The sequence below is a fragment of the Lutra lutra genome, chromosome 3 (assembly GCF_902655055.1).
Source record: "Lutra lutra chromosome 3, mLutLut1.2, whole genome shotgun sequence".
NCBI lineage: Eukaryota > Metazoa > Chordata > Mammalia > Carnivora > Mustelidae > Lutra > Lutra lutra.
Window position 1 is genome coordinate 92,934,378 of NC_062280.1, and position 144,179 is coordinate 93,078,556.

General features: G+C 39.5%; 1 protein-coding gene and 1 pseudogene across 1 annotated transcript; one reads left to right on the plus strand and one right to left on the minus strand.

The window, feature by feature from the left end:
- Positions 1-4,583: 4,583 nt before the first annotated feature.
- Positions 4,584-119,553, plus strand: NXPH2 (neurexophilin 2). Its single transcript, XM_047723144.1, has 2 exons — positions 4,584-5,243; positions 117,611-119,553. Exons 1-2 carry the CDS (start codon positions 5,193-5,195, stop codon positions 118,352-118,354), a joined length of 795 nt encoding a protein of 264 aa, XP_047579100.1. The 5' UTR covers positions 4,584-5,192; the 3' UTR covers positions 118,355-119,553.
- LOC125094928 (tigger transposable element-derived protein 1-like) lies at positions 45,910-81,392 on the minus strand (annotated as a pseudogene).
- Positions 119,554-144,179: the final 24,626 nt, after the last annotated feature.

A 144,179-nucleotide genomic window follows, 5' to 3' on the forward strand; every position in this document is an offset into this window, starting at 1 on the left:
GTGGCCACCAACTGTGGAGAAAAAAACATTTCACTACAGAGGAATCTTTTGATTTGTGTCTGAACCAGGAGCCACTGAGATGTTTATGTGATAAAACTTTTATAAATTCCCCAGACATGGTGCAAGTATCTACACAGAAGATCTCTAGCTCTCTCCTGGCATGTCCTATGTAACTGAGAATGTATTCCATTAAAACAATATTCCATTAAAACCTCAATGCATTCCAAAGTTGGGGGGGGGCTACAATTCTGTAGGGGAAGGAAGGAAGGAAGGAAAGGGAAGGGAAGGAGGGGGAAGGGAAGAAAAACAGAAGGAGAAAGGGGAGAAGGAAGGAAGGAAAAAATACATTTCTGGTAGACTAGTACTTCTCAGCCATGACTGTATAATGAAAACTGGGTGAAAAATATCAGTGCTCAAGCCCATGTTAGAGATGTTAAATTCCCCAGTGATTCCATGTGCATTCAGGGTTTAAAATCAATGTAATGTGGCATCATAGTTTATTAAATAGTGACTCAATAATATTCAATTACTCAACAAGAGTGGCAACTAAAACGGATTTTAAGTTGTTAAGAATTGCTACTAAAAGCCCACCAGCTTATTACAGGGGTCTAAGAGCTCCAAAGGCTCTCTGAACATTCTCTCTTTCCTTGGGGTAGGTACTGCCATATTCCTGAGTCCTGAACCCCACTTCCCTGAGGGCTGCAAAGGAGCCCCACACCATGTAATTCTCCTCATGTCTCACTCTTCTAAAATTGTTCCCAGATCGATGCTTCAGGCTCAGTCCAGTCACACATCTTTTCCTAATAATAAGACTCTGGGGCTTTTAGCATCCATAGATCATTCCCACAACTCTTATTAAGTAAAGGTTCATTCATTCACTACATCAAAACTTTTATAACTGCCGGCCAGTTGAAAACTACCTGAGGCAGAGTGATGAATTGGAAAGAGCACCACCACACAGGAAGCAGAAGACCTTGAATCAAGCTTCAGATCCATCTTCCGATGACCTGCAGCAAGTCACGTAACACTTGGAGTGTCTGTTTCCTTAAACATAAAGCGAGAAAGTTGGTTAATGTCTACTATCTATTGCGACTCTGAAATGCTACTCTGCATAGAATGTTCTTATCCATGTGCTGGTGAGGGTGCCAATGGACAATAGAGCGAGAAAGTAAGTACAGGGAAGCCTAAGAAGAAAGCTAACGGTCCAGATGAGCAACAAGTTGACAAATTTGCTCTCAAAGCATTGGCAGCCCTATAAGTTGCCTGTTTGAAAGGCTACAATGGAGTCATATGGCAGTAAAATTTGTTAGGTTCCACTTTCTGCCACTTGTCTGTATGAAAAGACAATTTTCACTCCCCTCACACTGTGAAAACCACCCTTGCAAAATGAAAAGGCAATGATCTGATTCTCTAGCTGTTAAATTGCCTATATGAGAGAAAGTGGTGATGTTTAAAGTGAAGAAAAAAAAATTCCTCCAATATGCCAGGAAAGTTTAAAAATATTCCAACCCCAAGTTCAGTTCACTGTTCCTTTACAGCAGCTCATGCACCCATATCTCTGCATTCTTGTCTTTCCAATGACCATGACCATCTCATCACGTGACCTCCTCCTCAAGACCACCCTTCATGTACATCTTTGCCACTTGATGTGACTTTCCTCCTCCAAAAAGTTGTAAGACTCCTTATTTCCTGCAGATCAAGCTAAACTGTTCAGCGTGGCATTCTCAGATCTCCAATGTCTAGCCCATAACCTAACTTTCCTCTCATTTTTCCTCAACATATTTCCTCCAGCCACTTTGCTCTACTTATTGTCCATCTATCAATGATAGCATATGAAGCCCCTGCACTTTGCCTTGCTCAAGCTCTTCCTCCCACATGGAATGGCTCTTCCCATTTTCTCCCACATAGACTCATTTTGGGCATTGGCAACTGAGCCAGCTCCCATTTCATCTCTGCCATGAAGCCTTTGTGTTGGTTTAGAATGATCTTTCTCCCCTCAAATTGTACGAAGCAGCACTTAAGCTTACACTTTCCTGTAATGTCTACTGTGTTGTTTATTATGTGTTTCCTGATTAGACTGTATATTCTGAAGGACAAAGCAACACATTAAATGCTACTACTTTCTGCCTGTTTCTCCTCCTTTCTTCTTTCCTTTCTACCTTCTTTTCCTTCCTTCTTTCCTTCCTTCCTTTCTCCTACTTTCCCATAGTATGTACAGCAGAATAGAATAAATTATCAGTAGTCACCTTATTAAAAAAAAAAAAAACACAGTAATACCAGACCTTAATCAATGAGGCCCTTGGTGCTTCTCTCTTACACAACCTTATCAATGGAACACAAAAGTTCACTCATGTCCCTTAGTTTTTAGCTTGGAATTCGACACCTTTCAGCGTATTCCTTTGTGAGTATACTTTGTACTACTCAGACACATTCCAAGTTTAGGTCCCTTTAAAATTGTGTGTCCACAAAGGTATAGAAATGCCCCAAGAAATATGAACCAACTTAAAAAGTTAAGTATTCCGGGGCGCCTGGGTGGCTCAGTGGTTAAAGCCTCTGCCTTCGGCTCAGGTCATGATCCCAGGGTCCTGGGATCGAGCCTCACATCGGGCTCTCTACTCAGCAGGGAGCCTGCCTCCTCCTACTCTCTCTCTCTGCCTGCCTCTGTGCCCACTTGTGATCTGTCAAATAAATAAAAATCTTTAAAAAAAAAAAGTTAAGTATTCCAGTAATTAAATCACTTAATTATTTTTTCAGTTGAGTGTTAAGTCAACCACTCATCATTTAGAGAGTTAAGGATAACAGAATTAGAAACTACTAAGTCAGGAAGGGAGCCCACCTTCTGGTTTTATAGATGAGTCAGCTGAGGCTCAGACACCAAGTCTAAATGAATCTAAATCTTGCAAAGTCCTTTGCCCTCCCCTTCCTCTTCTAGCAGCATGTCTCTAAAAAGAGGTTCTTCTATGTCTGCCAAACCCTTCCCCATTTAGTCCTTTTTGTTTCCCAAAGACTATCTATAAATAGCATGCAGCCTTACACAGGGACCTAAAGTTGGACAAGAGGATCAACTCATAGAGATCTCTTCCAAATTTTGAAATGATCTTATTTATGCTTCTAGGATAGAAAAGCTTTCTAGAAGCAGCTTCTAAGCCTTGGTGAAGAGAGAATTTTTACAGACCTGAGGGCTAGCTATAAGAGGTGAGTTATAGATTTAGATATGTAAATAATGATTGTGTCTAAGAGGCAGTTGCACGGAATAGTAAGAGTCTGAGGACAAGCAGAAGTGGGACAGAGCTCGTGCATCCTTTGCTACTGGGTTCTGGAACTCCCAGTCAGGCTTGGCAAGGGGTCAGGAAGAACACATGGCCCTCCTTTACCTTCCTCCCTCCATACACAGAATGGAGTTGTGTTAGAGAGATACCCCACCTGTAGCCTCAGAAACAACATGCTTTTAAAGTCACACTGGGACCCCAGAATACTCTCTCTCTTCGTCTGTACAATCTTGGCACACCCAGTGAAAAGGTGGGACCTTGCTGCACCCAAGGTAATCCTACTATTCTTGGGACCTACCTGCAAGACCCCCCTGCTTCAAACGTGGTCCTGGACCATTCAAAGACTTTTAGACTCCCCTTCATTTCTATTTTAGGATGGGAGGTGGGTTGTAAGAGGAGAAGAAAGGTTTTCCTAAAATTCCCCTAGGAATTTCCCCTAACATTTCAGCCCAAACTTCATTTTTGTTGTTTAATTTTTTGAAGACTGGAAATCAATTGCAATTCTTCTCCCTTGCCTCAACATGTTTTTCTTCTATAAGTAAGAGTTTTGCGTTTCTGGAAGCAGGAAATAACCTTATTTTGCTCATTCTTTTTGAAGCAGCGGCCTCGAGACTCATCCCTGGAAAAGTAGTTTTACCTCTCTGGATCTTAAATTTCCCACCTGCTCAATAAAAGGGTTGATGAGCAATGGTTAAATTCTCATCCACCATAAACAGTGGAGGAGTCTGAGGCCCACTGCCCTTTGACTTTTCTCCTGGAATGTCCAGCACAGAGGTAGCTGAAGGTTAAGGATCTCTCCAATGCCAAGTGGTTAACATGGGGGTGAGGCTCACTGGCTGCAGGTTTGCAGCCTCTCCCCGGCTCAAAGACACCCCTCTCCAAGATTTCTCGGGTGTGAAGCTGCTGCGGGGTCTTCTCCATTCTTTCCCGCGTCTTGGCGGAAGGTTTGTGTGGCCCAGCTCTGTCGGTCTACCGGCCACCCAGCTGTCTATACCATTTTTAAACCCAGTCGAGGCCGCACCGCACACCTAGCTCGGTTTCTCACGGTTCTGCCACTACCCCTCTCCTCCAGGTGCCTCTCGGTTCCCACTATTTCCCACTTCCAGAAATCCCTTCAGCCGCACCAGCCACACTTTGCACCCCTCGCTTGGGGCTCTGGAGCTAGGCGCGGAGGTGAAGTGGGGCGCTCTCCCGGGGCGTCCCGGGCTCCAGCTCCACCTCCACTTCCCCACACCAGCCTTTCTTGTTCGCTGCCCCCCACGCCCCGCCCAGACCCCTGCTGCCTTCGCTCCAAACTCCTTGGGTGTTCTCCCGGAGCCCTTTTTCTTGCATCCATGTAGGGAGACTCCTCCCCGCCCTTACCTCCCCAGTAAAACGGGAGCGGGTCAGTGGGTAGGGCGGCTGGCCCAGCCGAGTCACCGGACCGGCTCTCTGCTGGGCGGGGACGGGGACAGAGAAGGCTCCGGGCCTTCCCCCGGCTCCGGGGAGCGCTGAGCTCTGTTGGGCGCACCGCGGGACCGGATCACTAGAGCAGCCTTGCGCGGGAAACCGGCCCCAAAGCGTCCGAGCCGCCGCCTCCAGCCCGCGGGCGTCCCCCGCGCTCACCCCGACTCCGGAACGCCAGAGCCTCGGGCGCCCCTGAAGCCCAGCTCGGCCTGCGGGTCTCGAGCGGCACTACACGCTCTTTTCCAGGCCCCCAACAAGGAGGGGCGCGCGGGGGGCCCCCAGAAGCACCTCCCGCCAGCCCGCCCTCCCCCTTCCCCGCCCGCGCACCGGGTCCGCGCGGCGCCGCGCTGCGCTCGGATTCCGGGAGGAAAGCGCCGCGCGGTGTCCCTGGCGTCCTCAGTCCTGCCCCTCGAAGTGGAGATGCGCGAGAGGCAGGCGAGGGCGCGCAGCTCGTGAGACGCCGCGCCAGCCGGCACCATGCGCCTGCGGCCGCTGCCCTTCGTCGTGGTCCCCGGCTTGCTGCAGCTGGTGAGTGTCCGGCCTGCCGCGCGCCTAGCGCGCGGGGCACGCGTTTCGGCGGGAAAACTGCGTCCGTGGCCGATTCAGAAGCCGAGACTGAGGTTGCACGGGACCTCGGCGCTGGGAGCACGCGGGATGGAAGGAGTTTGGGGTTGCTTTAGGGGTTGGAGGGGAAGAATCGCGGATTTTAACAGAGGGGACCTTGAGGCGGATGGAGGGTTTAGCAAGGATTGGGACTTGAGGGCTGGGGTAAAGTGGGCAGAAAGTGGCCAGGGTAAGAAGATGCGAGAGGGGATGAGAGTAGAGGGGTACTATGAGGATGGTCTGAAAGATTTGCCTCCAGGCCAGAGTTTGAGGGGCTTGGTGGTTTTTGTGTTTCACATGGTATTTTGCCCGGATGCCTGCAGACACTCCTTTCAAACCGGGCATCGTGCATCCTTGTTCTCAGGGTCAGTTCGTAGCTCCTTGCTAGGGGAAACTTGGGCAAAAGACAGATTTGGGAATCGGGGGGAGATTGGATTTGTCTTCGTTTTCCGTCTGGCGCAGGGGACTGGGATGGGGTTTTGCGCCGGTGGGGTTGCGGAATGTAACTTTCACGCCCAACTCCATGCTGGAGCCCCCTCTCGGGAATATCGTGAGCAGTATGCTGCCAAAGACCTCTCCCGCCTGGTCTGTCTGAGGGGGCTCTGAGGCAGATGAAGGCCGTGAGAGGGTGCTTCAGGGTTCTCCGGCGAGGCTTTGGGTGACTGTTAGTCCTTTAACTATCTTCTCTCCCTGCTTTTCCCGCGCGGCGCCGCGCTCTCCTCCTTCCGAAATATGCCTCCATAATGTATGTATTAGTTAATTATACTTAAGGGAGATCCCACGTAAAACCTTCCAGAAGACAACTTTTAAAGTAAAATAGGGAAAGGGACTGCTTTTGCCTGTGGATTTCAATTGTTCTCTAGGTACTTAACCTTGATACAGTGCTGTTAAGGGTTTTCTCCAGGTTCCACGGTTTCTTTGGTCCTTCTACCTAAGATTTTGCTCAGTTAGCTATGGGCTGTTAAAACAAGGTTAAGGAAACCAAGCTGTCAGAAAATGATGATCTCTCCCTTTCTCCTCTCTTCTCTTCTCCTCTCTTCTCTTCTCTTTCTCTTTTCTCTTTCTCTTCTCTCTATTATTTCCTTTTAGAGGGAAAGATCAACTAACTTAAGAAAGTTTCTCTGTGAGATATATGATACTGTAGATGCCGAGGTACTTGCAAATTTTGAGGATGGAAGGGATTCTAAAAGGTCTTAGTGAAGGGGAGAGGATAAGGAAAGGCCTGTCCATTCTGGTTACAACAGAGATTAGCTTTACTTGCACAGCATTAGGTAAGAAATTCTTCAGTGACATCAAGAGGAAAATGCCTTGATGTTCCCAAATGTCCTTCATGGAGCCATCACATCCTGCCTATATACAATATTGCATGTTAAAATAAATTTTACATCTAAGGCATTGTGCATGCAACATATATGCCACATTAGACTTTAGTATCACTTGCTTTTTTAAAATGTTTAAGCTGGATTCCAATAAAAGATGGTCTAACCAGCAGCATTTGTATGGTGTATATAAATAAAACTCCAAAGGCCTAGAGAAATCAGATACTTAGGTAAGATTTTCAGGATATCTTCATGAATCTCTTAGTTAATTTAATTTTGCATTCAGTGATCCAACTGTGTATCTGTTTTGCTGTGTTAGACTCTTAAAGATGAGGAAATATATTTGGGCATATGATGGGAAAAAGTTCTCCTATCAGCCACCGTATTGGAAATGTTACTTTTTTTTTTCACACCACCATAGTCAATAAGAAATAGGAAATACATCTTGAAGGGATTATATATCCTCCTTAAGAGCTAGATTCTAATATTACAGCATGGATTGATTGATTCATTTTTAAGGAAGCTTATGTCAAATTCTAATCCGTTTTTGGATTGTGCTTGGGTTGTAATGTTTTTTTCCTGGAGCACTTTATCATGGTAAGTGAGGTGTGAGCTGCAGCTGTGTGATAAGCACACATTCCTTACTCTGCCATCCTTTTGGACAATAAAAGGCTGTTTACATTCTCCACATTCTTAGAGCTGTTTCCAGCCACACAACACAAGGGGGTTAGGATGTGAGCTGAAAACAGAGTGACTGAGGAAGGTAGACCTAAATGAAACATTCCCCAGTCCCACCATGTACCCCACCCTGGCAGGTATCAAGGAGGGCAGGTCATAACTGGACCCTTTGGATGACTCACAGTTTTATTCTACCTTTTCCAAGCTGGTATTGGACTTACTTGCTCAGTCCCAACAGCAAGTGGATAAAGTGTTTTCTAGATGTGAAAACTGGACTTTTAATTTTCTAGGAACTAGAAATAGTTGTATTTAGTAGATCTGCCATGGGGGGAGTGCAGAAGTGGGGGTAAGGTTGGATTATTGCTGGAATTGGATTTTATTTTTTCAACCACCTGGGCAACCTGAAGAATGTACTTTTTAAAACACGCTAAGTTTTTTAAACCAGTAGTGGATTCATTTGGGGATTTTTAAATTGAATTTTAAGAAAATGGTCTGTTTCATCGAAAACAGTCACATGGAATTGGGTCCAAATAAGTCACTAACCACATGATACTGGTACAATAACTAGAATGTTTTTACTTGTTTTTGTAATACTTAAAATTTCTGAGAAAACAATTGGATGAATTGGTAAATATTGCAGGTAGCCTATGAAGTACGTGCGTGTTACCTGCCCTTGTCCAGTTCTCCTTCCTGCGTCCAGTGTTTTAACAGATAGATTGCTCACCTAATTAATAGGATTGCTAGGCAGTTGCAAAATTTAAATATCAATCCTGAATGTATTATTTTCTCCAAAATCCTTATTCAGCAACCATTCTTTATTATAGTATTAACAACACATTATTTCTTTTCTGCCATCTAATGATAAGAAAATTAGCATTCGAAATTAATATTATAATATAATGAGTGTTATTTCCTGACATGATGCAAAGTAAAGACTTCTCCAGATGACAACTTCTTACAGATTTACATGATAATTTAGGACTCATAATAAGTGTGATTTTTGCCTTTAAGTAAAATGCAGATTGTAAAAGATTAAATTTGAATTTAAATAGATTATTAGCTTGAGTTTAAGTTAAAATTCAGTGATGATTTTAAAAATAAGTTTGTCATACATTTCAACTTGTTTTTCTGTGTTACAATGATTTTATAAAGTAAAATATAAATTAGAAGTGATGTAAGGTAGCGAATTTTTAGAATTCTATAAAATCAGAGCACTTGTGAGGAAAGGTGTTACAATTTTAAGTTTATCCTCATTGTGTAGTATCGTCCCACATGAACTTCCTTTGTTTATCTTTTAATAAATTAATAATTTTAGGATTTGTTTACTATGACATTCATAACATATATTATTCTCAGCTCCGTATTTACAAGAAGTGGTAACTCATGACTGTCTTCCATTCAAAAATCATAATTTCCCTCATACAGTTCTGATCAATAAACATTAAAACAGTATTTTCTAGTGTAGGATCAATAGTCTCTTGGCGAGATGATGACAACGCACAGGCGTAAAAATACTGCCATATCATGGCTACGACTTAAGAGTTGACATGGCATTACAATTAATTCCTCGTTAAAAACACCGTTATCGGGCGCCTGGGTGGCTCAGTGGGTTAAGCCGCTGCCTTCGGCTCAGGTCATGATCTCAGGGTCCTGGGATCGAGCCCCAAATCGGGCTCTCTGCTCAGCAGGGAGCCTGCTTCCTCCTCTCTCTGTGCCTGCCTCTCTGCCTGCTTGTGATCTCTCTCTGTCAAATAAATAAATAAAATCTTAAAAAAAAAAAAAAAAACACCGTTAGACGTTCTTAAAAATGAGAATTAGGATTAGACAGCTAAATCCTCTATTCTCGCCATTCACCTCTCCGAGCCTGTTGTGTTCCCTTGGCCTGTTCTAAGATTCATGTTATCTGGTTCAGTGTTAAATGCCTTCCACATAGGAAACTGACTCCTCTTAGGAACTTATTTTATAGCTTAATAGATTTCCAAATGGAAAAGGAAAGCTTTCTTAATCTTCGTTGTTGTTTGTTTTTCTTTAATATTCTTTTTGTATTGTTTTTGATTAATGATCAAAATGCTCAATAAGGCAGAAGGCTTTTTGGAAAACCTTTTAGAGGTTTTACATTGTCAGCTTAAAATGTGTAGCTCTTGCAAATCGAATGAATTAAGAAATGTTGATTTTATAATACGTTGTCCGCCTTTTACCTGTTAAAGAGCTAATCAATACATTTTGAATGATTTAGACATTTGGTAGTAGCAATCAAAGGTGAATATAAATGTGTCACAGGTTCGTGATTTTGTAAAAGCTCTAAGACTGTCGCTTACTGTTTACATATTCTGTGGACTCCTTTACCTGAAGCATTGCTGGGTAAGATTTGAAAAAAGAATTACAGCTGCACACTCAAGTGCCTACAGTTAGGGCTGTGTCAGCGTTTCTGTAGAGAATCTCATTTCCATCTTAGCCATAAGCATTATTGCTGGTAAGAAGTTGGCATTTAATATCTTGATCTGGGAGTCAATTATTTTAAAGCTGCTTTAAAAAATTGGTCCAAATGATCTTGAGCACTCATCCATGTGAGGTTACTCTCACAGTATTCGTACAGTACGGAAGACCATGATTTTACAAACTGATTTCTGTATTAGTCTGGCAAGACATTATAATGTTTAAATTATTTTAAATAATCCTTTTCCAATTAACCCATTTATTGCACTGTTGTAAGACTTTGAAACACTATTTCATCATAAGTGTTTTTTACTGTGCCAAAATCAGATGACCTAATGATTATTTTTATGAGTTTTTACTTGCTAACAATCTACTTGATTTTTTAAAAATTATTTTTGAAATGACCAATGGTGTTAATACAACTCCATTCCTTATTTCAAAACCCTGTTCCATTAAAAAAAAGGATTTAAAACAATTCACAGCATAGATTTTCATATTATAGAAGGAATTCTAAGATATGATTGAAAACGTCCATTTTAGGTTATTTTTAATTTATGAAAATCTAGATAAAAACCTTCAAACAACTGTTTGGTTCATTGTGCTATAAGATCAATATATAATAAGGGATTCGGATTCTGTTTCTTTGTAGAATGACCATTAAAAATTAAAATGTCATTACCTAAACCCAAAAGCTACAAATCGTATTTTCCTTTTTTCCTAGCCAGATCATTTAAGAAGTTAAAATAATGTCTTTAAACTTGCCATTCTTATCAATTTTGTCTGTCCTAGATTTATGGATGTACGGTAAGGGACAAGGGAAGTTTTGTATACTTAAATTACAACAATAATGCTGTCTTAAAGTTGTACATACTTACTATTTTCAATTTTCTTCTATACAGTTTACCATGTTCTGTTCTCCCAATAAAACTATAAGATCAAGAGGGACATTTTAAATGTCTCCATTTGTGTATTGGAATGAGCAATGCATTTGGTGTTCCATTTTTAAATAAATTGCACATTCAACAAATATTGACTGACTGGCTGTTTTGACCCAGACAACCACACCGAGACAACAGCAGACATTGGGGACGTACCAGTAAGCAGAGTACGACTGGTCTGAGAGTGTGAGTATGTGGATGTGTGCGCACATTTGTGTGTATGTGTCTTGTGCAAGTCCCTTAACAACCTCAACCCTTCATCTGTAAATGAAGTCATTAATGATAAAGTGGATGAAAAGTGCTTTCTTGCATCACTTTCCTTTTTATCATACAGTAACAGTGTTTCTGGATTTTTCTTTTTATGAATTATATCTTTAATTACTGTACAATTTAAAGTATGTCTTAATACAAACATAATTGTTTTAAAGATAAGTTTTACGTGGAGTTTATGCTGTGTAACCACATCACAAATGATATGTGTATTTAGAAGTAGATTTAAAACACTGCAAGATTGATTAATGTTATCACTGTTTATGGGAAGAGAAAATTAGTGAAAGTAGGCAAAGGGAATTGATGAACATTTATTTAACCCATATAATCAACAAAATCAATAAAATTTAAATTAAAATGGTGTATTCAGGCTTTTTTCCCCCGTGTGTACTATTTTTAAATTGTAAACTACTAAAATCTAGTTATTGCTTTAATTTAAATAAAAGTAAATTGATACTGAGTTAAATTCTGATAATTAAGATAAACAACGTAACGGTGTGATACTGTACTTCAACCAGAAAATGATCCTGTGACTTTTGTACACCTCAGTAGAATCCAGCCTATTTAAATCAGAAATAGTTTTAACTAACTAAAAAGGTTTCAGGAGTTTGGATGTAAATGGTATGGAAATTTTAAAAGAAAACCAACAAAGAACTGGCATGTGAGACCCTGTCAAAGGTAGAGAAAATGTCAGTGGTCTTAACATTAGGAAACGAGCCATCTGAAACAGACCTACTAGTCCTGGGGTTCACTCCAATTACACATTAAACAATGTAAATATCTTTAAAAATGAACCCTGACGGGGGCACCTGAGTGGCTCAGTGGGTTAAGCCTCTGCCTTCGGCTGAGGTCATGATCCTGGGGTTCTGGGATCGATCAAGCCCCGCATCGGGCTCTCTGCTTAGCAGGGAGCCTGCTTCCCCCTCTCTCTCTACCTGCCTCTCTGCCTACTTGTGACCTCTCTCTGTCAAAAAAAAAAAAAAAAAAAAAAAATGAACCCTGACGTTGTGATATTACTGTTTGGGCCAGATGAAGTAAGTTTATGGTCATAAAAACACTTGTTTAATTCTCTTCATGCAAGAATATGCAAGATTATGACTTTCAAGCATTGTAGTATAATACTGACAATATAAAAATCTTATCAGTTTTACCTTAAGTTACATAGTTGTATATTTATTCATTCACAATAGTAACTTAAGAAATAGTCTAGATTATTTGCAGAGAGAGACCGCATGTTTAATTTATATGGTTCTATAAAGTCCATGTGATTTCCATTCCAGAATTCTACCCCTCGTTTGTGTGTGCAGACTTAACCACTGAAAGTATTTGATTGAGTATGACAATCGCATAACATTTTGAATGGATAATGTATACAATAAGAGAATAGGGACTCTAAGGAACTATTTAACCTTTTGCAGTAGTGATAACAATCATTTTTATTAACAAAGTCTTACATTTTGATAACCCAAACAGAAGACAATTGGGATCAGTATAAAGAATATTGCTACGGAGATAAAAAAAAAAAAAAAAAGGGAGGTGAGGTTTTCAAAGGTGTGTTTTCCATAACTGTGAATTCACCCGTTAAACCCTCGTCGATGACTCCCAAATTTGCACCTCAGTCCCTGACCTGCTTTTCAGACTCCAAGACCATATCTCCATAGCTCCCTGTTCATTTTGACTCGGATGTTTTATTAGCAACTCACACCCGCTCACCATGTTCAAAGTCACACACATCTTTTCTGAACAAGTGCCTTCTAACATTCATGGGTTCAGATCTTGAAGTCACAACCTCCCCCTTTTTAATGTCTGGTATCTTTGTGTTCAGACTGTGGAGACAAGTGACTCGGTATAAAGCGCTACATGGTTTACTAGATTCTTTTCCCATGTGATCTTGTGTTTTATCTTCGCATCAGCTCTGAAAGGTAAGCAGAACAGTAATGACTTTGGTGCATCCACTTTGCAGATGAAGAAACAAAAGCGTTGAAGGTTTCAGAAAAGGGCTGTAGACGAGGAAAAGATAGTTCAGCTCTAAGGTCAGGGCAGTATCCACTCACAGCAGAAGGTCATGAGATCTGACTTTGACCTCCAGAACGCCTTACTCTGTTCAGTATCCATGCTGAGGTAGAAACCTGAACTCATTCATTTTAGGAAAGTTTTAAACAAGTTTGTCATAAAGTCAAAGAAGGTAAACACAACAAACAGGTTCTTGGATCATGTCCTTTGGTCAGCAGTTCCATTTAGAATTTAATCTCCCAGAGTCCAGTTTGCCAAGTACTTTGGCGAGTAAATGTATCTCCAGTTAGGATCAACCGAGGATCTGAGAGTTCCTCTAATTTCTCAAGATCTCAACCTGCACCACTTGAGATAAAAAAGATGAACAGGAAGAGAGCAAAAGGTCTTAATTTCTGTTAAGGGCCACTTAATCCCAGTTGTCTAAGGGGAAGGTCGGAATGTGAGAAGGAGCCTGGGGGATGGGGCCGGGCTACATAGTAGGTACTTACCCTTGTGCAGAACTTGGGAGCATCCATATGTGATTGTTCTTTAGCAATAGCAAACTTCCTCTTGTTCTCCCTTCCCTTTCTTACATTTGTAAAGGTAGCTTATTGTTGACTCTCCATCCTGATCTCTTTGGATCTCTTTTTAACATTTCTATGCACAACCCCCTCCCCTCCACTTTTTGATTTCCATTCTAACTCTGGGCAACTGTAAATCTCCTGCAGAGAAGTACCCCCCAGGTGCTGGTGTTGGATGCACCTTGCCAGGAAGCACTCAGAGTCAGAATGTCCTTCTGTTCCCTTCCCTCCCCCTTCAGCCAACTTTTAACAAATGACTCACAGGTGCCAGGGTTGTCTTGCTCGGAGACTTGGCGGAATATTCCAGAGTTTCCTTTGAGGCAGCAGGTTGAATCTACCTCAAGTGGATTTTGCCTGAGATCATACATTTCCATGGCTTCCTTCCACTCTCTGACCTGCAGCTCCACGCTCTTACCAGACTTCCCTGGAACCTCTTCATTAGAAATCACTCGCTCGGGGTCTGCTTCTGGGGAAACCGACCTAAGATTTCTTTTAAATGTTTTTTTTTTTTTTAATATTCAGAAACTTTTAAAATAGGTATTCTCATCCTTTTCTGCTTTCTGCCATCTCACAGTAAGAGATAATCAGTATGAATAATTTAATGTGTATTTTTCCAGGAATTATGGATATGTATGCTTTTATCATAATTATATCAACACAACAATGTTCTATAACATTTTTTGTTATAGAATATATATTATGGCCATTTTTATGTAATATAGAACAGCTTATATTTTTGAGGATTCATAGTATTTCATAGCATTGACATACCATAATGTATTTGATCAATCCCTTATTAATATTTTGACTGTTTTGAAGTTTTTGTATACACTTGTAAATATGTAAAATGAATTCCTAGAGTTGAAAATTCTGGTTCAATGCTGGGAATGTAAAATGTGATTTTTGATAAATATAAATTGTCCCCTAATTGGCAATACCAAAATAGAGTACCACACACAGTGTATTTGCACATGTGTGTTCCTATCTGGATAGTATTTTCTCTTTTTTTTAACTTTTCCAATCTATTAGAGGAAAATACCTCATTGTTTATAGGGAAGGTGAAATGTGTTTTCATATTTAACCATTTGTATTTCTTATTCTTATTAATTTTCTTAATTTTTCCATTCTTTTTTTTCTACAGCTTTAAATTTCTATGTCTTTTATATTGCTCTTGTACAATTGTTGTTTATTTTATTTTATGTATATGTTTATTTTTTAAAGATTTTATTTATTTATCTGACAGAGAGCGACACATGGAGAGAGGGAACACAAGCAGGGGGAGTTGGAGAGGGAGAAGCAGTCTCTCACTGAACAGGGAGCCCGATGTGGGACTTGATCCCAGGACTCCGGGATCATGACCTGAGCTGAAGGCAGACACTTAAGGACTGAGCTACCCAGGCGCCCTTGTTGTTTATTATTCCTTGGATAGTTTATACATTATGGGGTTGTTGTGGATACTGTTTCTATGCCTGACATTTTAAAATTATTTTTTGCTTGCACACAAGGAAAGATATTTATTTTAATGTATTTATGTTTGTATGAGTTCTATTTCTGAACTAGATTATTTTTAATAATCCTTTAATTTGATTCTCTTAGATTTTACATATAGATAATTATATTACCTGTAAATAATCTTATATTTGTCCCTTTAGTAAACATTGATGCCTCTTGAGTTAAAATCTATTCTCCTAGTGTACTGAGTAAAACCTTCAGAATACTGGACTAACACTGGGAAAGACAGAGTTCTTGTATTTCCAACTTCAGTGAACACTTCACTCGATATGTTTACTTTTAGCTTCTGGTAATCTATCAAGTTAAGAATATACTTTTATATTGTACATTAAAATAAATTGGTTGATCTCAGAGGTCAATTTCAAATATGTTTTTAGCATCCTTCAAAATGATCATATTATTTTTAAAATGCTAACCTCTGTATATTTCTTATTTATATAACATAATTTTCCTAATATTTTTCCTAAAATTTTCCCAATATTAAGCTGTTTAAACCAAGTTAAATGATCTATATTTTAATACACTGGTACATGTGTTTTTATCTTCTTAGTATTTTATTTAGGAACATTGATAATAATACATAAGTAAAATACAGCAAAAGTGGTTTTACATCAGGATTATTTTAAGATCATAATTAGAAAGACTTCTATTTTTTTTTCCTTAGTTCTGGGAGAAATTAAGATGAGAATTGCTTCTGCCTTGCAAGTTTGTTGGGAATCATTTTAATCCACTTGAGCCTTTTTGTTTCAGGAGAGATCTATTAGAAACATTTAGTTGCCATTATGACTACTTATCCCCTCAGATTTTTTTTCTTAAAAACTTTATTGAGTCCCTTTTGTTAATTTTAAAAGAAAAGTATGCATCTTTGCACATCTTCAAATTTATTTAGCATAATATCATATATGCTATTACTTTAATTTTTAAAAATTTACTTCACATCTGTGAATTTACACCAAATCCCCCCCATCCCCCTGCCCCAACCAAGTTTGTGTGTTTGGGAACAGTAGTTGCTGGGGGACGGCCTTCCTTCTTTTTGTAGATCTATGGCTGTAACTAGAAACTTTCTGTGGCAGATTCCAGAGTTAATTCTGTAAGCTGTCCAAGATGAATGAAGCCTCACGTTAAAGGGTGAGCATCTAGAGCCTCAACCCTCTTTCTGCTCACTGGAAGACATTGCAGCCTTCTGGGAACAGCCCTGGTCCCTGGGTGCACTCCCAGCTCCCCCTGGGCTGAGCTTGGTGGTGGGAAGAGGGTATTCGTTGGTGGGGGCGGTGGGAAGGGGCGGTTGGGAGTAAACCCCAGCTTACTGCTCAGGCGTTGTTCTTCTTTGTCTTTGATTACGGGCTGCTCAGCACATCTGGCTTTTGCATCATTCTGATCCACTCTTCTTTCCTTCCTCTCGAGGTTCTCACATCTTGTGGACTCTTGGCCTCCTTTCCTCTTTCTTGCACCACTATGCATTCATTCTTGTTTTTGCACTCCTAGTTCATGTCATGGGAAATTTGGGAGGGAGGCAAGGTAAATACATTCACTCAGCTTTCCCCATTGCAACTGGAAATCTTTTAGTCGTTTTTGGCTCATTTTTCTTCATCCCCTACAATATCCATTCAGTCACAAAATCCTATGAAATTTCCTTCCAAATCCTTCTGTAAACTGTCTCTTCCTCTCCACCTGGTGCCATTTCATCACTACAACAGCCTCCTAGCTGGTCTACTTTATTCCAAAACAAGCCTTCTAAATTCACTCCACATGCCATAGAATCAGCTTTCTTAAATCCTCTTTTGATTTACTGTGTCACTCAACTTTTTTTTTTTTTGAAGATTTTATTGTTTATTTGAGAGACAGAGTGAGTGAGAGAGAGAGAGCACATGAGCAGGGGCCAGAGAGAGAGGGCGAAGCAGACTCCTTGCTGAAGAGGGGGTCAAACATGGGGCTTGATCCCAGGACCCTGGAATCACGTTCCTAGCCAAAGGCAGACACTTAACCAACTGACCCACCCAGGTGCCCCTGTAACTCTACTTTTAAGAATGAGATTGTGGGGGCACGTGGGTGGCTCAGTAGGTTAAAGCCTCTGCCTTCGACTCAGGTCATGATCTTCAGGGTCCTGGGATCGAGCCCCGCATCAGGTTCTCTGCTCCACGGGGAGCCTGCTTCCTCCCCTCTCTCTCTGCCTCTCTGCATACTTGTGATATCTCTCTCTGTCAAATAAATAAATAAAATCTTTAAAAAAAAAAAAAGAAGAGGTATCACAATTAAAAAAAAAAAAAAAAAGAATGAGATTGTGATTCCCGTTTTCCTAACACGTGGTATCTAAGTTTTTTTGCCTGGGTTTCTAGCCTTTAATCTCTTGTCCAATATTCATCACATGCTACAAACTGCAGCCAGGTCTGTATCCATAATACTCTACGGATACTTTAGAATAGAGGGAAAGCATAGGTTTTGATGACAGAACGATTTGGATTCAGTGCTTTCTTTGGCATCTTGGACAAGCCAATACATCTACTCAATGTCAGTTTCTTCATAAAATAATGTCAATTATAGTTATTTCATAAAGTTGTGATGATTGTCTAAAAAATGTAAAATGCGTAGTACCTAGTATTAGCTTAAAAAAGATCAGCGTTCCTTTCCATCTGCTATATCTTAGCTTCTTGGTATGCAAGCAACAGAAGCTGACTCTGATAAACTTAAGCAGAGAAGAAATTCATGAGAACAGGGCGACTCACGGGAAAATTTGGAGAACCAGGCATGTCTAGAGCAGAATCAAGGATCTGGGTATCAGGAAAGTATCATTTAGGCAAGAAGATGAATAAATGCCAACTTTTTTTTTTTTCTTCCTCCAGTCCTTCTTTTGCTTCATTTAAGATGTCATGTTCAGGTTGAGAGCGTCTGGTAGACTTGAAAAAGTTGGACTGCTTAGACCAACAGTTCTACACATCCTAGGGAATCAACACTCCGTGTTCCCATTAGAGAGAGCTTGTGATCAGAACTCCTGCTAAAGGAAGAACTCTATCAGAGGAGGAGACCCAAACTCCTCCAGCTCTTCATCTTGATTAGTGTGATTTTTTTTGACTCATAGATTTAAATAACCACAGATCACCAGACATTTAAGAGAAATCATTGACAAAAAGGAGGAGGAGGAGGAAGAGGAGCTACCTTGCAGGGAACAAATAGTATAGGGGGTAGATTTCAATTTGAAGGATTCCTAATTAGTATTCTCAGAAACTCAAGAGGTTATTGCATCCTGAAAATAAGAATAGACTGCTATGAAGAAAGATCAATTACGCAATGAGAAAGAATTCCTGGAAATGAAATGTATAACTGATGAAATTTAGAAGTTGAGAAGATTGAAAAGAACGGGGCTAAAGTTCATGCTGGTGAACTCTTTTTTTCTTTTCTTTTTTTTTTTAAGATTTTATTTATTTACTTATTTGTTTGATGGAGAGAGAGAGGGAACACAAACAGGGAGAGTAGGAGTGGGAGAAGCAGACTCCCTGCTGAGCAGGGTGCCTGATGCAGGACTCTATCTTAGGGCCCTGTGATCATGACCTGAGCTGAAGGCAGACGCCTAATGACTGAGCCACCCAAGCACCCATGCTGGTGAACTCTTAAGAGGAAGTCAGCCACAACAGAACCAAAAGACCAAAATAGGAAATAGGAGTTAACAGTGAAGAGACACAGAAGACAAGTTCAGAAAATCCAGTAAGATGCTCTAGAAACAGACACTGTGAGGGGAGGGAACATAGTAAAAAATAAAAAACAAAAAACAAACAAACAAACAAAAAAACAGTGTTGAAGGGGCTGATTTAAAAAGAAAAAAAAATCTGGTGAAATTTCTGAACTTGAAGGAAAAAATAGAAAATCCTTAGAGTTTTCAGAGAAACAAGAGATTACTGACACATACACACACACACACACACACACACACACACACACACACACACATCTCATTAACCACACTGGATGTTGGAAGCAAAGGAATAATGCCTTCATAGTTCTGAGAGGAAAGGGATATTGAACCAATAGCAAAACTATAAAGTATGAAGGAAAAAGGAGGAAGAAAAAGCAGAGAAAATCAGAGAAAACAAAAAATGACTTGGGCATGCAAGGATCTCAGGGGAATTACTACTCACTCCATATGGAACAATTTTCAAAGAAATACCTCAGCCAAGCAAGTAGAAATATAGAACGGGGGGATGATGTGGGATATAGTGGTGTCTGAGTATGAGTCAGAAGTGAAGGAAGCTGGAAAAGGATCCGTTAGCCTCTGACCTTGGAAAGGTATGGGGTTCCGTTTCCTTTTCTAGTTCAGTCACACTGTGGCTCTACAGGGATTTCCATTTCAACCGTTTCAGTTCTATAAATGCTATTTATTAGTGTTTAGAATGGATTTACACACAAAGCATGAATGATTTAAATATAGTCTAAGAATGGAATGTAACCGCAATGAATATTAAGGAACTTAAGTAACAGAATATTTTAAACATTTGGAGGTAAATGGAAGACACAGGTGAAGATAAGCAAGCATGCCAGTTTCCTTATCTTTCATAGGAAGAAGTTGAGAGGAGCTGTCTAATGTTAAAAAAAATTAAGAAACAGACTTCAAGTGTTAAAAGCTACCAAACAATAGAAGAATTAAAAATAACACAACAAAAATTCTCACGTAAATTTATTTACAGTGCGCTTTTATTTTTCCTGTCATATAAACAGATTAGAATACTAAATTTAATAGTAACATTTGGAGATGGGATTTTGACCTTCAAATGTGATTGTATGAGTGCACTTCTTTTTGTGTAGTGTTTTTGACAAATATTATCACTATGAATTTCAAAATAGGGAGGTCTTCTTCGTAAAGGGAGCTTCCCAGCAGTTGTAAAGACATGCATGTGAGGTAATGTGTGCTTCACTGGGATGTGACAAGTATGTTAATGGTATAGATTGTGGTGGTATTTTCACAAGTGAATACTTATCTCCAAGTGTATATGTGATAAATGTATAGCTTTTTGTATGTCCATCATGCCTCAATAAAGGATTTGAAAAAAGGGGTAAGCAGAGGTCATCTCTTGGTTGGTGCCATAGGGCAGGGTTTCCCAACCTCAGCACTATTGACATTTTGGGCCAAGTAATTACTTGAGTGAAGGGTTGGGGTAGTGAAAATGGGGCTGCTCTGGACATTGTAGAATGTTCAGTAGCATCCCTAGCCTCTACCCACTAGATGCCAGTAGCACACTCTCCCAGTTGTGACAACCAAGGATATCTCCAGACATTGACCAATGTGTCCTGGAGGACAGACACACCCGGACTGAGACCCACCACTGTAGGAGATTCCTGGCTGTGAGAAGCTGAGCCACGTGACCTCTTTGGCCTATGCCAATTCAATACTCTATCTTTGCGCTATTGGGAAGGGATCAACATTTTGCATAGACCTAATTTCTTAACACTTTTTTTTTTTTTTAACCCCATCTCAGCTTCCTTCAGTTCAGTTTTCTTCAGTTCAGTTCAATTCAAACAGTGTTTTTGAGTGCAGCTCTGTCAGACACTCTGCCCAGGGTACCCACCTCTATTTAACAAATTTTCATTTTTTTTTAAATTTTTTTTAAAGATTTTATTTATTTATTTGTCAGACAGAGTGAGCACAGGCAGACAGAGAGGCAGGCAGAGGCAGAGGGAGAAGCAGGCTCCCCGCTGAGCAAGGAGCCCGACGCGGGACTCGATCCCAGGACGCCGGGACCATGACCCGAGCTGAAGGCAGCCGCCTAACCAACTGAGCCACCCAGGCGTCCCAACAAATTTTCATTTTTAAGGCAAATGGATGAGTGATTCCCCTGATACTGCCCTCCTGGATAAGATTTCCCTCTTAGTAGAAATTCACATGCTTCATTTTGCCTCAGGTACAGCTCTTACCAGTTGTTAGGGCTGGCTCAGAGAGTTTTAGTAAAGCCTTTGAATTTCCATATTTTAAAATGTGGCAATAAGAAGTTTAAAGACAGCAAATAAAACTGAAAATGGTGATCATCAATGATAGTTGGCTAATAAAAATGTGAACTTAATCACACTTGATGTATGTATTTGTTACAATTAAAATGTAGTGGGATTACAGTCTTCAAAGCGTTTATCACAAACCCAGATTACATTATGCATATCAGAACCAGAGAGTAGCACTTTTTTTTAAAGATTTTATTTATTTATTTATTTGTCTCAGATCGAGAGAGAGAGAGAGAGAGAGAGCACACATGCGCATAAGCAGGCAGCGTGGCAGGCAGAGGCAGAGAGAGAAGCAGGCTCCCTGCCGAGCAAGGAGCCTGATGTGGGACTCAATCCCAGGACTCTGAAATCGTGACCCGAGCTGAAGGCAGTGGCCCAACTGACTGAGCCACCCAGACGTCCCGAGAGTAGCACTTTTGAATGGAAAATTTGATTCAGTGTTTTTGAGATTTTTAAAAAGTAGCTTAAAACTATTAAATTCAACTCTTAGGAGCTAGAATGTTTCCTTTTTATTGAAAAATTGGGGGCTTTCAAATTTGCTGAAATGTAAACTCTGAGGTACTCTATTTTTATAAATAGTATGAATCACTTTCTTCTACATTGGAATGCATTTTTAATTAAATTTCTTCTTTAAGGCAATTCTTAAAAAAAAACAAAAACGTATCTATGAATGTATACTAGAAGTTGCATCATCTCCCCTAGAGATAAACACGGTAATAAACAAGTAAACAGACCCTGGCTGGTGTTAAAATTTGAAATATATTTTCATGAAATTACAGATATGTATAAAAGGCGACTTTCCTTATTGGGATAAAGTCTGGGAACCACAGTGGACTATGCGCTATGCTTTTCTGTCTATGGTGGATGAGCCTCTGCATAGGCTCCCATAGCCTCTGGAGTGAGTGTGTTGCTCACCCCCTGGGCAGGCCAGTACGTCCCTGTTCCTGCCCTTATACACACACACATGCACACAGATAAACTCTCCTACTGAACTTTTCCCACCACATCAAAAGTGGTATCTTTTGATTGGCAGGGAGTATATTTAGTCTCTACTTCGGCAGTTAGAGACCTGCTTATACTGTGCTAATGTCTCTGCAAATGCCCAAACAAGCCATGATTTACTGGTACACTCTTAGCTTCCCTCAAAGGTTAGCGTAGGAAATAGCCATAGAAAAACATTTTTTTGGTAACACATATATTCATATTTTCATTCACTGCTTTGTTTGCCAGTTTAAGGGTCTACTGTAGGCATAGTATTCTGCCAAACTTTTCTTTAGAATATATTCCTAGGGACAAAAGTATTTTTCCTGGTAAGTCAAGAATCCTTACGTAAAGAATAACAGTTTTCAACTCAGTGTTTCCTATTAACTTTTCCTACCAGGAAGAGCAGAGCTAATTTACAGCTCATTGCAACAAGTATCTTTACTAAACCCAATTTTCTTCAAGTTTTTCTCTCCCACTATATAGTTCTTGACCTTCTATTCTTTTACATACAGTCCTATTATGTATAGCTTATGTCACGTGCCTTGAAAATACTTTTTGAAAGTATTAGAGCTGAAATTTTCTTTGCCAGATGTTTCTCCATTGCTGTTCTAATGTTCTTGAAATTTGGTGGAGTCTTTTCACTTCTGTAGGTATGAATTTCCTCAAAAGATTTCCTTGTGAAAACTGAGGTGGTTCGATTCCACTGTCCTTGTATGCCAGCCCCTGTGACAGCCACAGCGAGAGAGCCTATTCAGGGCCTTTGGGCGTGTTACCTCAGCGTCTCTGGGTTGCGGCCAAGTCACCAGGTGTTGCTGGGGCCCAACCAGGTTTAGGAACCCCTGGACCAGATGGTCGCCTAGACGTTCTTTGGGCTTATGAATTTACAATGCTGTTGGGAGCCCTGGCCCCCAGTGGGTGGAATATAAGCCAGCCCCAGGGAAGGAGCCTAACTCTCCTGATTACACTGCCACCTTTACAGGAAGGAGACCCTCAGGTCACACAACAGGGGTCTTCCCAGCTTTTACAGACCTTTCCTCCCGAGGCACTTGAAGCGCTTCTCTCTGGGCTCCTGCACACAGGGCACACCTGCGTTGGAGCGTTTATGTGATGGTATTTACGGATGTGCACCTTTGTATATCCCACTGAACTTAAGTACAGTCCGCAAACAGGGAGCGTGGCTGTCCATCTCTAAGGCCACAGCCAACCACCGGTAGGTATCCAGTAAATGCTCAGGTGACTGAATGAATGAGCTTTTGAGAGAAATCAGCCAGGAACCCTCTGCTAAGCTGTGTTTCAAAGCTAATGGAAAACCACCTGGGTGACAGATCACAAGGAAGAAATTTCAGTGGCATATTAAATCTAAGCCTTTAGATGTCAACGTCACTGACCTCCTTCCAAGCGTACCTGAACCCCTTTGTTTTGGAGCTCTGGATTTCTACAGGAGAGGGCTCTTAACTTTTCTTAACAGTATTAAAAGGATTCTTTGGGACAGAACTTTTACACCTAGGTTACACCATCATACAAAAATAGATTTATTTGTTCTGTCTGTTATCTTCTACTAGAATGAAGAAAGGATATTCTCAATAGTCAAGGAACTGATTGATTACATTGTTTACTCTTTTATAAGGCAATATAGATAAGCACAATTAAAATTTGTTGTTCATTAGCAAATATGCACCTTATAATGCTTTATAATCTCTTCCCATCCTTATCATTGACTCATGTTTTTAGTAAAATATGCTTTGCTGTCATTCTTCTTAATATATTAATATTTAAATAATTAGAGAAATAGATAATATAGGAAAGTTTTTAAAAAATTTTATTAACATATAATGCATTATTTGCTTCAGGGGTACAGGTCTGTGAATCAACAGTCTTACACAATTCACATATTTCTAAAGGTTAGAGTCAATCATTTGATAGAAAAAAATATCATGAAAATAAGGATTTAGATATCCAACAGTTTTATTTTTTTTAATTTTATTTATTTATTTGACAGAGAGAGGGAGATCACAAGTAGAAGAGTTAGGTGGAGAGAGGGGGGGAAGCAGGCTCCCCACTGAGCAGAGACCCCGATGTGGTGCTCAATCTCAGGACCCTGAGACCATGACCCGAGCTGAAGGCAGAGGCTTAACCCACTGAGCCACCCAGGCACCCCCATCCAACAGTTTTAAATTTATGATCAAGTTTTCTGATCTGCTTTTAAATTCTGATATTTTAGTGCTTTTCCACACAAATCTCCTTATTTCAGCTATTTATTATTTTCTGAGATCGCAGGTTTAATCTGTTGCTATTTATATACTAAGGCCACTTTCCTGGTATAGCTTAATTTACCCCCTTTTTAGATTGTAATCATACATCAGGTTTTTATTTAGTGTTAATTAAGGTGATTATTTCCTCATTGAATCTTTAAAAAATCTCAAAGGCCACATATGGTTTTAGCAATCATCACCTTACCTATGAGTAAGCACCGTAACCTCCTTGTAACAATGAGCTATGCCCCAATTCTCCCACCTTATGTATAAGTAGATGTAATGTAACACAATGGCACATGTAAGTAAGCATGGCCTGACCCGAGGAGCCAAGCATGGCTCTGTAGGGAATGGTGCCTCTTCTCATTATACTAAACAAGCATATTTCTAGCAGATAAGGGAGCAGGTCTACTTTCAGTTGAAGATTATTATGTGTAGACAGTTATGGTTTAAGCAGGACACAGCTCAGCAGCTCCGGGTGATAAAGGCATCCTCTGTTTATCCACAGCAACACAGACTGTCAGGGAAGGTTTTTGCATTTTCATTCGGGACCAGCTTTTCTTCTCGATTCTGAACAACAAAATATTATGGTATAAGAAGCCCTTTTAATACGTTGTACCACACTTAAGTTAGCACATCAAAATTGATTCAACGAAGGCATATGACCAGATCATTAAGCAAATTCTTTTTATAATATTTAGTTTTGATTTGTTTGTCTTTGGGTTTATACTGGAGAGAGGTAGAACCAAATCAAATGTATCCAAGTGGTTATGAAATGACATGCCTGCAGCTGAAGAACAGTAGTTCACGAGTGCCTGCAGTGAGCAAAAGCTGTCATCTTTGAATGTTATTAATGAGAGACTTAAAAGTTTCTGTTAAGAATTCTGGGGTGCTAGAGACTGCTGGGTAAAGTGTGAATCATGGGGGGAGATGTGCCAGTATTGGTGTGAAATCTGGTTGCTTTAGTGATGTGATACATGTCATAGCTTGTGGACTCCCATTATCTCGAGCTGACCTTGTTGATGACATAAATACAGTGTAGTTCAAGGCTCTTGTCTCCAGACGTGTCAGAGAGAGGTTACAGGGTATGCTTGTAACAGAAGCAAAGGTCATGCTTTTTCACTTTACATCTGTTGCCTCTTCTCGCCTCACATACACCCAGCTTTGAATCTACTTAATATGCTTTCTAACAGAAACTTCTACTAAACTCTTTCTCTGGGGACCCATGTGGTCCTGGCTATTTCCCAATTCTGTATATACCGTAATTCTCTAAGACAGGAAAAAAAGCTCTCTAAATATCAATTGTGCCTAACCTGTATACTACTCTGGATTTTAATAAGCCTAATCTAGGATTTCAACCTTTGTAACCTTATACTGTGAAATGGGACGACGTTTTGTGTGGTTAGCTCTGCTCCCATGTCACCCTCATGAACACCTACAAGCATCTTAAATGGTTAACCTCAGATGCCTGGCTTTTAATTTTCTAAATCTCAGAGCCCCTAGGTTTCTCTTTAGCTGAATCTGCCAACCTTCCTTTTTATCTTCAGATAATCCGTACATTTGAATGCACATGATGAAATGTATTTTGCTTTAGATAGGTACTTCAATCAGAATCTTTGAAAGTTAAATTTTCTTGTATCTGCAAGTGGCCAGAAAACCACTCTCCCAACTTTATTTTAGTGACATATAGGGGATGGAGGAAGATGTACTTGGGTACTAAAGCCCAAGCCAGGATCCTCCTTTCTCAGCTTCAAATGGCACAGGAAACCCCCATCAGATTTCCAGCATGCTCTCTCAGAATAGCACTCATTTCTGTTGCCACAGAACATACTTTGGCTTCTTGCTGAGAGCCAACAGGAGGCACAGCAGATGTATTAGTAAATCACAGAAATTACAAAACTATGAAGAAATACAGCCACAGGACATTGAAAAGCTCTGCTGCATAAATGTGACTGGGAGTATATTGTGGCCCCTGACTGTTGGGGACTTGGCCAAGAAACTGGGTGTTAAGGTCGTCCCATTGCTAGGACAATCAGCCATAGGTGAGTGGTGAGATCAGGTACTACAGATCAGAAAAAATGTGAGGCATGGGGGTTAACCATGGGCAGCCACAGAATGTTTTCGAGACTGGCAAAATGACTGAGGTTAGGTAGGGCATAGTCAGGGAACACTGGAATGATCTGGAGAGGTTCAAATTTGAACCTCTGGAGAAGTTCAAGTAGAGGGAAGGGTTGGGGCAGGTAGCAGCAGTAGGTCAGGCACAAAGACAGAAGATTTGGTCCATTATGGGTCTCTAAGTTTCAGGTAGAGTTAGCTCTGGCACCCTGAACATCTCTGTAGGACAGGCATCTACTTGGTGGCAGTGTTATTCGGTTGGAGGCTTGTATGTGCCACAGGCTGGTTTCATCTGGTGGCTGCTCATGCCCTGATATTTGCTTAGCAAAGGGAGCTCAGGACTTTATCCTCAGCCTTGTTCCTGTAAAAAAGTGAAATTATTGTTCTTTCAGAATTTGGCTTCAGAAGGAATGTCCATGTCTGGTCTGACAATTCTGCCAGCCTGTCTACTCTGCCTTGAGGCTGGCATATTAATCTAAGAGACTGGTCCTCAACTTTTAATTTGCAACCACCTGGGAAGCTGCCTAAAACTGCAGGTTCTTAGCTGCTGCTCAAGGAGATAGATACCAGGTGTGTAAGGTGAGGCCCAGGAGCCTGGATTCTAAGCAGCATCTAAAGGGTTTCTAAGCCTTTTAGATTTAGAAATAATTGGAGAAATACTAGCCTAAAGGGAGCTGGTTCTACTTTATTTTAGAAAAAATGTTGCTCTAGGGCCATTAATGACCGAGCATTATCTAAGGATCCTGACTGAATTTGTTCTCCAAAGCAGGGACCCTCTGCAACAGATGAGATGTAGTTCTTACTCATTATAACTTCCCAGGATTTCACCATTGCTAAGCGTGTTTCTAACACACAGTCTTTTTCTTTCTGAAGGGTCAGGTTGAGTCATCTTAAAACTTAAGCAGATATTGAGTATGTGGACAGACTTTGAATATGCAACAGAGCAAATAGGAGAGTGGCTTGCAGATAGATTTATTATTCACTGGTAATTGGGGAACTAGTGGCCCATTTATTTTACTGTTGTGTCTCTTAGACATATGGTATTTATCCAATTTAGGGTTGGCTTTGTTAATTTCCTCACTTGTCTTTCAGAATGAACAAATTGCAGGTAAATTTTAGCTTTTCGATTTGGAAAAAAAAAGTTCAGAATGGCTTATGATTTGAAGCCTTTTTCAGAATGATTGTTAATTTAAATACTTTATAGAAGAATAGTGGTGCAAGTGTCTGTGACAGATACTACTGGCTGGCTGTCATAATCACCATCTACAATCTCTTTGTTCTTTGTAAAATTCTGGCACAAGTAGAATTGTAAAATTCTTACAATTCTTAGAAGATATTGCTAGGGCCAGTGGCATACAGGTAAAAATTTGCCAGAAAACCTTTTGCTTTTTTTATTAAAATAAGAATATATTTGGTTGGAATGCCTTTTGCCTTTGGCACTTTACCTCCTTTCCACTTGGATTGTAGAATTGTAGCGAGGGGGTGCAGCAGCCATCCTGTGAACATGAGGCAGCAAATGCAGGCAGAGAGCTACATCTTGAGGACAACAGAGAGGAATGATGACAAAGCCTGGGTCTTTTATAGCTTTGTGGCGCATCTGTGTCAGCAGTTGCCTGCCTGTCTTAGGGCTTCTTGTTTCTTGAGTACCTGACTATTTAAGCCACATATTGTCCTAATTGATACAGGATGCTAAAACATTTTGTGACATGTTCCACCTTAATAAAAATACCCATTATTGGGGCACCTGCGTGGCTCAGTTGGTTAAGCATCTTATTTCAGCTTAGGCCATGATCTTGGGATCCTGGGATAGAGCCCCACTTTGGGCTCCTTGTCTATGCTCATCGTAGGAGTCTGCCTCTCCCTATTCCCCCTGCTTCTGCCCCTAGCTCACGTGCATGCTCTCGCTCTCTCTCTCTTAAATAAATAAAATCTTTTAAGAATTTTTTTAAAAATTACGGGCGCCTGGGTGGCTCAGTGGGTTAAGCCTCTGCCTTCGGCTTGGGTCATGATCTCAGGGTCCTGGGATCGAGTCCCGCATCAGGCTCTCTGCTCAGTGGGGAGCCTGCTTCCTCCTCTCTCTCTCTCTCTCTCTGCCTGCCTCTCCATCTACTTGTGATCTCTCTGTCAAATAAATGAAATAAAATCTTTAAAAAAAAAGAATTTTTTTAAAAATTAAAATACCCATTATCAAAGATAGTTGCAAACCATTATGAACAGGATATTTTAGTTAAAAAGAAAGGAAGAAAGAAAAATTTCTTACAGATCATTCATTAGAGCCTGGTGGGATTCAGAAAGAATTACAAGGAGTTTCGAATGACAGTCTGTTCCTCTTAACAGCATACATGATGGCAAATTACTTTGTGACTTGACGTAGTGACTACAGAATATCTCAGGATCTGAGATGGTGAGTTCTGCATCTTATAAAATAGTCAGAGGAAACACTTTCATAACATAAGCGTATTATGATGTAAGAACTGGACCAGCTCTCATCCCCTCAAAATCAGAGACTGAAAATGGAATGTTTCAGTACAGCTCTTCAGTGAACTTTTGCTGGGTTTCTTGGTGAGGGACAGTTGGTGTAAATAAAACCTAAGTACTTAAGAATTCTCCAGACTTGGTAAACCAGTCAGAGAATTAGATCTGCAAGGCCACATCTCTAATTATGAGTCTTTCAATTTTGAGAAATGGAATTTGGAAAGGTTATCATGTGACTTAACAAACTTGAGATGTTTCGTAGTGAGATGGGGCATGTTTCAACCAGAAGGCTTATGTAGGAGTTCATGGGGCTCAATCAAATAGAGACATGAGTCAAGCACAAAAGTAGTATTGTGTAAGGAACTCTGGACTGGGGACATGAATTTGAACTTGAAAATTAAATTCTTGTTACTAGCTGCTTGACTCAGAGTAAGTCATATCACTCAACCTCGGTATTTTTTCCTGAAAATGTTATATACACTTTAAAGTTATGCTTAGGCTTAAAATTCTATGATTCTACAGTAATTTCACAAGGACAGAGGGAACAGGTCCTTTGTGTCAGAGCAGATTTCAAGCACAGGCCCCCTACATACCTGAATAGCTCCTTGGCCAAAATACCCAGGTGATAATATTAAAAATTCAGTGATCAGTTTTTTCAAAAGAAGTGCAGTCTTATTCAACTATGATTTTTCATTTTTCTGGAGTTCTCCGTGTTAAAAGAGCTTTGGCCTCTTTTCTGAGATCTAGTCTGTGGAATATAAGAGATAGAAATTTCCTTAAGAAGTTGTGTCTGAGAGTCATCCCTGATTCAGCCTGTGCCTCTCCATTCTCTCATCACACATCTTGTTGAAAACTACATCTTAACAGTGGTGTTCCTTGGACCACCACCCTTGTCACTCAGAAGTATGACGCTGGGAGAAAGTTCATTTGTGTGCCTTAGTCAGGCTTCAAGTAGGCAAGCAGAACCAGTGGGAGATTAGATAGGTGAATAGAGATAGGATAGATAGATAGACAGGGACACACACATACATGCATGCATACATATATATCAATCTAGCCATATATGTGTGTGAACACACACATTGTTCACTATCCACTGATCCTAAATTAAGGTGATAATTTAATAAATTACCTTTTAACCCACTTAAATGGTTTGCCAGCCAGACTAGTGGCTTTAACTCTCTCTGTCATACTGACAAATCCTAGGGAACAGTGAGAGTTTGAATTCATTAGATACCTTCCTGAGCACTTTCTAAGTAATAAGTGATGATGAGACAGTTTCTGTTGTTGAGCCCATTTTCTTTTGCACCCAGTTTATTTGTGCCACCTTCAATTGTTATTGTGATTCTGTAACATAGTTATTATTTTGAATTGATAAGAATTATTTCTGAAGAGAAAGATAATTTCATGTATAAAACTTCAGTTAGGTGTCTTTGAAAGAGTAAATAAGGGCTAATTATTTTTCTAATTGCTGGAAAATTAGGCATGGGCAAGACAACTGGAAAAAAGGCAAACACTTTTCTAAAACTGGGCAGATTCTGTATCCAGATTACTTTGCAAGTATGTTCATTTGGGAGGTACTTAAAGGAATTGATACAGTAAATCTTAGAGAAATTATGGTTTTCATAAGAAATATGACATTGTAACTGCAGTCATGGGCCCATTCTCAGAGCGAAGCTTTTGATCTTACAAAAATTGACATATTTACATTTTGATCAAAATAAAAAAATGTTTATATTAGAAGTCCTTCCTAACGCATTAATACAAGGAAAATAAGCAGTGTTCATATTAGAAAAGGATGAATAAAATGGATGATTTGATTGTATAACTAGGAAACCCCCCAAAATCAGTAACAGCAAAAAATCCTGGAACTAATAAGTGAGCTTAGCAAAGTCTCAGGATACAAGGTTAATATACAAAAGTCAATTTCTGTCTTATATACCAACAAAGAACAACTGGACTTGAAAATTTGAAAAATAACATCATTAGAACAACACCAAAATTAATGAGGTACTTATGTAAAAAATCTGAAAAAAAAAAAAAAAGTCAGGATCTATCTGTGAAAAACTACAAAACACTGATGAAAGAAAACAAAGAAGAGCTAAATAATTGGAGAGATATGCCGTGTTCATGGTTTGGAAGTCTCAGTGCTGTTAAGATGTCATTTCTTACTAACCTGATCTACAGATTAATGCAATACTATTAAAAAAAAAACAACCAGAAGGCCATTTTGTAGATATTGACAAACTGGTCCTAAAGTTTATATGGAAAGCAAAGACCCAGAAAACCAGTATAACACTGAAGAAGAAGAACAAAGTTGGAAGACTACCCTAATTTGGGGGCTTACTATTAGGCCATAGTAATCAAGACAGTGTGGAGTCGGTAAAAGAATAGACACATTGATCAATAGAATAGAATAGAGGGACAAGAAATAGACCTGCACAAATCTAGTCAGCGGATCTTTAACAAAGGAGCAAAGGCGATTTAACAGAGAAAGGACAGTCTTCAACAAATGATGCTGAAGCAATTGGATATACATATGGAAAATACGTAACTAGACACAAAGTTTACATCTCTCATAAGAACTAACTCAAAATTATAAACCCAATATAAATTGCAAACCTATAGAACTTCTAGAAGAAAACAGGAGACAATCTGGGTGATCTTAGGACTATTGATGAATTTTTAAATAGAAAACCAAAAGCACAATCCAGGAAAGAAAAAAAGTGATAATATGGTCTTTGTTAAAATTTAAAACTTCTTGGTGAAAACAGTAGTAAAAGGATGAAAAGAAAGACCACGGACTGAAAGAAAATGTATGCTGAGTGTGTATCTGATAAGGGAATTGAATCCAGAATATCCAAGGAATTCTTAAAACATAAAAATAAAAACAAGTTTAAAATGGGCAAAAGATGTGAATCTCATCATAGAAGATATATAAGTGGCAAATAAGCATATGGAAAGATGCTCAGTATCATTTGTCACAGATAAATTGAGCATTAAAACAATTATGAGATACCACTACACACCTGTTAAAATACCTAAACTCCACGTATCTTCCAATACCAATTGCTGGCAAGGATGTGGAGCAACAAGAACTCTCCTTCATCGATGATGAGAATGTACAATGGTACAGACACTTTGGAAGACTGTTTGGTAGTTTCTTACAAAGCTAAACATAGTTGTATCACAAGATTCAGCAATTGAGCTTTTACATGTTTATCCAATAGAATTAAAAATGTATATTTATACACAAATCCCTGTATGCACATGTTTATGACATCTTTATTCTTAATCACCAAAAACTGGAAGCACACAAGATGTCCTTTAATAGGTGGACAGATAAACAGATATTGGTGCATATGTATAATAGAATATTATTCAGTTAAAAAAAAAAAAAAAGCATGAGTGGCCAAGCTAGGAAAATATATGGATGAATCTGAAATGTGTATTACTAAGTGAAAGACGCCAGACTAAATGGCCACATACTTCATGGTTGCATGACAATCTGGAAAAGGCAGAACTGTAGAGACTGAACAGATTAGTGATTGCTAAGGGTTCAGGGGGCAGGGAAGGATATGAATGGCAAAGCATAGGAGAAATTTTAGGGCAGTGAAGCTATTCTGCATGATACCATAATGGTGGATATATGACACCAGGCATTTGTTACAATGCATAGAATTTTGTTGCACAAAGAGCGAATCTTCATGCATGTTAAAAAAAAAAAAAAGAGTTTAGGAGCTCAGGGGATTCTAGGTTGGAATGCAGAATATGACAAAACAGTCTAACACCACTGCAAATGTATGAAGTGACCTCACTGAAGAGGATAAGGGTCAGGGGGAGTTGCTGACCTAAGCAACTATAAATGAGTGGGGTTTGCAAAATTAAAGGCAAAAATCTGTACATAAGCACCATACTCGAATTGATAAAATTTTCCCCTGGAGGTCCAAGTCACTAGTCCTTACATCACTATACATGTACACTGGAATCAATCAATCAAGTACGCGTGTGGTGCATGTTGGAGCTAGACTTCTTACTTTGGAGCTGGAATCTACAGATAAGGAAGTGGGGAGGCTACAATGATCCATGTGGTTATGGGTTAGACTTGGAGTCACCAATACAAGCTCATGTTTAGGATAAATACAGATGGTTGCACTTAGAAATATTTATAGATGTGTGTATATACGCAAGTTAGCACACACACATGTATTTCCTTGCTCTGCCTGCTGAGAGGACCTTGCAGCAACAACACCCCAGTAGCAATGAGCACACCCATCAACCACATCTTAGTTTCTAACACCATTTTTTCAATAAAAGGAACCAGAGCTCCTTAGAAAAACAACCAATTCTAGAACTAAGGCAAGAGATAAGAAGTTCATGTCTGGAGCATCTTGCAGTGTCAGAGAATAAGAAATTGCTCAAAAAGAGGAAAAAAAAAAAGAAATCCTCAATGATGACAAATGTCAAAAGGACACAAGAGCCAACTGAAAGAGCTTCCAGTAGCCAAAGCTGGGTAATGTGAGCAGTAAGATAAATCACTATGGGATGAATTGTAACCCAAGGCTTAAAATAAGTGAGTCTTTATTGATACAAATTCCCAAATAAGCAAATCTCCACACAGAAGGATTCCAAATGATTTTATATAGATACGCCACCTTCAAGGAGGAGTGAAGTGTGGCTCTGCTCCTTAAGCTTGGTCTGCCCATAGTGACTTCCAAGTAGTACTGTATGGAAAGGAGAAAAACTAATTTGTGGAGAAATCTGAGTGAATTATGGGCTTTCATTAATAATAGTGTACCAGTATTGGTTTCTTAATTACAACGAGTATGCCATATTGATGGAAGATGTTAATAATACGGGAAATCAGGGATAGGGTAAATGGGAGCGCTGTACTACTATATTCATGATTTTCTGTAAATTAAAAACTTATAAACTGAAGTTTCTTTAAAACACGTTTAAGGTGTGTGTGATGTGTAATGTACATATCCATCTCTTTTCAACTGGCCAAGGCCCAAGGGCCAGGGCTAATCTCATCAGATCAGAGGCATTCTCCGGAAAGCTCTGCCATTAATTCAGGACCTGGAATTCCACTAGATGCCTTTCTTTTTTATTTTATTCAGTCCCTACCACAACACTGCGGGGACAGTGTTTTTCTTCAGATCTATGAATAAGGAGTCTGATGTTGAGAGGAAATGGGGGGCTTGTCAGAATTCTATTTCTAACAAATAAGATTTGAGTGGAAAAGAATTCATATGTGGGCTTTTCCGCTTTACATTTCCTTTTTCACACTGTTAGATACAGGAAGCTTATAAAACCATGTTGTTAGCTAGAATTAAATCATTCTTTATTGCTCTATTCTCAAAATTTATTTTTTAATCCCTTCAGGCCTCCATTTCATTAATGTGTCTTTGAGACCAAACACAAAGTAATTTAGGCATCTCAAATGTTCCTGAAGTTATCGCCCTATAATCTCAATGATGTCTGTTACTCAATTTAGTATGAGTATTTAGTGTTGAGTATTAAATTTAATATTTAGCATTACAATTCAAATTCAGATTCCCCACAACCTTTAAAATAAGAATTGAAGTTACCCTAGAAAGAAGAATATAGTAAAATTAATTTAAGAAAAATCTAAACAGAGTTATGAGGGGGACAAACAAATACTTTAACCATAAAAGTTAATAGAGTTGTTAAAATTCATCATGAAAGCTGCCACTGTTTTAAATGGTGGCCAAGAAAAAGAAGGAAATATGATTAAGTTATATTTCTCCTTTGAAGAGGGAACATACCAGATTTTCAGCAAAACTTCCCCTTAGTTCAGATTCTGAAAGAATTTATTTATTTAGGGTATTTCGAGGGGATAAAACAAAAGAATTGTTCACAATAGTTTCACAGCCATTATGAAAATAAAATTTATATAATTGTTTCTCATAAAAACTGACTAAAAGATTGAAGTCGTAACAATAAAAAGCAATTCAATGCTCATAGTTATTTGAGAGGATATTGTGATGTAGCCCATGTATATTGTAGGAAATTCCAAATTCTAATTCACTTTGAGAATACGTTAGACAAGTAAGAGTGTATATACATAGCTTGTTCCTAAAATTATCTTCTCTAAATATTATCCTTCTCATCTGGGTTTCTGGGAGTAGCTGGGTCTCAGAGAGAGCATGGTATATTCTCTAGTACGTGATCTGTACTGTTCATTGATTTCTTGCACAAATATTTCTTTCCGAGGAGCTTCTGTGTCCCAAGATATCCTGGTTCATTTGACAACAGACATCTGTCTCCTGAGCATGTGCTCTAGTGAAAGAGACCCAAGAGAACAAGGAAATAAGCCATTAGGAGATGGACAGACAGTAAGGGGTGCTATGGAAGAAAAAACTCAGGGTAATGAGACAGAGGTGGGATGAGGGGTGGTGGCGGGGATGCATGTAGGGTTGAGCAGGTGGCAAAGTTTTATAGAAGGTAGTAAGCCAAGGCCTCTCTGGCTCAACAGTAGACCTGAGGCCAGAGGGGAAATAAAGAAGCCAGACATGGAATACCTGAGGAAAAAGGATCTGTTTCCAGAAAGAGGGAACAGAAGATGCGGTGATGCCCATTTGGCTCATTTTTGCCCATTGTAGGCATTAATAGCTTACATAACACCAAGGTTTAAATAGTAAATTATAAATGTTAAATGAAGGATGCATAGGCTCCTTCTGGCATTTCACCTTTCACATTATCTGCTTCAGCAGGAAGCCTTTTTGCCTCCCATGATGGTGGTGGTATCACAAGGCAGCTTTTGAAAAAATTTAATAAAACAGGAGACTGTGTCCTTGAAAGATGTAAATAGACTTAAATTTTTCTTGGAATATTTTTCCATAAGATGAGGAAGATTTTAATGAGGACAGACTTGCTTCTTCTAAAAAAAAAAAAAAAAAAAAAAAAAAAAAGAATACTGGATCAAGAGACATAAATTTGCTGCTTATTAAAAATAAATTTTTTAAAACTAGGAATAATACTGAAATGTAGTATTGAAAGAATCTAGTAACTTGATGGGCCTACCATCGTAAACACCAACTGTATGGTCATTTTAATTATAATTTTAATTTATGTCAGGGAATTATCTCTGAACCAAAGGGTAAAATGGGGAAAATAATCTGCCAGTGGCCAATAGAGGAGTGTAGGTGTTAGCAGAAAGAAGTATTTAATGAAGTCTTCTTGCCTAATCTAACGAGAAGCTTAGGACTATGGATTTTGAAGCATATTTCCGGGAACTAAAGAGCTTTATGTCATTACTTTAAGGTTATGTTACACACCATTCACCAAGTAAATACATTCCCAAACTTATTACAATTCTAAGCATTAAGCCCAGGGCCTCCCATAGGGGTTTATTTTATACTTTTCTAAAGTAACAAACTATTTGATAGAAAATACTGAAAAAAAAAAAAATTCTTTGTTTAGTTTAACTCAGTACAGTCAACTCATTTTTGGTTAGTTTCTTCTGAATGCTTTCTAAATAACCTACAAATGTCTGATCATGTTCGGGGAGTGCATTTGGCCACAGAATGTTCTCATTCAGGCTTGCCAGATCCTTCAGCCAAAAGATCTGTCCCGTACCACACCGCGTGAGAAGTCACAAAATAGCCTCTGGCACTAGAAACCACAGCCATCATTTGTAACTTGGAATGAGTGCCTCAACATTTCTGATTTTACTATAGCTTGTAATATTCAAATTTTTAATTTTGGCTGTCTTAACATGGCTGGGGCTATGCGTACATCTCTTTTTCCTTTTAATTTCATTTAAAAAAAATTTTTTTTAATTATTTGACACAGAGAGAGGGATCACAAGTAGGCAGAGAGGCAGGCAGAGAGAGAGGGAGAAGCAGGCTCCCCACTGAACAGGCAGCCCGATATGGGGCTCTACCCAGGACCCTGAGATCATGGCTTGAGCTGAAGGCAGAGGCTTAACCCATGGAGCCACCCAGGTGCCACTACTTTTAATTTCATTTTTGAAGTCATACTATTGCCCAGTAGATTTTGGGGACAGTATCTTCATTCACTTGTCTGGAAGGCCTTCATGGGTAAAGACTGGTTCTTGTTCACCTTTGTGTCACTAGTACCTAAGCATAGCTCCTATCCTTGTAGCAGTTCTCGGTAAATGTTTGGTGAATGAATGAACGGACACAAGGATGAGTCTCCACTCTGCCGCTACCCAGCTACAGCTCTGCTGGCTGGGCTAGAGCCATGTTGTTGGTGACATCTAGACTATATTCCAAATAGATTTTCTCCTTACTTCATGAGCTTCTTTTATTTTAATGCCTATTTGAATTATTTAATTCTTTGTTTGCTTATGTCATTGGCTGAATTTGGACTGTATATTAGTGTTTAGAATTAAATCATTTCCATACATTCCAAGTTTGGGGCTTTTAAAATATTTATTCCGCGGGAGATACTAAAAGCAGAATACATGGATGACTTTCACATTCACAAAACGTTTCTTTTGAAAATAGTAAATGGTGAATTATAAAAAGAAACATTTCAGTCCTCACCATAGAGGAGAATAAAATAAGACCTATATTTTGGATGCAACAAAAGATTGCATTATTATTTTCATCCTGTAGGATCCTCACATCACCCCATTGTGTGTGTATCACTTGTGTTTTCTGGTTAAGATCACAAGGAAAAAAAATGTTGGAGCTAAAATGCCTACCATTTCCCTATCTTCCCTGAGATTCAAAGGGAATGGACACCTGCCCCTTAGGTTTCTGGCTTCAACCTAATGTGTAAGCATCTTTTGAAATGAAAAAAACAAAACAAGTCTTTTGTAGAAGCAACACAGTCCCTGCTATTGGTTTGATTTAAGATACCAGAAAACGTTTGCACTGGTCTTAAATTGGTAGAGGAATGTTTGCTCATTTAAATTCATCCTTATGAGGAACAAAACTTAAATGTAGTGTTTTCATAAGAGAAACCTTTCATGTCAGTAAAATTTATTATTGCATCCTGACATTATAAACTGTACTCTTAACTATTTGTGATTTAAAATTATCATTTTTTACCTCTGTAGTTCAAGCAACTGTCCTCAAAACTTTGAATGTTTTTGCTGTTTTACTTTTTAAATTAAGAATTCAGCTTGGGATAAAGAGGCAGATGAAAGGTAAGGTATAGAGAAATATGGAATTCTTGAATTTGTTTTAGATTTTCTGTTTTCTTAATAAAGAGTTTATTCTTTGCAGGATCCATCATTAGAAAATACAAAAGCATATTGATAGCATAAGGCAAAGATATGAAAGTAATTTGATAAAAATAAAGGAGCATATAAAGTATTATCATTAATAATAACTTTACTAAATCAAATCTGAAGATTCAGGACTGAATGAATGAAGTCATGCATTTCAGCCTTTTGGTAGGAGAAGAAACAGGAGCAAGAATGCAAACCTACATTTCTTTTATTCCATTGTATTACAAAATCACAGAGGAATCCTGAAGTTTGCAGACCACAATGCATACTTTTCTTTTCTTAAAAAACTGCCTTTCTCCAAGTACTCTGTTTTGTATATTGACTCCCCTTATTCTTAGGGTTGCAGTAACATGCCATCTTTGATTTCTAAAAGCAAATCTAATAGTAAGTAGAAGTTTCATTTCCGCTATTTAGATATGTCAATTTCTTCTTCCTCTTCTAATACATTTTCCACAGTATATTACCATGTGTGTGTGCGTGCATGTGAGCATACATCTCAAAGGCAGACATTTTCCATTTCCAGCTCAATTCTATCCATTATAGTAATAAATCTTTCTAGCAGACACCATAACATTCGCACACCTTTGTGTTGTTTGTTCTGTCATTCTTGCCCAGCTATGGATTGGACCATGATGGGGAGTGGCCCCACTGGGCCACAGGATACTCATGCTATGCAGAACTGTAAAGGCTATAAATGATGACTCTGAGCTAGCTTTTAATGAGCAGCCACTCTGAAACACTAAGCTAAGTCAGAACTTCCTGGCAGTCCTCTCAGCAGTCCTCTGAGATTGATATAACTCTTTTGTTCCCATGTCACAGAGGAGGAAACAGGCTGGTGAGGTTAAACAAACTAATTATTTGTCATTCCTCATCCTTCCTGACACACAGCAGTGTCACTAGCACGTGGCATGGGAGCAGGCACCTAGCAACATCCCTGCAACATTGCATGAATGACTTCATGAAGTCACTTGCCCTGGTCAGTGTCAAGGCCAAAAGGAATCCATGGCCTCTGATTCCAAACCCAGTCACCTAACCTCAAGTATACCGTGTCAGAAGGAGGCTGTTAACATCACCTAGAAACAGTGAGAGGAGCAAGGAGAGCCTAGAAGTGAGAGCAATAACGGCTAGGGGTGTGGAGGCAAAATTGAGTCTAAGTCAGAACTGAGGAAGACAGTAAGCAGATGCAGCTGTTTCCGTAGCTTTGCCAACCACACAAGGAAAAGTGACAGCCCAAGGCACATGTCTGCATTTGCACCCTAAAGGTTGCATGGCTGAGGTCCTGGACTCTTGAGGAACAGATGACCACTTACTTGTCCACTGTACATGGACATGGAAATGGGAGGAAGTCTCTGGAAGCAGCAGTCTGCACTCAGAGATCCCCACCCAACCTGGGGAGAATGAGGCTGACTCGGTCCTTGCACAGTAGGGCTAGAGCCTGGAAGAACTACTCCCTTCACAACAGTGGAAAAAGCCAGATGGAAAGGACCAGAGTTGTGACCAAGAAGCAGATTCAAGGTGGTCCATAACGGAAGGGAGGCTTATGAAGAGGAGGGAAGTCTGGACACCAGAAGGAGGGAGACTGAGGGAAGATGATGGCGGGGTAGCAGATTGAGGGAATCAGTAACTGCAGGGGGGATCAGATACACCTACCCAATGTCAAAACATTGAGCTAATCAAAGCAAAGCTTGGTCTAAGAGGTGGTGGTAGACACTGATAGGACAACCTGTTCATACAGGCCTCTAAAGACTGACGTGACATAGTAGGACCAGTGCCAAGGATAACAGTGAATAACTGTCCTCCTCCCCTCTGAGAGCCTTTCTTTGGTCCTTTTCTTTTCTTCACCTTATTTTCTTTGGACAGAAAAGACATCCATTCTTGAATTGATCCAGTCATCAATTCACATATTACTGGTCTGTACTTGTTAGCGGAAAAATGCTCTCATATATTTTATATGTGGAGACAAAATTCTTAGAACAGTATATTCTGATAGTCACAGCCAAACCACATTATATGCCTACAGAAAACACACAGTGTTTTTTGTTTGTTTTGTTTTGTTTTGTTTTTAATGGCCAAGCCACTCCTCTACTAGTAATGATCATAAAGAGAGAGTAAGATGTTTAAAGATATGGATTTAAAAATAAAATAACAGGGTAGCTTCAGTCATTTTTAAAAGATTTTATTTATTTATTTACTTACTTACTATGAGAGGGCAGAGCGGGTGGGGGGAGGGAGAGGCAGAGGGAGAGAGAATCTCCAGCAGACTCCCAGCTGAACATGGAGCTGATGACACAGGGCTCAGTCCCACCATCCTGAGATCATGATCTGAACCAAAATCAAGGGTCAGACGCCCAACTGAGCCACTCAGATGCTCCTAGCTTTAGTCATTTTTATAAGTTTCATTAATATGTAATTCACAGACCATAAAATTGACACTTTCAAAAATGTACAGTTCAGTGGTTTGTAGTATATTCACAGAGTTGTGCAATCGTCACTATCTAATTTTAGAACATTTTCATTTTATCCCCAAAAGATATCCTGTACCCATTAGCAGTCACCCTCATCTCCTACTTCCTCCAGCCATAGACAATTCAAGTTATTTCTTTATGGAGTGACTATTCTGGGCATTTCATACAAATGGAATCACATAATATCTGGTCATTTATGACTGCCTTTTTTCACTTAGCATAATGTTTTCAAGGTTCATCTATGTTATAGCAGGTATCAGTACTTCATCCCCTTGCATGACCAAATAATATTCCATTATCAAGATACACTACAATTTGTTTACCCACTTACCAGTTGATGGACATTAGTTTGTCTTTTTCAACTAGAAGTGGTTCATGTCTGGATAACCATGACCTCAAAGAGATACCCCATGGCATATGTAAATCCATTTCTTCCTGTGTTGGGTGCAGACTCACGGCCTTAGTCACAAGCAATCGAAAGAACTACATGGTTGCAATGGTAACTCTCTTGAAATATATTTGAGAATTCTTTCTTTTGGCCAGCTCTTTGAAATGTGAATTACCTATATTAACCAGAAGATATAGTCTTGCAAATAAGAAGTGATCTCATGGACTTAGACCAATACATGTTGAATTAGAAGTGAAAAGTCATGATAAAAATATTGTTGCTGTTTGTGTTTGCTATATCCATGGTCAAGCAATATTTGTTACATTTAATCACTACCATATCTCTAGTCTCTATTATGATGTTGATAATAGTAGTAGTAGTAGTTGTAGTAGTAGTAATGTTCCAGGTCAGTCTGTATGCCTCCCAGATACCTTTGGAAACTGAACTCCAAAAACAATTTGTCGACATGGCAAAACTTGAGTCGAGATTTAAATTAAGTCACTATTTCATTTTCTTTGAGTTCATGGAATAAATAAATAAGTAAATAAAGCTGGCTTGCTCTGGACCCAGGAAAGGTTGGGGGACAGGGAGGCAGTGCCAGCTTGCTGGGAGTGAATACAGTGTCAGCCAAGTGAAGGATCTGCATGCTCATTGGTGTGTCCTGCTGGTGTTTTACACACACTCCTGTCACATTCATACATTGTGAAATCCACATTATGATGTTTTGGGAATCTTGGGAAGAAATCTTTAATCTCATTTTATGTGATTATATATTAATGTCTGAGTTTTTTGGTTTGTTTTTTTTTTTTAAGTTGAAATATAGGTGACACATAATGTTCCATTAGTTTCAGGTATATAACATAGTGATTTAAATTTCTATAGGTTATGCTAGGCATAGCTCACCACAAGCGTAGCTACCACTTGTCACTCTACATTGTTATTACAATACCATACCAGAGTGTTTTTGAAATGAATATTCAGCAAAAATATTAGTAAGAAAAATCCTGTCAAAAGTGCATCAATACTTTCCCATAAGGTCCAAATTCATCTCTTCATTATTTAAAAAAACTGCTTTTTTTTTTTTTTTTTTTCCCTCACTGTGCTCTATTGGAGATCACTCACTTTCTTCCAGGATTCCTCAGTATTTTAACCTAGGTAGGTTCCAGAAAAACATCCACAACTCCTTTGGGCTCCAACCCCTCATCCCAGAGGATTACCTGAAGACAGATTCAAGTGTTAGCTCAGAGACATCTCACGTGTCTCTGATACATGAGACACCTAACTCAGAAGTTGTGGAGGATAAATAAAACAATCTGAATTTTGAGCCCAAGACTCATTATTCCTGGGATTAATACCTTGGTAATGAACTGGTTCAATTCGAGCCAAATTTTATGTTTCTCCCTTTCATTTGGAATGCTGACAGTTGGCTGGAATTATGGGCTAATGGTGGCATGGGATTGACTTTTCAGGCTCATAGAGAGCAATATGCTAGCTTCTACAGAACGTGTAACCATGAATTAGCAATAGTGCATTTTACCATGGTAACATTCTACCCATTAATGCCTAAATCGAGTGCAATACAGGGCTTTCTGTGCTTTGGGGATCCTCTACTTCTCTCTGTTCTGCATCTAGGTAATTATATCAGAGCTGGGGAAGCAGAAACAAATGTAGTTAATATCCAAACAGTTCTAGTAGCAATCCAGAATGGAATTAGATGTAACCACTATGGAAAGTATATAATACACTAAACCTTGCTTTCACATCAATTTCTGCTACATTTGTTCATTTAACTTGGATTTTTTTCTTGTGAAATTAAGATATTTGTGTCGAGGTTATTTCATTTCAGGACCCCGAGTAATTTACAAGTGGTACAACTTCCTCATATAGGGAAATTAAATGACAAGAGGTGCCATCCCCAGTTGAGAAATTAGGTTTTTCGTTTATCTCTTCCAGAAATAACTGGGATTTGGATCATATAATTTCAGAACTTCAATAGTGAGAAATATGAACCAAAATATGGGGGATGATTTCCTGTTTTTCTAACATTCTCAAAAATCACTTCAAACAGAAGGTAAGCAAAGGTAGCTCTCAGAGACCCTGACCTAACATTTCTTTATTATTTCTGAGCTCCCCAGCTCTCATCCCTGAGTAGCTGCACGAATGAGGGTGTGCACGGCTGTGCAGGCCATCCATCCCTTGGGCCAGTGGCCTCCGCAGCTCTGCCAACACCATCTCAGCTGGAGACGGTAGCTATCTCTGAACATTATGCTACCATGGACCAATTTCCCTCGTTCCCATCCACAACAAAGGCGAACCATCAACAGCGTTCGCGGAGAATCAGGCCAAGTTGTCAGACAAAGGTGTTTTTATTCCTGTTCTCAGATCTGTTAAGTGGATTTCTGTTTTGTTGTATTTTAAAATAAGTCATTTTCACCAGGAGTTGATACGACGCCTCCGACTTGCCAGGAAAATGCGGAGGGGGAGTGGGAAGCAAGGGGATTGTCCCAACATGGCTCTTCTCTCTAAGGATCTGTTTCACAATGTATTTTTTTCCCACCCAACCCCCACTCACATCTCTTCTTACACTGACTGTTCAAAAGTACAGGAGGCACCAGCACTGGTTTCTGACACTGCCTTAGCGAATTTGCAGTATGGCTTCATGCTTATCCTTTCAGATCTGTGGTGAGGCCTCCCTTTCCCCCACAAAAGACCCATCATGCACACATTCTTACTGTGATCTATAAAGAAAGCAAGAGACTCTAAACTTTATAATGCAATAAGAATTAAAATTTGGATGATAAAAGTTATTACACATGAGTGAGTTTGTCTCTCCGAATCAGGGAAATAAATTAGGTTCCCTGCTTTGTAGCATATGGTATCCTCAGAATTGCCTTCATATAATTATAACTCTGTTTATTAAAAAGAATTATGTAACAGTATGGTTGATTTATTCTGATGTGATTGGCTTAGTAACTTAATTGGACCAAAGTAATATATCCGAGATAAAATTAATTTAATTAGCTGATTCATTTCAGGATGACTAGAACCCCTCATCACACTTTGATAATCTTCTGAAAAGGTGTGTGGGCAAACAAGCAAAGTTCAAGAACAATCGGATACCCGTGTGGTATGTTGATTAAGAGAGAAAATGGGGGGGAAATAGAGCAGTGGAGTACCTATTGCCAGAGAGATGAAAAATAATACTTTACCTCAAGCTCTTAACTCTTTTTTTTCCAATGGACAGATTTTCTCAAAGACGTCTGCAGTCCTAGGACCCTCTCTTCCTAAGTTAACCAGGACCTAGTTACTAAAGTCTACTCCTGACTTGTCCTTCCTTTTTCTGCTGCAGATTGCAGTCATGATCTCCAGCTGGGCAGGCCTTTTGTGCCACCCGGGCGCTAAGGTGAAGAACTGAGCATGTGGGCGCCTGGGTGGCTCAGTGGGTTAAGCCGCTGCCTTCGGCTCAGGTCATGATCTCAGGGTCCTGGGATCGAGGCCCGCATCGGGCTCTCTGCTCAGCAGGGAGCCTGCTTCCCTCTCTCTCTCTCTCTCTCTCTCTGCCTGCCTCTCTGTCTACTTGTGATCTCTCTCTGTCAAATAAATAAATAAAATCTTTAAAAAAAAAAAAGAACTGAGCATGAACTTGAGCCCAGTATGAGCCAGTGTGCATGGTTCTTTTCTGTGGACTGAGAACACCAGTGTGCAAATTTGTACCATTTCAGCAAAAGAGGATTTTAGGGAGCAGATATGGATGGATTAGGGAAAAACTGCCATGGCTGTTACAAAAGCAACTCAAAGTGTGCATATCCAAATAATTCTAGAGTCAAGAAATGTATCTTCTCACCTGCTCCTGGTCTGTTCTCCCTGCTCGTGCCCCCCCTTCATATTCTAATCTGTTCCGTACAGTGCCAATAGACAATGTATTATATATCTTTTTGTTTCTTTATACGTATGTACAGTTCCTGCCTCATTCCTGAGGCAGATTCACTACTGCTGAGTTAATCTTACACTGCATCTTTGATCATATGTCATTTCCCTACTTGAGAGCAGATGGCTTTTCATCAGCTAAACTGCAGAGGAAGAAAATCACAGTTCTTCAACCTGGTGCTCATGTCCCTCTGTAACCTGCTCCCACCATAGTCCTCTGGTCTCGCCTAATGTGACCCCACTGCGGGTGACAGGAACTTGGGACTTCTTGTCCTTTCTTCCCGGCCACTCTCTTCCTCCTCCTTTGTGCCCTGCATACCTTAGCTCATTCCGTATTCTCTTCCCACAGTAGCTCCTCACCACATTTCATTTCTGTTTAGCACAGGAAACCTTTTCTGATCGTTGGGGTCAATACTTACTTCTTCCTCTTCTGAATGTGTGTGTGTGTGTATGTAAAATTTGAGGGGATAAATATTGTGAATGTTTGTTTGTGTCTACTAGTTTTGTTTACACGAGGGCTGTGTCCCATCTTCTCTCTCCCCGCGCCTCCTGGTGCAGCAGTCAGATCTGAAACCTGAGGTGGCATTCGATGATTACTTGTTGCATAAATGAAAGCACATTACTGTGATTGTGGTTGTGGTGTTGCCTATCATTGTTGCTACTTTATTTTTATCACTGATACAGACATACCTCAGAGATCCTGTGGGTTCGGTTCCAGACCACTGCGATAAAGCAAATATCATATTAAAGCAAGTCAAATGATTTTTTAGTTTTCCAGGGTCTATAAAAGTTATGTTTCAGGGTGCCTGACTAGCTCAGTCAGTAGAGTGTGCAATTCTTGATCTCCAGGTTGTGAGTTTGACCCCATGCTGGGTATAGAGATGACTGAAAACTAAAATCTTGGGGAAAAAATGTTATGTTTACACTCTACTGTGGTCTGATGAGTGTGTACTAGCATTATGTCTAAAAAAATGTACATACCTTAACTATGCAAAACTTTGTTGGTAAAAACTCGCTAACCATATCTGAACTTTTAGCAAGATGTTAATGGCTACTCAATGATCAGGGAGGTGGTTGCTGAAGGTTGGGATGGTTGTGGCGATTTCTTAAAATAAGGCAACAGAGAAGTTTGCCACATTGATTGACTCTTCCTTTCATGAACAATTTCTTTGTAGCATGTGACACTGTTTGTTTGATAGCATTTTACCCACAATAGAACTTCTTTTAAAGTCGGAGTCAGTCTTCTCCAACCCTGGCCCTGTTTTATCAACTAAGTTTATGTAATATTCTAAATCCTTTGTTGTCATTTCAACAATCTTCACAGCATCTTTACCAGGAATAGATTCCATCTCAAGAAACCACTTTCTTTGCACATCCATCAGAAGCAATCCCTCATCCGTGAAAACTTTATCATGAGATTGCAATTCAGTCACTTTTCCAGCTCCACTCTAATTTTAGTTCTCTTGCTGTTTCCACCCCATCTGCAGTCATTTCTTCCACTGAAGTCTTGAACCCCTCAAAGTCATCCAGGACGGTTAGAATCAACTTCTTCCAAACCCAGTGGATGCCTGATGTTTTGACCTCTTCCCATGAATCATGAATGTTCTGGATGGTATCTGGAAAGGTGAATCCTTTTCAGAAGGTTTTCAATTGACTCTGCCCAGATCCATCCAAGAAATCATTATTTAGGGCAGCCATAGCTTTGCAAATATATATTTTTTTTAATAATAAGACTTGAAAGTCAAAATTAATCCCTGATCCATAGGCTGCAGAATGGATGTTGTGTTAGCAGGCATGAAAACAACCTTAATCTCATTGTCCCTCTCTGTCAGAGCTCTTGGGTGACCAGGTGCATTGTCATCAAGCAGTAATATTTTGAAAGGAATCTTTTTTTTCTGAATAGAAGCTCTCTCAACAATGGGGTTACAATATGCAGTAAACAGTGTTGTAAACAGATGTGCTGTCATCTAGGCTTTATTGTTCCATTTATAGAGCATAAGCCAAGTAGATTTGGCACAATTCGTAAGGGCCCTAGGGTATTCAGAATGGTAAATAAACATTGGCTTTAACTTCCAAGTCACCAGCTGCATTCGCCCCATCAAGAGAGTCAGCCTGTCCTTGGAAGCTTTCAAACCAGACATTGACTTCTCCTTTCTAGCTATGAAAGTCTGAGATGACATCTTCCGGTAGAAGGCTGCTTTGACTAAATTGAAAATCTGTTGTTGGGTGTAGCCACCTTCATTCTCAGATCTCAGATCTGAGATCTTCTGGATCTAGATCTCAGCTAGATCTTCTGGATAATGTGTTACAGCTTCTCTGTCAGCACTTCCTGCTTCACCTTCTACTTCTAAATTATGGAAATGGCTTTTTTCCTTAAACTTGATGATCCAAACCTGGCTAGCTTCAAACTTTTCTTCTAGAACTTCCCCACCTCTCTCAGTTCATAGAAATGAGGAGAGCTACGGCCTTTTCCTGGATCAGACTTTGGTTAAGGGAATGTTGTGGCTGGTTTGATCTTCTATCCAAACCAAGGAAACCTCCATTTTAGCAATAAGGCCATTCCCCTTTCTTATTCGTGTGTTCACTGGAGTAACAATTTTCACTTCCTTCAGGAACTTCTCGTTTGCATTTGCAACTTAGCTGGCTGTTTGGTACCAGAGGCCTTGCTTTCAGCCTGTCACAGCTTTCAACACACCTCCCTCACTGAGCTTAAGCATTTCTGGCCCTTACTTGAAAGCAAGAGGTATGTGACTCTTCCTTTCACTTGAACACTCAGAGGCAATGGTATGGTTACAGACTGGTCTAATATCAATATTGTTGTGTCTTAGGGAATAGGGAGGCCCAAAGGCAAAGAGAGAAAAAAGGGACTGTGTGGTTGGTGGAAGAGTCAGAACACACATTTATATATTGTTTGCTGTCTTACATGGGCATGGTTGATGGTGCCCCAAAAGAGTTACAGCAGTAACACACAGGATCACTGAAGACAGATCCCCATAACAAATACAGTAATAACAAAAAAGTTTGAAATATTGCGAGAAATACCAGAGTGACACAGAGACAGACATGAACAAATGCTATTGGAAAAATGAGGGTTGCCACAAACCTTCAGTTTGTTAAAAAAAAAAAAAAAAAAGAAAGAAAGAAAGAAAGAAAAGAAAAGAAAAGAAAAGAAAAAGAATACCTGCAAAACGCAAAAAACTGAAGGCAAATAAAATGAGCTATGCCTAAACAGTGCTTTGTGGTTTCTGCTCCTCCTCGGGCAATAAAACATCGCCCATGGAAGCAATCATTGCTAACTTATTCACCATCCTGTATCCAGTGTCAACTTTAATCTGTTGCTTAAGAAGTTTTTCCTCTTGGGGCGCCTGGGTGGCTCAGTGGGTTAAGCCGCTGCCTTCGGCTCAGGTCATGATCCCAGGTCCTGGGTTCGAGCCCCACATCGGGCTTTCTGCTCAGCAGGGAGCCTGCTTCCTCCTCTCTCTCTGCCTGCCTCTCTGCCTACTTGTGATTTCTCTCTGTCAAATAAATAAATAAAATCTTTTAAAAAAAAAAAAAGAAGTTTTTCCTCTTTAAAAATAAGACCCTGTTTCCTAAGAGTTTGCTAATTTTTGAAGCCTTTGAAGGCTTTGAGGGTTTTTCTGGCTCCCATCGTACTGGGTAGTCTGTGGGTTGCAGGAAGATAAGGTCTCTGAGGATGGTGTCACAGGTGTGTACATACCCAAAGAAGCTAATGAGAGACAAAATCCCAGGTTCACCTGCTTCTGCCCCCTTTGATGCTGCAGCACATGTGGCATGTGTGATAACATGCTTCCCACAAGCACTAACCAGGCAGAGCAAGGGAAGCAAATTCAGGCAGTCCCCTCGGTTCTGCCTCTTTGTTTCAGTAAAGTTAGATTAGGGTTGCACTGCATTGCATTGAACTTGGGTGCTTTGATTTCTTTTGTTGTAGGAACAAAACTGTAAAAGAGAGAATAGAACAGAGGTGCTTCTATAATGAGCATTGAAGTGATCGAGGAAATCTATATTGGACAAAAGACCCATTTATCAGTGCCATGAAAATCCTTTGAATATCCACAGTGTTTTTTTTTTTTCTTTAAAGTCTTTTATCCCTTGTAGTCTGAGGTAATAGGTATATCTCTAAAGGTTAGATAAAGATTTTGCACACAATGAGAGAAGATGAAAATATGTTTTCCAAAATAAAATTACAAATAGTGATTATCATATGGAGATGAGTCCATTAATTGTCGTGCACTATTCCCAGTATTTTTTTCCTTCATCGTTTTATTTAATTATAAAAACAAGCCCATAAGCCCCATATTGTTACCATTTTCCAGTTTAAGAAAATAAGTTTTAGAAAGCAATAAAGTGGTTTGGAATCCAAAACTTAATCCAAACTCTGCTTTCTTTCCACTACACTGGATTTCATCTACATATGAGAATGAAGATGTACAGCTTAACTGGACAATGGAACAACTCTTTTGTGTTGGTCACTGGATTATTAACCACAAATTAGACTGGCAGTGACTTTGAAAGGATGACACACTACATAATGATGCAAAGAAGCACTCTTCTTATTAGTTGCCTGAAAGTTGTGTGTTGTGTATTTTATAGATACTGATTAGGACACCAGCAATTTGGCAGGGGTGGGCATCCAGTTCTGACTAATCCAACACATTGCTCTTGACTTGAGAGAGAATATTCCTGGATGGCCGATACATTCCAGAGACAGATTGGCTCTGAAATATGTAGTAAAATGTGTGGGGCTTGGTGATACGGGAAAGTAAGAAAGAAGAATACCATAATGGGATCCTAACTCTAAAACCCACAAAAATCAGTCTCAACCATCAGCTATTTTTTATAGTACCTATGAGATTTATGACCTTTTAGATCAATAAAAACCAAGTCCAGACATCCAGTATCGTGGATTTTCCAGACTAGTACCATATTTATGTTCAAGCACAGCTTTTTTTTTTTAAAGATTTTATTTATTTATTTGACAGAGAGAGATCACAAGTAGACGGAGAGGCAGGCAGAGAGAGAGAGAGAGAGGGAAGCAGGCTTCTTGCTGAGCAGAGAGCCCGATGTGGGACTCGATCCCAGGACCCTGAGATCATGACCTGAGCCGAAGGCAGCGGCTTAACCCACTGAGCCACCCAGGCGCCCCTCAAGCACAGCTTTTTGCCTGCCACAAGCTCCTTTCCCACCTGACCTCAGAAGACTGACTTCCTCAAGATTTTATTCTTGGCTTTCTCACTTAATAAAATCTTCTCTACCACACCCCGGATAATATCTCCCACTATCAAGACTAATTACCCCTTACAAACTGACAGCTCCTAGATCTATACCTCTGACCTTGATCATTTTTCTTATTTTCATCTTTTGATTCTACATTTTTACCAAGATACTCTGAGCTACTATAAGCTCATTGAATTCCCTGTTTTCTCTTCCTGTCCCTGAACATCCCCTGCTCACCATATTGCCTCTCTTCACCATGGTACCATCAGCCATCCAAGCATCCAAACACAAATCCCTAGAATCGTCCTGAGTACATTTCTCCTTCACCCCCCGTAGCCACCCCCACCAACACTAGGTCCTATTTACTGTCTCCTGTCCAACTCTCCTCCCACTCCTGGCATCTCCCTCTGGCTTTTTATTGTCACCCTTCTAACTCGTGTTCACTCCCTCTATTCCATATTCTATTCTTCTACAAGCACACATTCACTTTTCAAGATTTAGCTCAAACACAACCATGTTTGTAAAGCTTTCCCTAGCTTGGACATTTCTTCCTCTCCGCCACCAATCACATTGAATAATTACTTTATCTCATTGCCTCCCTGTGATATTGTGAGTTACAAGGGGTATATATTTGGTCATTCAGATATAGAGAAAATATATTTCTCTTACATATTTGGTCTTTTTGGTTCTTTTTTTTTTTTTTTTTTTTTTTTTTTTTTTTTATTTGACAGAGAGATCACAAGTAGGCAGAGAGGCAGGCAGAGAGAGAGGAGGAAGCAGGCTCCCTGCCGATCAGAGAGCCCGATGCGGGGCTCGATCCCAGGACTCCGAGATCATGACCTGAGCCGAAGGCAGTGGCCTAACCCACTGAGCCACCCAGGTGCCCCGTCTTTTTGGTTCTTGACTCACAACACACCAAATCCTTGGAATTTCCTGAACAGTAAGCATCTTTTATTGTAATATTTGGTCTCTCGTCTTCAGTTCCTAATACCACTTCAGAGCCATACAGGTGTAATGGGTATCTCATGTTCACAACAAGCCCCTTTGCACCACAACTGTGTTTATGGTAATGAGATGACTTTCGTGTAGCACCTAAGGATGGGGACTGGTTGCCAGGGGAATCGACCCTGTGATTAGAGGGTTGGAAATTTCAGTCCCATGCCCCTGACCTCTAGGAAGTAGGGAGGAACTAGAGGTTGAATCAATCACCAATGATTTAATGAATCATCAGTGATTTAATCAATCTTGCCTATGTAAGGAAGCCTCCATAAAAACCCAAAAGGAAGGGGTTCAGAGAGCTTCCAGGTTGGGTGAACACATGGAGATTTGGGGAGAGTGGCCCATTTGGAGAGGGCATGGAAGCTCTGCACCTCTTCACCATACCTTCCCCTATGTATCTCTTCCTTCTGGCCATCCTGATTGACATTCTTTTATAATAAACCTGTGATTAGTAAGCAAAATGTTTCGGAGTTATGTGAGTCACTCTAGCAAATTAATTGAACCCAAAAAGGTCATTGGAACCTCCAACCTGTAGGTGGTTGGTCAGAAGCACAGGCAGTGACCCGGACTTGCAGTTGACATCCCATATTGGGGATGGGAACAGTCTCATGCGACTGACTCCGTAACCTGTGGGATGTGATCCTATCTCTGGATAGATAGTGTCAACCTATAAAGGAGGCAAAACTGAATAAGAACAAAGGCATTTATCTGGGGGGGTCTCAAAATTGTAATTCAGGGAGGGCAGATTCCAGCAGTAACCAGTAAAGTGTCCTGCCTACAAGGTGAATGCAGGGGGTTTTATGAGTAAAAAAAAGGAGGGGAGCAATTAATGACTCGAATAAATGAGGACTAAAAAAGTATTCATTGATACTAATAGGCATAGCTGCTTTTGGTTACACATTGATCAACTCTTCTATTGATGTTAAAAAATGAAACTACTCCTGGGTACCTTCATTAGTTTAGCTATTATGTCTTTAAAAAGTCCACAACCCATTGTCTTATGATTAGGATGTTCATTGTCCTGTTGACTTTATAAACAATTGCTTGTAAAATATTTGCTTGCTGTTTCTGGCCCAGTCCAATGGTCTTTTTGCCCAGTTCACAATGAGTTCATTAAAAAGAAAACGGAGATTTTCTCTAAATAGAGTCTCTCATGCCCTGAAATTTTATATAATTCCACAATAATGTCATATTTTGAGTTAAATTAAAAGACACCCAGCTGGTACCAGAGCATTGCTTATTGGTGGGGAGAAAACAACCCCCCACACATTGAGATTGGGTGCTCAGAACTTTACTCCCCTTTTAAAACACAAAGTTGAGAACAAAGATGGAGCCCTATTGATCTTTGTATTCCTGATGCTCAGACTATAATAAGTAGTTAAGTTTTTATTAAATCAAATATCCCCAAGCTGAGTTCTGCTTCTCAGTAACTTCCATGCATTCTTTTAGACCTACCCTTGACAACTACCCCGAATGTCTCCTTTTATTTGACATTTTATCTAATATTTACAAACAACATTCTGATTGATTCTGAAATCTTCTTGCTTCCTGATATATAACTGCAAATCTTTCCATTGCCACTGTCTTTATGTTCTGGAAACTTCCAGATCCTGGTCCACCCATCTTCTGGAGACAGTTCATTACTTAATGCTCCTTTTAGAACCAAGTGTGAATATCACGATGTGATCTGAAGTCCATGAGTGCAGTGACCTCCTTTGATCACCCCATATAATGTCCTTCTATAATGGGACCAAAAATTGGGAGAGTTTTCTTAGGTGTTATATCCCCTTCTTGCTTAAGTATAGCTGGAGGACAACTAAACATACAGATTTTTTTTTTCACATGAAACAACAATTTCCACAGAAAGTTTTTCCAGATTTAAGTGCAAAGACTTCCATTTTTCTCCATTAATTTCATATTCTTTCCTTTTTGCCTTTCAAGATCTTTCAGATTCTCAGTTCTGTAATCTGACAGGCAAATAATCTTTCCCAGCTTGGAGTCACTGCAGGTTTGATAAGTGGTTTCCCCCTTGATTCACACAGAAATAAAATATCTAGATATTTACCTAACCCCTGTCTTAAGTCAGATATTCTCTCTAAATCTCTGTAATGTTCTATTCTGTCTTTCTAAGGTACCCCTGGTTAACAAAATGGCCTTCTGTTTATCTTGATTTCTTTAAATACACTTATCACTGGATCACTCATACTAGCCAATTTCATAGAAATTTTTCGGTCAATAGAAAAATCATTTTAAGGGAATTCCTCCTTTAAATCATTTCATTATAGGCCATGTTGATACATGGAATGAGAAAGAATATTTAGAAGATACAACACAGCTTACTTCAATAAATTCACTTTTCTCAAATTCTTTAAAAAAGAAAAAAAGAAAGAAAGAAAAGAAACAAGTCCTATAAGGTATTTGAAGCATTTGTGCATGTTAAACAGGACAAGCAATGATTTAAGAGCATAGAAGCTGCATTTTGAAAAGGAGGAAATGTAGTCAATTGCTTGAAAGTCTATTTTGCACAATACCAAATATTTGTGATTTGCCTCAGGTTTTTTTTCTATTTAATCTGGAGGCTTTATGTCAAATATGTCATGAGGCATACAATCAATGACAGTGAGCAAACTTTTAAAAGTGGAATAGAAAGAATAAGCAATGGAAGTAAGAAGAGCCATATTATTCAGAATTATGAAGAGCCAGTTATTAGGACTTCACATAAAAGATTAAGGGCACAAACTAAAATCAGAATGCCAGCAGAAGGAACACTGAGAAGACCGTAGGCTCAGAATGATAGGTCAAAGAGATCACAGCACAGGCTCGTAAAACCGACATGACAAGGCAGGAGAAGGACAGAGCCTGCTAGTGAAGCTTTGAGGTACATGACTCAAAAGGCTGGGCCAGCCGACCTGAGGATCTCCCCTCATTAGAAAGAAGTCCACATCCTCAGCTCTGACACTGACAGAACTTTAGATGAGACATTCTCCTGAAAGGAGCTCCCACCTTGACAGTTTAACAGAGTTACTTTTTCAACTTTTTCTCATTACCTAACCATGCGGCTGCCTTTTAAAAAGTCCAATTATACATCCGACTCTCCTCCAGGCCCATATGTATATAACAGGTCACCTAAGAAGCTTCTCAACCCCCTCCTCTTCTCTAGGCTTTCATGGGCCAGATTTCTCTACAGGATTCTTGAAACATTTTTGATTGCCTGAGATGATTGTTTCCCTAATCACAGAGCTTCCCATTCTGACACAGCAGACTTGGAAAGCAATGATTTATTTCTAATTTGACATACTTTGGATGTAAACCAAGATGTCTGAGAACAATCAGCTAGTTCCTTAACCTTCTTTGCCACACTAGTCACATTTTTCTCATTTCTGTTTCCTCTTTATCCACACATCCATCCACACCTGCCTACTCATCACAGCCTACACAGACATCCTTTTCAGATTTTGGCTGAGGTTCATACACACAGATCAGAGGTTGAGGCAATGCATAAATCATGAGAACTGAGAAGCATAACTAGAAACAATGCAAAACTTTTGAGCAAAAACAACAAAGAGGTATTATTACAAAAAGAAGTGAGTTTTAAGAATTGTGAAGCTGGGGGCGCCTGGGTGGCTCAGTGGGTTAAAGCCTCTGCCTTCAGCTCAGGTCATGATCCCAGGGTCCTGGGATCGAGCCCCTCATCGGGCTCTCTGCCCAGCAGGGAGCCTGCTTCCTCCTCTCTGACTGCCTCTCTACCTACTTGTAATCTCTGTCAAATAAATAAATAAAATCTTAAAAAAAAAAAAAAGAATTGTGAAGCTGGGCTTGTCAAGGCCATGCTCCTGCCTCCTCCTTGTGATGGTTTTAGTGTGCGCTGCTCACTGTAAGACCAGAATGCTGACCTTGGCCCTAACACTCCAGCCCTCTCCTTGGGTTGACCTCTGTGATTTCTAACAGATCTACCTACGGACTTGCTTAAATCATTCATCCATGTGTGCATAGACTTCTAAAGACTCAGCCTAGTATTTATGGAAAAACTTGGAAACAGCCTCACCCACCAATGACAGAATGTCATGGGCATTTTGAGCCAGTACTCTCATCACTTTGATTCCCATCTTAAGTTGCCAAAACTCTGGGGAGACTGTGCCGAAGAGCAGACTATTTGTGAGTTGCCACAGTGCTGTCCGCTGGTGGATTTATTTGGCTTTTGGGTTTCCTTGGTCACCATCACATTGTCAGCTCCTAGATTAGAGCCAGCAAGAACAGGTACTCAATCAAATTGTTCTGCTTACATCTAACCAAGCCTCTTCCGAAATCCGATCAGTTTACTCTCAATGATTTTTTTCCCAACAAGAACAGAGTAATGCTGACCCGAGAGTCATCTGTCTGTTCAACAAGTACCGTGCAGCCTCTGGTTATGAGCACATACAGCATATCTGATCCAGGCAAACAAATGGAAAGTGGTTCCTGCTCTTCAAAAGCAAGTAGTATTATGGAGAAGGCAGAAACTGAATGATAAATAGAAATGATTAAATGCCATTTAAGTGTCCATGGATGCTCTGAAGGGGAACAATAAGGAACTCTAAGACAAATGAAAGGGGGGGACACTTTATACTGGCCATCAGAAGAGACCTTTCTAAAGAGGTGAAGTTCAAAGAGAGAGAATGACCAAGAGCAGAGGGAAGAACATTCCAGGGAGAAAAGAGAACATAGGTGAAGCTGGAGATGGTATTACTGTTATCTATTGCTGGGTAACAAACCTACTCCAAATTTAGTGACATAAAACAACCGATTTACGGGCACCTGGGTGGCTAAGTCGGTTAAGCCACTGCCTTCAGCTCAGGTCATGATCCCAGGGTCCTGGGATGGAGTCCCACATCGGACTCTCTGCTCAGCAGGGAGCCTACTTCCCCCCACACCCCACCTGCCTCTCTGGCTACTTGTGATCTCTGTCAAATAAATAAATAAAAATCTTTAAAAAAAAATGTACTGTGCTCATAGGTCCTGTGGGTCAGGAATTTGGAGAGGCTGCAGCCAGGATAGCTTCTCCCACTCCACAAAGTATGGGGTCTCATCTGGGAAGACTAAAATATCTGGGTGACTTGGATGACTAGGGGCTGAAATCAGCTGGAGTTACTAGGACTTTATTCCCCTGACTGGCTCTTGTGTGGGTATAACGCAAAGACTGGGCAGAGCTGGGGCCATGAACCCAAGCATCTACAGGTGCCCTGTCCATCGGCTTGGACTTCTACACAGTATGGTGCCCCAGGGGAGTCAAATTTCTTACATAGAGGCTTAGGGCTTCAGAGTATACAATGGACGATGTCTAGCCTTCTATAACCTAGCCTCAGAAGTGTTTTAGGCTGACTTTCATCCCTCCAATCTCATATATCGAATCCTGGACTCCAGTACCTCAGATGAAACTGTTTTTGTAGATAGAGCTTTTCAAGATGTAATTAAAGTTAAATGAGACTGTGTGATTGGCCCTTCCACTATGAATGGTGTCCTTATGAGGGGAGATTAGGACACAGACAACATCAACTAAGGGACAAACCATATGAGGACACAATGAAATGATGTTTGTCTACAAGCCAAGGAGAGGGGCCTCAGAAGAAACCAACCCTGCCAGTACCCTGATCTTGGACTTCCTTCCTGCCTCCAGAATTGCAAGGAAATCAATTTCCATTGATTAAGCCACCCAGTCTTTGGTCTTCGTTACAATTACTTCTTATGTTACTCTTTTGGTCAGAGCAGTCTCAAAGCCACTCAGATTCAAACAAGAGAGACATGGACCTCATGATTTCTTCATGACAGGAGTGTCGAAAGATGTGGGGCAGTGTTTTAAAACTGCAATGTGTTGGAAAGAACTTGGCAGTTGGAGGACCTAAAGGCCAGTGTGGCTTGGACATGGTGGGCAAGGTGTCACGCGGGAAGAAGTAAACACCAGGGGGATTGTCTATTCGAGGACTTTTTCATCCCATCAAAAACTCAAATTGTGCTCTAAGTGCAGCAGGATTTTTGAAGGTTAATCTGGAGAATGATGTTTTGATTTCTATTTTTTAAAAGCACTAACACAGCTGTGAGGAAGAGGACAACTGGAAGCAGAGTGATTGATTATTACATGGACTGAGAGATTCAGAGGAAAAAAGTCATTGGCTTGGAGGAAGGGACTGGTGGTGAAGATAGAGAGGGACAGGTAGGTACAAAATAGGGTTTGAAGGTAAATCTGGCAAGACTTGATGAAGAACTGAATGTGAGTTTGCAGGGAACTGAAGGCACGAGGGATAACTACCAGATTTCCAGCTTGAGAAACTAATGATGCTATTTTCTGGGATGGAAAAAGAGAGAGAGACTGATCGGGTGGGAAGATAAATGCAAATCAAAGGCTTATTTGGGATACATAAAGCATCTTTTGAACTTCTTCAAATGGAATTTAGCAAATCTTCCCGGAAACAATAATCCAGAAATGAAAAAGCCCCCATAATTTTACTCATATTTCTCTCTTTTAACAAAAGTAGAGTGGAAAGAAATTAGCTAGAACTATCCAAGACAAATGTCACCTCCAGCTTCCAAGCGCCCTTCCCGCCCTCATCCCCAGTTGAAGGTAGACTCCAAGTATGCAAGCATGTATTAAAAACTGTGCTTTTAATTTAAAAAAAAAAGTAAAAGATTAGACCTGTAGAAAAATATCAATCTCACTTTATAAAAGAAGGAATACTATTTTTTAAGAAACAAGTAAATCCAATTTGTCCAGGAAAATAATCAGAATATATTAGAACTCTCTATACATCTAGAAAAGAATAAAACTCTAAGCAGAATTCAGTACTGATCTCATTTTTTAAAGAGGAAATAACAATTTTTCTTCTTCTTCTTTTTTTTTAAGATTTTATTTATTTATTTATTTTGACAGAGCGAGAGAGATCACAAATAGGCAGAGAGGCAGGCAGAGACAGAGGGGGAAGCAGACTCCCTGCTGAGCAGCGAGCCCGATGCCCGGCTCAATCCCAGGACCCTGGGATCATGACCTGAGCCGAAGACAGAGGTTTTAACCCACTGAGCCACCCAGGCGCCCTAACATGTTTTCTTCTTAAGAAAACAGGTATCACCTGTTCTATAATGAAATATTTAGCAAAACATAAGCAGAGTTCTGAACGTTGGGAGAACAGACCCAGACACAGTCTATGGCTTTCTTTGGAAAGCAGGTAATTTAGTATAATATTTGGGCCAATATACATTAAAGGAAATACAAAAAAGAAATGTAAATAAAGTTCTGATCTTTTTAACCTTAGAAAACTAATCAGAGTCATAAAATACCTTAATAATAACTATGAGGAAATGACTTAAACCCTTTAGTGAAACTTTGTGTCTACCCGAATCCCTACACTTAGACTGAAAAATGAAAACAGAAATGATTAAAATGTTTTATAAAGCCACATCTGAATTTTTTTACTGATTTTTTCCCCAATTTTAATCTATAATTTTGGTTTTGTTCACTATGCACAGCTTGATGTCTAGATAATGGCAAACATTTTTTATGAGGGACTAAGTGTGCCCACATTGTTGTTACAGCCATATTTTCACTTAGTTTTTTATTTATACTTCATGTTTATAAACATTCTTTATGTCTTAAGGAAAAATGAATTTCTGTTAAAAGACTTCTGACTTCTGCTAGATTAAGCAACTGCTCATTAAAAATAATAATAGCTAATATTTATTGAGACCTTTCTGTATGTCAGATACTATGCTAAGTAACTGAAATGACTTTCTTTTTTATCCAAATACTTTGTATCAGGTATGTGCTATTTTTGTATCCAGAGGATTAAAAACTCCATCTTAGAGATTGTGTTAGGGTGCTAGGGCCGCTATAGGAAAATACCACAGACTGGGTGGTTTAAACAACAGAAATTAACTTCTCACAGTTCTGGAGGCTGGAAGTCCTTGATCAAGGTAGGTGGGGCTGGTTTCTGGTGAGACCTCTCTTCCAGATGGCCTTGCAGACAGCCATCTTCTCTCTCTGTCCTCATGTGGCCTTTCCTCAGAAGATGAGCATACAGAGAACTCTAGAGTCCCTTCCTCTTGTAAGGACACCAGTTCCCTCACAGTAGAACCCCATTCTTATGACCTCATTTAATCTTAATTGCCTCATTGAAAACCCTATCTTCAAATATAATCACATCAGGGGTTAGGGCTTCAACATATGAGTTTTTTGAAGAACCCAGTACAATCTGTACAGAAATATTAAGAAACTCACCCAAGATCACATACCTAGCAAATATTGGAGCCAGGTTTAGAACCCAGGCAGTCTGACTGTAGAATTCTACTTGACATGTTCACTCATTCTGCCTTATATATTAACCTCTGCCTCTATCTTCCAGAAACCTTGCAGGTACACAAAAATTAGAAGCAGTGTAATCAGCAGAAATTTATTTAGGTCAAATAACAGGAAAACATGTTTCATGTACTCAACCAATAAAGTTGGTCTTTCATTCTGTGTTGAAGATAGTGTGTGTGTGTGTGTCTTTTTTATTTTTTTCCAACTGATGCAAAAAAAGGAACTTACTTCAGTATGGATTGAATTTTTTTAATCTCCAGAAATCCTAAGTATAGCAGTAATAATAATAGTCCATTTCAGTAACACAATTTCTGTATCTAGGTTAATAATCTAGAGGGAAATATATCAACATTATGTTAATTAAACTCTCAGTTGGCCGTACCTTGGGAGATGTTATGAATGGTCCTGGAGAGAGAGTCAATATGCAAATAGTTATAGTATCAAGATATAGTCAGGAAATTGTGGCACAGATGAGACAAACTCATACATGCATGAAAGAATATAAATGTAGATAATGTGAATGGCAGTAAACACTAGAAGCAGGCATACTGGAACAATGATAATACTTCTTACCTGTGCACTTGAAAATTCTTTACACACAGTAAATGGGTTCTTTAATGCAAGAAAATTTTAAAAAAGCACAGTGACTGTCAGAGAAAGCCACTGATCATTGAAGCTGGAAAATACAATTCATTGTCAGAAGACTATTTTGAAATACAAAGAGCAACTATATACATAGCTTGGTGGAACAAATGTGGGATAAATTTAAGAATAGAAAGCAGTGTATCTACAATGCCAAATATTATGTAACATAAGCCTAGAATATCCTTTTGCCTCAATCTGGAATAAAAAGTATCTATGTAAAAGAGCTTGCTTTCACTTGCTTTCATGAAATTTATCTAAAACAGAGTCACAATTTAACATCTATTAATAATTACTTGCTTTAGGGTCAACACACATTTACTGACTTGGGCCCTCAGATGAGAAATTATAGCTTTTTGGATTCATCTCCTTTCTCTATCCCCTTTCACAGACCTCCTCTCTCTCCCAGATGGGAACATTAGTAAACTATGGTAAAATCTGAGTGTAGAAGATGGGTAGATACGTGGGTTAGTCTTCCTTCTGGGGAGGCAGAGCCCATTTAACACAACATAGATTAAAAATTTAAAAAGCAACCACTTAGTAAATATTTGTATGAGTTGCCTCAGATACCTGCGTATTTAAAAAAACTTTCAGGGGTTTAAAACAGTAGGATAAAATATTCAGTAATTAACTGTCCTTTCCACTCTTTTGTTATGGAAGAGACCTAAGCCGTGTTTATCTTTCAGACTGCATTTTCACAGCAGATACCAATTGTATTTTAACCAGAGTATGTCTTAGCTCATCTTTCACTGCTCCCACTTGTTAGCACAAAAAAGTAGTGAAGCCTCCACACTGTGGGACACAGCAGGGAAGGGGCAGTCGTAGTGACAGCAAGCAAGGCAACAGGCTGTCCCTGGTGTAGTTTCTTCCATTCAGACTGATTTTCAGCTACGTGTAATCCTATTGTGTTGTGAGTGCCTGGTTCCCTAGAGAGCACGTAGCATAATGCCTGCTGCGTAATAAGCTCTCCATTGCTGTTTGTTTAATTCATCAGTTACAATCTTGGTCTTCTTGAGCCACTAACAGACTCATTCAGACAAGAAACAGACACGCATCCCCCCAAACAAGTATCAGGAGTGGCGTTTTGTCATTTCACCAAATCCCTTTAGTATTGAAGCAGTCATATATTATGAGCAATTCAGGGTATCCCCCACTTTCTCTGGGGAGGCTATGCTTTTCTGAAAGGTAGAAATAACAATGTATAGTTTTGGGGGGAAAACGATCAGGATGGAAGAGAAAGGTATGGAACAGCCCACAATGACCTGCTGAGCTCTGTCCCACCACGCCATCACACTGCCATATCCAATGTCCAGAAGGACACACACCTACACTCATCCCATCGGACAGAGGGGGGTTGGTGAAGTTAGGGCCAGCTTGCGTGTGTGACTTGCTGTAGCCATGTCACACCCCACAAACTGAAGATATGAGGGAAAACAGTCATGCTAAATGTGAGGCAGTGCTCCCTACAGTTGATAAAATGTCTTATATACCTGAAGTTGTGCCTGATAAAAATATGAGTAAACTAGGAAATGTTGGTTTAGGAGGAATGGTGAAAGCATGCAGGGGCGCAGGAAGTGTAGGTACCAGCCATGGGTAGAGAAGGACGTGTGAGGCCAACGAGGAGAGACTGTGGGGTCCGTGTCCGCTCAGCCGTGTGTAGCTTCATAGGGTAAGAACTGCAAGGCTTGGGGCGAGGCTCAAGTGCTCCCTCTGAAAACTGGGGACAGTGAAAGTCAGCCCAGAGCCGCACTGTGAGAGCTGAGCGCAATGCCGGGTCCTGACAGAAGGCAGATGCCCAGTAAATATAGGTTTCTTTTTTTTTTTTTTTTAAGATTTTTTTTTTTATTTATTTATTTGACAGAGATCACAAGTAGGCAGAGAGGCAGGCAGAGAGGAAGGGAAGCAGGCTCCCCGCTGAGCAGAGAGCCCGATGCGGGACTCGATCCCAGGACCCTGAGACCACGACCTGAGCCGAAGGCAGCGGCTTAACCCACTGAGCCACCCAGGCGCCCCTAAATATAGGTTTCTCGTTTGGATATTAAACCTAGGGGCCTTTAGACACCTTAGGAAAGGGCCAGGCTCAGTGTTTTCTGTTGAGATGCAGCTAGGAAAAGCTAGGACGCTAAGAAATAACCAAGGCTGTGCCCCTATCACTTGGATTAACATGAAAACCTCACTCAGAGAAGAGAAGCCTTATGGTGTAATCGCTAAAAACTAGATTTTAGGGACAGGCTGGAGCCAAATGGTTTGGTTTCTTTTTGAATGCCAGGTATTCTGCTAAGTACTTAACCATGGCTTTTCCATCCAGTTTCCAGTATTTCTAATGTTCAATGACTTTCTTTTTTTCATCGGTTCTTTCTGGAACGAAATCCACTACCACTGTCAATTGTTGCTATTCAAGGCTTCATTAAAGCTACTTGGATTAAGGCTTTGAGCCTTGAGAAACACTGTTTGTTGGCTTGGCTTGGCTGTGCTTTAATGTGAAATCCTGTAATGAATTTCCTCAGTGTTGTTCTGAGAAGGAAAATATCTTGCGTCGAGCAGTTGTCTCTGCTTGCCCTAGTGATAGATATCAAGTAATGTGGTGTTTAACGTCTTCATTTTTCTTCACCCAGAAAACAAGCAGTCAGAGACACAGGAGGCAGTAGGTAGGAGCTGAAGAAGTGAAGAAGGGCTATACGGTGCTCCCCTGCACACCCCCACCCCCGCTTTCTTGTGTTCTTCCTTCTCTGTGCCATTTTAAATTTGGGCATCTACTGATGAAGAAGGAACTTCTAGTGAAAAATCCAAACTCAAATCTAATTGATGTGGGGTTTCATAGTGTTCTTTCTTCCTCCCCTCCCCCCCACGACTTGTGACGCTCTTAACTATGTTCTGCCTACGAACAGCTGGAGACGCTAAAGAACTTCCAAGGAAGATGGAAGTGAACTTGAGTTCTTGAGCAACTATCGAATTTTAGGAATTTTTTTTTTAACTTCGTTTTATTCTTATAAGACCAGCCAAAATTTCTTGAGCCGAAGATCACACCTTAACCACCTGTCAGCAAATCCTGCCAGGACTATCTTCTAAAAGTGGTTCTAGAAAATTCCACTTCTGAAAGTGGAATATAACCATTCTACCACCCCTTCCCCGCCTAGTCTCATCTTCATTGTGTGGCCCATCGCAGATCTCCTGGTGGTTGTAATGTTCTCTCCTCCTGACACGCTTGGAGTCAGTATTCAGCCCAGCAGCCTCGTGTTGCTCAAAGTGAGTTGATGCCCCTGCTCTGCTCAGGACGGCTTCCCCTGTCTCTAACCACTCAGAGCGGGGCCGGCTGGACGCCTATCTGTGCTGACCGGCCGAGCCTCCACGCAGCCCACACATCCCACATGCTTGTTCCACGTCCACGGTCTTGTACTCTGATCATACTCACCTCCTCAGCATTCCTGCCCTGTACCCAGCTTGCTTCCACACCAAGGCCTTTGCACTTGCTGCTTTTTAGGTCCAGAATTCTCTCTTTTTTTTTTTAATTTTATTTTATTTATTTGTTTGACAGACAGATTACAAGTAGGCAGAGAGGCAAGCAGAGAGAGAGAGAGGAGGAAGCAGGCTCCCCGCTGAGCAGAGAGCCCGATGAGGGGCTCGATCCCAGGACCTTGGGACCATGACCTGAGCCAAAGGCAGAGGCTTTAACCCACTAAGTCAGCCAGGTTCCTCCAGAATTCTCTTTTTTCCAAATAGCCTCAACACTCACTTTTTTTGCTTCCTGCAAGCCTGTGCTCAGGTGGAAACTTAGCGAAGGACACCTTCGATGACCACCTTCCGCAAAAAGCTGTTCTCAGTTACCCTCTAGCCCCTCGTGCTGCTTTGCTCCTCTTTACAACACATGTCCTCTTTGGTGTATATTTGTTTATTGTGTCCATCCACGTTCACGCGTATGTAAATTTCATGAAAGAGATTAATCTCAACAAATGAGATTAAGTTTGAGAGCCATGAACTTACCCATAGCGTGCATGGAGCAGCTAGACCACAGCCTCTGGTCAGGCAGTCTCTGCAGCCCGTGTGCTCCCTGCTACACCAAGATGCTGACTTTGAAGCAAAAATAACTATGCTCCATCCATCGCTCCTGTGGGTCTGCACATTCAATAAAGGCAGGATGCTCAGAGCACACTACACTTATGTATCTACCTGCTGCATCTACATCCTGCAGACTTCCAGCATTACCCACTTGCTGACAAGGTTACTCAGCCTGGGGAGGTTTACACCTTTGTCAGTCTTAGGTTTGCAGGAGAGGAAAGAAGGATGAGGGAACAAGACTGAACACAACACAGGATTCCTTCGTCCCAGAGCCTGTGTCAGTCACTTATCTAGCTATTCAGCATACTCTTTTCTTAGGAGCTTTTTTTCCTGCACACATCATATCTCACCCATTGCAATTAAAAACAAACAAACAAACAAACAAACAAAAAAACCCAGGTCTAAATGCTTCTTTTGAAATAAAATGATCTTCTGCCTGCAGTATTGCTGCAAATCCTTTGTACTGTTGCCAGGAGGGTCTTTATAAGACATGAATCTTACTATTTTATTCCATTTTGAAAAACAAAAACAAAAACAAAAAAACCTGCTGTCATCTACAATCATGATTCCTTGACCTAGCACACTAGCACATGAGGCCCTTGCTAATTGAAATCCTGCGTCCCTCATAGCCCTCTGCCCAGGCTTGCCCTCTCTGACAACTTTTAATTTTACAACAAAAAAGTATTCATAAGGCCCTGTATACATCATGCAATGTCACATTTAAACACTTTCTTCCAGGGGCGCCTGGGTGGCTCAGTGGGTTAAGCCGCTGCCTTCGGCTCAGGTCATGATCTCAGGGTCCTGGGATCGAGTCCCGCATCGGGCTCTCTGCTCAGCAGGGAGCCTGCTTCCCTCCCTCTCTCTCTGCCTGCCTCTCTGTCTACTTGTGATCTCTCTCTGTCAAATAAATAAAATCTTTAAAAAAATAAATAAATAAATAAATAAATAAACACTTTCTTCCATTCTGGACACTCTAAATCACTATCTTCTCTGCCTGATTCCTGTCTGTTGTCATTAACACTGGCGTCTATGGAGAGCCTGCGACGTGTCAGGTGGTGTTTGTCCATAAACATAAATGAGACACATTGCTTCCTGCTCACAACAGCTCTGCTCGCAAGCGTGTTTAGCCCAGACTTTACAGATAAAGGAAGTGCAGCTCAGAGAGCCCTAGACCCCATGACTAAACAATGGGAGAACAGGGATCCGAGCCCCGCTTTCTTGCTATGACCCCAGTGCGTGCCGTCTTTCTACCATGCTGGGTGCCATGCATCTGTGCCTGTCATCCCATCTCCTGCTAAGACGGCAGGCCCCTTCTGGCAGAGTCGTCTCGTTCTCTTAGCAGCTACAGTGCCTCAGTGACCCGGGTCATCAATTTTGCAGTTGCAGAAATAGGATTAATTATCTGTGAAAAAGAGCGTGACTAGGAATTATGTGTGAACACCAACAGCTTTGGGGCAGTCAGTCCTCATCTTGACTGTGTGGCCTTGTCCCTCACCACACAGTCATGGCTAACAGATGCACACACTTCAAGGAAATTTGCTCATTTGGTTTATGATGACCACAGGTCTATGAACACAGCCATCCACGAAGACTCATGCTTGCTCCGGCCTGCCTGTGAGGAAGTTCATAGGCATACCTTTTTCTGTTACTGAGGGTTTAGTTTTATGTAAGAAGATGGTTTTCAATACTAATGCTGGTGTTCTTCATACACTCAACAGCACACCTGCTTTGCATTGTCCTTTCAAATGACCTCTGTTGATTTAAACATACTGCTTTTTTTGTTTAAATTCTTTTATAACTGATAGTGTGTTTTATGTGATTCCCCCAAAATTCAATAGATTTGTTTTTTTGTGTGGGACTAGGTGATTTGAAAGTTCATATGGAAAAATAAATGCAAGAATTCTCAAGAGTGTAGGAGAGAGAGAGAATAATGAGATGGTTCAGGTAGTACCAGATATTGGAATTTACTTTAAAGCTAATGTAATAAAAAAAAAATGCTATTTACACAAGAAGAAATAAATAGAGCAATGGAATAGGATCAAATCAAGAAACATGTAGAAGTAAATGTGGGATGTTACTATATGATAATGAGAGCATTTTCATTCCGGGGGAAATAGAAAGTTGATTTAATAAATAATATTGGCATTATTTTGTTATCAAAATAAAAAAATAGTTTTAATTTTAATAATTTCATTTTAATTGTAGAAAGGAAGAATAGCACCATATGTTTATAAATTTATATTTTTGACTTGTTACAACACATATTACCTTTGTAATTTGAAAGAATTAGAATTTATCTTAAAAGTAATATTTACATACTGCATAATGTATATTACATGTTCCTAACATTAAAACAATTCAGAGATCATAAAAGTAAATACTGAAAGACTCCTTCATCTTTATGGAAGCTGAAGTTTGTAATTTCAGTTTATAATTCCTCCTCCTTAACACTCTGATGTGCATTTACCTATACACATGCAAATGGATTTTTTTTTTTACCTTAAAGGGCATGACATGATATTATTTTGCAAATTATATACTTTTTATATTAAATATATCATTGTGGATGACATTCTGCGAAAATATATATTGGCAAATCTCAATCTTTCCAAAGGCTACACACAGTATTCTGTTATATGATTCTAACTTCAATTTATTTAAGTAGCCCTTTATCGATAGGGATGTCTTTAATATATTGTTAGAAGTCAAATCATACAGAAGGAACAAAAATGAAAAGTCAAGTTCCCTATGGCTCTATTTCTAACATTCTTCCCCAGGGATAAACACAAAATGGGTCTGTGTCATAGTTCTGAGATTACCATTGCAGCTTAAATGACATTTTCTTCTTTCTTTGCTTTTTGTTTTTGTTTGTGTATTTATTTTATTGTTGTCTTGACTTCAGAGAGTAGCTATTGCCTTCCTGAGACAGAAACTACACCATTTAGTGAGTCTCTGCTCAGTCTCCAATTTCCTCCACTTCCTTACGTCTGCTGTTCTGTGACCATGATTATGTATTACTTGTTTAGTCTATCAGTCAATGCAAAGCTTTTAACCTAGATTTAAGAGACATTAATGAGATCATGTCCCTATCAATATTTATTACAAAACAAATTATGTTGTTGGATTTAGAGAGAGAGAGAGATAATGTTAAGATACTAATCGCCAGCCACTCAAAGGGTGATACCCCAAACCTGAAGGTCTAATGGTTTCTTTTAATTTCTTTTGAGTTTTTTCTCTTCTTCTAAGTCGTGTCAACTGTTACCATTATGGCTCATCGCATACTCTTTCTTCATTATTTCTCTTTTGTTTGATCTGTTGGAGAGCCTTATTGAATAATGCTTTTAGAAAGCTTTTGAGAGTGACAAACTTTGTGGGAATTTGTATGACTGAGAATGTTACATAAATAATAGTTTAGATATGGAATTCTAAATTCATAGTCATTATCCCAATGAGGATTTGGACAGTCTTTGTTCCTTCGAGCTTTAGTGTCCAGTGTGGCTAATAGAAAAATCTACTATTAATCTAATTCTCCTTCCTTTATAAATAACATCATTTGTTTTTCCCTCTGGAAATTTTTAAAAATTTTCTTTCCAGAGATTTCAACAGGACATATTGAAGCATGGATTTTTTTCCATCTGCCTTACCTCAGTGAGACTTTCAATGTGAGAGGTCTTACGCTTCTTCAGTCAGGAATATTTTTATTACATTATTTCTTTCATTATCTCCTCTCTCTTCTGTCTTCTCCTGGAACTTCTTTTAGTCAACTTTCTTTTTTTCTTGTCTTTTGTTTGATTGTTTGTTGTTTTAGGTTGTTGAAAACTTCTTTGCTTGTGCTTCCAAATCAATAACATGGTTTCTAACACCATTAGAATGTGGTGGTCCATTGATTTTTAAATTTCAGCCATCAAACTATAATTTCCAAAAATTCTTGTTTCATAGGTACAGTAGCATCCCTAATTTTTCTGAGGATAATATTTGGAATTTTTAAGGACATTTTGGATCTCTTTTGTTTACTCACATTCCTGCTGCTCTTCTGTTGCCTGCTCATATTTATGAATCTTTTAGGTTGACCTGAGGTGCCGTACGGTGAGTATTGTAGAAGTTCTTCAGGCAATTCTCATCTGGTGTAAAGACCTAAGTGTATCTCTGCCAGGTAATAGGTGTAAAATGATGTACATGCTGCTTCACTTGGTCTTCTTTCATCTAATAATATGTCCTGCAGATTTTTCCTTATCAGTGTATAGAAAGATCCCTGCTTTTGGAGAGCTTCATGGTATTCCACTGTGTGGATGTACCATAGTTATTTAATTATTTCCCTATCAATCTGAAGCACTTGAGTTCTTTCAAATATTAGGGGAAGGAATCCTTTCCTTAATCCTGCAATGAGTAATCTTTTTTTTTTAAAGATTTTATTCATTTATTTGACAGACAGAGATCACAAGTAGGCAGAGAGAGAAAGAGAAGGAGCAGGCTCCCTGCTGGGCAGAGAGCCCGATGCGGGGCTCGATCCCAGGACCCTGGGATCATGACCTGAGCCGAAGGCAGAGGCTTTAACCCACTGAGCCACCCAAGCGCCCCTGCAATGAGTAATCTTATCTAACTGTCATTTTGTACCTGTGCAGTTATACCTGCAAAATAAATCCTCTAAAGACAGAATCTGCATTAAAACAATATATTTTTAATTTTGGAAAGTGTTGACAAATTTCCCTTCAGTTTTAAACATGAGGAAACAGGGGCCTCTGGGTGACTCAGTCAGTTAAGCCTCCAACTCTTGGTTTTGGCTCAGGTCGTGATCTCAGCATCCTGAGACTGAGCCCCACAGTGGGCTCCAATTCACTGAGGAATCTGCTTAAGACTCTCTCCCTCTCCCTCAATCCCTCTCCCTTGTGAGCTCTCTCTCTCTCTCAAATAAATAAATAAATCTTCAAAAAATTTAAAAAAAAACTAACAAACATGAAAAAACCTCCCCAGAAAGATGAGGTGACTTAAAAATAGGTACATAGCAAATTTAAGGTCATGTGGGGAACAGAACCATTACCTCGTGACCTTTGGTCCAGTATTTGTTTCACTATGTAACATTTCCTTCACTATGTTCTATAACCAGGAACTATAGCTATGTCAGGTAATTTGGTGGAACTGATTGATCATCAGGGGCTAGCCAAGAGATCATGAATCAGTGCCTGGAAAAGCACTAAATACCTGCCTCCCATTCCCCATAGCCTCACAGAAATAATGATATATGCATAGGAAGACAATGCAATAAGGCAAAATGATATGAAAAGAAAGCGAAGCAAAATAAAAGTGGAGTTAACAGTGGACCGGAAAGTTTAAAGAAATTTTGGAGCAAGGAAGCAGGACAGGAAGAACTATAGCCAGAAACACGAGAGACGAAAGAAGTTCTTCTCAAGATGGCTTCCAAGGGGGGGCACCTGGGTGGCTCAGTGGGTTAAGTCTCTGCCTTCGGCTCAGGTCATGGTCTCAGGGTCCTGGGATCGAGCCCTACATCGGGCTCTCTGCTCAGCAGGGAGCCTGCTTCCCTCTCTCTGACTGCCTCTCTGCCTTCTTCTGATCTCTCTGTCAAATAAATAAAATCTTTAAAAAAAAAAAAAAAGAATGCTGCGAAATGTTTCAAAAAAAAAAAAAAAAACCCAAAAAACAAAAAGGAAGATAGCTTCCAAGTAAAGTCTAAGCTAATTAGGACAATGGCAAGAGTAGATCATCAGAAAAACACCAAGATTTTTAGATTAAGAACTAAATTTAGAAGAGCCAATTCAGCTGCCTTGCTGGCTTTCACCCTACCCCAATATACAGAGGCTCCTCCAGAGCTGACATGAGATGTTTTGCCCTGAATATTGAAGACCATCCAAGTACTAACTGGACTCAACCCTGCTTAGCTGCCAGTATCAGACAAGATTGGATACGTTCAGGGCAATCTGGTCAGGGACTGAAGCCCTATTCTCTAATGAACAAGTGGCTGATGGATTGGGAAAGGGGCTTAATATATGTACAGGACCTGAGAGAGAACAGAAATGGAGATTTGGGCAACCCTACATGTCTGTCTACTTCAGAGAGCAAAGGGGAAAAACAGGAAAACCCTCTAACCATCCAAATAAGGCCTTTCTTCCTTGACTGTTGGGGGATGCCCAGCCTCCTTCCTACTCCAAGCCAGCATGCCCTACTGGGAAGCCTGTCAGAAGCCTGAACACTGTCACAGGTGAATTCTGCCCTCCGATCAGAAAACATTTGGTAAGTCAGCCTGCACCAGGACTGTGTTGCTTTGTTACACTTCATCCAGCTGTGCACAATTGTTTACCTCATAAAACCTCCCCGAGTGATTCTAAGTTGTATCCAGGACTGAGAAACCCTGCTCTAAACAACTGAATGGAATAGTTGTATGTGTTTAATATAAAATAATCTCTGCTCTTTTGAAATTGAGTTTAGAGTGAAAAATCAAATCCTAAATCTACTTAATAGGTAAGTGTTTTTGTGCCAAGAGAGCTATTAGCTTATAGTCAATTATAATCAAAATACAGAGACTCTAGTTAAAAATAAAGTGACTGTAGTGGACTACAATGAAATATTATTTTCAGCATGTTCAAATGAGCATACCTAGAGTTGAGAGAACAGTCTTGTTGCTTCAGATTTCATGTCCTTGTCATTGATTTAGGAATTCCACTATGATAGGTCTACTCCTGGAATTGTTTTACTCATTTCCTTTCAGTTATTATCTGTAAATTGGTGTCTTTCATTTGGTCTGGGAAATTCTCAGTCATTACCTCTTCAAATATTTCTTCTCTTCCATTCTTTCTGTTTTCCCCTTCTGAAATTCTACTTAGACTTATGGTAGAACTTTTTATTCACTTCATATTTTTAAACTTTTCTTTCATATTTCTATCTTTTTTCTCTCTATGCTGATACTTTCTTCAGATGTCTCTTCCTGTTTCTCTCTTTAGCTCTATCCAAATGGCACTTTTTCCTTTTTCTTCCCAAAAATTCTTACCATTTTTAGAGTTTCTGTTTGATTCCTTTACAAGCCTACCAAGTCATTCCTGGTAATTCCTTCTTTCTTGCTTTTTTTTTTTTTTTTTTAATTCCCATATTAATTCTTTAAATTGTTCACATGTAACTGTTCTACATTCTTTATCTGACAGTTCCAGTCTCTGCAGTCCTGGAGGGTCACCTCTATTCCTTGTCATTTGCTCTAACTCTTTCTTGGAGCTTGCCTTCTCTTATGCTTGGAGCTTGCCTTCTCTTATGCTTGGAGCTCTTTGATTTTAAGCTTTTTGTTTGCACTTCCTCTGTGGGGATCCCGTGGGGATGCTTTCAGCCAAGAGAGTATCCATATCTGCTTCTGCTGTGAACTAAGGGTCTCTACCAACCTGGGACCTCTTGGTCCCTCTGAGAGTCAGAGTTCAAAGCAGGATTCTCAGGCTCAGCTTGTCTATGATGTTGGCCTAAGATCTAATATATGGCATGAGACCTCAGGGCAACCCTGCCCCTCCCTGCCGTTCCCACTCCCAAATTGCTTGCGGTTTGGGGTTCTGTGACCACCAGGAAGCATGCCCCAGCTAGGGTCGTTTCTACTGTAGGAGGGTCCCTCCCAACAATTATGGTCCACCATATTGCTGGAAGCAGTTACTGTAATGAAATATTTCAGCACTGTTCTGGGGAGCCAAGAATGATTGTATCAAAAGTAAATCAGTACAGCAAGGGAGAATGTGTTTGGTGATTAGGATAAACTGTAATCAGCTGGTTATCATATTAATATAGTGAAAATAATTTTCTGTCTGATGTCTTTGTATCAGTCCAACATTTCTTTTTCTAACATCTCTAATTAATTCCTAAATTAATTTGATTGGCCACAGTGTCTTATGGATTTTCATTAAAAACTGTGACAAAAATGTGCTAATAAGCCTTTCAACTGACTTGGCAAGTAACTTTATGGCACATATGTAATGCTTCCTCTGATTTTCTGTGTCTTTGTGGTTAAAGAAACCATAGAGGTTATGCTAATGGACATCAACAATTTGAAAAGAAAGAAGTATCAGCATTCACCTTTGTATCTGTCTATATTGTATATGGGTATGCCTTCAGATGTTATAATGTGTGGCATGAAGTCAGGTTCTTTTAGTACATGGTCTAATTTCTTCTAAGTGCTAGACCTTTGTCTTTGTGCTATTTTGCACATGGTAGAAGTAAAGTAATCCAAATGACTTAACACCATTGTCTCAGAGGTGGACCTAATTCTTCAGCACCTCACCTCTTGCTTTTTATCAGGCCATTAACAGCAAAGTATGCCATTTCCAGTTTGTGGGGAAGCGAACATAGCCTGCTTCCTGCCTCTGCATTTAGAAAAGTCTGGCATTCTCCTAGCACATGATCTTCAAAAAGACTTGAAATTTCTTCCTAAGGTGCTGGGAATAGGGGAGTCTTATATTAATGTGAGAAGGGTTGCTCCATTTCTAGGAAGCCAAAGAAATTCAAGATATGAATTTTACTAAGTGAGAGTATATTCAGCATGGAGTAGGGTATCTGACAGACACTTAACATTTATTATTTGCTGAATGAACGAATGAAAAAAAAAATGAATGAATGAGTCTTTTAAAATAGGGAACCAATAATCTAAAACTATCCTACTAGTAGGGATTTCATGGTGAGATTTTATTTGATCTTTTATTCAGTATACCCCATCCCACCACATGCCTACATACACACACAGCAAGAGAGAGAAGCAGGGATAGAAAATAAATTTAATTTATTCCAGTGTGAATTTTGAGGCTGGAAATAACCAATTATTATAGTCCAAATGAGTGACCTATTGCATTACGACATATATTTAAGCTCCTGTACTTTTATAAATACAACGAAAAAGAAAGAAACTCTTCTCACTAATTTTCCTGGCCTATTTTGTTCTACTGACTATAGCTTTTTTGTTTTGTTCTGTTTTGATTTTACATAATTCGAGAGTGGTGCACTGACTAGGAATGTGCCAGTAGGAACTAAAATTTATCTTGTGAGGAGATAAAAATCAGTATCTGGAGGATTGTTTGGTAATTCACACTGAAAACCGAAAGCTTTGATAAGAAACACATTGGATTCCCCTGGCGAGTACATTGTGAGTCCGTGCGAAACAAAAGGCTGGGAAGGATCCCTTGGGCCCACCATCCTGTCCCAGTCTATTGTCCAGACCCACAGCCTCATTGCAGAACACCGTCACACGTCGTGACGACATTTCTCTTGGGATCCTGGGCAAATGGAGATTTTACTTGCACTAATTTTGCAAGTTAAAAAAAAAAAAGGCTTCTATAGTTGACTTTAAGTGCAGTTAAACCACTCTAGAAAGGGTTTTTTGAATTTCTCATGTTCTCATTTCTTATTCATTCCGTTTCCCTCACTGAAATCAGGAGAAGAGCACTGAACACACCGGATAACCCAGTACTAGGCAGCAAAGCTGTAACCAGAGTTCACTCCATTTTTATTTTGTGTCCCTTCATTTGCAGGCTTCTAAAGATGGCGGAAGGAAAAAAAAAAACAAAAACAAAAAAAAAAACTTAATCTGTTACTCCCAGTGGATAAGGGTTCCTCTTCAGACTGGGTCAGCCACAGAGCCAAGAGCATTCAGCAAGCTCTCCTGTCACATTCTGAGGCTTGCTACTTGAATGGAGGCAGGTTAGACCTCAATAAGAAGGGCAGCAGTTGGGGGTCCTGTGTGGCTCAGTGGGTTGGATGTCCACCTCTTGATATCAGCTCAGGTCCTTATCTCAGGGTCATGGGATCAAACCCAGCGTCAGGCTTAACACAGTCTCCTTATCCCTCTTCCTGTGCTCCTCCCCAGTCTCTCTCTTTCTCTCTCTTCTCTGTCTCAAATAAATAAATAAATAAATAAATAAAATCTTTTAAAAAAAGAAGAAGAAGAAGGACAGCAGTCAAGGTCAGCGGCAGCTCCCAGGAAGAGCCACCTTGCAGGGTGGGGGTAAATCCTGAGTGTCCTCCCAATCCAGTTTTTTCCCAGTAGGAAACCGCTTTGGAATTAGCAGCGATAATGTATGTAATCAAAACTATGTAAGGCTTGGAAGCATTGGATAATTAATTTAATTTTTTTTTTCATTCAGAGCATTTTTTTTAAACAACCAGCATATAAAACTGTCTCCAAACAGTTAGTAATGGTAGACATAGCTGCGAGAAGGAAGAATTAGAGGGAATTTATCACAGAGTGTTTACTGTGATGGTCTCTGGTTGTTCCTTTACTCAGTAGTACTGGCTGGATACCTGCTGTATGGTAAGCCGTGTAGGGTGTAGACAGATATAGGAGACATTGACCTTGTCTTCAAGGAGTTTTCCATTCATACATGGAAATAAGGGCTGAACCCAAGTACTTACAGTGCAATGGATTTTCTGCTCGGTGGCACAGAGTAGTCAATGCATAGCAGAAAAGTAAACTAATACCTAAGAACATAAAGAATGGGGGAAATAAGCTTTGCTTTCTCAGAGTTAACCTAGGAAGATACACGCAGCTACATTCACAGGGTTGAACTTGATTTGAGGATAAACCAAAGATAGGACGTTGCTGTGGATTTGGGGAAAGTAAAACCAGACTCACAGGTGCCTGAATATCAAGATGGAGGACGGATGGAGGATGGAGGGCGGGAGGAGAACAGGTGGGGTGATACTGTGGTGAATTATATTTAGGCTGGTGAGAGTAAAACTTAATCAAGAGAAGGCAGTCAGCCCAGAGAGGAGAGAACTCCAAATTCCAATGCTCACCGGCCAAAGATAAGCAGTTCAGATCCTGGGACAGAGGAATGAATCCCTTCAGTGAACCAGCACCTTGTTATGATTCTGTACTCACTTAATATTCTGATTATAAATTGGCTTCCAGTTTAATTCTATCCGTCAGGGGGAGAATCTTCCTACCTATGTGACTTATGCTTCTATCCATGTAGGTTATAATGTAATAGTATTCTGCAGTGCTCACACACCTGCACACACACACCAGTTCTGTGAGCTCAGGTAATGTACATCCATTCCTAAGAAACAATTCTGCCCAGCATGCACTGCTCAATGTCAGGTTCTCCACCTACCATACTAACAATTAGACCCTGACATTGGTGAATGCCCCAAGATCTCCTGATTGAAACCATTTGACAGACAGCCATCTGCTCTCCTGTAGTGACACCCCAAGCTCACTAGATCAAGCTTCAGATCAAGCTAAAACATACACAAAATGCTACAAAAGACACGAGACTAGCAAATGATATATATTTCTCTTCTAACTGGAATGACTACAGAAACTAAACCCTTGAACAAATGTAGAGGTTCATTAAGCAAAGGGCTTTGGTGAATGGGAACCCAAAGGCCGTGTCATGAGCCAGATGCAGAGGGACATGCCTGGGCTGTGCAGATCAGAGCTGCTAGGAAATAGTGGGAACTGGTGTGGGAAAGGTGGGTTAGGCCACTGTGGGAGGACTGAACCGCTAGAACTAGGTGTTTGAATCATACTGAGTAGGAACGAAGGAACAATTAAAGAGTTTGAGTAAAAGAATTTGTGCTGTAAAAGATATGCTATAATTGCAGTCGACAAGATGGATTCAGCGGAATTAACTCATGTAATGACATTCTGCAGTGCACATACCGACACACACGCACCGGTTCCTGAGCTCAGGTCATGTGCATCTGACAGAGGTGCAGTTTAGAGGTCAAGGGACAAGTTCAGACAAGTTTGGAAGCTGTTATCATGAGGTAACTGTGGCCTCAGGTAGGATGGAGGCAGATGGATGACTGAAAGGAAAGCCTAAATGCTAGAAGAAACCAAGGAAATTCCTCTGGAAGGGCTCGTTAATTAGTCAGCCTCCTTTCTCTGGCTAAGATCTTTAAATAGAATCATGCCAGTCATAAGACAGCATTGTGCAATATCAGAGTCCAAAGGAGCATCTCACTTCATTTTAGTAAGTGAGAAGCTGGCTCCCGGGAGAGGGCAGCAAGAGGAATGGAACTAAGGAGGAGGGAGCATCTCAGCAAAAAGTGCTGAGTGGCCCAAGAGAGATCAGGCAAAGCCTGAGGAGGGGTTGGGGGGGATGGGTGCCAATTTGGATCAGTGTTAACCCCGGGGCCATTTAGATGCATTCGAGGTGTATTAGACACTTCAAATGGAGAGTGAGGGAATAAAGGCTGTGTTCATGGGGCAGTGATTCATCTGAGACACAGAAAAGGAGGTCTCAGTGAGTGGACTTCCAGGGGAGAACTGTAGGTGAAGGGCTGGTAAACGATAATAATTTATAGAAAAATGTATCTTACAGAATCTGAGGTGGAGTAAAGATGCCAGGTAACTTGAGAGTAACCCGCGGGTGAACTAACCCCTCTGCTTGGGTCTCATGATCAACAGCAAGTTGGAACTCTTGTACATTGCTAGTGAGAATGTGAAATGGTGCATTCGCTGTGGAAAACAGTTTGGCGGTTCCTCAGACAGCTAAACATAGAATTGCCATGTGACCCAGCATTCCACTTCGAGATACTGAAAAATAGGAAAATTGAAAAGGATTGAGAACAGGAACTCAAACAGATACTTGTACACTAATGTTCATTGAAAAATTTATTCATGGTAGCCAAGGGTGGAAATAACTAAAGTGTCCACCACCAGATGAATGGATAAACAACACATGGTACATCAGTACAATTGAATGTTCTTCAGCCATAGAAATGAATACAGTTCTGATATATGCTACCACATGGATGAATCTTGAAAGCATTATGCTAAGTAAGATAAGCCAGGCCCAAAAGGACAAATATCATATGCGTCCACTTATAAAAAATATCTAGAAGAGGCAAATTCTTTGAGCCAGAAAGTAGGTTACCAGGGCCTTGAGATGAATAGATTTATTGCTTAATGATTACAGCATTTCTCTTTGGGGTGATGAAGAGATTTTGGACATACTGGTGATGCTTGCATGCCCAACAATGTGAATGTACTTAATGCAACTAAATTATATACACTTAAATATCATTAAATGGTGAACTTTATGTTGTGTATATTTTACCACAATTTTAAAACTTTTTTTTTTTTTTAAGAGAAGATGCAAAGGCTGCTTGTAGAGTGAAGAGTGAGAGAGAAAAGCAGTTTGAACTTGTCGTTCCTGAGGGGTCTGCCTCAGGAATGCTGGACCCCACAGTTGCCCCTATTACCTGAGAGGATGGGAGGCGCCCTCTGTCCCACCATAACCCACAATGGGAACTGACAGCCCTCATTCCAGCTTCCCTCCAGTAGCTCCCAGAGTCAGTCCTGTGGGGTCTCAATAGCTTCATCGTTGATTACAGTTAGCTCCACTGCCAATCCCTGCTGCTAGAACACACATGGGGACCAGTGGAATATTTTAAGTGCCCGTTTCCGCAGCTTTTGTTTGGTAGAATGCCAGAGAACACAGCTTTTGCTGTCATAATTGGTTTAAATTTAAATACTCACTTGTTTTTGTTTCAAATTGGTTTGCGGGTGCGTGGACACAGCCTAGGTTTGTGGGCATAGAGTCTATTTTGTCAACATGGAGAGAGTGAATCAGGGGTTTTTGTTATCCAGACCAGCCCTTGTTTTCATTCTTAATTTCCTGCGCCTTAATAAATGTCCTCCAGCCTTTGAGTCAAAGAGAGGTTGGAACCCAACCACTTAATTGGAGGTTTTCCAGTTCACAGCAGTTAACTTTTCTACAACTTGTCTCCTTAATTTAGAACAACATTCAAAGAGTAATGAGCACTATACCTCACATTAGTTTGGGCCTATTTCTAGACTGCTGTGTCGAATATTCAGCATTCAAAGACATTTATTGTCTTTCAAGAGTTTTCAGTAAGATTATGAAGGAAAACAAATTTGTCTTGAATTTTATAAGTTAATTTCAGTCAAATTGCTAAATGGGGTGATTTAGTATTTTTCAGTGAGTGCAGCATTAATTTGCATATTAAATCACATTATATCTGCCTCCATTAATGAAATTATTTTTAGATTTAAGCAATCAATACAGTCTTCTCCGATGTTCAAATCATGGTGCAAGAAATAGCGCTGGCTGAATTGCATGCTCAGATACTTGTTAAAACACCTTAACTAGTCTATGCTCATTCTTCTCCCGCGTTCAGGTTCATGGCTTTGGTGATCGTCACAAAGCGGTTTGTGTGGATGACAACTGGGGAAGTTAGCAGCTGTTTTTGTTTTTGTTGTTTTTTTTGTTTGTTTTTTTCCCAAATAGGCCCTCCTTGTCATCCTATGCCAGAAAAAGAGTTAAATTCTCTGCTTTAAACACACTTATTAAATGCCCTGTGTTTAGACTACATGCATTCGTGCTCGAGACAGCCCTGGCATCTTGGGACAGCCAGCGTGATGACTGTAATCACAAATTATTCCAGTGAGGAAGAAATGGAGGAAGTATCTATAGTTACCAGCTTGACTGCCCAGGGAGCCTTCAGACAAGGTCAGATTTTAAAAGGGCAGAGAAGACGCAAGTCTTACTTATTAAATTAGCTGATGACATGAGGCTCAGAGAGAGAGGGGAAATGTGTTGGATGACAGGATTCCAATGGAGCTCAGCAGGTTAGAATGATGGGCCAAATCCACAAGGAAACAGTTAAGAGGGACCATTTTGAAGTCGGATACTTGGATATAGAAAGAACAACCACCAGAGGATGAAGGATGTATAGTGAGCAAGTATGGAAAAGTTTTAGCTGAAATAAACTAAAGTTGTGAGTCATCAATATGGTGAACGCTTTTCAAATGTGCATGAGCTTTCCAGAATGCTTATGCAATCCTAGACTATATTAATAGACTCTGGTATTTAGTAAGAGAACAGCGATAGCATAAAGCATTTGCAGGCACTATACACAGATGTCAAGCAAATGCTCTTTGGGATCAGACAACCGTTTTCTCAGATACCATCTCTGGCTCATGGTGTAGTAGAAGCTCTTCAGGAGTGATTCATAAGAATGTCAAATGTGCATTAAACTTTTTAAATGACACTATAAGTGTTCATTCTTCCACAGATTTTTTTGGTGTAGGGTCAAACCTTTTCCTTTGGGGGGTGGCTCGTACCTTCAGCCAGTGCATACAGCTATGGCCATGCCTGTGGTTGGTGGCAGACTCCCATCCTCACGGGCTCGGTGTGTTTTCTCATTGGTTTTAACAACATTTGCAACATCATCCCCTTAAACATGGGTCCTGTCACTGGCGTTTTTATTTTCTCATTATAAATAAACCCCATTCTTAATGAATTATCTAAGATTCCTAACTCCTCCTTTTTTTTTTTTAATGGAGCACATACCTAAAGATATCTTTCAATCAATTCAAATCGTTCTATAATTTTTACCTTTTTTCCTGTTACAGTTCTCTTGCTTTCACTTATTTTAGCAGCAATATTTTAAGAGACTCATCTGCAAAAAGTTTCTCCAAGCAGTTGACTTAATTTTTACATAATTTTCTTTCCTCACTCATATTTCATCGGTTTATGTAATATTTTATTACATAATTAAAATGACCAATATGACTGACATAAACAAGATGGAGACAAATAGCTGTCTTTCCTACAACTCAAGAGAAGTAGGTGGGTGCCCGAGAAGAGTCCACGAGGGGTGAGCAGTCAGTGTGCTGTGAAGTAGGACTGTAATCAGAGGGAAGTCTCCAGGATGGGTATGGGAATCGAAGGGTGGCTTATGATTGATCAAGTGGAGGCATTTAGTCTAAAAAGGGGCTGAATGGGGCACCTGGGTGGTTCAGTGGGTTAAGCCTCTGCCTTCAGCTCAGGTCATGATCTCAGGGTCCTGAGATCAAGCCCTGAGGGTCCTGAGATCAGGCTCCCTACTTCTTCCTCTCCTTTAGCTGCTTCCCCCTGTTTGTGCTTTCTCACTCACTCTCTCTCTAATAAATAAATAAATAAATAAAATTAAAAAGGGGCTGATTTGCAGATGTCCTCAGCTGTTGGAATATTTATTAGATGGAGAATTCTTCTCTAGGACTCCAGAGAGAGAGTGATAGAGAGAAAGAAAGAAAGAATGAACACAAATCACCAAATAACATTATAGGCAGACAAACTTCAGCTCATACTGGTATGAATTTTAATAGAGAGTTTAAAGATGACACAGGCTGTCTTGGAGATACCTGTCACTAGACATGTTCAAACACAGGCAGGATGACCGTCTGGGCAGCAATGATATAGAACAAATACAGGATAGTGTGGGAAATTCAATTAGATGATGGTAACTTCTCAAGTCATAATGGCAATGCCAGGAAGTCATAACTCAGGACAATCTACTAAAAAGGATTAAGCAGAAGACTTTCCTTGAGCTTTTACATTGCCAAAATAAGGGCAGTCTTAACTGTTCTTGCTTCAGCTTAATTTAAAAAAAAAAAAACTTCTCTTCAAAAGAATGATTATTGTGTCAAGATGCCAGAAAGATAACTAAGAATTTACACGCCTATATGTATACACACGTATGTATGAGTCTACGTGTGTATATATTCTCTTCCAGTATGAGAATTCCATATCTCAAATCAAAGCAAAAGAAACAGAGAAACCGGTCTTCTTAATATTATTAACAATAATTGCTTCCTGGGTAATTTTATATCTCCACTACATGAAGATACATTAAGTGAATTTGTCGTATGAATTTAAAATGACTTACAAATCTGAAAAGACGTATGAAAGTCTAATAAGACTTAATCGTGCTTACTTTCAAAACTATGATTGGGTCCTACTCTGTTGAATAAAATCCACTTGATAGAGTTACAGCTGCCAGAGTATAAATTTTAAAAGCTTAGGCATCCCTTTGTTTTGTTATTAGGAGACAAGACACGACAGCAGCATTATGGTAGTCTCTAACTCTGGACGGTTGTCACATTTTGAGGGATACGATTTGAGCCCCAGTATATCTTCGCTCCATTCCATAATGGACTTTTACTCTACTTCACGGCCAGTGTGTACCTATAAATTTCCAATTTCAAACCCCTTTAAAGCCCATCTATATGGACTGGAAAAGTATCTTCCCATCACACGTGGCTGCACCTGTCTTACTAACTCAGAGCTCTTCATGACGTGATTCATCCCATTTGGATCCTGTAATAAGAAAGGCTGCCCCTCAGCTGCTACTGGTACGGTAGTAGGATTGTGTACAGCCCGCTCGGTTCTGATTGGTGGGCGCTTCCGCTCTGGTCGGTTAGGAACAGTGTGGGACCAGTCGTTAGATCTATTTAGCGGCACCACCTGAGAATCCCCTGAGGGTTGTAAAACCCAGGTGACGCTCTGGCTCCGCATCTCCCTCATTCTGATTTAACTGGTCTGAGGTGACACAAGCTTTCTAGGTCAGTTTTCTCAGACAATCTCTGTAAATGGCCAGTGGTGATTTTTGGCTATTGTTTGTTTTAAGTTCCAATAGATGTATAAAATGAAAAACCATAGGACTGAATGTTGTGATTGAATGTTGTTGCAACATTTGGCTATGAAAGTTTCTAAACACTGAAATGTTTATCTCGGACTGGTAACAGTTTGTGGCTCCTACTTTAAGAAGCACTGATTCTAACCAAGGCTGGCGTAAGGAACCTCAGGTTTTAGAGAGCCTGCCTTGCGGGCCGGCCATTGCCTTCCATGTAACTTCTTATGTATCTGCTTGTATTTTACAGTCCAATAGCCCAAAGAAATGTTCTAGTCAGGACCATTTATTATAAGGAATTGGCTCACATCGTTATGGACGCTGGCAAGCCCCAAGGTCTGCAGGGTGAGGCGGCAAGCTGGAGACCCAGGAGAGACAAAGATGTCTTTCCAATCCAAAGGCCAGCACCCGAGAGACCCGGCAAGAGCCAACATTCCAGTCTAAGTCCGAAGGCAGGAGAAAAGCCAGTGTTCCAGTTCAAAGGGTATCAGCCAGAAAGAATTCTCTCTTACTCATGGGAGGGTCAGCCTTTTCTTTCATTCAGCCCTTCAGTGGACTGGATGAGGTACTCGCATTCGGGAGAGACATCTGCTTTACTCAGTCTACTAATTTAAATGCTAATCTTATCCCAAAACCCTCTTACAGAAATGCCCTGAATGTTTGACCCTATATCTAAGCTCCCTGTGGCTCAGTCAAGTTGACCATAAAATGAACCATCATATTGTGACACATAGGAAAAGCTAGCCCTTTATTAAATATGCTACATCACAGGTATTGTCTAAATCTTTGAGGGACACACGTGCCTCAGATCGGGTTTCACCCGCAGTCAGTTCACGGGGTGTGCGCAAGGGGAACATAGCTAGCATGCTTTCACACCGTTGCAGCATAAGGGAGTACTCGTTGCAATGAAGTCCTATGCAGGGTGATGTGGTAGGAGAGGCCCGTAGCTCCCAGGGCTTCTGCATGTTTGGATTGAAGCCTAACCATGCGTATTTTTTCAAAAGTCTCCCTACCCCACCTTGTTAAATGATAAATAGGAACAGGCACATAACAGATCCCCCGTAAGTACGTGTTTCTCAGTTAGGAGGTTGTCTGCCACTCTTTGGACACCGGCTGCCTCACCCTGCTAAGCACCCATTACGATGCGTATGAAGGATCGCTGTCATCTGTGTTCTGTCCTGTCGGCCCTACTCATATTTGTCACGTCAGATCCCAAACACTGTAACTGAAGGAGAATCCTTGAGATTCCCTTAAAACAGGAGTAACAGTAAAAGCTGCTCTTCACTGAAAACTTGGTGTTGTTAGAACCTGTGCTAGGTTTTGGTCACATACCGCTCACACACCTACCAGGCTGCTTGATAATGACCCCCAGGATCCGACTTTCTGTTGTACTCAAGTGGCCAGGAATAGCTTGCTGTGACACCTCTGCCTTTAAAAGGCACCGGGGACTTATTATTTTAATCCTTGTACAGCCTGATTTATCCCTCCCAACATCTGTCAGCTGTGCTTTGTCTTGAAATTGGTACCGATGCTGCTGCTGATTTTCCAACAGCAGCTGGGAGGCGTTCATTAGTTAGACTCTCAGAGGGTGTGTGGCTGTAATATTTTCTTTTACTAATGATCTCTGAAGCATTAAATATTATGCATCCCATATCTACAGGAAATCTTGAATTTTTATTTCCCTGCTTCAAGATTTGAAGCATTAGGTTTTACTCAATTAGCTAAATTATTAACAACCAAGTCCCTGGGTCCTGGAGATATAAAAGAAAAATGGACTTTTAGTTCCTAGGTTAAATACTTGTTATTTAACACAGGGGAGAGAACATGGCCCATTCTCTCCGGCAGATATAAATAAGAGCTGAGGCACAGTTTTTCTTAAATGATTTCCAAATTAATTTGTCAAAGGAACATCCCTTGATTTAGCTCTCATTAAGCCTGATTTAGCTCTCACTTGCTTTACATTCTATGCTCACAACAGAGGAGAGGTTCTTTTGCCCTCCTAGAGTTTTCTGTCCTACCTTTCGTTGGCCATTGTTAAAGCTCCTATTTGTCTGTGCAAAGATCTTTCTCATTTCTTGTTCTGAGCACCTGGGAACTTGCTTCCCAGGTGGACAAAGGCAACAGCATTTTATACTCTATCTGAAGCTTTGAATATTCTCTGGGAAAGTAATCTATCCCTCTGGCCCCATTGTTACTGCGCCTTCATCATGAGTTTTCACTCCCCAAGTTCATTCATTCATTCATTCAGGTTATTTGGCGCTGCATGGGGGTAGAGTAGAACGGAAACTCAAGAAAAATTTTGAATCATCTGTAATTCTTCTGGGAGTGGATGCTGTGGGTAGGAGCCACGAGACGATATGATGCCAAGGCCATATTTATAATTTTACTCAAGTCAGGACCTGAGTCTGGAATATATTCAAAGATAAAGAAACTGCCTCTGAGAAATCATGATCTGAACCGAAGGCAGCCACTTAACCAACTGAGCCACCCAGGCGACCCCATAAAATAAACAAATAAATCTTAAAAAAAGAGAAAAATATTGATGTGTACTGGAGGCTGAGACATCTTTAAGGAAGGATCTGTGTCTTTCTCATCTCTTTCTCTCTGAAATATTGAAAATCAGTATCACGTAAAGGAAAACACATAGATTGTGGCATTGGACAACCAGGGTCTTAAACGCAGATTCTCATCTCTCCAAACCTCAGTTTCCTCATCAGCACTATGCAGCCAAGTCTTATCTAACCTAAAGACCCTAATTCAGGCTCACAGTAAACGTTCAAGAACTGCTTCTTCTCACTGCTCTGACTCCTGCAATGAGTTTTAAGTAGTGGGTGCTCAGAAACACTAGCAGCTCCTCGAGATGTGCTTCTCCTTCCCCTCGCGGTCATCCCCTGTGCTGTCCATCTTTTGTTCCTGGTCTGTTGTCTTAAACCTGTTCTATTTTCCTTAGGTTGCCTTTTTTTTTTTTTTTTTGTCCTTTCTCGTGTATTTTATACCTTAAGTCTGAGAATTGCACTCAGCTCTGCCAAGCAGTGGGCATTTCCTAGGCTGGCTGATGCCATCCCAGGATAAAGATATCATCGACCTCTATCCAAAACGAGGAATAGCCCACCCCACCCCACTTCCCACCCATGTGGGCCAGCAGATTGCAAATCCTTCAGGAGTTAGATCAGCTAATGAACAGGTAAAATCCTCCCAACTTGACAACAGGACTGTTACCTGCTCTGCTTCCTATTTGATTGCTTTTGTTTTGTTGTGTTTTTTTTTCCCCCAGGAGGGATGATCATGAAAAGTTGTACAATTGAGCCTATTTGCCATATTTACAATTCTTCCTGCCTGTCTTTGCTGCTTTTCTTAAAGCACAGTTCTCTACATTTCTTTCAAACTGCCTCCTTCTTTGAGAGCCAAGGTAACTCTTGCTCGAGGCTCCAGGGGATGAGAACAGATGTGAAATTCTCCTGCAGTTAGGAGATAGCACAACTGCCTTTCAATCGCTGATATGAACCAACAGATAATTAGAGTTTAAAATTAGTATTTTAATGAACCAGTCTTAGCAAATGTAAAGTGAAATCTCCCAGGCTTTCAAGAAGAGAGCAGGAGGGAGGACATTAACGAAGAAGTCCAACAGACGGATGGTCGGCAGGTGCTGGTCTGATAGAGTGTTGAACGTTCCAGTTTTTATGTGCTGCACAAGGCAAGGAAAAGCCCATGTTTAAAGGTGAATGGAAATACCTAAGGAGCAGTGTCAAAGTCAAATCAATCATACATCTGAGGCCTCAGTCCAAGAACTTCAAATTAAATATCAGTGCAAAATCTAGGGAAATAAATTCCTTCTTCATTTAAGCCTAATGTCAAGGTTCTCTTTGTCTCTTTCAGAAATTAATGGCATCATTAAATATTTATGTGGCCTGATACCCAGCAGTAATTGTTAGCAGTATTATAAACCATTTCAGCAAAATAGAAATATGAGAAACCAGATGTTGGTAGGTGAACAGATCATTGAATTGTTAAGGTTTAAATGTCTATAGTGCTAAATATGTATTTTCCTAAGGGTTTGGGTGTTATACCACCTAGTCAAATAAAAGAAAAGGCATAAATCATGTTAAAAATGGTTTGAATGCTGGATTGGAATGCATCCCTGTAGGGGCAATGGAAAGAGCAGGGTTCTGTTTGTGTTGGGGGGCTCACTTGCTTACAGCACTTGGATTAGTTGCTTAAACTCTATGCACCTTGATCTCTCATCCTCAAAATGAGGCTGTTACCCCACTTTGGAAAACGTTGTGGAGATTCCTTAAGAAATTAAAAATAGAGCTACCCTATGACCCTGCAATTGCACTACTGGATATTTACCCCAAAGATACAGATGTAATGAAAAGAAGGGCCACCTATACCCCAATGTTCATAGCAGCAATGGCTACAGTCGCCAAACTGTGGAAAGAACGAAGATGCCCTTCAACAGATGAATGGATAAAGAAGGTGTGGTCCATATATACAATGGAATATTATGCCTCCATCAGAAAGGATGAATACCCAACTATGTATCAACATGGACGGGACTGGAGGAGATTATGCTGAGTGAAGTAAGTCAAGCAGAGAGAGTCAATTATCATATGATTTCACTTACTTGTGGAGCATAAGGAATAACATGGAGGACATTGAGAGATGGAGAGAAGTGAGTTGGAGGAGATCAGAGCGGGAGACGAACCATGAGAGACCGTGGACTCTGAGAAACAAACAGGGTTTTGGAGGGGGGTTGAGGGGGTGGAGTGAGGCTGCTGGTGGATATTAAGGAAGGCACATGTTGCATGGAGCACTGGGTATGGTGCATAAGCAATGGATTTCGGAATACTGAAAAAAAAATTAAATAAAATTTTTTAAAAAGTTAGGCTATTACCATTTGCCTACATGGCTTACTGGGAAGCAGGGAAGATGGAATTCAGTAATGCCCTCCAACAGCACCAGCCCGCATGAGGACGCCCCCACACATGCATGGAACAGTATGGATTATTGCACAGAGTGTGCACTGACAAGACCTACCACAAAAGCTTCAGTTTGTATTTGAATATATTTTGGCCTCCTGTCAAATTTTGGACTAAAGGTTGCCATGAACAAGAAAATACATGAACTTATTTCCACAGCTCCTGCTCTGCACCTCAGCAGGAGACTGACTGGGATCAGTTGGATACTTGTTCCCCCAAAGCTCTAACTGTCTAATCCCTGCAGAAAAGTGCCCCCTTGTGCTGATGTCCATCTTCTATTATCTGCCTTCTCAGAAGCTGGACACAGCAATATCTGCCCTCATTCTCACCTCACCATAGGCTAGCTCCCTTAGCCTACTTCAATCTTGAACCCTATTCATCTGTTCTCCCCGCCATGTTTCTAGGCCAGCTCTCATCCCAGGGACTGGATGCTGCTGGTACAGGAAGTACTTTCTAGATTAGATAAAGCACAAAGCAAAGAGGGGAATATTTGCCCTCTCTTCCTCTGCTCTGTTAAGGATGAGTCTTCCTAATGAACTGTTCACAAGGTGTCAACTGGTAACCCAGGTTGTATTGTTCCTTGATTTCCTCTACTTTCAACAGCTTCCTGGTAGGCCAGCTGATTGGATGAGGAAAAGCACCTTCCTCCCTTCCTCCCAGGGCTATGTGGCAGCACTGGCATTTCAGTAGACTCTTCATCCTTCTGCCCACAAAAGATTGAACTTGCACTTCATTGACAACTGCAGAAGGGAGTTGTGTTCAATCCAATGTTTTCTACATATATGGTTTAAACCTTTTACATATTGTTGAGTGATATGGGAGATTGCTTTATATCATGTGCTTGTATTTATGTACATACACATTCATATATATCTTCAATATTTTTTTTCATTTCTGTTCATTGTAAGTTGCACTTATTTAGCCATCTTGTCCTAGATATTATGCTAAGCATCATAGATACAAATCTAAATTTATTTAATGCCTTATTGTTTTCTGTCCAGACACTGAAGTAGTTTGATTCCCAAAATTTATTGCCCTTTTCCATTTCACCAGACACTAGAAGACTAAAGGATTCTACATTTGATAGCAAACTGCCTGAATGTGTTAATCTTGGTCTGGACATATTTTAACTTCAGAATTTTATTTGGGAGTAGTTGTATTTATACCTATTTATATTGTTGAATATTTTAAAAATATACAAATATATTAAAAATAAGGGGAGAATTGGGTGCCTGGTTGGCTCAGTCAGTTAAGCTTCTGCCTTTGGCTCAGGTCATGATCCCAGGGTCCTGGGATCCATCCCACATTGGGCTCTCTGCACAGCCAGGCTTCTGCTTCTCCCTTTACCCACCCCTTTGCCCCACTCGTGCTCTCTCTTGTGCGCACGTGCACAAATATAAAAAAATAAAATCTTTTAAAAATAATAGGGGGAAAATCATCAGTGACCTTTCTGCCTAGTTGTAACCTTTAAGTATTTTAGGATATTTATTCTAACCTCTGTCCCTTTATTTTTAATATAATATAGTTGAAATAATACCTTATAGACAATTTTGTAGCCATTTTAACTTAACATTATAGAAGTAAGCATTCCCCCACATTATTAAAATCCATATCATTTTTAAATATCAGTTAATAAGCTTTTAAATAAATGTATCAAAATCACTTAGCAATTTTCATAAATTTTTAGAGATTTTGGTTGTGTGTAGTTTATCATAGTATAAATAACACTGTAGTGAACATCATTGTACATACATCACAGTTGTATTTTGAAAGAATTTCCTAAGGCTAATACTTCAGAAGTGCAATTATTACATCAAAAGGATTGAGGAATTTAAAGCTTTGTGTTCATATTGTAAATCACTTTCCAGAAATACTCTGTTAATTTATATTGCCATAACAAAGTAGGGAAAATATCCTTTCCAGCAATAGATATTCTCATTCTAAAAACATAATTTGTTTTCATGCATTTTATATTTGCTGATTTGTTAGTCATAAAAGCATCTGTTCTTTAATTTGTACTTGATTGGTTAGTAATAAGGTTGAATGTTTTATTAAATTGTTAATATTATCCATTTATACTTAATCCAAAGAGAATTATTTTGTCAGTTTATAATTTTTATTTTGTTTTTCTTCAATACTTGCATTTTTAATTTTTTCTGAATTAGAAAAGTAGTACAGATTTACTGTAGAAAATGAAACATAGTGCAACTACATAGAAAAGCACCAAGAATTCATTATCCTGAGACAACCAATTAGCGACTTGGTACATGTCCTGCCGATATTTTTTTTTCTACTCTTGACAGTTTTTTAAATTGAAGTATAGTTGACATATAAAGTTATATGGGTACAATGCGTATAATATAGTGAATTGACAATTCTGTAGATTATTCAGTGCTTACCGTGCTAAGTGTCCTTACCATCTGTCACCATACAGTTCTTATGTCAATATATTGACTATATTCCCTATGCTGCACATTTTATCCTCATGACTTATTTATCACTAGATGTTTGTGCCTCTTAATCCCCTTCACCTATTTCACCCATCCCCCGCCCCCTTGTTCTCTGTATTTATGAATCTATTTCTCTTTTTATTTGTTCATTTGTTCTGTTTTTTAGATACCATATGTAAGTGAAATTATATGGTATTTGGCTTTCTCTGACTTACGTCACTTAGCATGATACACTCTAGGTCCATCCATGTTGTCGTGAATGGTCAGATTTCATTCTTTTTTATTTTTTTTTATTTTTTTTTAAAGATTTTATTTATTTATTTGACAGAGAGAAATCACAAGTAGGCAGAGAGGCAGGCAGAGAGAGAGGAGGAAGCAGGCTCCCTGCTGAGCAGAAAGCCCGATGTGGGGCTCGAACCCAGGACCTGGGATCATGACCTGAGCCGAAGGCAGCAGCTTAACCCACTGAGCCACCCAGGCGCCCCTCATTCTTTTTTATACGGCTGAGTAATATTCTATTGCACATATATACCACATCTTCTTTATCTGTTCATCTATCAGTGGGCATTTCTGTTGCTTTCATACCTTGGCTATTGTAAATAATGCCACAATAAGCAGAGAGGCACATTATGTCTTTTCAAATTACTGGTTTTGTTTTCTTTTGGTAAATATCCAGCAGTGCAATCACTGGATCATATCGTGTTTCTATTTTTTTTTTTTTTAAGATTTTATTTATTTATTTGACAAGTAGGCAGAGAGGCAGGCAGAGAGAGAGAGGAAGGGAAGCAGGCTCCCTGCTGAGCAGAGAGCCCGATGCGGGACTCGATCCCAGGACCCTGGGATCATGACCTGAGCCGAAGGCAGCGGCTTAACCCACTGAGCCACCCAGGCGCCCTCCTGTTTCTATTTTTAATTTTTTGAGGAACCGCCATACTGTTTTCCACAGCGTCTGCACCAATTTACATTCCCACCGATAGTACATGAAGGTTCCCTTTTCTCTACATCCATGCTAGCTTTTGTTCCTTCTTGACTTTTTGATACTAGCCATTCTAACAGGTGTGAAGTAAGATCTCTTTGTGATTTTGATTTGCATTTCCCTGATGATTAGTGATGTTGAGTGTCTTTTCATGTGTCTGTTGGCCATCTGTATGTCTTGTTTGGTCCTGCCATAATTTTTTAATGTGTATATAAACTGGTTTCTTCCAAAAATGGGTCATTTTTTCCCCACTTACTAGCATTTCATTTTTCTTGTTATTAAATGTTCTTTGTTTACATTACTCTAATGGATCCTCATATCAATTACATTTTATTGCTTCCATTAAATGTATACACTGTATATTATTGCCATTATGAATAATGCTATAATTGATAGGCTTGTACATAAACTATGTGCATCATTTCTTTTAAATTTTTAATCAACTTATAGGAGATATGATTTACACATAATAAACTTAACTATTTTTAGAGAACAGTTCTGAGAGTTTTGACAGATATGTACACATGTGTAACTACCACCATAATCAAGGTATAGAACTTTTCCATCACTTTGAAAACTTCTCTCAAGTCCCTTGAAATCAACAACACCACCAATCCCTTGGTCAAATGCAACCTCTGACCTGCCTATAGCTTATTTTGCCTGTTCTAGAATTTCTTATCAATGGAACCATGCAGTGTATATGGACTCATATTTTCTGAGTCAGTAGTTTTTGTTTTTTTTTTTTTTTTGTGCTAAGTGGTATTTCATTGCATGAAATTATCCATTTATATTCCTCCTTGGAGAATTACTTTTTTATCTAATGGTTTTATTTTTTTTATTTTCCATTTGATTATCCATTACATAATCTTTCATATTTGTCCATTATTTGGACATTTGGATTGTTTTCACTTTGGGGTTATTATGAGTAAAGTTGCTATAAATATTTGTGTTTAAGTCTTTGTCTGGATGAACACAGGCATACCACGTTTTATTGTACTTCAGTTTATTGCACTTTACAGATAATTGCATTTATTTATTTTATTTATTTTATTTATTTTTTAACAAATTGAAGGCTTATGGCGACCCTGTGTTGAGCGAATCTCTCGGCACCATTTTTCCAACAGTATTTGATCATTTTGTGTTTCTGCGTCACATTTTGAAAATTCTTGCAGTATTTCAAACCTTTTCATTATTATTATATTAGAATTGCTGCAATCTCATGATAAACCTTTAACAAGTAAGGAATTGTTTCTTATGGATGTGAAAAGAAAGTGGTTTTTTGAGATGGAATCTACTCCTGGGGAAAATGTTGTGACAGTTGCTGAGATGACAACAAAGGATTTAGAATATGACATAAACTTAGTTGCTAAAGGAGTGGGAGAGGTTAAGAGGATCTACTCCGACTTTGAAAGATTCTACAGTGGGTAAAATACCATTAGACAGCTTGCATGCTATGCAGAAATTGCTCATGGAGTAATCAATCAATATGGCCAACTTCACTGTTGTCTTAATTTAAGATATGGACACAGACAGCCCCACCTTCAGCAGCCACAACTGCTGATCAGTTAGCAGCTCTCAATATTGAGGCAAGACCCTCTCTCCACCAGCAAAAAGATTACAACTCGCTGAAAGTTCACATGATGGTTAGCATTTTTTACCCATAAAGTGTTTTCAAATTAAGGTATATACCTTTTTTTGGACATAATGCTTTTGCACACTTGATAGATTACAGTAGAGTATAAAAATCACTTTTTTTCAAACATAACTTTTATATGCACTAGAAAACCAAAAAACTCATTTGACTTGTTTTATTGTGGTATTTGCTTTATTGCAGTGGTCTGGAACCAGACCCACGATATAATCGGGGTATGCCTGCATATTCATTTCTCTTGGATAAATACCTAGGAGTAAAATTGCTGAGTCTTAGTGTAGGTATGTCCTTAACTTTATATGAAACTGTCAGATTGCCTTCCAAAGTTACATTTTACATTTTACTTTCCCAACAGCAATGTACAGGAATTTTAGTGAGTCCACATCTGATACTAATGCTACCATCTGATACTGTCAGTCTTTTTCATTTTGGTCATTCTTGTGGGTATGTAGTGCTATCTCTTGTGGATTTCATTTTAATTTCCCTGAAGACTAAGGAGGTGGAACATTTTAAAAAGAGCATATTGTCCATTTGTGTCTCTGTAGTGAAATACATCTCCTTTTGCTCAACCATTTCCCTTTGTAAAAAATGGAATGTTGGTCTTATTATTGAGTTGAATGGATTCTTTACTACATTCTAGATACGAACCCTTTGTAAGTTAAATGTATTGTGAATATGTTTTCCTAGTCTGTGGCTTGTCTTTCACTTTCTTAACAGCATCTTCCAAAGAACAGATCATATGAATTTTGGTAACATATAATTTAAATTTTTTTCTTTTATACTTTTTGTTTTTTATATCCTAAGAAACCTTGGCTTTCATATCCTAAGAAACCTTGGCTGAAGATTATTTCCCTTTTTTTGAGGTCTTATAGTTTTAACTTTTACATTTACATCTAAGATCCATTAGATCCAATAATTATTGGATTTATCTAATTACTGTGTTTGGTGTTAGAGATTCATTTTTCCCATGTGGATATCCAGGTATTTCAGCACCTTTTGTTGAAAAGACTACTCTTTTCTGATTCGATTACTCTGGCACTTCTGTTGTAAATCAAATATACATATATACATATATATCAGGCTATATATATATATGTATATATATATATATATATATATATATATATATATGGGTTTATTTCAGAGCTCTCTATTTTGGCCCATTGTTTTGGGCATTATTTTGCCTTGGACTGAATTCCTAAACATGAAATATTGGGCTTGAGGGTATCACAGTTTTTAAAGCTATTAGTTTATATGCCCAAATTTCTCTCTAGAAAGATGACCTCTTATTTATTTTTCCAGGCATGTTCCCAACCTTTGGTGATTGTGTCACCTTAAAAACTCCATGCCAACTTAACTATTGGAAAATATTGTCATTACTTTTAAGTAGGTATTTGCCTGTTTATCCCAATATTCATTGGCTACTTGTATATCTTTTCTTGTTAAATTTATGTTTTTATCTTTTGGGTTTCCATCGTGATTCTTAGCTCTTTTCTTAATGATATCTAAAATCTCTTCATATGGTAAGATATGAATCTCTTTTCTACCATATTTATTCAAAGCAATTTATCAGTTTGTGTTTGTATTTTAGCTTCATTAATCTGTGTTTTTTATCAAGAGGTGTTTAGTACTTTTTTCTGAGTGGACTTTAAAATCATTTCTTCATGTTCCCCAAAAAAATCCCATTAGGATTTGTAGATCAAATGGCATAAAATGTATACATTTACTTGGCCAGAAGTGATGTCCTCACACAATCCATTCTTCCCAGTCAAGCACATGTTATGTGTCCACTTGTTTGGACACATAAAGAAACAAGAGAACTCGTTTCTCTTGGTAGAGTTCTGTAAATTTACCCATAGAAGTCCTAGATATCTTCTGTTAAAGCCATTTCTACATGTGTCAAACTTGATGTTGCTACCATGATCAGCATCTTTTTCAAATTACATTCTAGTACTTTTAATACTAAAATATAGAAAATTATTTATTTTTGTTATTAATTGTTTATCTAGCTACTTTGTTGGACTAATATCAATTTTGAATCCTTTTCATTTGATCCCCTTGGATTCCTTACTTATGCAACTTATTTTTTTTCAGCAACTAGTGATAATGTAGTTATTTCATTACCAGGATTTTTTCCAGTTACCTCCCTTATGCCTTATTGAATTGGTCAGAACTTCGGCAACCATTTTAAGTAATAACGGTAATGGTAGCTTTATAATCTCAGAGCCTCCAGTATCATTGACAGGCCATAGGAAAGCATATTAAAAATGAAGGTAATTAGAGACTGGAAAAATCATAAAGTTTGTTTCAGGTAATGCTTAGTTAATTTATGGATTTCCCTTACAACCTCAGATATTCTGCTTTAACATCTGGAGTGATGAGGACAGAGGAATTCACTGTCTGCATTGGTTTTCTAGGGCTGCCATAAAAAAAGTGCTACAAACTGGGTGGCTTAGAACAATGGAAATGGACTCTGTAGGGCTTTGCAGCCTCCAGGTCTGAAATCAGGGTGTTGGCAAGAGCAAGTTCCCTTGGAAGCCTCTGCGGGAGGATGCTCCCTTGCCTGCTTCAGCTTTTGGTAGCTTCAGGGGTTCCTTGGCCAGTGGCAGCCGAACTCCAATTCTGCCTCCAGCTTGAAAGATTGCATCTGTGTGTCTTTGCCTGCCCAAGTTTTACCTGTGTGTTTTTTCTTCTCTTCTCATAAAGACTCCAGTCATATTGGGTTAGGGTGCACCCTAATGACCTCATTTTAACTTGACTATATCTGCAAAGACCCTATTTGCAATAAAATCCCATTCACAGGTACCAGAAGTTAGGACTTCAGCATGGGTTGGACATGCTGAACCCATAACCCATAACCCATGGACACAATCCAACCCATAACACTCTCATAGGAACTGTTCTATTGGTGGGCAGTCCTCTGGTTAGAAATGCCTTCCTTTTACCAAACCATGATCTGCCTATCTCTTGTCTCCATACTTAGACCTAGGGCAAACCACTATAAATCTCACCTGGCTTCTGTTGGACAGCCCTTGAGATATACCAAAACCTCATACATAGCTCACTGTTTAGAGACAGTCACACCTTTGATGCAAAAGAGAGAGGGGGGAGAAAGAAATCAAGAATTGGCCACAATCAAGAATTTATATGGAAACACCTTCTCGCTAGTTGGTAAAAGATGCTTCAGAGGTGCATATAATAAGCTAGGTGATAGGACTTGTGAGTTTTGAATATGATTTTCCTGATCCTCACCAGTTATCTCAGAGCATAATCTCAAATTCTGCTGATTTGCATGCTCTTAGAGCATCTTAATTAATCTTCAGCATATTTGACCCAGTGTACTCACAAGCATAGCCCTTACCTTAAATTTTTAACTTGACCACAAGCCAGTAATAGAGAAACACTCACACTTTTGTAATAGTGAGTTCTCTCCTACAGGTGCCTAGGTGGTGAAGAAGTGGGTGATTTCTATTTTTTTTAGCCCCCTTTTTGTTGACCGTGGTGACAGAGCACGTAACTACCCGTATGTGCTTGAGCTATGTTGAGAGACAAAGTATGAGAAGCATAAGTACATTCATGAAACCAAATCAAGCAAAGATAGTAAAAAGGAGATACAATGGAAAAGAAACAGGAAGATTTTTAAATGTTATTAATCATAATTCCTTGCTTGAATCGCCTTTTAAGAAATATCCCTGAAATGGAAATGCAACCTACATACACTTTGTTAAGAGGGGGAAAACTTGAGCTTATTTGAAAAAGACTTTCTTGGGACTCTGACAACTGACTTAAGAAACCAGGCCTCTTCTAATTGCTTTTTCCTCTGCTAGCGCCCTCTAGAAATATGATTCCTTTATAAATATTGCAAATCTCCAAATATTATGAAGCACCCACTTTTCAGAATTAGGTCATAACAAGATGAGGAGTGAGATCTATTAAAGATCAAATAAGCCCTGTAAAAAATGATGTCTGTTGTAAGTATATATTAAATAAATAGGGGCACCTGGGTGGCTCAGTGAGTTAAAGCCTCTGCCTTTGGCTCAGGTCATGATCCCAGGGTCCTTGGATCGAGCCCCGCATCGGGCTCTCTGCTCAGTGGGGAGTCTGCTTCCTCCTCTCTCTCTCTGCCTGCCTCTCTGCCTACTTGTGATCTGTCTGTCAAATAAATAAATAAAAATCTTTAAAAAAAATAAAATAAATAAATAAATAAAAAACAACGATCCTGAATTTTACCTGGTTTCTGCTGACCTGGCTTAACAATATATACTCGATCATTTTCTTCTTTTTAGATATCCATGCAGAATTAACCTTTATGACTCCTCTTCAGGGCAAAAAGGTGACTGATTAAGACCCAAGCTACCTAGGAATTCATAAGCAAAAGAAAACAGAGGGATGGTTCCTTAACATTGGAGTTTGTCTTACATGTTTCTTGAATATCCTTGAAATATGTAAATTGACCAAAACTGCACTAGCTGGCGGGAGCTAGCATCCGTTCCTTGGTGGTAGGCACATGTCTTATGGAAGTCATACCAGCAGTCTGGACTCAGGTGGTTATATTTAGGTGAGCCCCAGATTGAGTCTGGACTTTTCTGGAACCGCCCCAATGATGACTGTGAAATCCTAGAAGCAGAGTTTAGGAAAGTCCTCAGGCTCTGTGTGGGATCCGTAAATCAGACTGACTCTGGCTGAATCACCCAGGCTAAGGCTGCAGGTCCCTCCACACACACACAACCTCATCTGCAGGACAAAGCTCCGATTATCTTTTTAGCGCTTGTACCTGTGGCTCCTACTCTTTCCGCTCACAGACTTAGACACGCCCTCCATGTTTCCCTTATTAACTGCATAAAAAAACTATCCTGGGGCGCCTGGATGGCTCAGTGGGTTAAGCCGCTGCCTTCAGCTCAGGTCATGATCTCAGGGTCCTGGGATCGAGTCCCGCGTCGGGCTCTCTGCTCAACGGGGAGGCTGCTTCCCCCTCTCTATGTCTGCCTCTCTGCCTACTTGTGATCTCTGTCTGCCAAATAAATGAATAAATTTTTTTTTAAAAAGCCTCAAAATTTGTGGAAATCTTAAGGCAACGGCCATTTTATTATATTTCATGATCTCGTGGATCCAAGATTTGGACAGGGCTTAGTTGATGGAGTCTCTTGCTTTGAGTAGCAATTACTGGGATCCCTTGGAGGTACCCCGTAGCACTTGGACAGCTCTGAAGAGCTCAGGATGGCTTTACTCACGTGAAAGGGCCTTGGAAGTTTGGCCTCAACTGGGCTCTTTGCCCTCACCATGTATTCAGAGTGTCTACACACAGCCTCTCAAACAGAGTAGTTCGACTTGATCCCTGCCTGTTCTAAGAGTGCATATATTAGAGAGTTATAATTTGGTCCCAATAGTGGGGAAAGGTTTCCCTGATAGAGAAAACACAGGGCATAAAGAGCCCAGAAGAATTAAAGGACGAGGGAGCTTTCAGGCAGAGAACAGCATTTGCGTTAAGAGTGTGGATAGACTCTGGGAAACTCACTCACTGTCACACATTCTGATAAAAGACTGTTGATTCCTGCATGTCAGTCACATTCAGTGTGTGCCTGATAGAAGCTGGCGTTGCCCTCTGCAGATGCTGAGTAGTCCCATCTCCAAACTATTTCTGGGTCTTCATTTATATGTAACGGTCTATAAGGATACTAGAAAAGGCTCTTAACAAAGAATGAAGAGAACTTAGTTCTCGATATTTTTCTTAATTTTAAGGATCTCAATTTCTTAAACCTGTAGAATTTTGTAGTTGGTGTATAGTCACTTCATGAAAACTCAACAAATATTTACTAAACACTTCCTACAAGCAAGATGCTCAACTTGAAGCCCAAATGACTTGACCCTTCCCTTGCCTGTTTCTCCAAAATCACCTCATGCCCTTTCTCCTGCCGCTAGCTGCCTCCATATAATTCCTGAATTCTCCCAGCTTTATCTGGTCATAAGGCCTTTCACAAGCTGGACTCTGAACCCTCTGCCCACAGCACTCCTTCTGCACCGTCCCTGTAATTCTGTCCACGTGAGCTTAAATGCCACCCCCTCTAGAGACACTTAACCCTATTCTCTGGTGCATCTTCTGTTGGTTTTCTTCTCTCCACTACCCACCCCCGCAGCTTGCATTTATTTTGTAAATGCATTTGCTTACAAATTTCATCTCAGTCTTCCCCCACTGGACACCACACTCCAGAAAGTAGGAGCCATGACTGTCTTACTCCCCACTGTACCTCATTGCCCAACCAAGTGGCTGCAGTGCAGGTGCGCCTGAAATATGTGTGGAATACATGTAATAGGAGACGCAAAGTAAACTTGTAGTCTAGTGAGAGAAGGCAACATGAGTCAGAATATTAATATGTCTTACGATAAAGACCATGAGCAAAGTTCTCTGTTGGTTTTCAAGAGGAGTAGACAGAAGGCATCTGCACAGGAGAAAGTGGAATGCACATTGGAAAGGCAAAAGGAGCCATAACCAGAGGACTTTGCTCACCATTTGAGAAGTCTGAATTTTATTCTTAATGCAGTGGAATATGCTGACAAGTTTGTACTGTGGAGGAACATGGCCTGGTTGTATAATTATCACCATGCAGAAAATGAGTGAAAGGTCAAGATTGGACACCGGCGATTCTGAAGGTGTCCAGGAGAGAGATCACCTTGTTGATGGAGGAGACAGCATATTTAGTGAAGAGAGGGATACATATTTAAAATAGATTTGGGGGGCACCGAGTAGCTCTGTCAGTTAAATGTCCCAAATCATGATGTCGCTCAGGTCATGATTTCAGGGTCGTGAAATCGAGCCCTGAGTCAGGCTCCATGCTCTGTGGGGAGTCTGCTTGAGATTCTCTCTCTCCCTCCCCTCTGCTCCCCCACTGTGCACTTGCTTTCTCTCTCTCTCTCTCTCTCTCTCTCAAAATAAAATAGATTTGAGAACAGAATACAGGAATTAGTGATAAATTAGATGGGGAAAGGTGAAGACAGGGGAAGGCTTCAAGCATAACACAAGGATCTGGGTTGAATTTTGGAGGGAGGGAGATGCCCCAGGTGGGAAAGATAAGGCAGCAAAGGGAGGAGAATATGTTTGAAGAAGGAACTCAGAAAGGAAATGAGCACAACGATCCAGTTATTGAATAAGGGATGGGAACTGTTGAGGATAGGTTCACATTTCAAGTTTGTCAGTCTTTGGATATTTGCTTTCTAACCACTTCCTCCCTCTGCTACCACCTCAGGCTACCCATCCATTTCACTGCAAGTTCTAAATGAGGGAATGTTCCCCAAGTGGTCTTTACATCATAGTTGCTCAATAAGCACCAATCTGAACCAAGTTTAATTAACAGGTTGATTAGTTCTTCATACTTGTATGTAAAGACCCAGTGAATCACTGGTTGTTCCTCTTTCCCAATAACACATCAGGAAGGTGTCCACTGGTTATTAAGTATTCTGACTTACTTAATAGATTGTTAAAGGTGTCTACAAAAGCCAAGTGTAGTACAGTGAGAAATGGAACGTTTACCTATGTGGTTCAGGTCCAAAGCACTTTTAGTCTGAAAAAATCAGATCTCTCCACAACACTGTAACTTACCTAAGTATCTTTTTCTCTAGTCCTTTATTTGACAGGGACACTTCTAGAAAAGTATATTCTCTCCTTAGCAATTCAGTGGATGCTGCACTAATTCTCCCCTTGTCACTAGAGGACACTCTTCACAGAAGTCTTTTCCCTTTCCCTAATTAAACGGAGGAAGCCACAACATCCGTTTTCCAGATCCCTTCCTAATCAGACAGTACTCCTCAGCTAAGCCTAACAATGCTTGTCTTCTGCTGGATCCCAGAGGCTGTGATTATGCTTGAGTCTCCAAGGGCCAGAGTGGCTAGGATCCCATCAAATATTATTTGTAGCATCCCATTCTGTTCCTTCTGTAAGTGTGGCTTTTCTCTCCAGGTCCCCTACAAAACCACAGACAGTTAAACTTTTTGAATTTGATTCCCGATTATCTAAAAATGCTATATGGTCATTTGGGTACAGTCCAGGAATGATTTTACAATATACAAAGTCTCCTGGGAAAACTTAACCGAGTCATTCTGTTACTATTGAAATTATATTGGCACTTTATATGAAGGATTACACTTTTTCAGCAATGTATGCTTACTAGTGCACTTTAGACATAAAATAAATGCGGGGCTTTGAGAATAGAATGAAGGATAAGAAAATGTCTGTATCTTAAGATAATTCAGCCTAATGAAGGGACACCAATCAACTCAGGCACTATTATAGGAGTAGAATGGTGGGCCCACCAAGTTCCCATCTCCACACTACTTCTGGGTCTTCACTTAATAATCTGTAAGGATACTAGAAAAGGCTCTCAACAAAGAATGACGATAACTTAGTTCTCAATTTTTATTCTTAATTGGGGTGGGGAATGACCAAGTCCACTGATTGTCGAAGACACTCTATGGTGGAGATGTTGCCATGAGCTCTTCTGAAGCTGATATGACTATAGTACTCATCTACTTCCTCTGATTTCAAGTAATATGTGTAAGATCCTTATTACTCTGATTCATGAAGTTTGTAAGAATTGTTACACATTTGAACTCACATATAATTGCATTAGTAAATAACACTGGCGTCTCTTGTATGTATTAAAATTCTACCAAAGCTTACTTTGAGGCAAAAAACAAAAACACAACACATTCCACTGCTTTGTAATTATGAAGGCATTGATTTAGGTAACAGGGAGCTTTTTAAAGGCTCACAATCAGATCCCAGTAGAACTTAGAAAATGCACCAGGCCGGATACCTGATGGGTGTGGCTTGACCGAAAGTGTTGGCAAGAGAGAGCCAGGGCCACTGTCTGTGGGCCTGAACCAGCTCCTGATCCCAGGACAATCCTGTTGGACCTTCCCCAGGACTTCTGAACCACATGTTGGGAGAAGGAGGTGGAGAGAACAGAGGGAAGGCTACTCAAGCGTTTGCCAGAGAGACAGAAAATACTTTGATTTGATTCCATTTGCAAATGATTTCAGACACAGAGAAAGAAGGCATGAGTGATCTTAGCCAGTATCAGATGACTGAAAGTTGTCCGTTTGCAATTGTACGAAAGCACTCAGGGCCCTGCGAGTATAACTTCAGCCCAGTAGAGACTATCTGAAGCAATGTTGTAATCATTTGAGTTGTAACAAAGAGCTCCCTTGACCACCGCCCATTAAAAAAACCTTCTATCAGCATTATCTTTAACTGCTACTTACACTATCACAAAGGAATCATATTATGTTTTTCAGTTTTATAAACTGGTGTGTACTTTCCATGGCTAAAGTTGTTGCAAGATTTCTTTTCCTTTAGTGCCCGTGGTTCTTGGTTGTGCCCTTTAGAAGAACGAAGAGGTAGAGCAGAGGGAGAATGGTGGGGAGCAAAGCAGAGTTTATTGAGAGTACAAAGTTCCAGAAGAGGGAGGGGACTTGAAGCATTGACAATTTGATATTTAAATCTAGGGTGTTTTATGGGCTCTTTGATGAGGGCTATTTTAATCTGATTAACCCTCCAGTCTCTGTCATCTACTTACCAGGTGGTTGTTCAAGTGGGAGAGATGGAGGGCTCCTTCCAGGGTGGTGTTTCTGTAGCCTCTGGGATTAAGGGGGTGGTGGCCCCACTGCCCTAAGGTGCACCTTCCAGCCACATGCCACTAAATCAAGCACTTTGTTTAAATATCCCACTGGCTATTCAGCAGGCCCCTGGGCTGGGTAAAAACACCCAAGACCATTCCCTTCCATTATTTTAAATACATGTTGTAAGGCCTCCTAGTAGGAAGACTTAAGGCTGTAGCACTGAGTAAAGCCTAGAATAATAGGATGCGATCTTTTTCTTTTTAAGGGTAGTTTTCCTTTTAGGACAGGGCCCCTTGTCCCTGCCTGCTTTTCTCCTGACTATGCTTCTTTAAAGTGAACCTGTCTGTTAGAAAGCTAGATCCATAAATCTTGAACTCCAGGTTAAGTTGGGGCTAACAGTAGAGATCTGTGAGTAAATCTCAGCTTCTAGGGGGAAGACAGTCATGGGAATAAGTACCCCTTGAGAGTAATAGAATACAGTCTTTTTTTTTTTAATAATACTCTGTAAATTAAGTTTTTCATTAATTCCTGCCAAACTTTTCAAATATTATTTTGATTTTTTTTCTATTTAATTTTCATTCTTCCTCTATCACATTATCATTTCTGCTTAATCAGTTCCATTCTCCCAATGTGTAACTCTTCTTTCCCTGTCTCCACTACTTTTTCTACTTGACTACTTTATCGGCTCCATTTTATTTAGGATTTAGAACATTTTCCAAAGTGGCCTAAGAGTAAAGCCTAAGGAAATAAAAAGTAGTGAAAGGTCCAGGATGTTACACACTGCCAGTCAGATTTATGTACTCAGCTTTCATTGGGCACTTACTGTGAACCAAACACTGAGATAAGCACTGGAAACATAAAGGCAAGCAAAACAGAGCAGCTGCCTTCAAGGGTCTACAAGAGGAAGAGTCAAGTAAAAAGTAAATAATAATGATAATAACAAACAACATGGCAGGTGAAGTGATTTGAACTTGCACAGGTTACTCTTGGGAGACCATGGAGACACTTGACCCTAAATCTGAACTTGTGATGAAATCACAATCAAGTATCCCCTCTGTTGGGTTCTGTGGACAATGTAAGAAAGCAAGAGGCATAAATGAGTCATGAAATAAGATATTTACACATGAACATAATTATTAAAATTAAAAGATAGTGTATTGGAGTTCGCCAGAGATACCGAATCAACAGGCTAGAGAGATGATAAATAAAAGACAGGTGGATGGGTAGCTAAATGGAAACCTAAACAGCCATATTTCAAGGGATTGCTTCTTGCAATTGTGGGGGTGCCAAGTCTGACATTTGTAGGGCAGGCCCCAGAAACTTTCAGGTAAGAGTTAATGCTGCAATTTTGAGGCAGAATTTCTTCTTCCTCAGGCAATTTTATTTTTAAGACATTTCGACTAATTGGATAATGCCCACCCACAACAAGAAGAATAATCTCCTTTACTTAGAGTCAAATGATGGGCTCTGGGGAGAACACCAAAGGTGTGAGTGCTTTTGCTAAAGACTTTAGGTCTATGATTCCTGGATCCAATCAACTACCTCAGCAGAAACCAGGAATAGAGATACAGTTATCCAGAAAAGATGTGTGGAGGATGTTCTTGTTAATGGTTTGGACCCCAGTGAATGACACAGGAAACTGATGTGTTTTTAAGAAATTCATAGCACCCAAAATGTCACCAGCTTGGACTAAGGCACTTTAGAGGGGAGGGTCAAGATGAAGAAAGAAGGCAAAGCCATGGATACAAAGACTAGAGCCCACAAGACCTCCTTGGGCTTCAAGGATGGAGCCATCCCAGAGAACAAGTTTGGTTCTGCCCAAACTGATCCAAATAATTGATTTGGACTTCGATGACAAATGATGGAACAACAAAGTGTGGAAGGTTTAAGGAGGAGGTCTAGAGAAAATGGGCCCAGATTTTTACTCTTAGTAATAGTGAGATTTTTTTCTTCTAAAGCATTTAAACTGTTATGCAACTGAATACAATGTATTTTCTTAAACGTAATTAAAGATACTATACAAAAGATTGTTGTACCTGAGTTTTCGCGTCCGAAAGACCATCAAGGAGCCAACACTGATGCAATAACATGAGGGTTTATTCAACAAGCTTAAGCTTGGGCCCAAGTATACCCGACACAGCGGAGTAGGGACTTGGACCCCGAGCTTAGTTAAGGCAGTGGTATTTATGGGTTCTTGTTACTAAAGCAGGGTGGGGATTTCTGGAACCAAAGCAGCGTGGGGGTCCTTAGAACTAAAGTAAAGTAGGGGAAAGTTCAGCCCTTGGGCACAGAGGTCTGAGATGGCTGCCGGAGCTAAGATGGTGTACTTATGCTAAGGCTAAACCTGAGGTGGGATGGCCTTAATTTTTCTCGGCCTCCACATTGATGTATCATTTGTATTACGTAGGAAGAAAATATAAATATACATTAAAATATTCTGTTACCTGACTTTAATTTTCTTTAGTTTTCTTAGTTTTATTTTCTAGAATAAAGATTTTGTAGTGAAAAGAAATTTTTTATTTGTAAGGTAAATAGCTTATATTATATCATATTATTTGTATTATGTTGATCAAGTTGTTTTTTTGGTGTCAGACCCATTAGAGTATTAGTGTGAAAAAAACAGTGACTTGATAAAAAACTGATTTCTATATTTATTGCTGCCTTTCAATATTTGGACCTTAGACAACCCCTCATAAGCTCTCCAAGACTATCTCCTGCCCACCACACCTCACAAAGTAGGTGTAAGAATCAAATGAAATTATTTATGAAGACTGTAATTCTCAGTATAAATATTAGGAATGATTATTGCAAAAAATAATTTTAACACTGTTATTAGTTTCATTTACATGAGTAATAATATACTTGTGTTCTTTGTGAAATAGATATTTTATCATATGGAAATTATCATTGATTTTCTAAAACATTTATATTGTGTCATAATAAAGCAGCACATTTATGTAGAATCATGTAAAAATCCCCAGTACACTGTAAACGTTTGCATTTAAGTGAAATACCAAACTATATATCTAGAACCACTTAAAGATTTATTTTAAATGAATAAATGTCATGTTTGTTGAAAGAAGGTAACCAATAAGCACTGAACTGAAAAAGAGAAGGTCAACTAATTGTGAATGTCAACCACATTGACAATATACCTTCACAGCAACACCTAGATTAGTGTTTGAATAACTGAACACTGTCACCTCGCTGAGCTGACACTTAAAACTAACCATCACTGGGTGCCTGGCTCGCTCGGACGGTGGAGGATATGACTCTTAATTTTGAGGCTATGAGTCGGAGCCCCACACTGGTGTAAAGATTCCTTAAAAAAAAAAAAAGAAGAAGAAGAAATTTTAAAACTAACCATCACAGATAGTACATGCTAATTGCCAGACTAATTGTACCTCAAGACTGAAATATCAAAAGGATTTGATGGTGAAGTACACAGCCCTGCACATGTGCACTTCTCCTAACCCCCATCTCCTGTCTCTCTCTGTACCCACCCCCCACATCGTGTTTCCTCATCCCTGATTGAAACTCTGCCTAAAGGGATAGAAATAGAGATATCTGGCATTTCCACTCCTCATTTGACTGTTTTTCCCTTTGTTGTAAATTTCCCTTTCAAATGCCAGCATTTAGAGGTGAAGACACAGATTCACGGGGCATCTGGGTGGCTTAGTTGGTTAACTGGCTGCCTTAGGTTCAGGTCATGATCCCAGAGTCCTGGGATTGAGTCCTGAATCCAGGTCCCTGCTCAGCAGGGAACCTGTTTCTCCCTTTCCTTCTGCCCGCTGCTCCCCTTGCTTGTATTCTCTCTCTGTCAAATAAATAAATAAAATCTTAACCCCCCCACACACACACAGATTCATGTTGTTTCTCCCAGGCGTTATATTTGAGAAGTATTTATGTGTTCCTATCACGTGAAGCTTTTCTCTCTCCTTAAAAACTTGGGTGGGGTTCATAAGGACACATGGATGAAAACAGTACCGCTTCACATGCTGATGCATTGATTCCTTAACTGCAAAGGGACTATTTTTCTTCTCTTATATTATCAAAAAAATAAAAATAAATAAATACCTTGTTTGACTTTGCAAAACTTTCAGTAATGGAGACTACAATCTGACCCCGTTTCACTCTGGAAGCATGGTCTTGTCGTGACACTTAGCCCCCTTCCACAGGACATCCTCAACATTTGTTTCTAGCCTGTTCATGGTTGTTTAAGAGCCCCTTTTATTTAGCTTGCTAATACAAAATGAAATCTAAGTTTCCTTTCACACCATTTCCCCTAAATATTTACAGAAATTATGGTATGTGCATGCATGCATGTGTTTATACACATGATATTTCTGTGTATCAGTGTGTGTGTGTGTGTGTGTGTGTGTGTGTGTGTGTGTGTGTGTGTACATTTTTTTGTAGAAGTTATGTCATTGATTTTCCAGATTACTGTCATCAGGATAAAATAGGAATTGCCATATTTAACCTTAGCAATAAAACTACTGCCAAGCATTGCAATCTAGCTTTTTGGCTCTTACTGCTAAGATTTCTGTCTTCACATTTATATTTCCTGTTAGTTCCTGTATCAATTTAGAAAAATGTAAAGGGTAGCTATTAAAAGATATCTGGAAGGTAAAATGAATTTGCTACACTCAGCAGAAAGGAAGGATGTCCACTGTTTAGCTTTCTTCTCCTAAGCAATCATTTGTTTTTCAACATGCAAAATGAATTTTGAAACAATGCCACTTTATTGCCACAAAAAAATTAATAGGCACAATTAATATATTGATACAGGTTTGATCTTACCATCCTTCATTCCCTTTATGTCATTCTTCTTTTAATCTGCTGTGACAGCTCAGTAATAGAGCCCCAGAAATATGACTATAGGGCCAGCCATACTACTAATCATCAATATAGCATTGTGTGTTGTCCATCAGATACCTGCTTCTATTTTGTCAGCAATGACGATAATCTGTAAAATTTCTACTCAGAAAAAAATGCTTTCCAGGCTTCCTTTACAAATAAAAAATTTAATGGGATGCTGAGTTTGATCATGACAGGGATTTTTTTTTATTTTCTGCTGAGCTGGTCATCATTTTAGTTTTAACTACAAGATACAGAACAGAATTGTTAAAGCAATGCAATTATATAAGCTATATATATGCAACAAAGATAAGGCTTTAGACCACCTTCATTATTGGCTCTATAATATACAGCACTATAATGGCATCTGTGGGCTACTTGTAGGTTATATAGCAGGGGTCACTTTGGGGGTTCTTGGCATAAACTCATACCCTCAGTAAAATAATTAATGGCCAGCTTCATGGATTGCATCATGAACAACATTATAAACAGAGCTATTAAACAAACCAGTTCTCCTTCCAAACGCACTTAGCAGTGATTGTCACTCAAAAAGAACATTAATGAATGATTCCAGAATATCCAAGGGAGGGCAAGCCAGCTGCCTTTAAAAAAATATTTGTACAGATCAGTATCAATTTATCTCTTGTAGCATATGCCACTTCTGTTATTAAGGAAAAGCCAACTCTCCCAGCTTGGTACAAATCCACAAGTTTGGAGCATTTGGTTCATTCTGCCTCATCCTAGAAATTCGGATTTTTTTTTCCTTTAATGGACAGAGAAGTACATTTTTTTTTAAAGATTTTATTTATTTGTTTGACAGAAAGAGATCACAAGTAGGCAGAGAGGCAGGCAGAGAGAGAGAGAGAGGAGGAAGCAGGCTCCCTGCCGAGCAGAGAGTCCAACGTGGGACTCGATGCCAGGACCCTGAGATCATGACCCGAGCTGAAGGCAGAGGCTTAACCCACTGAGCCACCCAGGTGCCCCCAGAGGACTACATATTTTTAGTGCAGTATAAAACAGTTAAGGGTATGGCCTTCCTTGTTAATGGTAGGTAATATATATAATCTGTGCACCGTGTGTTATATATATTATGGCAAGTGTTTCATGGTAAAGCAGTATGGGCTGTAAATACTTTATATTCAGTGTAAACACAGAAAACTGAAAACATCCTCTTGAGGTATAGATGTCTTTTCAGTGCTATGATTGTGAAAAAAAAATATTTGTTTTGTTCTTCCTTTTATTTAGAACAATCAGTATTTCTTGTGAAAATCATAGATATCATCCAAATTTATTGTCTACTAGCATATTTTCACACACCTAGACACATAAAGACAAATCTACCTTATTTCAGAATACTTATCCAGAACATACTTAGTTCATTATCAATCAGCATTAATATATATTGTATTAATTATATAGTATTATAGGAAAGAGCTATAACATAATCATGGCAAAGGCCTGACTCTCCCAGAACCTAAGAATGTATACAGTATGTATACCCTTGAACAACACAGTAAGTTAGGGGCGCTGACCTCCACGCAATCAAAAATCCACATACAACATTTAACTCCCCTAAAAATGAACTACTAGTAAGTAACCTATTGACTGGAAGACTTACCACCCATAACCTAAACAATTGATTAACACATATTTTGTATGTTATATGTGTTATATACTGTTATATATTCTTGTATACTACATTCTTAAAATAAGGAAGCTAGAGGAAATAAAATGTTATTAAGAAAATCATAAGGAGGAGAAAGTTAATTTACAGTACCCTATGGTATTTATTGAAAAATATCTGCATATAAATGGACCTGCAGAGTTCAAACCCATGTTGTTCCAGGGTCAATGGTATTATAAACCTTCAGCATCTCCTAGGAGGTTTAAGGGTGAAAGCCCAGGCTGGCTAGGGTTGTTACCTAAGAGCACTAGACTTCCTAATCAGGAATTCAGCGCTGAGAACGTTGGAGTCCACTTATGGTTAAGAGAGGTGGTCATGTACTTGGAGTTATAAGACAGGTAAGTTCTTTAGATCTAATGACGGCTTGGTCATTGTAATAGATAGTACTGTGTTGTACAATTGAAATTTGCCAAGAACTCTTTCTTAAGGGTTCTCACTCGCCTCCCCCTGCAAAAATGTAACTCTGGGGTGAGGGATGTGTTAATTAACTGGGTGCTGGGAATCCTTTCACACTGTCAACATGTAGCAAATCCTTACGTGGAACGCTTTAAATGCATTACAATTTTGTTTGTCAATTATACTTCAATAAAGTTGGGGGGGGGCAGAAGAAAAAGAAAAAGAAAAAAAATTAACCTTTCACTAGAAGAAATATAACTATTGTCTTACAATGTTATCATACTCTCATTAGTAATTATAAACAAATCAATACATAATTTAGAGTAGGAAAAAAGGAGTATAAATACCAAGATCAATATGTTTTCTTGTCACTGATTCATTCATTATCAATCATCAACTGGTAAATCTTGGATTTCATTTCTCTCATCAGAATAAAGGTATTAATTACATGGTTCTATTTACTCCCTGTGCTGTTGCTCTCCCTGTTGAGGACTAGGGCTTTTGACTTCCTGCTCTGCTGATATATGTAGATATAGATACAGGTATAGAGGGCGCCTGGGTGGCTCAGTGGGTTAAGCCGCTGCCTTCGGCTCAGGTCATGATCTCAGGGTCCTGGGATCGAGTCCCACATCGGGTTCTCTGCTCAGCAGAGATCCTGCTTCCCTCTCTCTCTCTCTCTCTCTCTCTGCCTGCCTCTCCATCTACTTGTGATCTCTCTCTGTCAAATAAATAAATAAAAAAAAAAATCTTTATAAAAAAAAAAGATACAGGTATAGATATAGATATAGATATACAGATAAATTTCCTGGCCCTTATGACAAGCATAAATAAATGAGAGATTTATGTATGATTTATTCTTCTTTTTCCTGCTCTTCTACAAATCCCATGAAGGCAGAAACTTTATCTGCCCCTTGAGCAACATTCTCCCAATACCTAGAGCATAAATGCTACATCTGGAAGGCATCCCACAAATAGGTGTTCAGTCAGTGATTAAAGATGAAAGCTTGCATCTCTGGCCACGGTTCTGTGTCTTCTCAATCCTCTGGACTATAGAACTCACGTCATTATAAGTGTCCTGCCCACAGAGCAGCCTCACTCTGATTCACTTGCTACCTCAGGACCTCCTTCTCTCCCAAGTTCAACTCCAACCCTCCCTGCCTCTACTGTTTTACCATTGAAAAAACAGTCATGACTGGCCCAGGATGATGGGACCATAAGTGATGGTGCCAGATTACCATCCCAGTGCTCTGACCCCAACTCCTTCCAGCAAATCAAAGCACTGCTATTTCCATGCCTCATCCTTTCCTGCTGTAGTGTTTAACATATTCTGATTGAATTCCTTGTGTCTGCTTCTTTCATTCATTCCATCACTCTTGGAACAGTTTTTCTGTTTGGGCAAATTCAGCTGCTGGAGGATGTGCCGACAGGTTCTTTTCTACAATCGACGGACTTGTTTGGGACTCCCCATTTTGTCTCCCAGTCTAGTCATTTGCAAATGCAATGTGGGAAGGAGTCCAGTCGCATTCATCTGGCTGCAGGTATAGGCAAAAGTCAGTGAGGCAATTAATTTACTCCTCCAAAAGTAAAATAATTTTTGTGGAAACATTTCCAAGCTGTTTCAGGCTTCCTACTTTCTTAAGCAAGGTATGTTAATGTCATCCAGTCTGGCCTTGCTAAGTCAGGAGAACTATATATAGAAGCAGCGAGCTTCAAGTGCTAAGCTTCAATTACTTAAGAAATTCAAGCCTTTCCTGCTCCCTTGGTGTCATGTCAGTGAAGAGTTAGTGGGAACAAAATAAATGTGTCAGTTGTAACTGTTAAACACTGGACCGGGACAGCAGGGCTGGTGGAGAGATCTCTTCTGCTGGCATTTCTTCAAATGAAAACACCATCTGTTCAAAGTGCTGTAAGATAGAACTACCTGGACAGATAGTGGCATGGTATAGATTGAATGGAATTTGAACCCCAGAAGCTCAAAGCTTTAAATGCCCTTCACTTCCTTTCTGTTATACACTGTGTGTAAAGAAATCTCCCATCCTCAGCCCTATAGCTTGCAGCTACAGAGAAAAAGCAAAGCTGTCACAATGATAGACATAGAGAAAAGGGTTATCTCATAATTATGCCAAAGGTCTCACTGTCCCCAGATCCCAAGTGAGAGCACATAGCATTCATGATCCTTTAGCACCCAGAGTACTATGAATATAGAATGCTCCTTTGTGAGGCTTTCTTTCATTAGCTCCATGCCCCCTTGATAAACAGGCACCAAGAGAGCCTCATCTCAGAGTTGATAAGACTCACTGGGGGTGTCTAGAGTCAAGTATAGTGGGCCGGCTCCAAACTTGAGGAAAGGGACAGTTGACCTTGATACAGTCAGCATCTAATTCTATGTAAGATATTGATAGAATAAGCTCTTCTGACTGAGCTCTCAGTTACTGAAATGGACCCAAGTTTTTAAAAAATTAATATTAAATAAAAACAAAATAACTAATAACGAGGACAAATGTATAGCATGCAGTATTGCTGAAATACTTTATAAGGAGCATATGACTTCCTAAACAACTCTGAGGTTATTTTAGATAATTCAGTGATTCAATAGTTATAAATTGAAAGGCTTGAGAATACCTGATTTAAAAAATAATAATAATCCTAAGCCAAGTGCCACTGAATTAGATGTGAATTAAACTAAGCTTATGATAACAAAAATGAACAAGTCTTATGAAAATTCTGAAAGGAAAACTTTGAAAAAAGGAACTTTTCTCCCAGAATACAAAGAATAACATCAACAGTAGTGAAGTATGTTGCTAACATGTGCCCTTGAGATAAAGTGATGAAAATGGCACTTCCTCCCCGACCTATAACCCCAGTGTAATCATGGAACAAAAATCAGACAAACTCAAATTGAAGAACATTCTACAAAATGTCTAACCAGTACTCTTCAAAACATACCATTTCATCAAAAACAAGAAAAGACTGGGGCGCCTGGGTGGTTCAGTCAGTTGTGTAAGAAGACTCTTGGTTTCAGCTCAGGTCCTGATCTCAGGGTCATGGGAATGTGGCCTTGTGTCAGGCTACATGCTTGGTCTGGAGTCTGCTTGAGGTTCTTTGTCCCTCCCTTCCCCCTGCTATCTCTCAAATAAAAAAATAAATAAATCTTTTTTAAAAAAGGAAAGACTAAGAAGCTGTCACAGCCAAGACAAACCTAAGGATTCATGATGACCATAATGCAGGGTTCTAGACACTATAACGTAAGATGTTAGCAGTACAGGAAATGGGATGCTAGGTATCTGATAACTCGCTGTATGACAAAATTTTTCTATAAAGCTAAAATTACTCTAAAATAAACCATTTATTGAAAAGTATATGACAGATATAGTTTTTAAAAGGATCTTCTGATATAGTATTTGCAGAGGAAAATGCTTTTTAGTTTATAAATTATTTCCATAATTTGTGACAGTTCTCACATCTGCTACTATAAAATTCATTGCAGCTTCTTTGTCTCTTGGGAAAAAATGCATTTAATTATCAGTGAAATTCAACTCCTGCTTGTTATGATGAATGATTTGAACCTGTCAGCTTCCCCCCCCCAAAAAACAAAGAACTGAAATGAAATACAGTCTTTTTTCTCTACTCCCTTCCTTCCACCTGCTTCATTTAATTGATGAAGGTTTGAGCTTTTATTAATCTTTTTGAGCTCCTCTGTAAGATGCAGAAAAAGCTAATATGATATCATTGTATCTTGCTAATGTGTGTGCTTTGTGAAATTGATACACCCTGCCAAGACATAAATTACTTAAACTTTGATAAATGTGTGGAAATCAGGGAATGTTCAAACAGATAAAGCACAGCAATTCCTCTTTTTTTCTCCCTTTTTTGAAACTCCATTTTGGGCTTGCTTGCGCTTAAATGTTTTTTCCTTATTATTGTAATACGATGGGACCAAAGGAAGCAGTGATAGCCATGGAAAGCCACAGCAAATAGAAAAGTAAGCAAAGGGATACAGGCATGTGTTTTGCAGATAACATCTAACAACATTGCCTTGGACAGAGTGTTTGCCAACAGATTCAGATTCAGAACCACCTCCAGACTCTCCCAGCATGTCCTTTAGCTGACTCATTCGGTAGGTTGGAATCAAAGATCCACAAACACGTTCTCTTGGCAAAGGGAGCTCACCTGTGCCTATGATCTGGCTGTGACTCAGATGCCAGTGAGAGTGGAAACAGAAGGAAATGATTGATTGATGTTCTAGGGTTGAGAAAGGTGTTTTCTACTCAGTCACTAATTTATTATATGGCACTGAACAAGTTGCTTGATTAACCATTAATCAGCTTCCTGAAGGCCCAAGAGTTCATACAACCCTTTGAAGACAGTTTTTGAATAGGAAACATGGTACTATCCATTGGACCATGCAAGAGCCATCAGTCATTGAATGCCTTTTGCCAGAAATTGGGCTCTGTAATTTCCATCCAATTTTTAAATTTGGTCCTTACAATCAATCAGCAAGGAAGATATAGGTGAGAAAATGGGCTCACATCAAACACTCAAGTAAGGGGTGCGAGGTCATCAGGCACCGAATGCCTGTGCCTTTTCCACCGTTCTGCTTCCATACTGGGAGTGTATGGATGAGTGTGGGGCAGGGTTATAGTTCATTCAACCCCTAGTCATCCTTCTTTAGATCTTTGAGGTTAAGCATGAACCTTGGAGACTTAGATCATACAACCATCTTTGCAGACCTGGTCTAGGAGGGGGTACCCTCTCAGCAGTGATGCGTTCATCTTAACAACATATTCCAGGGGAAATGCTGAATATGTTATACCAAAGGGACAGTGAGTTGGGAGAAGAGGTACAATTGTCAGCTTTGTAGGACAATTAGCAATATATTTACCCATTTAATTACACTTTTCTCATTATTTGATAACTTTTTGAGATTTGGATTTAGTTTTGGAAATCAGCATTTGTGATAACTGTCATGTATTTTGAAGTAAGAAACAGCTGCCTGGGTGGCTCACTTGGTTAAGTGTCTGACTCTGGCTCAGGTCATAATCTCAGGGTCCTGCGATAGAGCCCAGCATCGAGCTTCTTGCTCAATGGGGAGCCTGCTTGTTCCTCTGCCTCCTCCCCTGCTCATACTCTTTGTCTCTCTCTCTTAAATAAATAAATGAAGTCTTAAAAAAATATAAAGTAATAAACAGATGAAGTTATACACAGCTTTTCTCAACTTGTTTAATATTGTTTTCAAAGTAACGTGATGGTCTAGGGCAAAGCAAAAATTTAAAATATATGTATATCTACTTTTTATCTAAAAATGTCTTTTTATCTAAAATGCTGTTAGTATTTTCCCAAGAGCAGGGACCAATTACAGGCCTGTGTTATTAGTTAAATTTTATTATGTTTTTATATAAGCCTACCTTAAAATCATGAGCTCCTTGAATGGGTTTGAATCTGTAGAGTATTGTGTTAGAATATATTTTTTAAAAGTCAAATTACATTTTAAATTCTCATATGAAAAATCTTTTCTGAAGGGTTGAAGAGCCTTTCTAAAACCAAATAATTGCATATAAGTTATCTGTTTGATAAACTTTGTTTTTGTTCTTGTTTTTACACTTTAACTTCTTAGGGTTAGTCAATACGTTTGGGTCAATTTGCTATAACATAAATTACTACAAAGAAAGTTTTCATATTTTTTTGACACTCAGTAAATGATTTTTTAGTATTATTATTCTTGTTTTTCTTATTACCATTGAATAATCTCAGAACCAGCATAGCAGAAGTCCTAGAGGTAAGAGGATTTCTTAACATCTGTCTCATAATGGCATCTATGATGAGTAAAAGACCAATACCAGTTAACTTGCAAACTCACTTGTCATTGAATGATGGATTCACTGTTTATAAGTTTTCAATAATGGAAAAGTAAGGAGAAAATCAGGCCAAGCAGTAAATGAGAAAAAAAATGATCCAGGTAGAAAAAATTCAAGAAAATGTATAATGTAAAACAAACATTTTTTTTCTTTTTTTTTTATTTTTTATTATTTTTTATTTTTTCAGCATAACAGTATTCATTATTTTTGTACCACACCCAGTGCTCCATGCAATCCGTGCCCTCTACAATACCCACCACCTGGTGCCCCCAACCTCCCACCCCCCACCCCTTCAAAATTCTCAGATCGTTTTTCAGAGTCCATAGTCTCTCATGGTTCACCTCCCCTTCCAATTTCCCTCAACTCCCTTCTCCTCTCCATCTCCCCTTGTCCTCCATGCTATTTGTAAAACAAACATTTTAAGGGAGCTAAAAAAGATCATGTTGCCCCTGGGAGCAAAGAATGTTCTCATACTTCTGAGCAGAAAAAATATTTTTGAATGGAAAATCAGTCTTAGTCCTGCTAATAAAACATTGATTGACAGCATGGTATATAAAGGTAAGATCTGGGATTTTTTTAAAAAGACAATTTAGAAGGGGAAAATGTTGGAAAGGATTTACTCTATCAAAGAGAGGAAGGAAGGCAGGAGTGAGAAAAGAAGTTTGTAAGTTGTACCAAGTCTGGGAGTAGAGATCAGGAAGTAAAGTTCTTACGGACAAGCTTCTCAGTAAGTGAAATGTGTGTCTTGGTCTGTCAGCATAGACCAAGCAAAGCACATCTCATGAAATACTGGAAATGGATGAAAAACAGATAGTAGACTCTGGGCAACAAGAATCACAACCACAGAAAAGAGAAATTGGACCTTGATCAGGAAGGGGTTTCTTACCTGCCCGTGTGTCCTTGGACGTCTTGCTGGGGAGAGGGTGGCATGTCAGTTGGACCAGGCTTCTTCAGTCAGCTTTCAGGGAACTTAAGTCATAACAGAAGCCACCACTGAACCCCATGGGCAAGTACCAAAAGATTTGAATGAGATTTACACATCATAATTAAGAGTATTCAAAATAGGGGGTACCTGGTTGGCTCAGTTGGTTAAGCCTCTGTCTTTGGCTTGGGTCATAATCCCAGCGTCCTGGGATTGAGCCCCACCTCAGGTTCCCTGCTCTTCAGGGAGTCTGCTTCTCCTTCTCCCTCTATCCAACCCCTCCTCTACTCCTGCTCTCTCTCTCTCTCTCTCAAATAAATAAATAAGGGTCGTGGGTGGCTCAGTTGTAAGCATCTTCCTTGAGCTCAGGTCATGATTCCAAGGTGAGGGATCGAGCCCCTCATCAGGCTCCCTGCTCTGTGGGAGGCCTGCTTCTCCCTCTCCCACTCCCCCTGCTTGTGTTCCTTCTCTCACTGTATCTCTCTGTGTCAAAATAAATAAAATCTTAAAAAAAATAAAAAATGAAAACGTAAAAAAAAAAAAAAGGATATTCAAAATCAGGAAAAAAAGAATGTAAAATATTATCATTTTGATGTTAACTGAGCTATTTTAGCATACTTACTGGATGAAATATTAAGATTAATTTCACCTGTGCATTTTTACTTTTTTCTAAAATGTGCTACTAGAAAATTCTAAGTAACATCTATGGCTCACATATTTTCATTGGCCAAAACTGGTCTAGAAACTTGAAATGATTTAGTATTATTTTTTAATAAATTCCTCAGTCTATCATATAAACTAAAAAGACTTTGTAAAGCTCTCCACAGCCCTAGGAAACCAGCTCATAACTCTTTATTATCATGCCTAAATGATTTTCCTCCTTCTTTAAACCAATTACTTCTATTCCAATGCTTTATTCTCAGTGTTTCAATTGGTTCTTTTCTGATTGCTGATTTGTCTTCCTGTTTTTTATCATTCTCTGATGCATCTGTTTCTTTTGTACACTGTCAGAGATACCCAGAATATTTTGAGCCAGAAATCCAGAGTAAGGATTCTTCTTTTCCTGGTGAATATACTCACCTTTCAACATCAGCAGAGGAAAGAAGTATCAACTTAGGATACATAAACCCCTAAGAAGGTAGCACAGATTTAAGTTCTCAAAATAGTAAGACTGTGCATTGTTTCAGTTTGCCCTCCTGCCAAACCTCAGTAATTTAAGGGGAAAGAATTTTAAAAAATACTAGACATGAAGAAGAAAAGCCATCAGGAAATTAATCAGAGGGAAATATATTATGCACCCTACCCTACCCCACCCCTCAACCAAAGTACACAAAAAGAAAAAAACCCATGCATTGAAGTCCTTGCTTTCTGACTCTAACGTGATCTTAGGGGATTGGGGTATAGGTGAAAACACTTTTCACAAAGCTCTACTAGAACTTAAATTTCTAAACTCTCATGAATCTATAGAAGATAACCTCATGTTATTATTAAGCTCTACCATATGGTGAGGTACAATATTTATAATCCAAGCTGTGTCTTCTTTTTTTTTTTTTTTCTCAAAAATTGGATTGAAAGCAATAATTTTTGTAATAATCTGAGACTACTTACTTTTACCAGGTACTTTGCCAAGTTTGGGGAAACAGTTCATAAATACAGCTTCATTTCTCTCTCATCCTTATCATCACGCTGACAGTTTTCTGGAGAATCATTACCAGTGTGGTTTGTGCCATTAGAGATAAGAGGCTATCTGTGTTTCCACTAGAAACCTCTATTTTCCGGACTTTATAACTCATCCATAAATATTCACTCCAGGCAACAGTTTCATATATTATGATTCCGTCCCTCAAAATCAATATTGGCTTAACTAATTGATTTTTAGAAATTATGGGGACACTTGCACTACAAAAAGAATAAAGAGAAACATCAGATCCAGATAAAGTACCATGTTTCAGTGGGTGTGAGCTGAACCACATTCTGTGGAATCCATAAAACTAATTTGCATTCTTTCTTAGCAATCCTTTCAGGGTATAGAATTCAGTTATAATAAAATTTATTGGATAATCTATGGTCTGTTATTAATTCGAAATAGACATTTCCAATTTGTTTCTGTTTCTGTAAGGACCACAGAATTTGAAATTTTTTTTCAACTAAAACTTTCGTAGAACTTTCTCTTAGTATTCATACTCCTTTTTTTTTTATTACAGAGGTTGAGAAGGAATTATATCAAAAGCTATGAAATTATTTGACATAAGCCTTTGCATATAATAATACCCTTAATATTTCCAAGTATACTTAAAAGACATATCAATATTTTGCATTCAGATGGCTTCTAGCTTCTTGGTAGAAACCTTCAGCATTGGGGAGTCATCTTCTACCTGAAAGAGAAGACCTCACAAATGGAATGTTTTTATCAAATGAGATACCAAAATATATTACTTCCTCCAATCTGGAAAGATAGTATTATAAATATGAGGAAGCAGGGACGAAAACCACATTAACCCATTAAAATGAAATACTTTCTTCCTAATTTGAATTTTGTGCTCACGATTTTACATTGCTTGAATAGAGGCTCATCTTGTTATGCTAAGCCCAGCTGTGTGAGTGAAATGCTATTTGTCAAGAATTGAAATAATACTGCAAGCACTTCCCCTTTGCTTTGGCTTTAGTGTGTGTGCTCAAAGCCTAACCTCAAGTTTAACTCTCTTCCTTCTTTTCAAACAGCTATTCTGTGACAGTAAGAAGGCGGTGCATGCCACAGAGGGGCTGGACTGGGAAGACAAAGATGCTCCCGGGACCTTGGTTGGAAACGTGGTGCACTCAAGGATCATCAATCCTCTGCGCCTGTTTGTTAAACAGTCTCCTGTCCCAAAGCCTGGACACTTGGCGTATGCGGACAGCATGGAAAACTTTTGGGATTGGCTGGCCAATGTCACGGAGGTTCAGGAGCCACTGGCAAGAACTAAACGGAGGCCAATAGTAAAGACGGGAAAATTTAAGAAGATGTTTGGGTGGGGCGACTTCCATTCCAACATTAAAACTGTTAAACTCAATCTCCTCATCACAGGAAAAATTGTTGACCATGGAAATGGAACCTTCAGTGTTTATTTCCGACATAATTCCACAGGCCTAGGCAATGTTTCAGTGAGTTTGGTACCCCCCTCCAAAGTGGTGGAATTTGAAGTTTCCCCTCAGTCTACCTTGGAGACCAAGGAATCCAAATCTTTCAATTGTCGCATTGAATATGAAAAAACAGACCGCGCGAAGAAGACTGCCTTGTGCAACTTTGACCCATCGAAGATCTGCTACCAGGAGCAGACTCAGAGCCATGTGTCTTGGTTGTGTTCCAAACCCTTCAAGGTCATTTGCATTTACATTGCCTTTTACAGTGTTGATTATAAACTTGTGCAAAAAGTCTGTCCTGACTACAATTACCATAGTGAGACCCCATATTTATCTTCTGGCTGAATCTTTCCAACAGTAACATAAATGAGGGGTGAATACATATTTCATTAGAATGACCAAGAACCAAGGCCAACTCTTCGTGGTAAAGGATCCCTTTTGTTTCTGGCAGTGAACTTTAGTTCCCTATTAGGTTTTCAAATTAAAAAAAAGAAAAAGAAACATCTTTAAATGTGAAATGTGTTTGTTTCGCTCATACCTTAATCTGAAAAGTCAAACTGTGTATGAAGCCATGGCTTTCATGTAGGATGGCTAAGTCCTAGAAATATTGTTGTTTCTCTAAAATCAACATCAATGGTAGAAACATGTAATGAAAAAGAACCGAATTATGCATGTGATAAACATTGCTCTTAAAATGAGCCTGCCTTTGAAATTTGTTTTGCAAGGTTACCTTAAAAATAGCAGATTCAGTAAAGTAACTGAAAAGATTGCATTTGATAGATGAATCACATTTCTGACATTGAATTCTTTTTTTATCTCCGTCCTTTCCCCCACATCTGTGCTGTTTTTGATATGAGAGATGAAGGGGTAAAATTTGTTTCAAAACTCATGTGTGAGGTTACAGTGCCACAGTGGAACTAAACACATTATTATCTGAGCTAGGCTGGGATGAGACTTAAATACTTAGTCCTGGGTTGGCCACCATCTTTAGGATTCTCATCTGAGTAGTAATATTGGGGCATTGGGAAAGCGAACCCGAATATATTTTAAGTCAGTCCCACAATCATGAAGATCATGATGTTTTTAGATTCTTTTGCCAAATTCAATGCCATGAAATTGCCAAAAATACCATAAAATCTGCATTCTACCCTATAACCTATAACTTCATGCTATTCTTTTGATAGTGTGAGTTTATATACACACATAAAACAACTCTGAAATTGAGAGAAAGTGATTTTGTTCCCTAGGCAAGAGCAGAGAAAATAATTGGAAGTGGATTGACAAAATTCCAGGATTATGGATTCATTATTTCTAGCCTCCCAGATTAAGTCCTCTTTGCGTTTAGTTAATTATTTGAGTGGGGGATCAAATACTACCTGGAGATAAAGAGTATATTTAAACATGACTGATTATTATTAAGTGTCAACAACCTGACTTACCAGGCTTTTGAAGTCACTTCCAAATGAAAGCGGCTTCACAGTTGGAGTCATTGCCATCTTTTCGGGGGGGCGGGCGGGGAGTGTGGACAGGTATCCTGCAACATAGATGTGAATGATTTTTTTTTTTAAAGATTTTATTTATTTATTTGACAGAGAGAAATCACAAGTAGGCAGAGAGGCAGGCAGAGAGAGAGGAGGAAGCAGGCTCCCTGCTGAGCAGAAAGCCCGATGTGGGGCTTGAACCCAGGACCTGGGATCATGACCTGAGCCGAAGGCAGCGGCTTAACCCACTGAGCCACCCAGGCGTCCCAATGTGAATGATCTTTGCATCAACACAGAAAGAGGGTCTGGCTGGCCAGCAATAAGGTTTCTAGAACTCGTAAGACTCATGGAAAGGTTACTCTTTTTACAGTAGGTGTTCACTTTTGCCCCCTTATCTGTAAAATACCAGTTGAAGTAAAACATTAAACTTAAAGAAGACAAGTCTAACCAACAAAAATGCTCTTTCTACATTGTTTGAAGAGCCAACAGCTCTGTTCTCTATTTTGCATCTCCATTCCTTTCTGTTTACTGGTGATCTCTGTACAGTGTTTGATTTTGTCTTTTGTAAAAAAAAAATGTACTAGGCTTAGTGTGTGGTAGTACAGGCTTGAAATTTTTGCTCTGAGTTCATCAGGTGCTTTTGTAATTTTGTGGTTGGTGTGAAATATTTTGAGGCATCCTTTTATTTTCATCTATAGACAGGATTAAAATACTATTTATTGTAAAATATGTGGGAACCATATATGTATATATACTTAGAATTTTCTGTGTACAGAGAAAGTATGTGTACACATTTCTATGTAAATAAAAAGAATTTGCTAAATCTGTCACATGACTTCAGGGTTCTTGTTTTTTTAAGACTCTTCTTGGTTTTGTTCTCACAAGGGTTTTGTGTGTGTGTGTGTGTGTGTGTGTGTGTGTGCGCGCGCACGTGTGCGCACATATTCCCAAGTGAGCATTATGATTTTCCTTATGTGTATATTAAACAAAGCACCTTGACTATGAAGACATTAATGTAGAATAAAAGGATAATTCATATAAAGCACTTGGCATGTAGCCTGAAACCTGATGAGGCCTCTATGAGTGTGAGGTTCTATTATGATTGATATTAATTACTATTATTATTATTATTACAACATGAAATATGGTTAAGAACTCTCTGATGTTCAAATGTTGAGTAATATAAACATATCCATGCAAAGGGTAAAAATAGAGATCGGTTTACACAATTCTTAGATTTTAGCAGGGTTTGTGGAATTTAAAAAAAAAAAGAAAAGAAAGTTTCCCTAGGCATATTTTTTTAATTGGAGTAGAACATATGCCACATACATTTTTAAGTCATAATTTCATTTCAAAGACTACATAATTGCCAGTAATGGTACTTGGCACAATATAAATCAGATCCCATTTAAACATGCAAATGCATACATTTCTACAAAACCATTTTTGCCTTTGAATATTGCAGTTGAGGGAAAGGACATTCATGTAAGCTAACTTTACACACAATTACAAATTCTTCAAAAGTTAAAGAATAGACACTTTTAAAAACAAAAATGTAATCATTGTACACCTGAAACTACTATAATGTTATATGTCAATTATACTTCAATAAACATTTTTTAAGTTAAAAAAAAATACTTAGCAGAAATTTAATCTTCAGGGAGATGTCAGGCGTCTTTCCAGGGGCTCTGCAGGCTTGCTGCTTACTAGAAAGCAAATTAGTTTGAAGACCTTTTCCTCCTCAGCATAAACAATCTTTTAACTCATCACACTGAATCAGGAAAGAAACCATATTTCCATGACTAAGAACAATGTGATCACACCAGCCACAGACTCTGTAAGATCTGTGGAAGGGCAATGAGAGAAAGAGCCTATGGACAGCATCCAGCAAAGCCCCAATCAGAAAAAAGGGAACAATTTCCTTCTTACTGCTGGGTACTTGGAATTTCAGTGCATTCTCATGATTCCAATAACAGCAACAAAGGGTATAGTTCTCTATGACCGCCCATAAGAGCACCTGATGCATATTGCATTATAGTCTTTCTTCTTTATTCTGCAACACCTTTCTTCTTTACTTTATATGACTTGGATGCTACATGCTACATTTTAGGCATTTTAAACATTCCACAATCTGGCTAATTCTGTCTTCGCTCAAGACATGGTTCTGCCAGGTTGGAGCGGCAGTCCCAGCTCTGAGGGCCCTGCCGTTCAGAGTGTGATGGGCAGATCAGCAGTGTTACCTCTAAGTTTGTTAGAAATACAGACTCCCAGGTCCTACCCCCAGATGCACTGAATTAGGAGTTTTCCTTTTTAACAAGATCCCCATGTGGCCCGTATACACATTTAACAACTAAAAGAACTATTTCCCTAGAAAGCCCGATTTAGAGAACGTGCTACAGGGATCATATACTTTTTATAGGAAATCTACATTTTTTTAACCTTTAATTTTTTTTTAAATTTAAGTATAGTTGCCACACAGTGTTACATTAGTTTCAGATGTACAACATAGTGATTTAACTTCTCTATACATTATGTTATGCTCACTATGACTGTAGCTACCATTGGTCATCATACAATGGTTTACGGTATCATTGACTAGAGGAATCTACATCTCAATAAGCATCCTAGGTTATGCTGGTTCAAGTAAGCTTCTGAAAATACTTTCCAAAAAAAAAAATTAAAAAAAAATTAAAGGAACAACAATAATTAAAGTAATAGATTGATAATCAAATAAAAAATGATAACCTAATATTAAGATATAGAAGAGTAGTAGAACTTCAAAGAGAGTGCAACCTATCTTCTAGTTCAGCTCCCTCATTGGACAGACAAGGAGACCAAGGCACCATCATAGAAAAGAATATGCCCAGTAGCAAGCGGCAGACCCAACTGAAATGCATGTCACCTGATTCCTAATCTCAGGCTCTGTGTTACATAAAAAAAGTAAATTGGGACAGATATTCAAGATGAAACAAAAATAACTGCAGTTGGGGCGCCTGGGTGGCTCAGTGGGTTAAAGCCTCTGCCTTCTGCTCAGGTCATGATCCCAGGGTCCTGGGATCAAGCCCAGCCTCGGGCTCTCTGCTCAGCAGGGAGCCTGCTTCCCTTCCTCTCATTCTGCCTGCCTCTCTGCCTACTTGTGATCTCTGTCTGTCAAATAAATAAATAAAATCTTAAAAAAAAAAAACTGCTGTGGATGTATATAACAAGACACGATGCAGAAGGCAAACTAAACATGAAATGCTCTCCCTCCAAAACCTTCGAGGTTATAATTTCCCTATGAACATAAAATTTTTAAAAACTAACCACTATAGAAAGATAAAATCAAGATAGAGTCATTATATCCAAAGATAAGAGCCCTGGGATATATTAGAGGTATGACTGGCTAAGAATTAACAGCGGTAAAACACCACATTTGGCAGAATTTTCCAGTGATTATAACACCTGAAAATATATTTTCATAGAACTAGGTAAATTGTGTGAAATACTTTAATTGCCTGGAGGTCCAATTTTACCTTACAAAGAATCTTAAATTAATTGGTCTATAAAATAGAGAATGGAGTCATGCATTTTTACTTGCAGTAAAGCTATAGTTAACCCCAGCTTAATTAATCAAAACTTTCAGTGCATGGAAATGTAATGTGTCCGATTGAAAGAGACAAATCTAGGGAAACAAGGTTTCATTGGAGATGTTTTTCTTCACAAAAATATTATGGAAGATAAAGGCTCATTTCATATTTGCCTTCATCTCCTACTCCATACTGTGAGGTCTGGAATCCTAGGCATGTAACCTCTTCTACTTCATTTTTAATCTTCCCCTTTCTTCATCCAACTCAGCTCCTTCATAAATAGGATGTAATCTGTTCTCAAAAAGAATGAATCAACTCCTTTGTGTACTCCACAGTACCCGGCTCAAAGTGTCTGGAATGGAGTGGTTACTTGATCAATATCTGTCATTTGATTTTTTAACAAATTTCAAGCACAATCCAAGGATTTGTCTAGACCCACTCTACCGACATAACACAAGAGTTATCACGCACCATTTCCAACATGAGCACATTGCTCCAGCTGAACACAGTGCCCACTGAATGCTAGCTCCCAGAACCACAGAAACATAAAAGCTGGAAACAATTTTAGAAATCATCTGGAATAAGTTTTTTTCTTAGATAAAGAAATGGAGGCCTGATGAAGTTTAACAACATGGGTGTTATTGTCCTTCCTGCCTGGGCAAAGGCATTCATTCTCTTTTATTCTTCCCAATCATTGATGTTACCCACATCTGTTACAGAGACTGTCAGCTGCCCTCCAGAATGGACCTTCTTCCTTCTCCCATTGCACTATCAGATCAATATGTGGCTGGCCAACTAGATTGCATGACCCTGCCTCTCATGCGGTGAGCTACAGTTACTGAAATACGGGAGGAAGGAATGTGTTGATTCCAGGAGTAGACTCAAATAAAAGTGCACTCGGGCATCTCTGCGTTCTCTGCCCTTTGGCTGTCTCAGAGAGATGACCTGTGGGTGCTGAGATACTGGACAATGAAGGAGGCAAAGCAACTGCCAGTCTGAGTGCCTTTCCAACCATAGAGCAGAGCCACCCTGCCAACAGAAAGCCCACCCTTGAGGGCTACATAAGAAATAAACCAACATAAGGGTGCCTAGGTGGTTCAGTCCGTTAAGTGTCTGTCTTAGGCTCGAGGCATGATCCCAGGGCCCTGGCATCCGGCCCTGTGTCAGTTCCCTGCTCAGCGGGGAGCCTGCTTCTTCCTCTCCCTTTGCCACTCTCCCCCTCTTGTGTTCTCGCTCGCTCTCTCTCTCTCACACATTCTCTCTCTCAAATAAATAAATAAATAAAATCTTTAAAGATAAAAAAGAAAGAAACCAATACACCCCTCTTGAAGTAACTGAATTCTTAGTGATAACTGAATGATTAATGATTTATTACTGCTTGACCTAACGAATACAAATGTTGCATAAAATCTTCTCTGTGGATTTGAGCCCACTCTGATCTCCGTCTGTTTAAATTGTGTCTTCAGTCTATGCTAGGCATTGCAGTAATAATCCCATACATACATTTTTAGAGTGTCTTATTATTTATACTTCTTCATGTGTCCTAGAAAGAAAATCTTTCTGGGAAAGCCAGAGATTACATTTTATACTTAATTTGAATGTCCCACAATGCCCAGATAAAGCCATTGCCTTTTAAATGGTATACACACGATAAGTTGCATTCGAAGATAACATAGGAAGTTATTTACTTGAAAAATTCGTTTTAAGAATGACCCATATAAAATAGTGATGGAAAAGTCTTAAAAGAGAATGAAACAACAATTTAAGAGTCATCCTAATTCTATTTCACCTACCAAGACAGGGAAGAAGTATATCGGTTTTCTTTTCTATTTTATTTTTTTGTTAGTAATCCACTTACATGAATTTATAATTCCCAATCTACTGACACAGTAGACAGTGCAGGATCTCTCTCCTACCCCTTTTCTATACCCAGGCTTTCCCATCTCAAAAGGAAAATCATAATATAATCTTCTTGTGTATCCTGGCAGAGATATATTAATATGTGTTGGAGTGTTTTAAGTGATTACAAATGTTTTCTTCAGTTTTTCATGATGCTCCCTTTGGTGTGTATTTTGATTAGCTAAAGCGTTATGATGCATTTCTTTGTTATTGTTTCCTCTTTTAATTTAATAACTCACTTTCAAATACCCAAATTTTTAAAATTAAAAATGCTATCCATAATTCCATCACTGATAAATCTATTTATTCTCTTATTTTCCTTCTCATCTTTATCCACATATATGAGTATGTGTGTATATATAAGAATAGCTTTTATGTAGTTGTAATTTTGCCCAGCATATTTACTAATAAATAAAGCATTATATCTTATGTATAATCATAACTCTTGGCTGGAATAAAAAGACACCTAGAACATTTCCTGAGCAAACCATCTCGGATTTAGTGTATGGCTTGATATGAACTCAAAAATAGGATACCCTGGGACTATGTGAGTAAGGGGATGCCCTCCACCTTCTCTCTTTTTGTCATCTACCCTATGACAAATAGAGCATAGAATGATTCTAGTCCCTGAACCATAGAACAGTTTTGTAGAACTTGCTATGTCAAAGATTATATTACAAAACTTAAGAGGATCCCACTCACAGTAGAATCTAGGAAGCCAACTCACTCTCAGAGCCCGTGTGGCATCTAACAGGGTAAGTGGAGCCTGTCATTAGCATAGTTCCATCCCACTCCCTTTCTGAAAGAGCCATGCAAATCGCAGTATTAAGGAAGTGAAAGAGTCTTTACAGAGAACCAGAGTTAATGTCCACCAATGTCTACTATGGGTCCAGTACCATCTGACATAATTTACAAATAAGCATAGAGTTTTGAGTTAGTGTAACCTGGATTTATGACTTGAATTTGCCACTAGCAAATTTACACACAGCTGTGTGAACTTGAACCAATTACGCTACCTCTCTGAGCTTGGGGTTTCTTATCTGCAAAATGAAGTTACATGCCTGGCTCATAGTGGTGTTGAGGTGAATGTGAATATCTCATAGATTGTGAACAGTAAGGGATGACAAGAAAGGACAACACTTTTTATGATTTATTTTATTTGATAACTTTTATACATTGTGGATATCTCAAAGTCAGTGCAAATAATTAGACTTCACTGTTTTCTTTCTTTTTTTTTTTTTCAAAATCTATTTCCAAACTTACCAGGCACATCAGTGAGAACCTTCTTACTTTGCGGCTTGAAACTGTATATGCAGGTAGACTGGTAGTTGGACTTCTCAGGTGTCTTCAGAGCAATGTCTACTTAAGGTGTATTCTTTCTTTCTGTATTTGAGCAAAAAATTAAATGTGGACATAGTGTCTTGCATAAAGAAAATCAAAGATTTTAAGAACCGGAGATAATTGTCTTCACAATATTCATAATATAAGGCCCAGATTTCTTTTAAGTAGAGAATCGATATTGCCCTCAACAGAAGTAATTTTACTTAATGAATAAAAGCTATTTAACAAAATTATCATCACAAAAGAAAAATTTTTTTTAAGATTTATCTATTTATTTATTTGACAGACAGATCACAAGTAGGCAGAGAGGCAGGCAGAGAGAGAGAGAGGGAAGCAGGCTCCCCGCCGACCAGAAAGCCCGATGTGGGGCTCGATCCCAGGACCCTGGGACCATGACCCGAGCCGAAGGCAGAGGCTTTAACCCACTGAGCCACCCAGGCGCCCCACAAAAGAAAATTTTTACTGAAATGATGTCCAGATGTTGTGGGCACCTGGTGGGTGATCTTGCCAATACCTTCTTTTCCTAATAATCTTATTTTGGCATAATCTACCTAGTGACATCACTGGATCCCAGCAACTATTTTGTACAATATGACCTTGCCCGTTGGATTGTTTCAGTAGCACTGGGAATGAGCATCTCTTGCACACTGGGCCAGTCAGAAAACTTCTCTAGGAATTTAGAGTTAGGACAAAGGGACAGTTCATTGTGTAATACTACGTTTAAAGACTGTTGGCCATGATGTTTTTCCAACATACAGGAAAGAAGCAAATGAAACTATCTTATAGAAAGAGAAAGAGAAAAGCAAATACAAGGGAACAGAGAAGAGAAAAGGCAAGTCCTGAGAATACTTAGGTCTCATTCTGGTTTATTACCAGGGAAGGCTGCAATCTCTGCTTTTGGGTTCAGTAAGTCTACTCTATATATCATTGTATAAATGTCTTTTTTTCCCCCTAGAGATAACTGTATTAGTCAGAGTCCCAGCAGAAAACAGAAATCACTCAGTGCAAGAATCCTGTGGGAAAAGTGTGACTTGTTTGACTTTAGGCATGGTCAAGTTATATGCTTTGGCCACTCAGATGTGAATGGACTTGACATTTGCCCTATCCAAGCGGAAGCTTTACATGTAATTCTAGAGTTTGGGTTGGGCTTTCCCTTGAGTTTCTCCCCTCTATCATGAAAAGATCATATTCTTTCAAGCCAAGGATTTAGAATGCAAAGACACCCAGCATCTAAGCCACAGCTGATCTAGAGCCCTCATGTTACATGAGCAAAAAGCAGAAGTCTATTAAGCTGCTGAGATTTTGCAGTTGTCTGTTGCCACATTAAGCTGACAAAGACTGTGGTGCACCCATAGATGCACAACAGCTAGAAGCCATCACCATCATTAGGCTAAAGAAATAAGGAAAGGAAGAGTATGCTGACAGCCAGGGGGAGCTGGAATAGTAAAGAAAGGGCTGTGTAGTCTGGTGGGAGCAGTGGTCAAAAGAATGCAGCCACCACTCAAAGAACAGAGGGAATAAATGGACAACCAGCTCTCGCTCTCTCCTTGCCCTCATTCATATCTGACAGTGCCTCCCATTGCCAAACCCAACCAGAAGTCAATCAACAAGATAGTCCAAGAGAATGAGTCCCCAGGGCTCAGCATCCCAGAGCATAGAGCAACACAGTAGCAGACAATAGCCACTAACCAAAATGATTTGGGATTGATAGAGAGCAGGAATGGCAAGTGTAGAATAAATCAAGAAATAGCTCAAATAGATTATTCTATATGCAACCAAGAGCCCTCTTAATGTGAAAGATAAAGAGTAAGTGAGAGAAAAGAGTGAGAGAAACAATGATTTCAGATAAATCTCTCAATAAAAAAGAACATAGAGGCCACAGGTTATTACTGAGCTATCAGCTACCTTACTGGGGGAAAGCAACTTGATGGGAACAGGAATTACATTGTATTAAGCAGATTCCATGATAGCTACCATTGTTCCACTCACTATATATGTTACATAAGTACTTGATCAGGACAATGATTTCGATGACAGATGTGCTTCCCTTCCAGCATCAGTTTAGGTGGTGTCTTTCTATTTTCCCCGATTACTCAACATAGAAAAAAAACTTTGTACAGTAGTACTCAAAGATTTTAAGTAAAGAAAACAGAGCGCATTCTTTTGCAAAAGACAATCCTGAGATGTGAAATTCCACTAGTGATTTATTCTGCTACGTCATGGGAAAATAAATGTCCTTTCCAACTGACCGAGACTCTTTTCATTTGTCAGCTATTGATCCCCTCCCACAACCTCTCTTCTTAGCTCCATGATTCTTCTGGAGGTTAAACCAATGAGGCCCAGTCCCATTTATTTCTTCCTACTTTATGCTGTGGTATCACCATCGATAACATCAGAGCAGCCAGCCACTCATCTTTGGGGAGCAGCACAGTGGCAGATACTAGCTAGAGAGAAGCTTTTAGCGGTTGTCTAGGCATTTCCTTTCAGGGCCCAATAATATAAATTAAACCTTGAAAATAACTACAGAATGTATATTTTTAAAAAGTACTTCCTTTACATTTTATGTCTGTCTACATCTGCCTTGCCCCTTTGTTTGCCATTCTAAGAAAAGTAAGAAGGAAAATCATAATAGGCATCAGCATATTGTATGTTACATAGGAGGCTGGTAGGTTACAAGAGGAAGAAAGAGAATGATCAAAACCGAAGGTCGAAGAAAAATCTCTATACTCACAAAGGCCATAATCCTGATAATTTACTTCTAGGGTCCATGGACCATGTTCCCTTTAATTTCTCGAATTCTGCTGAAGAACATTTTACTTCCTGAAGATTTATACTTACTGTACAAATTCATGAATCACTGCTTCCTATTTCTGAACTATAATGTAGAGAGATTCATCTCCCCTTTAGATTCTCCCATGAGTTTGGCATGGTTCTGAATACCCAGGTGTTCAGACTCCTCCACAAACATTTAGAATACCCAAACACTAGCCTATAGAGTAGAAGCAAGAGGCCAAAAGAAAATATTATCTGTCTAAATAATTGCTTTCGATTCCTTTAGGTGGAAGGGTGATTTTGTCATTTGAGGGATATCGTCATTTGAATTGTACTGACTTTCCTATTAAACTGGAAGCTACCCAAGGGGGAAAAAAATGTTCCTTTCAATTTCTTTTCTGGTCTATGTAATATTCACAGCAATCATCTGCTCTTAGTGGTGCCTGACCAGTGTTGTTAATATACTAGTAGATCAGTCTATCTCTCAATTTACTAATGCTCCATTTTGTCCAAGACACTATGTAAGGTGGCTTATAGGAATGGATTTTTTAAAAAATATAAACTACTATAAATCAAGAATAGCAAATAAGTTTTATGCTACATGAAACTTTATTGTTTGGTAGAAGAGGCCCAGATAGGTCTAATGGCTAATAAAATGGCTAATAAAGAATGAGTTAGCATTCAGTTAGCAATTTCTGCCATGAGTGTGGGAGGGGAAAATACGGATATGCCATTCTAGTTCTTTTAATGCAGAAAATGAAGCCAAGCTTCAAATGAAAATGTAAGTAAATGATCAGGTGCTAAAGGTCCTCCCAAATATGACACCAAGGCAGAAACCATTAAAAAAAGACTGCTAATATTGATAATATAATATTGAAACAGACCACCCCAAAAAAAAGATAAAAATAAGTTAGAAACTGGAAAATATTTGACAATACCATTTTTTTTAAATGTGAGTGTAGTTGACACACAATGTTACCTTAGTTTCAAGTGTACACACCTTAGTGACTTGATAAGTTTATACATCATGCTATGTTCACCACAAACAGGGTCACCATCTGTCCCATTACAGCTCTATTACAGTATCATTGATTGACAATACTTAGTAAACAGGCATTCATACCTTTTAAGTCTAAAGACCTCTTCTAGATCAATAGCCAATTTATGGTCTTTACAATTAAATATGGACAGAGAATATTATCACCTATACCTAATAGAAAACCCAACTTATGGGCGCCTGGGTGGCTCAGTGGGTTAAGCTGCTGCCTTTGGCTCAGGTCATGATCTCAGGGTCCTGGGATCGAGTCCTGCATCGGGCTCTCTGCTCAGCGGGAAGCCTGCTTCCCTCTCTCTCTCTCTCTCTGCCTGCCTCTCCGTCTACTTGTGATCTCTCTGTCAAATAAATAAATAAAATCTTTAAAAAAAAAAAAAAGAAAACCCAACTTATAATGGCTTAAGGAAATAGAGGTTTTATTTTTCTCATGTAATACAAATGTAAAGGTAAGTGATCTGGGGCTATTATGGAAGCATCATGATGTAACCTTGCCAACAGGGACCAGCATATTATAGGAGGGAAGGAAGTGATGGATGGAAGAAGGAGAAAAAAAAAAAAAACTTAGTTCAAGGGGGATGGCAGGAGGAAGCTTAGGAAGAAAAATGACAAGTAACTATATGAAACAGTTAACTTTCTCACCATCAATCAAGTTAATACAAACTAAGGTATTTTTTCACATAGCAAATTGGAAATCTAAAAAATATCTTGATATTCAAATTAAAAGGTATACAAGAAAGAAAAGTATGCATAGTCTGCCCTTCTTAAAGGCAATTTGACAATGTCTTCAAAGCTTTATGGTTTTGCTTATTCTTTGACCCTGCTAGTGGACTGCTCAGGAGCAAGTCACAGATAAGAGTGAACACTGAGCAACAAGGATATTCACTGAAGTGTCATTACTAATATGAAATACTAAAACAACTGAGATTTTCAGATAGGAGACTGGTTAAGAAAAATGAGGCACATCTATACAATGGGATTTTCTCCCCCTCCCCCCACTCTCTCAAATAAAGAAATCTTTAAAAAAATAAAAAAATGGTCACCTTTCTGTTCATTGTAGTGAGAGGTGGGGCGAAAGCAGGCAAAATGCAATTAACTCACTCACAAATAATATGTGTGTAATAAACAAGTGAAGGAGAAAACACTTCAAAACATCCTGGTGTTATCCAACTGAAAATTTTTAACTCTCCCATCCCCAGACCTTCTCAACTAACTCATACATAGATCCTGTCTGAGTATCAACATAGAAAACCGCATGCTGAATATGAGCACCTTAGTCCAAGGACAGGCCCATGAAACTACAAATCATCAAATATTATCTTTACTTGATTTTCTATGAGGTGATAATGAATATAATAGTCTATAGCACAATAGCTGTGTCTAGAGACCATGTGCTTATTAATAAATGTTGTCTTGAAATGCAACCTTAGTTACACGATATCTGGCCAGGATACAATATGGATGCAATGATAAAGAAGGGATAAATAATTTGTATAAGCAAAGCACTGTCCTTGTGACTAGACCGTCAGCTTGTTTGGACTATGGACCTCTTCTTAGTTGTTCTTGTTCGTTGCTCTTCCCTATCACTTAGCAAAGCTCCCAAACCCCAGTGTGCTCACTTACTTGTGTTATAGTCAACTGAGAATAAGAGAGACTACTTTTTGGGTCCATCCATTAGGGCCATAATTGTAGAACTATTAAAACTCTAGCTTTCAAATGGTTCTTTAAAAGCTAAAGAGATGTATCTATTAGTCAGTATTCTAGCAGGAAACAGAAGATACCCTAAAGAGGTATTTTGAAGAAAATTTAATAAGTGGGCTGTTTTTGGAGGTGTTGCAAGGGGAGAGGAGCTACCAAGGGATATTGAAGCACCAGGGAAGGCATCAGTGGGAAATTCCTACTATTTTTCATCCTGAAGGGGAAGGAAAGGGAACAATGTTACACAAACCCAGTGAGTTGGAACTACAGAAGAAGAGATGTTGAATAAGAGCTGAAGCCCTACTGGGATGAAGACACATGAGAGACTTAGCCTGGAGCAGAAGGAAACAGGGAAAGAAATACCCAACAACTCTCTTCAATTTATGCACTTTATCTATTATAAATAGCTATTGAAAATAATAATGAGAGAAACATCTTGTGCATATTTTTCTACCTCTCTGATTATTTTCCTAGGATATATTCATAATGGTAGGACTGATGGGTCACAGGCCAAGAGTGTTGAAATATGACTAGCCCTCCAGGAAAAGTGTACCAACTTATACTGTGCAACAGAACCTTGGTGTATGACAGTGCTATTTCTTGACATTCTTGCTAATTAACACTCCCACCTCCAGGTGTTAAGTTCTCTATCAACTCAATGACTTTATCTCTATTATATTCTTTATATTATTTTCTTTATATTCTTTACATTATAATATTCTATTATATTCTTTATATTCTATTATATTGTATGTATGTATTCTATTTATTTCTTTTTTATGCTGGCTAACTCTGCTGTCCTCCTAATACTCATGACCTCGTCTTCCTCACCCATCTCTGCCAGTTCCTATTTGTTCTACATTTCTATCATCCTCCTGGCACCTGACCAGGCATAATGCATTGCAATCATTTGTTCACTTGTTTGTCTCTTAAACTAGGCAGTGAATTATTATTGAGGAAAAGGATGATTTATTGATAGTGGTAGTAAAAGTATTCAACTCTATAACCTCACCACTTAGCACTATCTGAAATGTAGGACATACACAGAGCTATTCTTTAAATGAAAAAGATATGGAAGCTGACCACCATCGTCATATGATCCAAGGATGATCCATCAATTCCTACACTGCTGTTGTACCTCTTAGCCTGGTTCTAGTGTGAGTCCCGTATGGTTGGCACAGCTCTGGAGAAGATCATTTCTCTTGAGAGTTCCTCAGAGCCCAGCCAGTTATAAGAAGCTACCCAGCCCATTCTTTAGGATCTCTTGTTAGCCTGTTCTTTGAGTATTACAAGTAAAAGAGATCAAGGACACCTGGGTGGCTCAGTCAGTTAAGCATCTGCCTTCGGCTCAGGTCATGATCCTGGGATTGAGTCTTGAATTGGGCTCCCTGCTCAGGGGGGAGCCTGGTTCTCCCTCTATTGTGACCTTTCTCTCTCTCTTTCTGACAAATAAATAAATAAAATCTTTAAAAAAATAGAAGAGATCATCAGATTAAGGAGATGGGGACCTGTGTGGTGGTTGATCAAGCTCTAGACCTGCTGTCTTTCCAACCTCTTTCTTTCAAGAGGAACCACAGATGGTAACTAGGGCATATCTCACTATATGTTGTCACTATAGCTGACAACAAATCTGAGAAACCCCTTCAATGACTCCTTTCCTGGAAGACATAGGGGACTTCCTTCTTCCCCTTCTATGAGTCCAAGTTTTGGGCTAGAGTTCTCAGTGGGGCTTGAGATATAATAGGAGGGACCAATGTGTCCAGGGTCAAATTTTCACCTGATATGGTCAGGAGATTGAGCATAAAAATAAATACATTGAGAATAATGGAAGCCAGGTATTTTATTGCCAGATAGGGGAGTTACAATTAAGGAGAGGGGAATGCTAATAAATGTTAATAGTGCTGGACTGAACCATCTTGTGATAGACAGACAGATAGATAGATAGACAAAGAGATAAAGAGATGCAAATGTATATGTCTACATATGTACATAGATTTCCTCGTGAGGTTCTATGAGAGGCTCTAGAAGCAAGAACACTCTGAAGGTTAGATCTTGATTTCTTATTATCATTCTCCATTAAAAGGAACCAGGGTTCTTAAAGAAATGGCTTTTTCCAGGACTAAGACAAGAAAAATACAAAATAAAGCTAAAATTTTTTGTGCCAGAAAGTACTGAAACCATCAAGAATGATGGAGAGGAGATATCAGAAGGCCACCCAAATCAGTTTAAAGGGGTTCCCATTGGCATAACTCAGGACAGTTTGAATATTAAAATAATCATTTAAACATACTGCAACCCCTTAAGTAAAATAGAAGGCCATGAGTATATGCTGATAAAAATGAATAAACAAGGGAAGAAGGGAAAGTTTTACCTTACAGTAGATTGCCAATTAGTAAGTCTAAGGGATGATGGAGTCAGAAAACCACCATTCAACATCGTGTGTTTCAAACACTAAGGTAAAGGGACACTCTCTTGGCAAGGTTCATCTTTTCCTTCACTATATGTAGTTTCTTATCATTCTGAATATCGTCTTCTCAGATCATCTATACTTTCACCATTGTATTATTTTTCAGTCCCCCAATTTGACTCCTTCCCAGTGTGGTTGAATGGGGCCTGCCCCTTGAGACTGTGCTACTCCTTTGGGCTCCCCCATTACTTCCACCATGTGTCTGGCCTCCTTTCCCTTCCTTCAGCCTAAATCCCCAGCTACAGCCCAAATCCAGAGCTCCCAGAAAAAAGGCAAAACTGATTAGCTTCTGCTTTCTGATATAAAGACAATGGATGCAGTTTCCCCCTTTTTTTTCTTCCAGTAGTTCATCATATTTTCTCCCCTTTCATCTGAAATGTGTTTCAGGATTGGCTACTGTTCAGTCTCTTCAGAGTTGAAAGAATATGAAAGTGACCTAATACTTTATCCCTTTCATAGAATGTGTTCTGCACTGATTAGAACAACGAAGAGCAGGATGGGAGTAGTGGGGCAAACATATTCTCCAGCGCAGTTTATTTCCCTCCCTTTTTCTTGATTCTCAGAGTCCCCTCTCTTATCTTTCACCACAGGAATTAGTATTTTGATTATAAGATAGAAGAGGAAGTTGTGGGTGAGTCGCCTTTAGCATCTGGATTGTAGCAGAATTCAGTGAACACAAATGATGTGATCTTAGGTAAAAAATGGAATCATCAAGCTTAGTGTCTTCCCTGAAAAATGAGAGGTTTGACCTAATAACTTCTTACAGCTTTTCTATTTCTGAGTCCATGAGTCTGTGATTAGAACTTTAGATATTTAAATGCTCCTGAGTGTGGTCCTAAAAATTCTTTCTTCTTTACTGACATCAGTGACTTCCTGAAAATCTCTTGCTTTCATATACCAATTCCCTGATAACCCCAAATTTTATACCTTCAGTCCATATCCCTCCTTCCTTCCCTCCCACCATGAGCTTCCTATCTACAATTGCCTGGTTGATAGCTTCAGTTGGCTGTTCAACAGGCATTATAAACACAGCGTCTGGAAGAGAAGTCTCCATTTCTAACCCTTTGTCCTTCTCTGGTCTCTGCCATCTCAGTAAAGGGCAAAACCACTTACCCAGTTTCTCAGACAAAACATTGAGCAAATATCATTGATTCCTCTCTTTCTGTAAAGCTCCACATCCATTTTAACAGTAACTCCTCTTTGCTTTTCCTTCAAAACTATGTTCAGTCAGACCACTTTTCAGCACTTCACCATAGCCAAGACTTAGTCCCTGCTCTCATCACCTCTCCTATGAATTATTATCATAGCCTTTCTTGTCCCTACTTTATAGTCTCCAAAGAGCCTTCAAGTTCCTTTTGAAAATTGAAATCCAAGTATATCATTCCCTTGTTTAAAATCCTCTGGTAGCATGCCAATATACTCAGGAAAATAACACGAAGTCCATTCTATGACCTGAAGCCTTACCTGCCCTGGCATATGCCCACCTCTCAAATGTCACCTTCCCTCAGGAACAGTCACTCTGGCTCCTCCTCTATGTTCTTTATGTATGCTGGAAAGAGATGGGCTAGCTGCTTCCCAAACCTGGGTTCTCTTCTTCCCAAACACACAGCTAAGTTGCATTTTCCAGCCTCCTGTGCTGGTAGGATGGGCATGTGACTGGATTCTTGCTGATGAAACAAGAAAATGTTTGTGTGATATGTGATATGTTGAGTGATATGTGCCATTTTCAGGACCTGACCAATAAAAACTTCCCATATGACACATTTCCATCACTTGCCATTAGGATAGAGAGGAGCCAGGATGCTGGAGGGTGGTAGAGCCACCAGGGGAAGGGTCCTGGGTCCTGGAAACAGTATGGGAAAACACATCCACTAGACCCACACTGACCTCTGCAGTGAGCAAGATATAAGCATCTTTTATGTGAAACCACTGAGTTTCCATGATGAGCACAGGTGGTATAGGTATGGGTTCCCAGTCTCCTCAGGAACTTCCCTGTTATAATCTAAAACTAGCTCATATGTAGGACAGGGAGAGGCCAAAGAGAGAGGCAGGCCACTCCAGACTGGTAGGTGGTAGGTTTAATAAGCAAGGGAACTTACTTACGAGGTTTGTCTTGGGTGCCCACATCACAAGTAGATCTCTGCCTCCACTTGTCAAATCTTGGAAGTTTATATACCATTCTTAACTGGGTTTAGTCATGTATACCATCCAGATAGTCTCAGCACCACATTGCTGTCTTAAGGCTGTGTCCTTGGACAGTTTCTGGGACTGGAGAGGGCAAACAGAATGCACATTTCAAGGATAAGGAACGGAGTGAGGAGTCTCTGACTGTTGGGGTCCAGTTCCAAAGTTACCTAGTGTTCATATACGCTCAGTGACCTCCTCCAATGTTTGTTGAAACATTTAGCTTCCGCTGACTGAACAGTGAACCAAACTTCTTCCTATGTTACTTACTTCCTTTGCTCGGAAATTTCTTTTTGTATCCATGTGGCCTATTTCATTAGATCTTTGTTTAAATGTCACCTCCTCCAAAAGGTCTTCTCTGACTACTCATTTAAACCAACCTAAAACAAACAAACAAACAAACAAAACATAAATTAACATAGTCCCATTTCCCTATTAGCTCCTTACCTTAAACTAATTTTTTTCAAAGTGCTTATCATCACCTAATATTGTTAGATATTTAATTTTTATGTGTTTGTTGTCCCTCTCACACTACAATATCAGATATGTGAGGACGGTGCCAGCTGTTTTTTTCTTTTTTTTTTTCATTGTTATATATTTCATGCTAGATCAGTGTCTCACACATAATAGGAGCTCTATCACTACCTGAAGGAGAGAAAGAACGAATGAGTGAGTGAATGAGCAAATTTTAGCCGCCCTTTAGCAGCGTGGCCCTGTTTCAGCTGCGACTATGCCCAAAATCCAATTTTGGCTCGCACGCCTCATTTTCAGATCCAAAGCAGCACCTACCTTGTCACTCTCCAACAATTAAGCTTTCGCTTCCCTTATCTTAACAGCTCCAAATGAGGCAGCGTGCCTCCTGAAAGGTGATATACTGTCATGGCTTTAAAAGTTGAGAGAAGCAAAAAAAACAAATGTAAACTCTAAGAGTGAGAATCCAAGTGGTCTGGGAGTCTGATGGGGATGAACGGGAACACAGCAGCCTCCAAGCACTTGGGCCAAATCAGGCCCCTGCATGACATGCTTCCCGGTTCTTGCTTCCAGGCAGAACTCTCTATTCCCTACTCCTCTCTGGCCCCTTGGTTGAAGGAAATTACTGTAGTTAAGAGTTGGACAGCCTTAGGTTCAAAGCCAAGTTCTAATCCCAGCAGGTCCACCACTCAAAGTGAGTGGGGCCTACTGAGGGGAAAGATCATAATTGTGATTTTGGACATTGTGACTTTGCAGCGGCAGCCGCTTCCCGCCTGTGAGTATTGAGCCTGAGTGTGGAATAGTGAGAACATGACTATCCTAAGAGTGACTAGGAAGCCTGCAAATGCTCAGCAACGGTACTTCTCTTTCCCTTCTCACTTCCAGCCTTTGGTCATCAATTCATTCTATCCCTGCCAAGCAGTCTTCCAGATCCATGCGTGAACCCATGAAGTTCCTGTTGTTATGGGGCTTACTTTCTAGAAAGATAGACTGATGATGATATAAGCAGACAGTATTCTAGGGAAATGCTGTGAAGATGAACAAGGCAGGGTGAGGAGAAGAGATGCCAAGGAAGTCTCTCTGGGGCAGTTAAGCATAGACTAGAGTGAAATGAGGAAGCCATGAATGCAATGATGGTGGAGAGGGGTCCAGGCAGAAGGGGCTGGAAATCATGAAGACCCTCAGAGGCCATTGCTTGGCTTGTTCTAGGAGTAACACAAAGACCTGTGTGGCTTGAAACCAGTGAGCGAGGGGATCCTGGTGGAGCTGATTTAAACAAGTGGCCAGGACTGGACCATACAAGGTAAGGACTTCGACTTTCACATAGAAGCTGCTGGGGATGAAAAGAGCCACCTTCTACAGGACAGAATGATTTAGCCTGTGCCCAAAGCAAGAACCTTCATCAATAGAACCAGCTCTCCCTAATGCTCCTTTTTCTTTTTCCCATTTCTACCCCAACTCAGTGAATGAATATAGAACAGCTTTAGAATCCAATTAATTTTTTTAAATGGCATTTATGGCGTATTTACTATGAATCTCTTCCTGGTCCTTTCCAACATGTCAAGCAGTTCAGATAGTAGTCTCTTTGTATTATACCATCGCCTGGAGACCAACCACTGGGCTCACCTGCTTTAACAGTATCTCATTTGCTGTTCATGTCAATCAAGGAAGTGGATTTTATTACCTCCCTTTCCCAGATGAGGAAACTGAGGGTCAGAGAAGTTAAATATCTTATGTAAAGTCACACAGACAATAAATGGTAGAGTCAGGATTCCCCACATGTACCCAAGGCTTGCTTCCATGGCTCAGTGATAAGATGTGGCTGTGGCACTTGATTCTTCCCTTGAGGGTGTTTTATATTGAAAAGAGTGGATCTGAAAACAGACAGACAAATGACCAACCAGCACAGAGTATGTTCACATTTCCAAAAAAGGTGCATCATTAACAATGAATGGAAAAGGAAATCTTCAAGCATAGAAGTGGGAAGAACTTTCTAAGCAGAAAGGATGGCAGAGCATACATACTGTTTAAGGCCCCATTATACTGGTTCCCCGCCCTAATGACACATTAGAATCACATAACACGTGTTTGTAAATGTGCTTGTATGTTCACACGTACCCATGTTTACCGTGGCCCTTAGTAAGATCGGAGAAGTCTCTATTAAAAAATCCCAGGTCTGTTCTACTATGCAGCCAGGATGGAAAATGCCATGATGTATCAGTTGTCAAACTGTACCATCCACAGGCCTGGCCTCCTCCTCCTGTGTGGGGTCACCTGTGGGGGGCTAGAGAGTCTACACGCTAAATAATAACCCAGGTGATTCTGAGGCCTGTAGCGCCAGGACTGTGCTCTGAGGAACATCTGAACACGATTCCATAAATGGAAGCAGTGGTCATATTTGCCATAAGCAGCCATCGTACCTCCAGGCAGGGAAACGGGTAAAAAGGCCAGGTAGATGTTTAAAAGGAGAGCCTGCCAGAAGTTAACCAGAGTGGAAAAAGCCATGATTCAGCAGAGCTCAGCGGGGACTCCGAGGGGCCTTCTGACTTCTAATCTGCCCAGCTGAAAAAATGAAAAAGAGAGAGAGAGAGAGTATCCATTACTACGAACAGGAAGTACAGAATTCATAGAATTTCAAACATTTTCAGAAAAAAAGTACTGCCTCTTTTCTGAGTTTCCATTTTCCAAGTGGTTTTTAAGTGCTTTTAATATGGAGGGCAATAACATGGGCTTCTTCTTTTTTTTTTTAATAGTGCCGAGCTAATTACCAGACGTAGCCGTTCTGCAAGCATTTAATGCCTACATAAAACATGGGGCCATAATGAAGATAATTGAAAGTATGACTTTCATCAATATTTAATTAGCATTTGGTGCTAACTCATTATTTCGGTACAATTAATTTGACATCTTGCTCTAAGTCCCGAACAGATTTCAATCCAGAGGGCTGTTTTATTGGCGAGACATGTGTAACATCACGCATGCCCCTGCCCAGGGGAAACAATATGAAATATGGGGGAGATGATTGACAGTTTAATCTAGCTCTGAATAGCAAAGCCTAATATATTAAAACCAAATAAGCATGTTTACTTAGCAAGGCGAATCCAGTACTAATGAAACTCCAGGCCTTGCTTGCCAGCCAGTCAGGGCGAGAACCCCGCCGCACAACTTCTGGGGTGTCATCTGTCACAGTGGTCTGGGGAAACATTCAGAGTAAGGGCAGGCTGTTGGTCCCCTGTGAGCCAGAACTTAATACCTCACACACTTGAATGACCTAAACTCAATGTATTATCAAGCTAACAGCAAGAGATTGCACAGCAGAAGGGGACTGAGAACACAAGGAGGGGATCCAGGGATTTGGATTTGGATTTGCCAGTCTTACGATCTGCCAGTCCTATGATCTAGCCACTTCTTAGCTTTTGGGCAAGTCTCTGAACTTTCCTATGGCTCAGTTTATACATGTGTGGAAATGATAAAACAAGACCCTTTAAGTCAGTGTCCCTCAAACTATCTGTGGTAAAGGTCCAGTTTTTTGTCTTACACTTTTTGTTTTTCTAATTTTCAAGTGCTTGTGAATTGATACATCCTTAAAATACAATTTTTAAAAAATGAACAGAAGGGAGGGCTGGGTGGCACAGTCGGTTGAGCGTCTGCCTCTAGCTCAGGTCATGATCCCAGGATCCTGGGATGGGGTCCCTCATTGGGCTCCCTGCTCAGCTGGGAGTCTGCTTGTTCCTTTCCCTCTACGTGCCACTCCCCCCGCTTGTGCTCTCTTGCTCGCTCTCTGACAAATAAATAAATAAAATCTTAAAAACAAAACAAAACAGAAGATACTCTGTTTTCAACACTGTTCTGGGCAGGGAGCTGACGTGGGACCCTGTTCTAGGACTCCAGGATCATGACCTGAGCCGAAGGCAGATGCTTAACCGACTCAGCCACCTAGGCCTCCTGGTCAATATGTTTTTTTAAAAAGGCTCTTTTTATTTTGTAGTTATAAATATTTTTCATGCTAATATTTGGTTCAATTATTTTGCAAATGGAAAGTCATATATTCTTCATTAAAATAACTTATAATTTTTAAAAGAATAGGAAAAAAGAAACAATAAAAAGACATATAAAATAAAGCCTCAATTTTTAATTATTAGGCCTAGTAGATGTACAATTATTCTTTGAAATTATATAATCGTTCCTATATTCTTCAATCTGTGTACTTATCTGTTGTGGATCAGTGAGCACTTGCAGAACATACTTGAGGGACACTGCTTTAGACTCCTCTTAGGAAGAATTAAGGAATTGAAGAGGTTTTAAAACAACAGGAAGAAAAAGTGAAAAGCACTCAGACTATAAGAGGCTGCTTCTGAGAGGAGGAGCACAGATAGGGAGGAGACTGTGGCTTTTCTTAGGATTTAAGTGAGAAACAACAGTCTTCCCTGTTCTTGAGTCAGTCACCACTTGAGCCTTCCTGGGTGACATGTTCAAGAATAACACACTTACTTTATGTTGAGTTCTGCTGTAAGCAGAAGGGGAATAAACTAACTGGACAAACTGGGATGCTAATGATATATATGTTATATCAAAACCTTGGAAAAGCAGAGAAGGGTCTGCTTTATAATATCCTAAGATGGGTGCTATGTGTGTGTTTTGTTTTAAACAGTTTTGTTGAAGTTAAACTGACAGAAAATCAACTGCCCATGCCTATTTTTTTTTAAAGATTTTATTTATTTATTTAAAAGAGAGACAGAGAGAGCAAGTTTGGCGGGGGGCGGGGGTCGGCGGGCTGGGCAGAGGGAAAAGGAGAAGCAGGCTCCCTGCTCAGGACCCTGAGATCATGACCTGAACTGAAATGAGATGCTTAACCGACTGAGCCACCCAGGTGTCCCATGTTTATTTTCTTCTAAAGTCTTATTTATTTACTTCAGACAGAACAAGAAAGTGAGAACATGGGGGAGACAAGGAAGATGGAGAGGGAGAGAGATAATCTTCCAGCAGAATCCCCGCTGAGCGGGTAGCCCAACCTGGGGGTCAATCTCATAACCCTAAGATCATGACCTGAGCTGAAATCAAAGAGTTGGTGGCTTATCTGACTGAGCCATCCAAACACCCCTAAACCCCACATGTTTAGTGCACAGTTTAAAGTAACTTCTGACATAAACATACCCATCACCTCCAAAGTTTCCTCATGCCACTTTGATCCCTCCCTCCTGACCTACATTTCTTCCCCTCTACCCCATCCCCCAACCCCAGATAACCATGGCTCTGTTTTCAATAATATACATAAGCATTCATTTTTTAGAAATGTATATAACTGGAATAAAAGTGTATACCTTTTTTAATCTGACTACTTTTACTTTTCATAATATGTTGAGGTTTATCCATGTTATTATATTTAATGTATTATATATAATAATTCATATATGTATATAAATACAAGTCCTTTATTAGATATATGCCTTTCAAATGCAAATATTTTCTCCCACAAAGGTGTGACTTTTCATTCTTTTAATGATATCTTCCAAAGACTAGATGTTCGTAATTTTTTTTTAATTTTTTTATTTTTTCAGCATAACAGTATTCATTATTTTTGCACCACACCCAGTGCTCCATGCAATCCGTGCCCTCTACAATACCCACCACCTGGTGCCCTCAACCTCCCACCCCCCACCCCTTCAAAATTCTCAGATCGTTTTTCAGAGTCCATAGTCTCTCATGGTTCACCTCCCCTTCCAATTTCCCTCAACTCCCTTCTCCTCTCCATCTCCCCTTGTCCTCCATGCTATTTGTTATGCTCCACAAATAAGTGAAACCATATGATAATTGACTCTCTCTGCCTGACTTATTTCACTCAGCATAATCTCTTCCAGTCCCATCCATGTTGCTACAAAACTGGGTATTCATCCTTTCTTTTTTCTTTTTTTTTTTTTTTATAGCTTTATAAACATATATTTTTATCCCCACGGGTACAGGTCTGCGAATCGCCAGGTTTACACACTTCACAGCACTCACCATAGAACATACCCTCCCCAATATCCATAAACCCACCCCCTCTCCTAACCCCCTCCCCCCATCAACCCTCAGTTTGTTTTGTGAGATTAAGAGTCACTTATGGTTTGTCTCCCTCCCAATCCCATCTTGTTTCATTTACTCTTCTCCTACCCCCTCAACCCCCCATGTTGCATCTCCTCTCCCTCATATCAGGGAGATCATATGATAGTTGTCTTTCTCCGATTGACTTATTTCGCTAAGCATGATACCCTCTAGTTCCATCCATGTCGTCGCAAATGGCAAGATTTCGTTTCTTTTGATGGCTGCATAGTATTCCATCGTGTATATATACCACATCTTCTTTATCCATTCGTCTGTAGATGGACATCTAGGTTCTTTCCATAGTTTGGCTATTGTAGACATTGCTGCTATAAACATTCGGGTGCACGTGCCCCTTCAGATCACTACGTTTGTATCTTTAGGGTAAATACCCAGCAGTGCAATTGCAGGGTCATAGGGTAGTTCTATTTTCAACATTTTGAGGAACCTCCATGCTGTTTTCCAGAGTGGTTGCACCAGCTTGCATTCCCACCAACAGTGTAGGAGAGTTCCCCTTTCTCCGCATCCTCGCCAGCATCTGTCATTTCCTGACTTGTTAATTTTAGCCATTCTGACTGGTGTGAGGTGATATCTCATGGTGGTTTTGATTTGTATTTCCCTGATGCCGAGTGATATGGAGCACTTTTTCATGTGTCTGTTGGCCATCTGGATGTCTTCTTTGCAGAAATGTCTGTTCATGTTCTCTGCCCATTTCTTGATTGGATTATTTGTTCTTTGGGTGTTGAGTTTGCTAAGTTCTTTATAGATTTTAGACACTAGCCCTTTATCTGATATGTCATTTGCAAATATCTTCTCCCATTCTGTCAGTTGTCTTTTGGTTTTCTTCACTGTTTCCTTTGCTGTGCAAAAAGCTTTTGATCTTGATAAAATCCCAAAAGATCATTTTTGCCCTTGCTTCCCTTGCCTTTGGTGATGTTCCTAGGAAGATGTTGCTGCGGCTGACGTCGAAGAGGTTGCTGCCTGTGTTCTCCTCGAGGATTTTGATGGATTCCTTTCTCACATTGAGATCCTTCATCCATTTTGAGTCTATTTTCGTGTGTGGTGTAAGGAAATGATCCAATTTCATTTTTCTGCATGTGGCTGTCCAATTTTCCCAACACCATTTATTGAAGAGGCTGTCTTTTTTCCATTGGACATTCTT

Bases quoted from the DNA above. Each gene is read 5' to 3' on its own strand.
- NXPH2 (XM_047723144.1), top strand. From the start codon at position 5,193: ATGCGCCTGCGGCCGCTGCCCTTCGTCGTGGTCCCCGGCTTGCTGCAG. The intron at 5,244-117,610 runs GTGAGTGTCCGG...CTTTTCAAACAG, and splicing joins TCCCCGGCTTGCTGCAGCTG to CTATTCTGTGACAGTAAGAA.